Source organism: Penicillium canescens (genome assembly GCF_028828765.1).
Source record: "Penicillium canescens strain IBT 15451 chromosome Unknown utg000010l_segment0_segment0, whole genome shotgun sequence".
In the NCBI taxonomy this organism is placed as follows: Eukaryota; Fungi; Ascomycota; class Eurotiomycetes; order Eurotiales; family Aspergillaceae; genus Penicillium; species Penicillium canescens.
Genome location: NW_026703972.1, coordinates 3,869,235 through 4,011,965, shown reverse-complemented (window position 1 = coordinate 4,011,965; position 142,731 = coordinate 3,869,235). Strand labels below are relative to the sequence as shown.

Below are 142,731 nucleotides of genomic sequence, written 5' to 3'. Positions count from 1 at the left end.
TGGAATCATGGTGGACGAGAGTGTTATGTTGATGCTCTGGCCACAGAGCTTTGACTGTTCCCATTTCCAAACTAGCTCCTCGGTCTTCGAATATATAAAAGGGGCTTTGGTGACCGAGACTTTCGAGGAGAATCAGCATGAGGAATATGCTTCCTGCTTTGTTCAGCATGTTTACAAATGGCCGTTGGAAGTCAAAATACGTACCCGTTCGTACGCCCCCAATGCGACAGGAACGGACGTTCCAGTACTTGTAACATCAAGTGCAGTATCACACAGTTCTTCCCAGCAAGATCTTGTCGTAGTAATCCGCAGATACTGGTCTCTGTCGACGTAAATGTGCAGGATCAGGTATAAAGTTGGCCGTCTTTGGGATGAGATTAGTGTATAAGACTGTATGGGAGCGCCTTACAGTGAGTGATATTCTGACGGTCTAGGATAAAAAAAGCGCACTTCACGAAGGACCAAGCGAGTTTAAGTGTTTTCCTATCATAACTTGAATGTGGTCACACTGATCTGGGCTTCCATTGTGGAAAGGTATCCTGGTGTGAGTAGCAAGCCACGAATGTTGGCCAAACTGTTCTAGGTTACGTTGGCATCACGCCAGGCACTACTTATCGCTCAACGTTGGATACGAGCTGTTTAAATATGATTCTTTCCCACGGCGAGAGACAACACGGTCAAACCGGGCAGGGATGCAGCTGATGGATACAGTACACAGGAACTTTTTGATCTGTGAGTAGCGTATAAAAGAAGGAAGTATGCGATGAAAATGTTCGTAGAAATTCCAATCAACTTATCTGGATTTTTGTACTGGTCATCAAGCGCGTCAATCCATAACTGTAGCTGGAGCGTAAAGCCACAAAACTAGACTGCTTCAGTGAGATCCTTCCAGATCAACCTGAGTTGGCTTTGCTAGGATTTATCACTTTATTGCGGGTAGAAGTGTTGAGCGGACGGAAGGTGTAGATGTTGGGCGCTGCCATACTGTGGCGATATCAGACACGTGCAATGAAAAAGAAGACACTTGCTCAGATCGCACTATGGAGATATGATGCAGAAAGCCTACCAAGTGATGTACATATTCTCTCCAGCGTATGGAGACAGGGCCAAATATGGTTGGGAAGAATATTAACATAACGAGCCTCTCGGTGAAAAGCGATCACATCGCTTAGCACGCGTCAATACAAAGACAGCGTACTGACAAACTGGGATTATGCACAAGTCTCCTCAACAGCGCCACTTATATGTGGTTTTTCCTGCTCCCAGGACCGCCATATAACCAAATATTGTACAACCGAACTCTCATTCTGTTGGATAATGCGTTTGCTCAGTATGCTTATTGGTACTTTCTGGCCATTCTGGAGATGTCAGCCCATTATCTCGAAATATTCTCCTCGAGCGACTTACGAAAACAGAAGAGTCATTGCAATGCATGTGGCAATGCCGGCTGTACTAGGAAGACACAGAGGATCTGTTCGAGTAGGCGGATTGCCCTCCGTCGGATACCACAAATGCGCGGTCTTCACTTGTTTCCGAAATATCATCCTCGGAGTGCTCGGAGACTGACTCTGAAGCACAAGAGTCATTGAACTCACTGTGAGAGGACATGACTTCGACAAGTTCACTTTCTCCTTTCGTGGCCATATTGGGCAGGGACACTAGGTGTCAGAAGACTCAACAGAGTATGAACGAAATGATGTGTTTGACTTTTCCAGTCTGGTGCGCCGCCCGCTTATATAGCCAAAATGTCTATTTGATGACTCTATGGTCCTGACCATCTCTAGGCGGTGTCCCAACGGACGCAGTAATTCTTGGAGGGCGGATGGAAGCCTCAGAGACGTGTGGGAGTAATTCAGCCTAGCTTATGGTGCAAACCCAGTAGACAGTTGATTCACTAGATTCCTAGTGAGGAAGACCCGGTGAGAGGCAGACTTGTTGACCAGATTAGGCGTTTAGAATCGTTGATCGATTGACTTCCCTGCGTATCATGTATGCTTCGTTTATAGCCCTGGCCATGTCGATGCCAGTGAAACCATCAGCAATCCGATAAACCCATCATCAACAGGGTTGCAGTAAACATTTTGCAACGTGTACCGCGTTGACTCAACAACGGCGAAGCAGAGCCCGGAACACCACCGAGATTTTAATTTGCGGGCCGCCTAAATCGAGAATTTTGGATCAACATTGCTGTTTCAATGTGTCACGGAATTCAACTTCAACACCCAAGGCAAAAGAACGGACGGATTAGTCAGGAGAGCAAGATACATAATGTCTGACGCATTGACTGATTCCTGGGACCCAGCGGTCGCTCTACCATAAAACCCTACCATCCGTCTCGCTTGGTTTGCCTATGATCCTATTTATACCGACGGGTCTCCTCGCCAGTAAAACACCTCTTCAGCGCGATGTTTTCAATTGGGGCAGACTCAGACCCGTCATCTGTTCCAGTATCGCGGTCTTCGGTATGTCTTCCCCGGATGCAGTCAATTGATTCTCACCTAAGAAACGACTTACAGTCTTTCGCTGGCCACTCAAGGATCGTTGCTTTGGAAGCTCGACCGAGAAGTCCCTCGGCCAACCTCACGCGGTTTGCACCCGACCGCCGACATTGGGTGCTCTACGAGACCGCCCAGGAGCACGAATTCTTATCGTGGTGGCTGGAGACCGAATATGGACAACAACTGACCAAAAATGGACAATACAAATTCAGATGGTCGACTGAGTCGCGCTCCTCGGAGGTGTGGAGGCACTTTGACCAGGTGGCAGAGCTCAGGTCTGGTCGACCCAAGGTAGTGTGTCGGTCTTGCCTCACGCCGCTGAATCACCCACATCACCCACATCACAAATCTCATGGAACGAGCGCAATGGGTAAGCACCTGAAATCCAACTCTTGTCGGAGAAGCAAGCAGAAGGTGTCCGTTTCTGCTGTCACCCCAGGCGCAATCCAGGAGGCCCGTGCGGGCTTTCCGCCCGAGAGGAGCAGATTCACCAAGGCGCAGCTCAAAGAACAGCTTCTGCGGACAATTACATCCGCAAATCTTCCATTTGGGCTCACGGAAGAACCCACATTCAGGGAATTGTTGAACCTGGTCTATGCCGGACCTCAAGTTTTGGAGCTTCCCTCGTCAAAACAGCTCCGCCAGCATATGCACGATGTGGCAACTACCTACCAAGCGTCACAACTGCAGGATCTGCCCGGGGACTCCAAAGTTTCGATTGCCTTGTGCTGTTGGAAGAGTCCACTCGGATGGGACTTCATGGCTATTACTGCGTATTACTTTGATAAAGAGTGGAGCTACCGAGAGGTGCTGCTTGGATTCGAGCTACTTTGCAGGCCCGAGACAGGGACTGACCCGGGTGATCAATACTTGCACTGATCGGGAACAAAGGGCTGCTTGGTCGGATATTCAGCGTGACAATTGACTATAGGGTCGACGAGAATCTGGTGCTGTCATTACAAGAGAAGTTGATTTCCTCTGGTGGTATCAGCCGTCTGCAGTGCTTTGTTGGGCTTCCTGGCACAGTGCAGGCCATCCAGCTCTGTCTTCGGCGGTATATCGAAAACATCACAAGCTCCCCAGAAAGGGAAAGGGTTGAGAATGTGCGAGCAATATCACACGCCAATGGTTGGACTGAACCTTCAGATGGCGAAGAAATAATGTGTGTTTTGGAAAAGGTGAATGTCCTCCGTCCTCCTGACGAGAAACAGCTCTGACCCTTGTGTCTTGCAGATTCGATCGTTTGCAAAGTTTGTCAACGAGACCCCCGGGAAGCGCGATGAATTCTTGTGTCTTCAGCCCCCAGGGATTCGACTCTTGCCGTTGGACGATGCAAACGCCCGCTGGAATTCGGTGTTTTTGATGTTGAAGCGAGCCAGCAGATTGCGAAGATTTATCGACCAGTACTGCCAGGAAAGGGGGAATTTACGGTACAAATTGACGAATACGGACTGGCGCAAGGTTGACTACGTCCTGCAGCTGACAATGCCATTCATCCAGTTCACTACAGCCCTCCTGGCCTCGAAAGAGGCGACAGTCCACAAAGTCTGTTTCGTGTTCAAGATACTAGTGACGCATATCGACCAGTCAGCTGAAATATTGAGAAGAAAATCAGCTCCATGGAAGCGAACACTACTTGAGGCGTCGCTTGTCATGAAGATGGAACTTGGAGAAGTCTACGAAAAGACATTTCAAGACTTTGGGGTCATGTATGGCACTGGAACTTTTGTTGCGCCCCAATATAAAGTGTCCGCATTCGATAGCGCCTCGTCATGGCAAGGCTTGGGCCATTCCGAGCGCTACATTGAATATCTCAGGATCTTTCACCTACAGTATCGGCCGCAAATGCCCACGAGCTTGTCATGTGTGAATGGACTGTCTTGCTCTCCGCAGCTTCTGGGGCTCGACCGGCTTCTGCATCCACTAGCTGTTCTGGCTGGTAGTTCAAGGAGTGGGCAAGATGAAGTTGATCAATATCTCCGCGAAGGTCTGAACAACTACTCACTATGTTTTCTGTTGACTACTGACACACAACAGGAGTTGTCAATATCTCGCCATGCGCTTACTGGAAAGACCATCAACACAAATGGCCTGTTCTCACTCGACTGGCTCGAGATCTACTCTCAATTCCGGCTACAGGTGCTGGCACAGAGCGACTTTTCACAGTTGCACAAAAAATCTGCTATGCGCATGGGGAATATTTAGATGAGTCGGCCATGCAAGACCTAGTGATGTATGCGTACTCGGAGGAATCTGAAAGAGGGAAGCAATTGATCAGCCGGCTAGAACGTAACAAGGAAAGTAACGAAGAATGGGAGGAGTTCGAAACAGAGGCAGAAAGGCCTGAACCGATCAGCGAGGATGAGTGGAGCCCAGCTGAAGCGAGTATTGACGAGCGCCCAGAGGACGACGAAAACAGCGAGGCAGACACAGTGATTCTGGAAAGCGCACCTACGGATGACCTGGGCCAGGATATGGCGGATGAAGGCGATGAGGACTCATTCCTGCCCCCGCCTGTCACGCGGCTCATCAATAGCGTTCGAAGAAGATTCTCAGGCAGAATGACAGTGATCTAGCAGGGTGTCTCATCATTCTTCTCCGGTGTTTGTTTGTTGGAATTTACCCTGCCTATCCTGCAAGAATGATACTCGCATTACAAATTCATTGTCGCTGATTTATAATAAGCCGCGCCCATGGAAAGGGGAAAACGTCATATCAACAGATCCTGGAAAGCGCGTATGCAAGACAGTCAACGTTACAATTGTCACTTTTAGCACTGCAGTCTTGTTGCGTTTTCTGAGAGAGATGTGGTGGCGATTAGCTGACGCTTCTCTCCATCATGGGCTCATCAAAATACGTAGCAGTACCTTAATGCAAAAATGAGCAAGTGTTACAACTTTGAAAGCAGAATACATAATATCATGAGATCTCAATTACATCTTACTACTGACACGCGACAAAACGCGGCTATCTCAAACAGATCAGTGGACGCTTTATATTATATTGTCAGTGCTAAAATACAGTGAAAGTGACAAATCAGTTTAAGGATAATCAGCGTTCCTTATTAATCTCCAAATAAATGATATAAGTGCCATTATATGTCTTGCTGCTGCGGTGGAGTGTAGTCAGACTGTCGTCCGTTCAAAGTATGGAGCTTTTGGTCATCAAAATGATCGTTGGCTGGACGAATTCTGGCTATCCATTTCAGGCTTTAGCTGAGCATCCATATTAGTACAGTACAGATGGATTAAGAGAGCAAGATAACCTGTTGAGGCCGCCAACAATCAAGCTGATGGAACTACCGGTAAAACGTGTTGACCATTGCTTGTGCAAGTATAAAGACACTAGATGGGAAAATGGTAAGAGTTTCCAGAGTTGCCTAATCCATGTACGTCTCTGCCACTCCTACGTCATTCCTCCGTTTAATGGTGCGGCGGTTCTGTCAGCAGCAAGCCTCTTGCTTTAATATCCTGTTGTTATTACCTTTGCTGGCAAATTAGCATCGTGGTAAGATTTTACAGCAACCCAAGTATGGCATTACGAGATGAGGTTGTTAGCGTACGCGATCCTCTATCGTCTGCACTCGGGCAAGATTGGACAACAAACGAATAGTGCATTATTACCATCCCAACGTTCAAACAAGCTGGGATGAATCTTACTTTCTATTCCGATATTAACAGAGGTTTTGACTAGTACAGGAACATGGGTTATAGGTGGCTGCGCTGACAAACGTTTGTCTTGGGACGTAACTCTGTGTAAGAAAAAGGGATAAGAATGCATAGAATCCTTTAGTAACGAACAATCACAGCCTTCAGAAACACAACAGGCAAACTATGGACGAAACCTAAGTTGGGAAGGTGCTGGAAGATTCCCCCGTAGACACGACACTCAGAGAAGCCCAAGCTTTTGCAAAATCCAGGCCCGTTTGGCACCTTTCATGGTTGCCCCATTCTTTTTGAGATATGCTTTGGTAAATGGGAGGCCTTTGCAATCAGGAAGCCCGGCATGTTCCAGCCACGACAATGGTGTCCCGTACATATCGTCGAGAGCATTGACTTGGGCTCCATTTTCCACCAGAATTCTCGTTGCGTTGTAAGAGCCATACTCAGCAGCCCAGGAAAGAGGGGTACGTTTGTTTTGATCGCGATCGTCAATTGGCGCACCAATATCCAGATGTCGTAAAAGAAGCTCAGTACAGTCCCCCATAGCGGCGTAATGAATCAGAGACCTCTTGAAAGGGCCCCTTCGGTTGCATATGCCCCGGGATTGGACCGACTTCTGAGTTGCTTCCAGGAAAGCCATGATGTTCTCGTCCAGCGCATTCATCTGGATATTTTTGAGGCGCTTGAATTCACCATCCATGGTTGTGGTGGATTGAGAGGACATGGTCTTTAGACACTTCGAAAAAGCCAAAGGTCAGGGTCGCGAGAGCCCGTGACCAAGCTGGGGGATCATAGGCTATATAGTAATGGTGGGAGAGGATGTCCCATGTCTCCCAAAGTATAAAATATGAATATGCTTTCTGCTATCCATGTGCTTTTCGGCGGGTTCTATTTCATTTTAGTGATGCAGGATGCTACTTGGAAGCACAGGAGTAAAGTTCAAGGGCATTCTGTTGTATCAGTATGTGTTTCATGGCCTCGACAAAGTGCGGCTGCCGGCCGCAACATACAGTATGCAGCGGACTGTTGGGTTGAAGAGACGAAAAGGCTAACAAAAAGCCAGAGGCAACTCACCCGCACCGTGTTGTAGTGCCTCAGAAAAATGAATTGGATCGTTCAACACAGCGTGTTGTGGGGACCAAGGCTGGGCCTACTTCCGGAACAAGACCGCCCACCACACACGCGGCCTGATACGCCTCGTAATTGGATACATGGGTCCTCGGTTATGAATAGCATAGATCTATCAGAATGGACAAAGACCAAGGTCGGAATCTATGGTTGTGCATTTCGCACCCCACGTTATCCTAGACGCGGCACATCACTTCGAAAATGGCCTGCTACGCCACAAGTGTCCAAGTGCATATCCAGTCCTCACTTCTTCAGCCACGACGACACGCCATAAAGCTGTAACAAGCCATTTTCCTTCGGTCGGGTTGTGAGGTGTAATCTGGTGAGATGTTGAAAGGAAGTACCTCAGAACTCCGGAGCTCATCAGTTCTGAAAAGGTCGCCCGCATGTTCTAGCCCTAGATACGTCAAGGGTTATTGGGCAAGCATCAAGTTGTCTTAGCTGGCCTAAACTGATCTAACCGATTCCTGACCGCATAGTGAGCCTCAATAACCGACCATACTTGCCAAAGTGTTAATCTCCCATGCACCTCAACTTTGGTCAGCCGACTGACATTTTTAATTCAATATGTGCCCCCTACAGGCGATCTGAAGGCTCGCAGAAATCTCGGTAATTCTATAAAAGCCTCTGTCATCCTTCCTCGTTTTGCTTGACTACACACAACGCCAAATCAATCGGTTAAGAAATACAGGACACAAGACGCAACACACAATATTTTCGAATTTTAAGTTCCTGTAATTCGTCTAAGACAAGGAAAATGCGTTTCTCCATCGTTATGATTCTCGCCAGTGCCTATGCAAGCGGATCTCTCGGCGGCACCCTTGAGATCATTGATATTGATGGTCAATGCGCGATATGGTCCTATGACAACCATGGCTGCACGGGATCTTCAGCATTCTTTGGCAAACTTGAGGGAGAAAAATGCTCAAGTAAGTGGATTTCTGGCATGAGAGTCAGCAAAAAAGTACTAACAATCTCGCAGCGGTGAACGAAGTCGGAGACCGCACCCATCGCTACCCTGTGCACGGGGTGGAGGCTTGTGGCACGGAAGACAATTCGTCAGCTGCATGGATTCAGGTGAAGGATACGGGGGTGGTTACCTTCTCCAATCACCAGGGAGAAATGTCGTCATGTACATTAGACAACGGACTCAAGCATGGCAGCCGATGTATTGCTTCTGACTCGGGATTTTCCACCAAGGCGTCCTCCGCTTTGACGACACCGAGGTCTTCGTCATCAGTGTCGGAGTCATCCTTGACTACCTCCCAGACCGCACCTTCTTCTGATTGTTCCGCGGATTGAGGAAATATGAAGAACAAGTGCAACTCTCGGGATGTACCAAACATACCCTTCACTACTTTGCAGGTGCATGGAATTCTTGGCTTTCTATTATTTATGTTTTTCAATGTCTGGTTTCATTTCCTTTTTGAACATTATATGTATTGAGGGCAAATTAGACGGAGACGTGGACAGCAATGCATTGAGTTAGACCGGATGGGTGTTCTGATAGATTTATGCTGATTCATAGGTAGTGATTTGATTCTGCATTTTGTCCTTTAGGTTCAGTTGGGAGAGGGGTAATAGCTTGTGCTGTAGCTATGCTTTGCTTTCCAATTTGGGTGCTTCTCTTGAAGACTTCCATCGATATAATAGTATTCGAGACCTTGTCCCAATCCGACGAAAAGCAAATAAGGGACTTCCCATTTTCGGAAATTTGGGCCATGGTGATTGAATATGCCCTTTGATGTTGCAGGTTAGTTTGTGCGTTATATTGTCGTCCCAGGGATTGAACATACATATAATATGACGCTTCTTGAGTTTTCCGACGGTCTTCGAGCTCGACGACAAACAGCTCGCCAATCACGGGAGCACGGGTAATGCAAATACCAATGACAGGCTCAAGAGGTATCTTGTTACCTTGAGAATCTGCCAGAATCAGTTCCGAATTCGCATGGTTTGCTTGGAGCGACTGCCTGCTTGTCCTAGCGCATTGTTTAGTCTTACATTTTCCTTTCTTATCACTTGGACCGAGGAATCACATACAACAGATGGCCCTGTTGGGAGTAAGAAGCTATGTCGATGGAGCAACCGTGCTTGAGATTGCAAGTTGGGGTTTGGTTGTATGTAACTCCCTGCAGTGGTGTTCGACTTCTCACCCGCACGTAAAGTGGTGCTCAAACAGGCGTCGTCCCATTGGAGTTCTGCCTCCGGAATAAAGCGAAAAATTATTCTCTCTAGGGGTACTTTGGTCCGAAATCATTTTTATATGGCCTTCAACGCCGGAACTTAGATAAAACTTTCCATGTTTTATGCGCACTTTCTGTCTCTGTCCGCATAACCAGCAACTAGATATCCATAGCGGTATCCAGATACAAACATGCACATTTTCTTCATCACCATTAAGAAACAGGTCACGCCCCTGTAGATGGTTTCACTGGTGCTAGGAACTTGGGGGATCCAACGACGCAGAGTTGTGCGAAGGGTGGGTGAAGGTGTTTTGTGAGGGCTTTCGACGATCTCGGAAGGGGAAGCTATTGACTCTGGGACCATAAAGTAAGCTCCCAGGGGCTCCACAACTCCCGGATCTGGTCAATGTATTCCCAGAGCCAGTTCCGTATTCAGTCAGGAACGTAAGGCGAAGGTCCCAGGGGTAGATCTCGTTTTCCTAAGAATAGAAACAGCCCCAGGATCTCAAGAGTATTTCCTAGGGGATAAACAGCTCCTAGAAATGCTTTTGAGGTTCCCCGTTAGGAGGGTCTGTAATTTTTGTAAAAAATGTAAGGGCCGGTTAGTCATATGTTCTTACCCACTGCCCCACTACAATTTGACCCGGCAACCAACTCACCTTTTAATTTTTCTTCCTACACCTCCCCTATTGCTCCGATTGTAATGAAAATAGATGCAAAAAGTAGCAAAACGGCGCAGCTTACTGCTATACAAAGGTCAGCTATTTTATCTGGTCACAAAAATGGTATTTCGCAAGTGAAATTAGCTAATGATTTCGGCTGTTCTCGTAAGACAATCTACAATACGCTTAAGCGCTACTACGAAGAAGACACCCTCGAAAATCGTGAAAAAAGTGGCCGTCCCGTAATTATTAGTGAGCGCGCTTGCTCTCACCTCTATTTATAAGCACGTCGGCATCCGTTTTGGACATATAAATAGCTAAGTGCTACTATAGCTCAGCATCCGTCACCCTCCACTATACGTCGAATTTTAAAGCGATTCGGACTCGGAAAACGGCGATCGAAATAGAAAATACCAATTAAACCTCCTCTTGTAAGGAAAAGGCTAAAATTTGCGCGAAAATGGCGACGCGAAAGCTTCCAATCGTGGATCTTCTCGGACCAGTGTTCGGTGCAGCGAACCTCGAACTTTGGACCACAATGGTGCTTTCGTACGACTTCGGAGGGCCTTCGAAAAGATCTTGTGAATGCTAAGGCTCACGTAAAAGATAATTCACAAATGGTTTGGGCTAGAATTAGATAGACCTAATTATTATGGAAAGAGACGAAGACTCGCCTTCGGGGAGGGGTTATACTGCGAAGTCGTATATTTCGACGCTCGAAAAAGGTCTGATGCTAATCTACACCCCTAATTTAGTATTTCAGCAAGATAACGCGAGGATTTATCTAGCGAAGGACACGAAAGAGCGGTTTGAAACTCACGGAGTATACGTCGAGGATTGGCCCGCGCACTCACCCGATTTGAACCCAATTGAACCGGTATGGCGCTAGTTAAAAGTGAAGCTCTTTGCATTATTTCCGGAGCTTATTGGCATAGGGAAGGTCGGAGGTAGACTGGCTTTATTTTAAAAAATGCCTGGTGGAAGCTTGGAAGTGTTGAGATATTGGCTCAGCAAGCCTGAGGCATCAACATCTCTGAATTCATGTGCAACGACCATATAGGGCTTATTGGATGCTTTCTACCATGGAACTCTTGTAGCTCCATCGCACTCTCGCTTATTGTATTTTTACTACTACAAATAGCTGTAGAAGTACCTCTTCAGAGAGTCAGAATTAAAACACCTCGTTCAAGACGGTAGCCTCTTGCCAAGACACCACTGCCTAGTCATTACATTTCAACAGAATATATATCCCTTCATCACCAGAAGCCACCAATATGAGGCACGTTCACCAACCATCAACATCGCGAGATTAATCGTCAACACCACCATTGAACAGACTGCAAACAGAGTGCTGAGATTAAAAAGCTGACTACGCTGGTTAACTTCCCTGGTGAAAATGAGACTGAGTACCTAGCCACCGATGTCCTCTAGTCTATAAAAGCCTCCAAAAATTAGTGGACATGCTATTGCCCAGATACTCGTTCCCCTGAGATCAAGATGGATGCCCCTAACAGCACGCCAGACCAGGAAAAAGAAGGAGAACAACAGCCCAGTGCATTGCAAATCGTTTTTGAAAAAGAGAATTCGCAGGAGGCTTCTGATCATGTCCCTCCACTGGTAAGTATGGCGGCTCAGCTTCCAATGCTCTTGCTGACCGTCGCAGCTCTCTCCCTCGCAACGGGAAGCAGAAACAAGACATACCTTGGCGACCGAGCCCTTTCAGCCTATTCTGAAGGTGCTAGCAGACCTCGAACGCGACGATCCCAAGTCCTCCTTTCCCGCAGGTCGAATTGTCAGACTCTATCGACGCCTGTGGGAGTCGTGCGTGTCCAAACACATCGATGGTCAGAACCTAGAGCAGAGCAATCAGATCTTGAAGGAGGCTAGCAGACACCTGACTCAAGAAAGGGACGGACTTCAGCTGCGCCACGACAAGCAGCTGTCTCGGCTGCGCTTTTTCGAGCAGGCACTGGAATCATCTCGGGGTCGACTGACTCGCGTACTCGATGACTGGAACCACCCGTCCAGACTCAATCTACATGTACCAGGGTTCTTGGACAACGCAAGAGAAGGGTGAAGGGTTGCATATGTATTCATGATTGTCGTAGGTCTTACTTTTCCAAATTGGCAATAATATGACAACATTGTAATTGAGAGAGAATTACCGCATGGAAAGTAGCTTACATCTGGAATAGCATAGCCTTCGTGGAATGTTCTGCGAATAATCCCGCATGTTCTAGTATCGCTTTTATTACCCCAATATATTATAACAAAAAACTACGGATCCAGTGACAATGTGGGCAGTGTAGCTAGCGGAGAAAGTGTCGATTAACTCGGCCGTCCCGCATTGCATCACGACAGCTACCCGAAGTAGATGTCGCCAGCTCTTCCAGACCACCAAACCTTCTCCCCGGAGACCGCTTCAGCAATCTTTGCGGAGTGTTGGCATCTTCCATTCTGCTTCGAATGGCCCTCTGGATGCAATCGTTCCTTGTTAGATCCAGGGATTTTGTCAAACTGAGGTATATCAATCTGGGATTGACCACATGTGCATCAACAATCGAGGAATGCCCGCCTTTGACCGCCAACATCAATGGATCCTCAGAACATTGATTCCTGATGTTCACATCAGTCCGATCACGGCTTAGTAGTGCCTGGACCATCTCCAAGTCGCCACCACCGGCGGCAATACAGAGAGCAGTGTCGTGAGTTGCGATCGTGCTTTCATTGATGTTCAGATGTGCGTCTTGCTGCACTAAGAGTCTTACCACATTGAGATGGCCATGTGCAACCGCTCGACAAATGGGCGGGTCTATTACATCCCTTCCATTAATCTCCATGCCCTCCATACTCAGTAGACAATCAACCGTGTTCACGCGTCCGTGACATGCGGCAGGGAGATTGGAGAGTGACCTGCAACACAGATATTCGGATCGATCCCTGACACCGCAAGCAGCCGTCGTAGGAGCACGGCATGCAACCTGGTCACGGCGTGGTGGAGAGATGTAGACAGCGTCTCGAATCTCCCGCGGCCTCCAACAAAATTGAACGTTGATGTCTTTCTCGGCCAACAGCCTTTCGGTTATCTCGTCGCATGACGAGTAAAGAGACAGCCAAAGTGGCGTATTGCCATGTTTGTCTTTGCAGTTCACGTTGGCACGGGGGTGACTTAGGAGCAAATTGACCATTTCCAGGCGCTTGTTTCGAATCGCGAGATGGAGCGGCGTATAGCCAATGCGGTTCGCCATAGGCCCACGAGCAGAATGGCAAGATGGAACGGCTTCGTGTGTATTGTGGCAGAGCCCTTTTAGCTGATTCGAAGCTTCCTGCTTTCTTATGGGCTGAGATAATGAGTTCTGTCGTATATTTCAGAAACCGAACTGTCGATCACGGAAGAAAACTCGCTAATGCATCGCCAATTACTCCGTGCGAATTGAGATACGGCAGGAGGCCTGACCTCTCTCATCTCCGCATCATCGGCAGTCGAGTATTTCGAGTATTCAGCAAGGAGTAAATTGCTCAGGATCCGGCAGGCAAGCACCTTGCTCGCCGTATTGAGATCGGATATCTCACCGGTTATGCTGATGATACTGGTGCTATTTATAAGGTCTACCGACCTTACGGCAAGAAGCCTGACAGCACTCGAAACGCCGGTGGCACTATTCACTTCGTGAGAGACGCAATTATTGGAGAAGGGGATGACTCGACGTTACACAATGACCCAGACCTGCCAGTCCCTCAGGAAGCGCAGTCGAATCCTCAAATCGATGCAGCGGTCTCTGAAGAAGCAGACCACTTGCTTCCCAACCCTGATTCTGATTCGGGACGCTGAATCGGACGATTCTGACGCATCTTCCAACCGAGAAAAGAGTACCAAAAACACCGAACCTGAATCTGACATCCGAGGTTTCTCAATAGAGAACCAAGCTTCCTTCGATTCTTCTCCTCTCTTCCTAAATCTCGACCGCACAGATCCAACCCGACTAAGTGGTTCGAGGGCCCCGAGTCTGTCTACAATCTCACGAAGCGATCGAGAAGAGATACAGGCGTTGGAAGACACCACTAATCAAGGATATATCAACGATATGTTAGCTCTGCACAAATTTGGAGTGGCAAAGCATACGATGGTGACGTGCACGGTTTTGACCATTTTCTGTAGGCCAAAATCCCGGGCGCTGGAGCTTTGCACAACAGACCATCAACTGGTTCGCAAACGGGGTGCTTTTCGGTCATTGACCCCAGGAATCCGGTCTCTCGTAAGAGAACTGGTTGAAGTATGTGATAGTGCGCCAGCCTTGCATGGCTTGTTGCACGATGCGGGTTTCATTTCGCTGGGTTTGCTTCACCTCGCGTTGATGCTCTAGGTTCCAATTGGAAGTAAAAACTTCTGCCGAAACATAGGTGACAGAGGCAATCACCACCAAGAGAGAAGCGTAGATGTTGAATTTATGATAGAAAACAAAACATCCAATAAACAACTTGGCCACTACCGGGGCGATATTGAGAATAGCCATTTTTAGAATATTGTTCAACGCTCCGCCCTAATCGATCGACTTTACAAGCTCTGCTAAGTCATTCTCGATGTAGAAATTCATCGGTAGATTCATGATGACAGAAAGCCGTATGTGATTTACCGGTAGGAAAACCATCTGATCGAGATTGTCACGGGTGCTTCCATCAGCCCTAGTCCAGCTCCGCCACCAACAAGCTGCAACAAAGCACACTTTCCCAATGAGGCGTATAGCGTTTCGTTAGAAAAATACTATCGGCAAAGTCGGCTAACCGCTAGTGGATCAGAATATTCAGAACTCGTTGACACGCGACACAGACAACGCTAGTGGCAATATAGAGCGTTCTTTACGATTGTTCCTAGGGATCAAGTATATGAAAAATACTAAAGCCCTTCGAGTAATTCCACTAGTACCGAGCGAATGGAGTCGTTCTCTACGAAAACTTTTGATCCGAGCAGCACTTTTATTCTTTTTCTTATCTGAATCGGACTCGCTGTCAGACTGAGCACTGTTATCATCCGAATTCGGACTATTGACAGCGCCGTAGGCTGATTGATTTCCATGTAGAAAGGGGCGCCACTCGTCCGAGAACTTTTTCTTTCGCTGCCTAATTTCCAATAGGATGGTTATCATGAGATGAAAAGAGTGTTGATTCTGGTAAAGTATATACTGAGGTCGAGGGGGTCGAAATACCCTGGCTCATAGCCTTGACTCGGAGGTTACAAATCTGAGGTGGCAAAAGGTGGCAAAAGGACGGTAAACCAAAGAGGGGAAGTATTGCATGACGCTGAATCCTTGGTAACCCCAGAGGCGCCGTTTGAGTCAATACAATACTGATCCCCATATTCCTGGTAAGTCCCAACCTCCTGTAGACATGTCGCTTAGTGAGGCTTGGCAGTATGAGCCAGCCAGGGATAGTATGTGCACCTAGCAGAAGCCCTTGGTAGTCCCATACCTAGGAGCCTGAGTGTAGTCGATAGCACCGTCGTTGATTGGATACCAGCCATCCTTTCCTTGTTGCACACAATCGCCGTTCCACCTGTCTCCATCAAGACGCCTATGCTGAATGGCGACACACTAGTTATAACTTATTAGATAATTTTCAGACGGCAGTTATCAGAAGCATATTATACTTACTCTCTCAACGCCAAAATCATACTGACCCTAAAATACTATTAGCTGTGCAAACCTTACGGGCAATGGGTGAAAACACTGTACCTCTGTATCGGGAACATTCCTGTGGCAAGTATTAAAAGTAAGGGCCTCATCCGCTTGCCAGGTACTTCCAACCTTGTAAGCACACCAACACTGCGGGTGCTCATCAGCAAATACGCCCAGGAAGGGAAGTAAAGAAAGAGTAGCAAGAGTTGCGACGATCTGCATTTTGAAACTTGAAATGTTTTTGCAGGGCTTATGTTGTAAGTTTGAAGTAGTAAAAAGTTCTGCGTAGTAAAGGATAACCAGAAAGTAGTAACCAACAGTAGGTTTGGGAACCTGTCCCCTTTTATAATTTTGCTGGCTAGCTTTCTGAGGAGTATAAACACTTCCAAAGGTGCTAGTAGGCTATATTTACTTAGTGTGAGTTGTATATTTACCGTAAGCACATGTTTTCTAGTCTAGTTGGCGCCGGTAATCTAAATTATTTGCTCACGGTTCCTAAACTGTGAATGTGGGAAGACCCACTACTAACTTACTGGATTGTTCAGAATGTAAAAGAAAGATTAAATCTAGGCCTAAAAACGCACGGAAAATATCAATCCGGTTGGGCCTTATCAATTTTAGCATTATTTTGTGCAGACCTGGATAATCTATTTTCATGTGTCCCTTTTGTTATGCGGGGGGAGGAGGCGATTGTGCTGTTTGGGGCAGAGAAAGGACACGAAACTGACAAGCAAGTGCCAGCGAAGGGTATACTATACTGATACTAACAAGTATAGTATGGTATGCAGCACAAATACTAACTATTCCCTGGCTGATCGAAGTCGCCATCTTGAGGATTAGAGTAAAACCGGTAAGAATAAAAAGCACGCTATGGTTGTAGGCTAAATGCGCTAAAATCTTATTTTACCGCAAGTAACACCAGCCAATCTTAATTTCTGGTTAAAGTATGGAGTACCTTATTCTTCACTGCAATAATCCGAAATAAGGTATGGCAGCCCCCGATCTCAGAGCAGGGCAGACAGAGAAATCCACAGAAGCAGCCTAAAACAACCTATCGATGAAAGTACCTCGTACGTTTCTAAAGCAAATCTACGAACAATCCCCTGGGCAAGATAACGAACATCCTTGCTGTAAACCAACACTAGCCATGCCTGCAACATTGGCTTTAATCTGTTGCTTGTGCGGTACTTCGGCGCTATATCTTTGTTGTTCCCTGTCTCTATCATCCGTTTGCATTTTCCATGCGAACTTAGCCGATATGATTTGCATGGAGTGTGGTACTGCTTCCCAGCCTAGTGGTTAGCAAGGTGTCCCAGAAGCACAGTATAATCGCCCATAAGCCCGCCACCCCTCCTGCGTTGAGAATTCCTCGAGAAGCCTATTTGGTCTGCGAGTACCTGAATCCATGCGGGTAACTGTTAAGTTGAGTCTCGCTCCGTCAAGTGGAGGCTTTCTCGCCACTCTAAAGGTAGATTAATCACAGATAGCCCAGGCCAGACCAAGCTGTGCAAGGGCTCAAAGTTGCAATGAATTTTATCCATCGTAACCGAGGTAGACGTTTCGAAGCCCCAATCGGTATTCGGTTTGAACCTACTAAAACAAGTTAAGAAAGTTATACACTTGACACCAGGCTGGAGTAATAAGGAAAGGATAGGCACGGTAGGGATATAGTTACCAGATGGCAGTCAATACGTGTGTGCAGTAGTGGGTATTGGCTTACTCCTGCTGCACCGATTTGAAGGCACATTCTGCCCCCTAAACTGCTGCATCGGATTTAGCTAACTCAAAATCGACTTCACTTCTTGGCACATTTTCAGAACCGAAATAGTCGCATTTTTAATTCAAAGTTCCCTGATTTCAAGGGCTCGACTGTTTTTGATTAAGGCGTAATTTCTATGAGATAGGTAACTGAGAGACAATTAAAGAAGCTCTGTCGGCTTGATAACTATTAATAGGAACTATAATATAAAATACCTCATCAGAAAATCAGCTTAGTTTTGAATCTTGCTTTAGACTCCATGGTAGCACTTGCAGAGACAGAATTTATTACACATGCGCGAGGAAAACTTTAGTGCCCGAGAATTCGAGTAACCACACTTCCTTGCTGCCTGGCTCCATTCCAGAACAGGTACCTGTTGAACAAAATGGGGGCGCCCCGTACCATAGACACGGTCAAACAGCGGCATGAGGTGCAGGACTATTCAAGTGTTCCAACAGTGCAGAGGATTTCGAAAACAGTTCACCCCCCAGACACACACGCTTTCTTTCCCCGCGCCCCACTCAGAATGCGGTAATCTAAATTTGCCTAGCTCAGGTACAGTGGTGTAACAAAAGTATTTGACCTCCGGTACTTCGGGCTCCTGACCGCTAGGATAGACCGCCTACTATTTTAGACCATGAAATCTCACGATTTATCAACACGCTAGTATACGCGCTATATATCAACGCGTTTTAATAAAATTCTCGCAATTTTCTCACTTAATTATGCCTCCTATACGTGGGAAAAGGGGCCTAGAGCTCGACTGCCTTACGAGGGCTAAAATTTGTGAATTACATGCCACCAATAGCTAGGGTGCAACAACTATCAAAAAAATGCGATTTCCTGACATTCCACGCTCAACCATTCAATATACCCTTACCTAAGAGGCAAAACGCCAAAAACAGCAAAGCATTCCACGCTCAGGAACCCCGAGGAAGCTTACTAGAGAGGATAGTGACTATATCTACGATACTATACAAGAGAAGCCTTCTATATTGATCGAAGATCTACTTAGAGAGATCGATTTTAAGGTCTACCGCTAGTTAATTTAGCGCCTTACCCACGAAATAGGTCTTCGAAAATAGAGGAAAACATAGCGTCCGGCACTTACGCCTTTACACGCCGAGAAACGGCTATATTGGGCCCTACGATATCAGCATTTTATATCAACGGATTGGGCCCGCGTCTATTGGTCTAACGAATGTACGGTTAAACGTGGTATCGGACAGCGTTAAGAATAGACCTTTATACGTCCGAAAGAGCAGCTTTTTTAGCATCACGAAGAAGGACATTAAGTACAAATGGTTCCGACACGTGGGAAGCAAATTAAGCAGATGTTTTAGGCTGCTTTTAGTGGTCTACCGCATCGTTCTAGCCTAATTCCACTATTCGGAGATCCGCAGTCTCGTCGCGGAGGCGTGTCTTTACGTACAATTAAAGAGCTTTATCGGCGTATCCTACCTACGCTGCTTACTAGTATTGATTAAAATGATAGGTTCTATTTGGGACTGTTGCGTGAGAGCCCCCTTGCGTCGGGCCCACGATATCCGGTGCTGGACTTCGCACACAAATATCGCCTGGCCTTCCCCTCCCTCGAAAAGAACATCGCCGTTTCGAGGGAGAGCCGGGCTCTCTCCGCGACGGTTTCTTCCCGCCCACCGCGGAACCCCCTCATGTATATACAACGTATGCTCCCGCATAGCTATTTTTCCTCCTAGAATATACGGAGTGCCACGGGCCCGCCTGCAGCCCTCACGGCGCTGTAGCCCTCCGTCAACGAGGCCTACATCGCCAGTGTTCAGACCGCAGGTGCCCCGTGCGGGCCAAAAATATCTCATCCGTCTCCATTTGTGCCAGTGTAGCAATGGTTAGAATAGATGCTATTTTTTAGCAAGATAACGCGCCCGTTCACACTATATATATCGTATAAGACGCTCTTAATAATATTGAATGCGAAATTATGGAGTGACCGCCCTATTCACCTGATTTAAATCCTATTAAGAACCTATGGGCGCTGCTAAAAGCCGAAATATTGAAGCGTCATCCTGAGTTTATGCACCTACCAATAGGGCTCCGAAAGGAATATGATTATTTGTGAATAATCATGAATATTTGCGAATATGAATTAAATGAATTGAATAATATGAATATGAATAAGCCCTCTATTCATATTCACATTATTCATGAATAAATGAATAATTCATATTTATCCCAAATACACAGATCCCATACATTACCATTCATTTCATTACATCCCAATACATCAATAGGGTTCATCATTTTGTTCTTACGCAGCGTAATAATACGAGGCTTTGAAGTTTGAACCACCAGAAATTTATGCTTGATACCGTTCTCCCAGTAGCATCAACCATCGCATAGTCTCCGCGTTTAGGCAGTGTCTTCGGAGACCCAACATATCTCTGGCATTACTGAACTCACGTTCAATACCGACCTCTGCCGAGGGGATCGATAGGTAATCGCGAGCGGCTTTTGCCATTAGAGGGAAATTAAATTCGTTGGCCCTCCACCATTTCAGGACCCATTCTTCGTCGGCATCGCCGATCATATGGTGGGACCAGCTGACCGGTGGTGAGTCCAAATATTTATCGATATCAGATGAAAGTTTTCCTTGGGCAGGCTGAACTTTGCGCAGAGTTTTCCACATGGTTTCCGACATCCCCGGTGGATGTGAGTTCTCAGATTCATGCAAGGTAAAGGCCTCCGGAGGATATTCTTTCTTTAGGAACTCGCGCACTTGAGAAATGATGAGCCCTGCATCCTGGTCACTCATCTGCGATACAATCAAGGACGACTTGATACGTGGATCCAACACGGAAGCAACGTAGTAAAGAAGGTTGTCGTCCATTTTCCTGGCAAACTTGTTCATCTTCCGAATCCCTCTTTCCACTGCATTTCTAATTTCAGTGTTCACATCTTCAAAATCTCCCGCGGCATTCCGAACGTCGTTTAACAAGTCGTCCAAGCTCCAATAAATTGGTAGACTTTCCACAATTGTCGGGCGAGTCTTTGATACGGAGTTTGTGTGGTCCCAAGACGGCTTGAGAATCTTGGCTACTTGCTGAAGCGTCGACCATTCGTCATCGGTGAGCTGAAGGGCCTGGACTTCTGGATGTATCCGGACAAATTGCCCCAGCTCAGTCTGTAGCCGGAGGGCGTCTTGGATCATGACATATGTTGAGTTCCATCGGGTGTCAATATCATAGCTGACTTGCTTGCCTGGTGACACTTCTTTCCAATCTTGGCGGCGTTGTGGGCTGCGGGCGATCCATAGCGTCAAAAGCCGGATTTTCATGATTGCTCCTTTCGTGCTGTGAAGGGAGTTAAATGCTGAGCTAGTATTGACGGCCAAGTCATCCAGCATCGCCTTCGCCTCTCGTGCCGAGCCGGCCCTTAAAGAAGCTAACACGTCCTTGCAAATCAGATTGAGGACGTGGGCAAGGCAAGGGATATAGCTCTGTCGTCCACGGAACCGCATTAGCGGCCTAATGCGAAAGCGGTCATCATCGTTGTCGTACTTTTTGAGGAGCTCGTCATGCAGACTATCGCAGAGAGTCCCATTGTTGCCCGCATTGTCTCCTGTGATAGTCAGGAGTTTAGGCGCAATGTCCAGTTCCTCGAGCATCTTTAGCACAATCTCCGCTAGATTTTCTCCAGAATGTGGTCCATTGATATCCGTGAACTCGAGAAGCTCTTCTCGCTTTTCAAACTCGGGGGAGATCCAATGACCCATGATACCCATTATCGCGATCTGATTCTCCGAGGTCCAAACGTCAAGAGATAATGCGAGTGTTCGACTGCTTATAGCAAGCTTTTCTTTCACGCAAGCCCTATCTGAGTGGAATTCGTCCTTGATTCGATTGAAGAGAGTGTCAGGGGTCCTGATAGGCAACTTAACCCCCGTTGCTTCAATAAGTGCCCTGAACGCCGGATGCTCCACTACCGTGAAAGGCTGCCTTGTTTGAATAACCCATTGGACTAGCGTCTTTTCAACATCAGCCTTCTTCCCCGGCGACTCTAAGAATGGGTCGAGGTTCCCTTCGACCGTGGGCAACAATATGGGGTGGTTCCCGGATTTGACACGATGCTTAGTCTGGAGATGCACCAACAAATTCGAAGTGGAACCATAGCGCGCCGAATCCCTGGAGGACCAGCTACAATGCTTGCAAACCAGCAATCGGTCTTTCTTCAAGGGGCCGCCCTGTCGACACCAAGTGTTGTCCAGCTCTGTGGTCCAAAAGTGCTCAGTGGTCCAACTAGAATAGGACTTGGTTTTTCGTCTCTTATACGGATGCAAGCTACTCGTATTGCTCGTGCTCTCTGAAAACGCGGGATCAAGCGGGGAGGGGAAGAACTGCGCATACAGTAGGACCGCTTAGATTGGGGTGTTTGCTCAGGGCCCCTAGACGGAGAGGGTTCTGAAGAGTAGGGGCGTCCTATTTCACAAATGGATTCCTCGGATTGCTCAGAAGGTGATGAAACCAGGCCATTGTGTAGAGCATTATAGTCCCGGCGTGGAAGACCCCGCGTCCTCCGCACGAATGGAGCAGGTGTAGATGCCATGCTAGTGTTTTCTGGGATCAGTATATCAAAGTGGTCTTAACAATGATGCATAACATACCTTGAGCTACTTGAATAATCAGGCAGAGCTGAGAGGGGGACTGGAGGGTGGGATGATTGTTGGCAATCTCGGTCATGTTCGCGCTTTATATGCCCTTTCTGAAGTGGAAAATCGATAGGTCACTTCTCTATTTCTGCAGCGCGCTATTCATAACATTGAGCGTAAACAGAATGTAAACAAAATGCAGCCAGGGTTATTAGAGGCTCTAGATTGTGAGGCAAACGTGTTTCTACGTGTCATTCATCGTACATAGTGCATGGACGAAATTTGAAATGGATCACAATGAAACTACGGGAATTAGTGGGTATAATCAAATAGACCAAACAAGATGATACGAAGCTGGGTCATAGATATACAGTCAACTCTCGCTTATACCACAGCATACTATCCAAGCCAAATTACGTGGTATAATTGAGTTGTGTTTTGGTGAGAGGATGACATAATATTTGACAAGCTAACTCTAAGCCCTAATACCTATTTAGTCTTCCATCCCATCATCTGATCCAAAGTCACCTGACGTTTCTCATCAATCTGAATCCTGCCAAAGTCGCTGATTAAGCTCTCAATTTGTCTAATATGGTCCGAGGTACCCTTTTCTTTGCTACAAACCCATAGTAGGATATCCTGGAGGCTGTCCAATATAGCAGAATTAGACAGAAGCTCAGGTGGGGGCCCATCAATGTCAATATCCTGAATTTCTGAGGTTGTTGGGGCAATATATATATCTTGCTCATTGGTCTCATCTCGCCCTTCAGTCCCATCTTCTAACATGTCTTCGTCCGAAGGGTTCAAAAACTCGTCAAATGGCACAATATCTTTATCACCAAGCTTATCAATTGCTTGATTATATAGACTTTCAATCTCATCACTCAATCCGGGCTCGGAAAATAGTGCAGACTCAGGTGCGGACTCGGGCGCGGACTCAGGCATAGGTATAGACTTTGGACTAATCAAAGTACTTTGTTTAAAGCAATTGATAATCGTTTGGTCTGATACACTTGTTCTCCAAACTTGCGTTACCCAGGTAACAGTATAATAAATGCTCATTCTTTGTTTTGGGTCTATCCCACGATCAAGAAAAGCAATCATATAGCGCATCCATTTCTTCCGATAATGGTGCTTCAAGTTTTGGATAATACCTTGGTCCAAGGGTTGATAAATTGAAGTTGCGTTTGCTGGCAAAAAAACAACCGTAATCCGGGGTGGTGGTGGCGCTCGCTGGAGTCCAATAACATGTGGTGAAGCATTGTCTAAAAGGAGCAAAGCTTTCTTATCTAAGGGAATACGCCCATAGAAAGATCGCAACCAGTCCTCCATAATGTCATGACGCATCCATGCTGCCTTGTTGTGACGCCAAACACATCCCAGAGCTCGGAAATTAACCCCCCGGAGTGCGCGAGGGGTTTTTGCTGTGCCAATCAACCATAAAGGGACTCGATCGGAACCATCCGCATTTGATGCAACAACAATAGTGATTCGTGTTTTATCAAGCTTTTTGCCAGCAATTTTTCCCTTTGAAAGACCACCATTTGGCATACGTCGCCAAAATAGGCCAGTTTCATCCATATTGTAGATTTCGGACGGTTTGAATTGATTGCAAATCGATTTGGTGCTTTTGATCTGATCATGTACCGAGGATGGGACTGAGGCAGCTTCTCCGTGGAAAGTATGATATTGAAGAGAGTGGCGTTGTTTGAAGCGAGTTAACCAACCCTCAGAGAATTGAGGTTTGGTCCGATCTTTGTATTCCGGTATTTGTCTCCAAAGCTCAGCTGCTTTAGTTTGGATCAAAGGGCCATTTATTGGTATTCCATTGCCAATATGGTTATCTGCCCAGTCATATAGCTTTTGGTCCAATAATGGCCAATGAGAGGATGAAGATCGTTTGTTTGCCCCTGCAGGGCCCGTATCAAGATAATTGTATTTGGATGAAAGGATCCTTGATATGGTTGACCGGTCAATCACTTGTTTGAATTGGTCCTCAAACCACTTAGCACATGCAGTCTGCGTGGGCTTTGGGCTAGTATTAGACCAAAATGCCCGTAGTGCCTGTTTCTGCGCGTCTGATATACCCAATTTGGTACGCTTTGGTCCCATTCTGACGCGCTTGGGTGGGGTCGGGAGGGTAGGAGAGCTTGTAGATTGAGGCATTCTGATTGGTTGATTGCGCTGACTAAGCAGATTTGAGAGGAAGAAAGTGTGGTAAAACAAAATGTGTTATATTCTGTCAATTTATATGGAAAAAACTGGAATGAAGGGGCCATCCAAGCAAGGGATGTGTTATTATCAAGAATGTGCAATATCCCACCGTGGTATAAGCGAGAGTTGACTGTATATAATTTCAACCGCTCTTTTCTACTGGCCCTAAAGTCTCCATGATCAGACGCTTGTGGATGAGTATGGTACCTCAAAGCAATTCACTGCAGCTTGGTAGATAAGCGGATCTTGAATTCTAGCATATATTTGGAAATGAAATTCTACGGTTCAACGCCGCCGATGAAGTGATGGCATTTTGAAATTAACCCCTAACGTATTTCGGTAATACGAGAACCGTTGTACCGGACAAAGTATTAATGCGGATAAAATTCACAATATGAATAATATGAATGCGAATATGAATAATGCGTTTATTCGCGTGAATAAAAATTCATATATTCATATTCCTGCAGTGCGAATATGAATATGCTGTATATTCGCATTCATTTATTCCTTTCGGAGCCCTACCTACCAAATAACGGAGATACGCTAGAATCGCTCCTTAATGCTGCGCAAGAAGCATGGGAAACGCTAGATATTGAGGTCTTTAAGCATCTCTCCGAGACTATGCCACAGAGGGTGGCTGATGTTATTAAGTATGAGGGCTGGCATACTAGCTATTAAATTGAATTGAATTCCTGAGGTTTCTGCCAGGCAGTATGAAAAAGTGGGTCCAGGGGCGAAGTACCGGAGGTCAAATACTTTTGTTACACCACTGTAACTTCCTTGAGGCGTAACACCGTATTATTGTCTGCGGGGGGATTGTGAAACCCACCGATCCGGACTAGACGTCCTTGTGGGTCTCCGGGAAAAGAAAACGGGTGTGTCTGGGGGTAAACTGTTTTCGAAATCCTCTGTATCCCGTACAGGCTGGCGACGACTCTCACCTCCACGTGGTGCCGGCTGGGAACCTGTGAATGCCTTGCCTGGGATGTATTCGCAGAGCTAAGAAGAGTCACCACTGGCCAGCACTGTCCGCTGGCTAGGGCTACGGCGGGAGCGAGAGCTCAGGGGTCAGGGGCCCTGCCTGACCCCACGCACAGGCGACAAGGGAACACTTTGAAAACCACCCGACACACGACTGCGAAACCGATCCTACAATCAGTGGACACTAGGGTCGTGGGATAGGACACCCTTGGGGTGCTCTCGGGCTGCTCTGTTGAAAGGAGGATATCGCTGGGTCTGAGGATACACAAACGACAGAGTCAAAAGCAAAACCACGAACGACACGGCACGACCCAGCATGCTTGAATCCACACAGAGAACGACGAGGTACTTTGGTTAGTAGGAGGGACAACACTGTGTTGCTTGGCTGTTCTGGGTACAGAGAGGATACAACTGGGCAAACTCCTGCGAGACACGGTCGGCATTGTCAGAGAGATCTTACAAGGTAGCGCGAAATGGATTTGACAATCCGTGGGGCGCAGCATATAATGGAAGCGACGGAAGACTGGGTGGGCGGACTGCAGATACGACACTTTCTATATGGCTCGAGAGGACGGACGCGCGTGTCGGTCTACTGAGAGAATAGGATTTTGAAGATGGCTATCGAGGATGGAGTCTTCAAGGCCGCTATGGAAGTAGGCTTAAGGTGCAAACTGGTATTGACTGGCGGAACTGGCTGTGCCCCGTGAAGGATGCGGATGAGGATCGAAGGGGATGCAAGGTAGAGGGTCTATGTAGGTAGACATGCTGCCACCTCTACAATGTATTATCAAGCGTGCCCAACTTAGTAATACAAATCAATACTTGGTCTTGGAAAGCACCAGGTGAAGATGGCCTACCAGCGATAGTGTGGAAGATGACGTGGCCCGTGGTCAAACACGGGGTCCTGGAGCTGTTCCAAGCGTCGCTGGATGAAGGCACATTGCCCAAGCAGTGGAGACATGCGAAGATCATACCGCTCAAAAAACCGAACAAAGAGAACTATACGATTGCGAAGGCCTGGAGGCCGATTTCACTCCTCGCGACACTGGGCAAGGTGCTGGAATCAGTCATCGCAGAAAGAATCTCACACGCGGTGGAAACCTACGGCCTACTTCCGACTAGCCACTTTGGGGCTCGTAAGCAGCGGTCAGCGGAGCAAGCTCTCTTACTTTTGCAAGAGCAAATCTACGCGGCATGGCGTGGCCGACGGGTCTTGAGCCTGATCAGCTTCGATGTCAAAGGAGCCTACAATGGGGTCTGTAAGGAGCGATTGCTCCAGAGGATGAAAGCGCGAGGTATACCGGAGGTCCTGCTTCGGTGGGTCGAAGAGTTCTGCTCGGAGCGAACGGCGACCATCCATATCAATGGGCAAGCATCTGAGGCCCAAAGCCTCCCACAGGCTGGACTGCCTCAGGGTTCTCCCCTGTCCCCGATCCTGTTCCTCTTCTTCAACGCAGATCTCGTACAGCGACAGCTCGACGGCCAGGGAGGCGCGATTGCCTTCGTGGATGACTTTACCGCGTGGGTGACCGGACCGACTGCGCAGAGTAACCGGCACGGTATTGAAACAATCGTCAATGAAGCACTCGACTGGGAAAGAAGAAGTGGAGCGACTTTTGAAGCAGAGAAAACTGCCATCATACACTTCGCCCCTAAGGCGCACAAGTTGGACTCGGAGCCATTCACTATCAAGGGAGAGACCGTTGAACCAAGAGACCATGTCAAGGTTCTTGGCGTCATAATGGACACGAGACTCAAATACAGGGAACATATCGCGAGGGCAGCGTCCAAGGGACTCGAGGCGGCGATAGAGCTTCGGCGGCTTCGGGGTCTATCCCCCGCAACAGCGCGGCAGCTATTCACATCGACCGTGGCCCCGGTGGTGGACTATGCCTCCAATGTCTGGATGCACGCATGCAAGAATAAGAACATCGGGCCGATCAACAGAGTGCAAAGGGTAGGAGCGCAAGCGATTGTCGGGACATTCCTCACAGTTGCCACCAGCGTAGCGGAAGCCGAGGCTCACATCGCCACGGTGCAACACCGGCTCTGGAGACGAGCTGCGAAGATGTGGACCGATATGCACACCCTACCGGTAACTAATCCCCTCCGCAGGAGTACTGCTCAGATCAAGAAATTCAGAAGATACCACCGTTCGCCTTTGTATCAGGTCGCCGACGCGCTGAAGACCATTGAGATGGAAACCCTGGAAACCATCAATCCATTCACACTGGCACCGTGGGAAGAACGGGTGCAGAGCGATAGTTATGATGTACCGGAGACACAGACCGAAGCGGGCGGAGCCATGCGAATCGCGGTCAGCAGTTCGGCGCGGAATGAAATGGTAGGATTTGGCGTGGCGATTGAGAAGCAGCCACCTCGGTATCGAAAACCGAGGCTGAAAACTTTATCCGTCACGCTGGGCGCAAGGACCGAGCAGAACCCATACTCCGGCGAATTGGCAGCAATGGCATACGCACTGGGCACGCTACGGGGACTGAAACGGTGCAGGGTCACGCTGCTCACGAGCAACAAAGCCGCGGCTCTCACGCTGAAGAATCCTCGACAACAATCGGGCCAGGAACACATCTGCCAAACATACAAGCTGATCAAGAGACTACGGAAGCACGAGAACCGCATCAGCATCTGTTGGGTCCCGACCAGCGAAGGTAATCAACTGCTAGGCCTAGCGAAAGAGCAGGCTCGGGCCGCGACGCAAGAGGATGCTACCCCGCAAGCGCAGGTCCCACGGATGAAGTCGACAACACTGAACATCTCACGACCCCAAGCAGTCCCCAAAAAGTGCCTGCCAGAGAATGTAGGGAAACACTCCAAACGAGTGGATGCAGCACTCCCAGGAAAACATACCCGGCAGTTGTATGATCGATTATCGTGGAAAGAAGCGAGCGCGCTGGCCCAACTCCGGACTGGCATGGCTAGACTCAACGGATATCTCCATCGAATCAATGTCGCAGAGTCAGATCAATGCGCATGTGGACAAGCCAGAGAGACCGTGGAGCACTTCCTCTTTCGATGTCAGAGGTGGACCACACACCGGACGGAAATGCTGCAATGTACCCATACTCACCGAGGCAACATATCTTTTTTCCTAGGCGGAAAATCGCCTTTGGATGACCAGAACTGGAAGCCGAATTTGGAAGCAGTGCGAGCCACAATACGGTTTGCAATCGCCACGGGCCGACTCGACACCGCTTGACCGCGTCGACCAACACAGATTAACCCTACCCCGCCTCAACCCTAATCGAACCCCCACCAACTACCTTGTGCCAGAGACGGTAGACGCGCTTCAACTGCCGAGGATAGGATGTTGAACACTTGGAGAAGCGCCTTCAAGCAAGTCTACTAACAACACTAACCCACAAGGACCCGCTAAGATATTGACATCTGAGATGACATACACTGAAAGGAATTTTGTATGGGCTCCAAGGAGGCACAGCATTGGCTAAGGCATGTACATTTAGATCAGTGATAGTTGCCCTTTCGGCTCAGCCGCCGGGCGTTAATGAATTGTGTGTGTGTGTGTGTGTATCCCGTACAGGTGACGCCACGTTACTCAACGAGGTCAGCCCCATGAACTTCTTAAGTAGTAGTCCAAAAGGCATTATATAATGCTCGCCAGGTCTTTCGCAACGGCTGTCTTCCTCTGTGACCTATACTACATCAGTTTACTTTTAATTCATTTCAGTGGTCTTTCAAATACAGAAATGAGACCTATTTACTTCGTCCCTCTTGGCCTACTGGCTCTCCCAGGATGGTGCAGGCCAGTCTCCGATCTCCATTCTGGGACCGTTGATGTGGTTCCAATCCCTCCCAACTCCCTCGCCCCTAAGGGAGTCGTACCTGGATCATCTACTATGGTCCACCATCTTCCAGGGTATGAAGTATGTCCTGATATTATGAGAAAATATGGAGTGACTCTTATTAGGAGCTCGGATGCGAATAAGCATATTCTTTTACCTCGTGGCTCAAAGAAATTGATAATTCCAGGATCTGGAATCAAATCCTGGCCGATCGGTCCAATGATGATTCAAATTATTGTCTCGTCAGCAACCGACATAGCATTCAAATTTATCAATGGCGAGGACGACGAGTACCGTTTCACCGTGTTTGATGTTTTGGGGAACGCCATCAATGCTATTGATATTGACGGCGGCAGTTGGGGGAAAATTCCCAACACCCGGAAAATGTTTGAGGCAGGAAAGGAGTATACTGTGAGATGGTTCGAGGCTTAGGGTTTGAGACTAGTCTTTCGGTTTCATTCCCTCTAACTAGTGGTATACAGTACTGTACACTGGGTCAAAAAGCTCTCACTAAAATCAAGCAGCAAAGCGACTATTTTTTGAATTGAAATAACTCAACTGGAACGACTCCGTGTGCCCAGAAATAGAATATAAAGTAGTTTCAATTAATACTTAGTATACATGTTTCTTGCTTTTTAACACTTCAGTCCTGCGTGACAGTCTCCAGGGAAATAATATTCAACGAATCAATCGAGCAGGCCACGTGGGAGCCTGTCGGTATAGTGAAGCTGGAAGCGTGAAATGAACGGATAATCGGTACGCGGATAATGGGACAATTTGTGCATTTAAAATCTGTAAAATCCCAGGAAGTACTAGTCAAAGGACTAGTGGCCTCTTCAGTAAACTGGTGATACCCTTCTAGGCTGGAAGCCACCTATCACCAAGAAACATGAACAAACTCGTAACCTGTTTACTGGGCAATAAGGAAAAACAGTTTCTTTTACAGTATGCCACAGAAATTCCATAAGGAGATCCTCACGAAGAAATACGAGCTGATCCGTTAGGGCAGCAAGCTAGTCTTGGAATAATATTTGTATAATGCCGCATGGCTGAAACCCCCAAGATGATCGTTGAAGCTTAGAGCCCCTTTCGCTTAGATTTCAAGCAAACCTCACTCTTTTGGTGAACATTGAGAGCTGTCATACGAGTAAACGAGCTGCCACTGAAGTTGCATGATACTTTGTCGCTTCTGCTATGTCTTTCACGTTCGTGACGGAGAAGATTGCTGGAAGTTGAAAAGGATCGGCCCTTACTGTCACCCTCCCAGCATACATTGGCAGTCTGACATTTTCCCTTCGATTGCCGAATAAAAGAAATATCTTCAGAGGTCAGCTGGGAACTGATCTCGGTATTGAAACTGATGCTGCCATGACCTCGGGAATTTGAAGGCTGGTGCGAAAAATGGTGTTCAAAATCGTCTCTCTGGCTTTGACACACCATAGTACTGGTTTCTGGTGGGGCGGACATGGGGATATCTGAGGGCCAAGCGCTTGAGATTGGCTGGACGAGAAGGGTTTTATTCCGAAGCCTCACCGAACTTTGAGGCTCGTAGTCAAAAGTACACATCGGTTGCGAATAGTCTGCCGATCCTCCGGTTACCGCGAAGGGTTGATGGAAGTTCGTGGATGAATGACTCCTGTGATACTGTTAGATGGAAACTGTCGGGACATATACTCCAGTCAGAACAAACAAAGACAGGTTGTACGTAATCTTGGTAAGCAACGGCTCCCGCCGTATGGATTCAGGGGTATTGGGCCTTGACCTAGGATGAACATCTATCTACATGAATCAATCAACTTTCGCTTTAGGAGCATGAACACTGTTCATTTAACTGTGTACACGGTACCTAGCTGGTGATACCAACAGTCCTAGACCGTCAAGAATGCCACTCACAGTAAGGCGCTCCCATACAGTTTGATACCCTAATCTCATCCTAGAGATGGCCAACTTTGTACCTGATTCCGCACATTTACGTTGGCAGAGACCAGATCTGCGGATTGCTACCAGGAGATTTTCCCAGGAAGAACTTTTAGATACTGCACCTGATGTTACAAGTACTGGAAGAGCGGTTTCTGTCGCATTGGCGGCGTACGAATGAGTAAGTATTTTGACTTCCAATGGCCATTTGTAAACATGCTGAACAAAGCAGGAAGCATGTTCCTCATGCTGATCTCTCCTCGAAAGTTCCAGTCACCAAAGCCCCTTTTATATATTCTAAGACCGAGGAGCTTGTTTGGAAATGGGAACAGTCAAAGCTCTGCGGTCGGAGTAACAACATCACACTCTCTTCCACCATGATTCCACAAGGCCATCCACCAAACAAAGCTGATAGCCAAGGCAAATTCGTATCCATCGAGAATGGCGTCACCCATGTCTTCCCTCAAGCACAGCTCACGAATCTGGAGCCGCATGACTATCAGATCGGTATTCTGGAGATGGCGCATTCAGCAAACTTGAAGATTATCCTTCTCAGCGCGAAGGAAAAGAAGCAAACAAAACGTTTCAGCGGAAGCCTCTTTGGCCTCCAGCATTCCCTGTTGCAGAGAGGCTCTCTTTCTTCCAATCGCTGGTCAACTGAATTCTGGGTATCCGACTCGGTCGTTGTTGATTCAAGATCCATTGAAGAGGCTAAATCGGTACCCAAGGCTGTGCGTCCAGAGAGCCCTGATGAGGCAACGTATGTCTGTGTTGGCCTTCCAGTCACAGTCTTCGGGCCATTATTCAACACGCTGGTTTCGAAATGGAACGCGAGTGCGGCTTCCTTCGAGTACTCCAACGGATTCATCTGGATATATTCCACAGTGGACCCGACAAACTTTAAGATTGACGCGGGCGAATCTTCCAGTCCAGCCAAGCAATCAATTTCTTCTATGCTGAAGCAAATGAACGGTAAATCCTGGTTTGTTAGGGCAAAGCTCATGTTCAGACTCGAAAGGTCGAGCGGGGAGAAAGCGGGTATTCTTGCCGAGCTCCTAGAAGTGTCTCATATACATGTCACCTCTTCTCATAAGCCCATCACTCACTCTTAGGGCCGACATGGATGTTGCAAGGGGTTGGAGGTAGGCAAAACCGCTGCTGTCGTCTATCCTTTGTGTTTCTTTTGTTCCTTTCGAATCAAGTAGAAGTTGCCCAATAAGGAAGTAAAGGAGCTTTTCAAATCTTTTGACAAGAACTACATTTACTGATATCTGTTTGATCTAACAATCGCGTTCACCTTAGGGTCAGAGAATTGCTTGAAATGGTCTTCAGTCAAACATTGATCGCAACACTTCTGGGAACTTCCGGAACAGGCACCAAACGCCAAGATTTAGACTAAGCGAAAACATGTCTGATGTAACTGCAATACTGCATAGCTAGAAGGGGTTATATAAGACAAATTCTGCGGTGATCGGACCAGCCTCGTCATATCGGAACTAGATTAGAATCCTATTCGGAATACAGCTCGGAGGCATGTTTGCTACAACACGACCGCCTTCCGTAGAAACAACGCTCTTTGCGTCTTCGACGAGCTCGGGTATGATTGAATTGATAGCCTGAATGACCTGGTCCATTGAAAACTTATGGTGTGAAGACCCCACGGGCGGAGGGTCACAACAGTTTCCACGGTCGCCGTCGCTGGCCACGGCTGCCTCCCTGGTCCTCCTAACAATGACAGTCGCTGCCTAATAAAACAAGCGACCATGCGACATCTGAAAATGCATTCCAACACGTTGACTGGGTTCAACCGTTGAAAACATGGGACAATTTAAAACCGCATTATATTGCAGGCACACGATAAGCGCAGAATTGGGGTTCAACGTTGAACATAAACTTCACGAGACGCACCTTTTGCGATAGAGATATGGTTTCTTTTATGCTGCGGGTGATTTTTTCACTGGTCTCGATGATGATCATTTGCAATCATCAACCGGTCGTCTCAGCCCAAGGAGCCGTAAAAAAGGGCCTTCCCATCTTGCTCACCAGCAGTGATGACCAGCGAGCGCATCAACATCCCAAGCTGCTTTTGACCGCTCAAACAAAGCTCTGGTCAGCGTTGTTCAGACAACGTATGGAAAATACGATATAAACCTGCTGATGTCCAGTATCGTCTCGCCTAAAAGCATGTCCCGCCCTGTGTCAAAGTTTGCCGAATGGCTTGCCAGGGCTCCAGTCCAAGACAAGTTTGGTCTTTGTGGGCTCCTCGCTCTTGTATGCTGGATATCTTATAGCCGCGCACGCCGATTCAGCCATTTGCCTTTGAGGTTGCAACACGCAGTATCTTGGAGACGCTTCTTCCAGGCGCCAACGCCAGGCGTGCTCCAGTGGCTGGATATCGCATCATACTTGCAAGGGGGAGTACTTGCAGCCCTGGTGATTGCCAACATTATTGCAATCAGTCTTCATGCTCAGACCTGGGCAGATGTGCAAAAGCGAGCCGGATGCTTAGCGGTCACACACCTTGTTCCCCTCTGCTCCGGGTTTAGCTTCAGCCTTCCGGCCCACGTCTTCCGTATCGAACGGCGCACATTCCAGTGGGCCCATCGGTGGCTAGGCCGCATTTGCGTGCTGCATTGCCTTCTTCATGGATCCGTATTAGGCACAGTTGCTCGAAATACAAGCCTTGGAGCTTCCCTCGTCATCCCACTCCTGGTACGTGACGGCTAGAGAACGGCAGCGTTCCCATTTCCCCAAGGGATGTCTGACTAGAAGTGGCTAATATTGAACAGGCCGGATGCAGTTTCGTCTCGATCTTTCCTTGGACGCTCGCTGCGATTCTTCGGCGATGGCCGCAAGTCGGCCTCAAGGTCCACCATGTGCTTGCTTTGATCGCCACCGGTGCCCTTTTCTACCATTTGATCGACCGGGTATCGTCCTACCGCTGGGTTTTACTATGTGGTATTTGCGCCGGATTTGCCTGGAGTGCCGGGACATGTCTGCATACCATGTGGCTCCACAGATCGTGGCGCATCACCTCTCGACGGGCCCTCGCGTGGTCTTCCAACCGGCTCTTATGGTTTGATATTGCGATTCCGGTGGAATTGGTGGCTCAACCGGGGCAGTATGTACAGCTCTGGATGCCACGCCTTGGAGTAAGGTCCTGCTTGCAGCTTCCCGCATTCTACGTGGCTTCGGTAGGTACAGGGCAAAGCAACCCAAGAGCACCGACAACTCATGTGTTACGCATAGTGGCCCGGCCTGGACCGGGTGTGACCCGAAGGATCGCACAAGCTGCGGATCGTGCGCACTCGACGATTCATTTTCCTGTGTGCGTGCTGGGTCCCTACGGTCACCCACTTCACCTGGGCCAGTACGGGACCGTCGTCTTTGTACTTGAAGATATTGGAATCTTCCGCGCGTTGCCGTTCATACGACATCTCGTTCAAGAAAGCCGAAGCCGGAGGAACACGGTGCGACGGCTAGAGGTCCTGTGGCAAGTTAGGCTGAAAAATTTCAGTAGGTGTCCTTCCTCTTCTCAGATGCTTTGCGGTGTCATGCGCTTACCGAAACAGACCATCCCCACTGGGTGGGGGAGGAAATCTCGCAAATCCTTGAACTCGACCGTATGTTTGACCGAGATGATTGTCCTGAGCATAGACATAGAGATGACCGGGGATTTGATGTGAGTGAATTCTCCCCTCGCTATAAATTTTACAATAGGTCGGGCTTAACTCGGTGGCAGATATTGCAATTCACCACACATATCCTAGATACTCAGCCCGTGGACCAGATTCGTTACCGCAACCGTACGCGCTTGAAATATCATTTTCATGCCATCAATATGGCCAAGGAGCTGGCACGCCTTATGGATGGTACAAGCGGAACGACCGCGGTTTCGGGTATGAGCGCTCCGTCGGTTACCCCTTGGATTATGCCAACGCTAACTGGTCTTAGTATGCGCAAGCAACCCGTTACGCGCAGCAGTACGCCGTTTCGTTCATCCTAGAACGAGTGGCGATTTTCGATTGATTGACCTGGACCTTGAACCCTCTTGCACGTGGTCGACGGACGATGACCCTTTCTACCATGCAACATCCGAAACGATTACAGCCTCCGAGCGAGCAGAATCTTCCAACACTGGCACAGTATTGGAGCCCAGTTGGACGCCGGCCCCCTTGCCTGTTGCACATACTGTCCCTGAACAGGCCACTCGTCTCTCAGGAGAAACATTGGTCGATAATAGACGATCCTGGCAGGGCGATGTGTTGGCGATTGGGGCGCAGAGTGCCAATCACAAAAAGTGGGTTCGGCAGAAAATCATCGAAGGCGGCTTCTAGGTTAGCCAAACGTGTCAATGAGTTACCCGGCATAATCCATCCATTTGGACAAGTCGTAGGCCTACTGCGTTTATCTCTATGACCGCGCATGTATTTGTCCTGGATAATTCGTCACATCGCTCTGGCCTAGCACAGCGTGAAGCTAAAATTGACAACACGGGATGCGACCGGAGCTGCCTAGACTCTAAAGCTTCCAAAACAGGCTGGGGTTTAGTCTGAATCCTTTTCTGAATAATTACCTCCGATTAAGTGAGCAGATAACAGCAAGCAGGCATGAAAGTGAATAAATTCGCGTTGATACGGGGTGAAATGCTGCTGAAGTGAATGGCTCGGGCGGTGACGGGGAGGATGTTGCTGAGCCGTAGGTCCATCTGAACATGGATCGGGATCGTCGCGTGGACAACCATGAACCAACATTGGCCGTACCACATCTACTTTGAGGATTTTGAACTCATAACCACTATTATTAATTTGCTTTTCTCAGATATCGTTCATATATTGCGTATTTAGTCCCGGAGCCCTTGTCGCTTGTTCGTATATGAAATGTGAGGGGTTTATTCATTGGTTGGCCCTCGCAAAGATATATTGTGGGTAAGATATATCGAGAAATAACGCCGATTTCCATAACAGTATACCACTCTCGCTGTAGTTTTTGCCACTACTCACAGTTCGACGTGAATGACGACGAATCGAAGGGGAAAAAAATAAAAATAAAAATAAAAGCTTGATTGTTGGTTGGTGGTGAATGAGACAGCAACCAAACGTAGGGATGCACGCCGGCCAAGTCGCGCATTGACCCGACGCTCTGTCCCTAATCAACTCACATTCTACATGCCTCCTCATTCTGGACCATACCATATAACATGCCGATGCTGACCTTAAAACCGATCTGTGGGCTCCGTCCAGCCGGAAACACTTCCGGAGGCTCTGCTCTACTGTTACTATTCCTTTCGAGGCCCTCGGCTAGCGCCACGTGACACCCGCCATCGCGAACACGAAAGATTCACAGACCCTGTCGCGCCCAGCCTTGCCGAATTCGGAGACTTATCGATAAGCCACAATATCAGCAATAGGGGCCCTACGTCCCGGAACGGATAACGACTGAGCATGTCGCGTAGGAACGTTAACCTCCCCCGGTCGGTCATCGAAGAAACGTGTGAAGAACCATCTGAAGCAGCCCTTAATGCGCGAGCGCACCGAGTCTCATATCAAAACGCTCGAGCAGCACCGAGGCCTCGCGTCACAAAAGTCCGCGCACTACCACCAGGCTGTTCTCTGGCACAACGAGCAACTCCAGTCAGAGAATAGAGAGCTCCGCCAAGGGTGCGAATATCATACAACTTCCATTTCAGTAAGGACTTCTCGTATTGCGTTTTCTAATCTGAATGTTACACATATCGAATCGATTTCTAGAATAACCAATGAAAGGTAATAGGCCTGTGGTTGAGTGAAACATAGCTTCACAGCACAAAAGCGAGTAGGCCAAGAGGAAAGAGACAATATGCAACTGCAGTGAAGCCTATACCGTTGCTTCTCATCTTTGGTAACAGAAAGTGGAAGAACAGTGGAAATCTGGTGCCACTGTACATCTCAAGCACCAGATCAGTCATGGCGAGCATGGTCAAGTGGCCAGCCTTCAGGCGTTAGCTGCCCACAGAACTCAGGGTTATAGACGGTGCTTGTCTTGTCTAGGGTAGCCACATACCGATTGCGGCCCCCACGTTTGCCGTGTGTTTTATAGTGGTCATTGAGGTTGTCGCGCCGCGAGAAACTGCGTTGGCACCCAGGGACCCAGCAGACATGAGGTCTCGCTCCTGAATGGCTTGCCAGGTGGCGGTTCAAGGTCTTTTGACGTTTGAATTGGCGCTTGCATCCCGAAAGCCTGCAATTGAACTGTTGCCGTGGGGTGCTGGCTTGTGAATCTCCGACACCGAAATCGGAGGGATCTTGCGTACGGAGGGGATTGGGGGATTGTCGGAAGACTTGACAGGCCTCTGCAACCTGCGTGTCTTGTCCAATGTGCTGCCCTCGAAGCCGCTCTATCCACGGATCATCGGTATTCTGTGGGGCTGGGAAGGGGCAGGTTCCGAACAAATTAGGCACAAGGTCAAAATGGCCAGGGGAAGCCTCCAAGGGTGAGTTCGATGGCTCCCAGATAGGCTGGTATCGATACCAACAGACCACAGGGCGCCATCCGCAATGGCTGGAACCTGGAATTGAGCAACTCATTTGTTGACAAAGATGACCATGGTCTCTGGTTTGGCTGATGTGCAATGGGTGTGTCGAGCCACGAGAGGTAGAGTCGCACTTTTCATACTGGTGGAACTCCATGCCAGGCTGTTCGATGCGTATGAGATCGGTCAGGTCTTTTTGTTCGCTTCTGTCGCCGTAGAAAAGTAGTTTGTCGCTTGGGAATATCATATCCGTGTCACATGCTTCTGTTTGCGAGGATGTTGCCGTAGTTTGTTGTATCATCTGTGAACTGTCGCCCACACTAAGCATGAATCGAGATTTCTGTGCCGAAAATGAGGCGAAAGTAGGAGGCATTCACCCCACTGTCAAGAGCGATGTCTGCGTACGAAAATCGATCACTAGTAAGTGAGACCTAGTGTGTATAGAGGAAGGAGTGGCCCCTTGAAATAACACGGACGAAACAAAAGGTAGAAAAAGTCAGCAAAACTCGCACAGAAACCTAGAATACCTGAATCATCGCTGCTTGTTCACCCAAGTTGCTAGTTGACCCTCCCTTCAACAATCCTATCGAAAACGAAGTCTTGCCATTTGCTGTGCACGGTTTGACTTTAACGTGATCCTGGATTGTTGACGAAATACATGAACAGCATATAAAGATGCCTGTTTGTGAGGCGAGATGGTCGTTGATTCAACGTTGACCAGACACCACCAGTGAGGCTAGTTCAATCCGGGATTTTGCCGCCAAAACTAGGATCAAGCAGACACGAGTGCCCGGCTTGATACGGAATCCCCAGTCTTTCACCAGTCGCTGACATGGCTGTGTCAGTTGTTGCTCACCGGTCCTGGCCAGCCAAATGCTTTCAAATCAAGAAATATAGCGCTTGAATTTATGTAGCCGTTGAAGTTGCGAGAGATGATTCAACGCTGCTTGAATAACTTGTTTGGCTACTAACACATTCATCAGCATGGGAATAGGGGTGCTCAACGACCGTAAATACCAAATAGCCATCAAAATCAAATAAACGACTGCGTTGAGACCCATACCTCTGTCGTAACACTAACAAGGTGACTACGTGTCTCCAGGTGGACTATAAGAGAGGCTATCATCCTGTGCAGACTAATTTTTTTGAAATCATTTCTTTGCCTATCACGAAATGGATGCTCCAAGGAACGTACCGGACCAAAATAGTGAAGGAGAACATCGGCCGAGTGGACTGCCAATTCAGGTTGATAAAGGCCACCCAAAGGACGCTTCTGATCCCAAACCACGACAGGTAAGTTAGGTGCATCCCATACAGTATCAGATCTTTTGGCTGACTACTGGCATTCTCCCTCCCGTAGCTGGGAACCAACCAGAAAGAAACCCTGACGATCGAGCACTTTCAACCCATCTTGGCGACACTAGCAAATCTCGATCGCGACGATCCGAAACTAGCATTTCAAGCGGCTCGGTCCGTGGGGCTCTATCGACGTCTATGTGCATCATGTGTGCCTAGGCACCTCAGTGGCGAGGATGTCGACCAGAAGAGTCAATTCTCGAAGGAGGCTAGCAATAACCCGAGCAAAGAGAGGAACGGACCTCAGCTTCCTCATGATGAGCAGCGATTACGACTGCTTTCCTTTGAGCAGGCTTTGGAATCGTCTTGGGAACGAATGACTGTCGTGCTCAATGGCTGGAATCAATGCTCGAAAAGTTGTCTGGGCATGTTGGTGGATGCCAAAAGAACCGAGTGAGGTGTTGCCAGTGGGAAAGTGTGCCATGTATTTTTTTACTGCCATGTAATGAACCAAACAGAAAACAAGTGAAGCCCGTACTCAAACGTAGTGTCAATCCTTTGACGAGGCTTTGTTTTATTTAGAGAATGTCGTACAAAGCACATTGCCATTACGTGACTATTGACGATCTTGCGGACGTCGTTCAGAAAACAATGGAAACACAGGTACAGTCACATGAGTGCGTCACATTCATTTGTAGTTTTCCAGGAGACTATGTACAAAGAACGATGGATCCAGGGATGGCGTCGTGGGTAGTGTCGCTAGCGGGGACAGAGTAGAGTGACCGGAAAACGGTAGAGGTTCTGTGCGCGGCCACAAAGACAATCGGAAGGAAGGAGGTATCGCTCCTACAGTGACTAGTGATATGATGTCCAGGATCTGCCCACGCACCCGGCATAGATTCCCCATGGCTGTTTCAACACGGGGCAGGAAGAACAGATGCTCACCCACTGTCTCGCCGGTTAAGTGATCAAATCTTGCAAGCCTCAACTCCACCCAGTAGACCTCTTCAAAAGAAAGAAAGCTGACATGTAAAGGAAAAGGTCATCAGCTTGAGTGGCGAACGACAGAGGATCTGGACCCGTCCACTTGAAGCCCGACTGGTTATCGTTGTTGGGGTGGAAGAAGCATTCTGTCAGGAAAATGGTGATCAGCATCGTATTGACCCAAACGGTACCTCTGGGATTCTAGAGGATTCGATACCAGGTATTCTCGAGGGTATTTTAACCCCCTCGTTCCCAGTAGATAGGGGGAGGAGGAATCAACACTCTTTTGATCTCATCATTTTGGGTAGTTCCCCTTTTTGATTCCGTTGCGCCAATCGCCTAGTACATCCATTGTATTTCCCTAGCTATACAGGATATTCCTGTTACATTCCACCAAGGGGGATCCTTGTCCCTCGTGTGCTACAGACTTTAATCCATTCGGAAAGTCTAGCGCAATATCTTCGTGATCTGCGCAAAGACAAGGAGGCGGCGCCGGTATACAAGAGGATTCTCGCCATATTGCGTGAAGGTCGAGATCGAAGTCGATATCTAGTCTGTTGTGAGCACAGGCACGCGGTGGAATAAAGTTATGCGAATCACCTTGACCAGATTTGTCCATCTGCTTCGGAAGTTTCCCGGTATAGTAGTTGTGGGGGAAGTGGCAGCAGCGTTTGAACTGGCAGTGAAGGGTTGCTGGAGGTTTAGTATAATGGCGGAGGCCAATCATTCTTTTAATTGGCAGACAGAGGACCAATAAATCAAATGTCAACTTTTAAAGAAAATAGAAACGGCTAATTTACTAAGTCTTCGTGAAGCGTTGATCTTTCACCAGGATAAACGAAACGTCACCGTCGGCCGTATGGCCGCTTCACCGGGTATCCATAAACGCTGAGATATCCTCGGTGAGATATACCCGTCTACCATCCCACAACACCGGCACTTATATGCACTGCAGGGAGAGATCTCTTTCGTCTAACAGCCATCTCTTCACTCTTGAAGCTGTCGACACAGCGACGTGGTGTTGTACCGTAGAACTGGCCCTAGCTACATCAGAAGGAGACCAGCCGGGATGAAGGGGATCTACTCAGGCTACTTAGTTCGTTCGTTTGTTATCTGAAAGAATCAGGCATTGATTTTCAATCTTGCGCAAAGTTATGGTTGCTGAGGCTTAGCTTCAGATAGGGGGCAAGTAGGTGCTGGAAATCCGAGTGGGCGCCCGTCAAACGACAGCTGGCCACGGAAATCTGGATCGTAGTCGGGGCTCGTCTCGTCGAGGGTGGCAACATAACGGTTGCGACCACCCGGTCTCGCATGTGTCTTCGTACAATGGACTTTGAGGTTGTCGCGGCGTGAAAAGGCACGGTGGCATCCAGGCACCCAGCAGACATAGGGCTTTTCCTTCGAGTGACTCCTTGTATGGCGCTCGAGGTGGTCCTGACGCTTGAACCCCATTCTGCAGCCAATGATGTTGCACTTGAATTTTCGCTTGTGCATATCAAATTCCTGGTCCTTAACATCCGGCTTATGATCAGGCTGCTTGTCATAAACATGACAGTCAGGCAGTGAAAGATCGTTTATGCACGCGCTCTTGTCATGGACTATCTGGGAATGCCCTGGTGGTTGATCAAGAAACCAAGGGGAGATACCGGTATCAGCGGGGATAGGACAGACTTCAGCAGCGGCGCCAGGATTTGCTGTAAATCTCAAGGGCTCAAGAGTAGTTGTCGAAGTGCTTGGAAAAACCAGCGCAGGGTCGATATTCTGCATTGTCGAGAAATCAGCCCCCGGCAGCCGGTCAGCTACATTGGACATTGGGATCGAGTCAATCCGTCGCATATGACAAAGCTTCAATGGCGGCGGGCAAAGTATGGAGGTCGGATCAAGGGAGTGGTCTGCTTCCTGAGGAAGATAGACGCTGGGAATGCCATGGTCCCTGAGCAAGATTGGCGTATGATGATGAGAACCCGGGGAACAGTAGTAGACCTGGATGACTCCATGCTCTGCCCAGTTGTCACATTGCAGCGAAGCAGCGTCAGTGCGGTTAGCCTTCCATATGCTGTCATCGAGGTTGGACCAGTTTGGCAGGACCAGTGAGTCCAGATAATAGAAAGGATCGGTCGCTACGGTCGACGGCTTGACGGTTGAGAATATTATATCATCATGCTGAACATGTAGCTCAGGAAAAGGCTGAGCTGGCAACAATGGGGGAAGAGGTTTTCTATGTTTCCGAGACATATTACCGGCTGAGATTGGTTATGGTCGATGTATTTTCAAGGAGCTTGTAGAGAGCCGGCGCTGCGTAGAAATTTATTGAGAACGACAGAATCTCCTAGGCTCAATTTGAACTGAAAGTAGACCATAATTAACCATGGACTACTAAATAAAGCCAATTGCGCATGTGTACTTTGGCATTGGCCATGATCTTGGCATGATCAAGATGCAAGTAAGTAAGACGCAGAAAGCTGCGTCAATACAGACTACCTTTATGATGCCTCTAACGCAAACGCTGTCAACAGCATCTCAGATATTCCTACAACAAGCGTTGGTTCCAAGATTTCTAGAGTCCCATACGTAGTAGATTCGAACTCTGTGATCATTTTACTAGTGTGTGGGCTGATTTCACGTTTCCCTCTAGCTTCGTTAACTCCGGTGAATTACAATTGAGCCCTCCAATATCGTTAATTGACTCACCAGTACACTGTCAGTCCACCTCATAGGAGCGAAAAGTGCCGGCGCCAAATTGGAATTTGCATTCCTAATGTGCTCATTTCATCATGCTGTGATATGTACCTGGAGCAGACTACGAACAAAGCCGCACCATCAGGTTAACACACCCACTTGCCAATATTGACTAAAGCGTCAGATATGTGGTGAGTTTTCGCTTTCAACCCACTCGTCTGTCCTACTCATGAGCTTCGAATAAGCCCTTATATGTGGCATCACTATTCTGAGCAAACCTTTAATTGGCTCACATCAGCTTTCTTTTCATATTGATTTCAATGAATTAACAGTGTTGGTGTTGTGTTTTGCTCTATATCTTTTATAAATCAATTGTCTCCCCGGCATCCAAATTCTTAGACCTCTACGAGGGATTCAATTCGTCAAGTGGTGCTCCAATATAGCGAAGATCAACCGAGCCTTCCACCACTATGATGCTCATTAGATATATTCTACTGTTGGAGGCGATCGTCTTACGGGCGGTCAGTGGACATCTGATCATGATGTCCCCTGAGCCCTACAGCAAGGAAACCCTCAACAACTCTCCTCTCGCTGAACATGGTAGCGATTTTCCCTGTAAACTACGCACAGATGCATTCTTGGCTCCTTCAACAGAGACTGTCTACCAGATCGGCATTGAAAACATAATCAAGTTCAAAGGAAGCGCGACACACGGTGGCGGCTCATGCCAACTGAGCCTGACCGAAGACCGTGAGCCAACCAAAAAGTCTGAATGGAAGGTCATCAAGTCCTACGAAGGAGGCTGCCCCACAAAGGCAGAGAAACTCGCCGGAGGCGCGACTGCCGACAATGCCCTTCACCTCGATTTCGCAGTCCCCGAGGGCATTAACCCCGGAAAATATACGTTGGCCTGGACGTGGTTCAATCGTATTGGGAATCGTGAGATGTATATGAACTGTGCCCCAGTCACCGTGTCTGGTGCCTCGTCGCAACAATGCCACAAGAGCATACAAAAGCAAACGCCTAATTTTCCACCCATGTTCATCGCCAACATAAATGGCTGCGTCACCAAAGAGAACGTGGACATTCGGTTTCCTCAGCCAGGAAGCATTGTGGAGCACAATGGCCAAATGGATCATCTTCTTCGCGAAGGTGAGCCACCATGCACCGGAACACCTACATTCAGTGCCTTGGCAGCCATCAAGTCAACTATTCCTGATCTTACCAAGGGTGTGCCTGGAAAGGCTGTTTCATCTACCACGTCTACCGCTCTTGCCCGCATTCCAACTTCGGTTTCCTCTTGTCGTGCTCCTCGCCGTAATTAGGACTAGATGATACGTATCGAGCGCTCAGGGCGCATATGTATAGGCTGACGTAAAATCAAAGGAGGAAGACCATGGCAAGATGCCTAATCAAATTCAGTGAGAACTTCAGTGTCGTCGTTCTCTTATTCTAATTTGAAAGAATTCAGTCCGAGGTTGAAGATTTGTGATTCGCTCTATTATACAGTACTTAGAATGACTGGATGAGATTGAAAATCTGGGTATCATATATAAGATCGCTAATTCAACAGATCAAAAGAAAATCCCGTTGTCAAGAGATACGAAAACGTTTTGCGTCTCCTGCCTCTGTTTGACATAGTCGTCGTCGTTTGGCTGCCCCCGACCGTTGTAAAGCCGGTCGACATTTCAAAGTAGAGCGATGGAAGTCAATGATCAAAGCACGGCCAAGCTCTTCACTCCAAAGGACATTGTCTCGCCGCAGGTCGTCGTGTGTTATACCAAGGGCTCTAATTTCCTTGTTCGATTTGTGTATCTCGCGGCGAAGCCACTGCGTCAGCTCCATCGTCGCTGTGCATTCGCCTCCCCAGCCCATTATGAGCATGTGGCAGATTTCTCCAGCGCCATGAAGAAAATAGATTTTTGCCAAGTCAATCGTACCCAAGAATACAGGTACAGCGGATCCTTGGGCCTTGCGCAGCACTCGATAAACCTGCGCTTCGCGGGAAACTTCTTCCCATAATCCTGACGTGGTGCCTTTACCGAGGACCGTGTAACCATATTCCATGCAGGTAAGTTTGAATGGGGCACCGTATGAGCCGCAACCCCCAGGGGGATGCAACGATCTATATTCTCGTCCAACTCATTCTTCAGTAAAAGTATCATGTCCGTGGCCGAGATTAAATGCTGAGCCGCGAGGTTCTTGCCCCGGCGGTGATGGCCTACATTGGGACACGACTCATCAAGAACATCCCCGTTCTGCAAACCGAGCAGGCATCGTTGCGTGCAGAATTGCGCGGCACGGCGTCGATGATGGTCGTCTTGGTTAGGCCCAGTCGTTTGCTGGCGATTTGATCGTCGAGCGGACGGTGAAGGCGTGACTTGGCTGATCCTCCGCTTATGGCCAGCTGCTTGATCGGCGTCAGAGCCGGACGAGTCCGGTGATTGCGGGCGCGGTCGAATCTCTGAGGGTGCACAAGTGGTTTGAGATCGTGTATGCACTCGACGGCCCTCCGAGGGAGACGGCAGCGGAGACGACGATGGTAGTCCATAGGATGTACCAGACTCCGGACTTGGAAAATCAGGGTTCGTGCTATCGGAGTGGGAGATTTGCTGTAGCTCGCTTCTCGGAATCTGCGAACGCGTGTGATCGAAGTTTGTCTTCCATTTGTGAAGATTTGGGCGCACTCGATTTCTCCATTCTTGCTCACGGATGGGTGAGCGAAATGCCATCAAACAAAGACACAACACCCTCGCAACAGAGGACTTCCATAGCTGGACAACCGTATCGCTTTCCGGGTTTACTTCGCTGTGAGGATCACAGAAAAAGTAATAGACCGTGCTAGGCTGGTCACGCGGAATACGGAGGAGAACACGGGTAAGCCCATTTGTCACATATGAATATTCGAGTCCTTCCTGAATCATCACATGGTATTCTTGCACAATGGCGGAGCAGACGAGCCGCTCTGCACTGTGCTTCAACTTTGCTTCCTGGTCGGTAGGTATTTTATTGGATCTGACCATATCATTCCATAGGTCCATTGGTCGTAGTCCCATGTGAAAGGTTGCAACAGACAACTTGTGAGGTGGCTTGTACTCGACCGTCGTCAGGACGGTGGTGGAGTTACCGTCGACACGATTTATGCAAAACTGGTCAGGTCGTGGGTGACTTGTGCTCGGAAGTTGGCTTGCGTCAGCTTCAACGGGGTCGTTCTCGTTCAAGGAATTCGTATGATTGCTGAACTGGATTCCATCACCGAGCCCGAATTCCTCACGAGCAGCTGGCAGTTTGCACAGCTCGATGATTATATCATGGACATGTTCCTCCACGCCAAACCGCTCGTAGGCCTCAAGTTCTTGCTCGCTACTAAGTGGTTTGCGAGCAAATCGACGACCGAGCCCTTCTATTTCAGCCACAGACGAAAATAGACGTGGTGCCTCTCCCGGCTCGGGCTGAAGATATTGACAGACGGACCTGTAGACCTCTGAGAGCTGTTCTGGGCAGTCGGTCCAATGTTCCAATCGAGTCGGGCAGTGTTTTCCGGTGGGAAGAGGTATTTTCCCAGTTGTTGAGCGGGATGGTGAATCGATTCTCAGCGATCGGGAGAGAAGGACATGGCAGTGCTGAATGAGCTCCGTGAAAGTGGTCGGTCGATTGTGTTCTTCTGCCTGCCGCCTCCCTTCTGCTTCTCGCTTCTCGCGCTCTTCTGCCTGCCGTCTCCCTTCTGCTTCTCGCTTCTCGCGCTCTTCCGCCTGCCGCCTTCTTTCTGCTTCCTGCCGCCTCCCTTCTGCTTCCTGCCGCCTCCCTTCTGCTTCCTGCCGCCTCCCTTCTGCTTCCTGACACCGTCTCTCTTCCGCCTGCAGATAAAGAGTTCTGTAATCTGGGAAGCTGGGGTCAGCCATTGATGTGTAGTAAAGAAGAGAGTGATATCCTGCGACAGGCGTGGATGGGCTGTCTCCACTTCGCTGATGTCAGCTGATCCCGCCCCGGCAAAACTATTACCCGGAATCAAACACGACTTGCCGATTTTCGGGGAACGAGACGCGGCCCCGGTAACGCTTCCTGTAGCCCACAAATGCTGTATTGATTCACTATTATGCTGACATGAATTAGTAGGAGATACCATTTCTTCCATTAAAAAAGCATTCCGTGTCAAGACTTTTTTGCTTTCACGTGCTCGGTCGTTCGCTATGGATAGGACCAGCAAGTGCTTTTTATCTCGGTCGCTCGCCTCCAATTCGTGCCCAGACAGAGGCAGTCCCATTACTGCCTCCAGAAGTAAGTGGGAAACCATACTTATTAGGCCTGATTAATGATACCAGTTTTATTCGCGTAGTTTCTGTCGCTGTCCGTATGAATAGCAAAGAGGTACTCATCGCAGTATCCAGATACAAAGATGCACATCTTCATCATCACTATTAAGGAACTGTTCACGCTCTGCAGACGGTTCCATCCGTACTAGGAACTAATCTCTGGGCCCTGGGAGTTCTCTTGCTCCTGGGAGCCTCTGAAACGTTTGTGGGAGCCAAGAAGCAGCTCTCAAGGATCCCCTAGCCCTACGAAGCATACGGAGATGCGGTCTGCGCGGGACCCACATGGGTGCATACGATGTTGGTGGGACACCTGAATAGTCCTGCACCCCATATCGCTGTTAACCGTGTCTATGACTCGGTGCGCCCCCAGTTCTGTTCCACATATGTGTCTCCCTAAACGCGAGGAAGCTTCTCCCTATTGCTTCCTTCAGCCGCGACTTGTCTAGCGTCAGATATAGTTGTCCTTGATGTTGATTGCTGATCCGCGACCCTATCAACCTCTGTATCCGTGAGACCATCACATACAAGACCATTCCTCCTGGGAGCCCGATCGGCTGCTCCAGGAGGTAGCAACTCCTCGCATTAATGACCAGGCCGTACGCCGGGAAGTCTAGAGCATTGCCATCTATTGACGACTAAGAATCTTTCTTTCCACCCGAGATCCACCACATTTGATTGTGAGAAGAATACTTATATGGTAGATCCTGCCTCCCGGGAGCTTAAATCGTTCCTGATTCTGACCTATCAATTTCCTACCGTAAAAGCGTACATCAAGTCATCCTGCATTCCGAGCTTAGACAGATTGCCACAAGATATATCTTCTGATACCTATAAGACAGTTGAGCGTTCTCTTCCATCTCTCAGCTTTCTATCCAAGTCACCCACCAGGCTAATTCCACACGAACCAAGCCGTAATAAGCTCCTCTCAACCCAACATTTCAATGTGAGTATGCCCGCCTCCACTATTTACTACACGACTTGGTGTATGAGTTAACACTAACGTAACGGATAGATGTTTCTCCTCGATCTTCCCGTTGAAATGCTTCTTTGCATAGCGGAGAGCCTGGATCAAGCCAGAGATTTGTTTGCGCTGGCTTGTCTCAATCATGCAGCGAATGACCTTTTCCTCAACTATCTGTACACGTTCAACGTCCGACACCAACGCAGCTCTGCCTTATTTTGGGGAGTTCGCCGAGGCAAATCGAAATTTGTAAAAATGATGTTGGACGACTACGGAGCGGACGCCAACACTACGGACGATAAATCTCGCACACCAATTTTTCATGCAATGCGCACTAAGAACGAGACAATTATTCGCACGCTTCTTGTCGACAAGAGAGCGGATATCAATTGGCAAGATCAGCGCAGGCAGAGCCCACTGGTATATGCCATTGAAAGGAATCTTCTGTCTACTGCATCACTTTTACTGGATTTTAATCCATGTCTGAATATAACGGACGTCAAGAACCGGTCTGCTATTTGGTACGCTGTCGCGTCCTGCGATGAGAATCTGGTGCAAGTCCTTCTGGAACGGGGCAGCGATATACGAACGCCAGATTACAAACAATTTTTCACCATTCAGCATTGCCATTGCCCGGAAGAACCCGAGAATTGCCCGGCTGTTACTCCTTCATTCAGATTCCAATTCAAGAAAGACCCTACTGGAGGATGTCACTATCAGAAACCGTCTGCTCCGTCAGGCTGTACAGGCAAGCCTTCATGATGTCATCGCCCTACTCCTTGCCCATGGCGCAGATCCCAATTCTAGAAATAGAGATGGTCAGAGATTGTTGCATCAAGCAACGAAAAAAGGCGACAGGGAGGTAGTCCAACAATTGCTCGCCTATGAAGAGGTTTCCATCAATGCAACGGACAGACAGTCCTGCACTGCTCTCCACATCGCAGCAGAGTATGGATGCACGTCGGTAGCCAAGTGTCTGCTAGCCAAATGCGGTATAGATTCCAACGCAAGAGACAGTTACGGTCGCACCGCATTCCACATCGCAGCAGAGTATGGCAATAAGTCGATCACAGGGCTTCTTTTAGCCTATGGTGCTGTGGATATCAACGCCCGAGATGTTAATGGGGCAACAGCACTCTGCTTAGCTGCAGATGCAAAACACACAGCTATAGCCCTACAGATCCTCGCAGAAGACCATGTAGACGTCAACGTGGCCGGTAAAACTGGCAGGACAGCTCTTCACCATGCGGCGAGCACAGGAAACATACCGATCGCATGTGTCCTTCTCGCCAAGGAGGATCTAGAACCCAACGTTCGCGACGACCAGGGATGGCCCCCCTGACCTACGCTGCTTTTAATGGTAATTTACGCATGGTGGAACTCTTCCTCGCAAGGGGAGACATACAAGTGAACGTGCAACAGGCCCCTCCACTGTTCCATGCCGCCAAAAAGGGTCATGTGGAAGTTGTACGCCGATTACTTCAATTTGATACAATCGACGTCAATCAGCAATTTTGGAACAGCACACCTCTCTGTGTTGCCTCCGAGATGGGCCACCCGGAAGTTATAAGGTTACTCCTTGAACACACAACACCGCCCGACATCAATCTCAAAACTTATATGGGAGACACTGCACTTTCCTTGGCCGCTTACGATGGTAATTTGGCTATTATAAATCTTTTGCTGGAGGAAAATGGGCTGGATGTTACCGCTACTGACAAATTCGGGGACACGGCGTTATGCAAAGCAGCTCGGAATGGACACGAACAGGTTGTCAAGCGTCTCTACAGGGACACTCGTGCAAAATGCGCTAGTGATGTGAAAAGGGCCATTGAAGCAGCTTCCAACTGTAGAATTGCGCTCTACCTTGAAGGTCATTTGGATGAGGAGGGCAACTTTCGCACCTGGCCTTGAACTAAAGGTAGGCTGTGATTACTTTATTGGATTCATCTTTCAGCATCTGGGCTCCAACAAATCATGTAATTCCCGAGCATGTGCGGTCCCCGAAAATTTATTTTTCAGGCAACAAGCGCATCTTTGCCATGACTAGCGATAGCGTATTTCTATTACAGTTTTAATTTTTTAAGTATTCTCAATTTCAACAGCCCTCCTCCAAGGGGTACATGAATAGTACTTAAGAATTATATCGGAGGTGACTGAGCGCGGTGACGCCAGTCACGACATGTAAAAACGAATCAAAGAACGTTTCGTTTCTGCCCAGGGGCCATCAGGAACCATGTCATGAGGAAACTTTCCATCATCAGCTATGGCGTATCGATCAGCCCCGGCCTTCAACAACTCCCCCGCTGCTTCCCACGTCTCTTCTTTGGCGACAATTCGATGCAATGGCGTGAATCCAAGCATATCCCGAGAGTTCACATGAGCCCCGTATTGAATGAGAAGTTTGACAATCTTGTGAACATTCCGTGCTTCGGCAGCATAATGCAGAGGGGATTTGCCATATTTGTCTCTCGAATTAGCACAGCTTCCATGTTCGAGCAGAATCTTTGTTGACTCAATAGATCCCATGCGCACAGCAAGGGAAAGAGGCGTCAGCCCATTGTTGTTTTGAAATTGAACATCAGCTCCAAGCAACAGAAGCGTCCGAACACATTCCATGCCTTGTCGGTTAAAAGCGTTCCGGATAGCGTAGAAAATTGGGGTTTCACTATGTGTACCCCCGACCCAATTTACATCAGCGCCGTTTTCAACCAGCCAGCCCACCATACTGGGACACCAGCTCGATGAGGAAGCAGCCACATGGAGGACCGTTTCTCCATTGGCGTCTGTAGCCATAATACTGGCACCACATTCGACAAGAGCTTGCGCCTGTTTTATGGCGCTCTTAGAGATTGCATGGAGTAGAGGCGTCTTCTGAGCGTGATTTCTAGCATCGAGCTCAGCCCCATGCAGAAATAACGCTCGAATGATGCTTTTTCTGCCATTCCCTGGAATGCTTGGATTTCTTGCAGCGTAGAAAAGTGCGCTCCACCCTTTCCAGTACTGATTATTGTTTTTGAAGTTTGGATTGGCGCCAAGCTTTAATAGCAGGCGTACAGCGCGGGTGCATGAATGGTCAACTGCTACTTGAAGTGGCGTTCTGCCCATGTTGTCTTGAGACTCCAATTGAACACCGGAGCCGATGAGGATGTTGATAATTCCGGGGGTAGCGTTCTTGGAAGCCGCGAGGTGCACGAGGCTCATCCCAGTTCGGCGGTCCAAGATATGTGTATCAGCCTCATGCTTCAAAAGCAATGCCACTTTGGACTCCTGGTTTGAACGGACAGCCTCCCTTAATGGAGCATGTTTGTCAAACGCAACGGAATTGGCTATGGCGCCGTGATCTAGGAGCAACTTGGTGATCGCCACGTCGCTACGACCATTTGTCGCCAAAACCAAGGGTCGTCTAGATCGGGCATCGGCCACATCTGGCAAAGCCCCATTCTCTAGAAGGGCTTGTACAACATTGGTATGCTTGGTAGAAACCGCTTCCAGAAGAGCTGTCGACTGTGCGCGAGTTGGTGATCGGATGTTAACATCCGCACCCGCACGAAGCATATTCCGGACTCCAAATTCGTCCCCACGACTTGCGTACCATAAAAGGGCCGATCCACCGTCCAAGCGTATATTATGTTGGTAGAGCTCATTGATCAAGAGATGGTAGAGCTTTTGACTCGTTCGGAGGAAGCCGAGAAGGTCTTTTGGCGAATCCAAATTGCTTGAAATGAGCAAAATAATTTCCGGTGGGAGAGAGAGAAGAGACATCGCGAGATGCTTGGATAGATGGCTGACCTGTCACTCAATAGAATGAATGAAGGGATTTCTCCAATTTGCTTGGGCTAAACGGACCAAAAGCTGTTGGTCGTTATGTATCAGGCGATAGACAACCTGAAGCAGAATAAAAGGCACTTGAGAATTTAGTCGACCATGTTATATATGTAATAAGGGTCGCAGCATCTGGTTCAGCTAGGTGGTGTTGAGCTGTTGAGGTGTTGAAAAGGTGGCCGTAATAATCATTATCCAAATTGAACGCTTCTAATAACCCTTTCCATGAAAGTCAAGATTCGATGTTCTATGAGACCTTAGTGTTATGAAGCCTGGTTAGCATTTTGCTTTCTTATACAATACCGAAGTACAATCAAATTTTTCTGGATGTCTTTGAGTATTTGCAGGCAAAGTGATAGCGAAACTACCCGAAGACAAAGAATAACGATTTTTTAAACCGATATGATGACCTTTGATGTGAGTAACTGCTGGGCTTCTTAGGTGACGGCGTTGGACTGTTAACAAGGTCAACGTTGATCAGAGGCAGATTTGGGCTTGTGTTCAAACTTCTGACATATAGACAGCGAGTGAAGAAGTCAAGAACTGCTTTGGCTGCTTTAGATTCAGGCTTTTTCGTTCTGTTGGGCTGGTCAGAGACTGTATTTAATTGCGGCCACAGAGAGTCCCACCTTCTCGTTAATGAAGGTTGCAGTGCTTCAACGAAAGCTCAAGTACAGTTTGGGAGATTTCGAGGCCGACAGTCACTCTCAATTGCACCCGTGATTGGCTTCCTTTTCAGAGCACCACTTGAATCAGCTATTTCCATGCTATAGCACCGCACTTTATGAATGAAATTTCTTTCCTATGCTTGCTTGCAGCCAACTCATGTTGCCATCAACGGGATTTATGTTACCTGGCGGCACAGATACGATGAAGATAACCCAAAATCCCAGATTATGATTGTCTTTCTTAGGCAGAAAGTAGATTGAAGTTTGCACCTTGCTGTAAAGCCAACGATAGGAACCCGAGCGCAGTTCTCAGGACAACCATGTGAACCAGTTAAGCTACCAAGAGCTAGGATCTGGTTCCTCGTGGATCGCCACCCACCTCGCGAAACTGCAACGCTACTACCACATTGTGCTGGTACCCTGGTCGAACGCAGACAATGATTCCGTGGATCCCGTAATTAATAACCCTTAAATTCACTCAGGCACAGGGCAATTTGTTTGTAAATCTCAGTCCGATTAATATTCCAGTTGCTCTCCCACCAAGAAGACCAATCGTCTTCTCAATTTTTCCAGGATGGCACGCCCAAGGCGTCAAAGTCGGCACCAGCTACCAGGAACGTTCCATGTACAGGTGCCAAAACTGCCGGAAGACCAAGCTTTGACAGCCAAGGATGTTCCGCGCCGCGGCCAATCGTGTGAAGTGCGATCCCATCCAAGTGCCTCTATGCAGTGGAATCAGAATGATACAGCGACCAACAAACAAGGCCAGTCTGACACTAGCACTGTTTCTTTCCAGTAAGTCGGTATGTGGCCGGAGGCACTTCGACCAGATCTTCTTGGCTATCTCATCCTATGAGTAAGCGGTAAGAACTCACGACAAGTCTTCCCAATTTGGAAGTTGTTACTAACGCACTGCTCTCAGATTGGTAAAACAATTGATTGAATGTTGCCGAGGGAAGATCGATACAATCTTCAGTAAGTTCAAGTTACAAATTTAGGAGCGCGCCAACTAATCTATGGGCTCGAACAGCAGTCCTACAAGGTCTATACTCACTTCTTGGAGTTCCAATAACAAGCATCCCTTTCCGTGCACAAAATCTTATTCTCCAAGCCATACAGCGACATCTTGAATTCGATGCATTTCAATTCGTTCACAAATGGCTTTTAGAGGAGTCTCTCATGGTTGGGTGGACATGCCCAGAGGAACTGGAGCTACACGGTCTTTTCAAATTCTTGGTCAAACATCGGGACAAGATACAGTGTAGCTCTTGCCGTCAAGCCGCTAACACCATACAAAAATGGCAAAAATTGGTTTCTGGCATCCGCCACGCTGCTGTCCACCGTCTTTCACAGGATCGCGAATCTCTCCTCCAAATGAACCGCGTCGCCATTGAATTCTCTCTCTGTATCGGCGGACTTCCAAGTGCGGAGAAGCTTCGCCGTCTCTTGAAGTTCCTTGAAGATAGACTCCCAAAGTCAGAGCGCCGTCGAGCGCAGCCAAGACGAAATTTCAAAAACCAAGCTTCTTCGTCAAGAATGCGCCTCGAAGGTCTCAAAGACCGATTCCTGTCGCTGCCGAAACACACACAGAGAGTTCTTCACCGGATTGAGGCTATGTACAATTTGGAAGTGGAACGGTTCCTGCAAGCTGAATTCGGGTGACACATCTACTCACTAGTTTTAATCTCTTGACTTCGAAATTCACGACGTTTTGTTGACGTGTATCTGGCAATAAACAGATGTGACATGATTCGATAAGTGGTCGAAAATACTGCACTTGAATGTGGTCCGACGATTTGAATCTTAGCGTCGGCCCAAGGCGCAGTGGATCAAGGAGGTTGGATTTGTGGCTCGGAGAAGAAGTTCCAAGGACCTGCAAAGGTCCAGACACGAGCTACAACACCAGACTTGATGGCAGACAGCTTGGAGACTGAACGGGTCTATCTTGCTTAGGAGGTGCTGTTGGGGTAGATCAGCTATTTAGAATATCCCGCAAGCTCCGGCGACAGAACGGCAGGCTAAAACCCCATCTTTGGTTGTGATTTCCTAATCGCTCACACGAGACTCGTTGGTTCTCTAACGAGTGGCAAGCCGCTGCTTCATCTATTGAGTCTATAGCGGGCCTCAGTAAGATACTATGTCACCAAGGATGCTCAGAATTCCAGTTTCCCACATTTTCGCAATGTGATCTATTCATAGTTGACTCAACAACGGCACTTTCAAAATCCGAGACACCGCAGCATGGTTACCGATACGCCGTTAAATGCCATCACCATCAATTCACTGTCAGCACAGATTGTAGATTTGGAGGCTCAAGCTAACTAGTTTGTTTTGTGTTGTGGACTAGGGTCTGGGTCCATGAGCCTTCCCTTGCGCAAGTGACGGTCGCACCGTATACGCAGCTGATATTCTACCACAATATTTAGAGTATCGAAGGAGAAAATGTGCTCTATAACAATAGTACGTGCTGCTTTCCTCAGAAGCGACAGGATGACGTGGTCCTGATGAACGACTGACCGTGTGTGGTACCTTCCCTCTTCTCCCTGGAACGATCCCAACAGGTTGATAAATTGCTTGTAGCGGTAATAGATATTCTCAGAAAAAAAAAGGGAAAAAATTGCGCATATAGGCTGATACAGTATAAAAGTTGATGCCTTTTGTGAATCAGCGGGTGGAAGTTCAATATTGACAAGCAGCTGACTGCTGACCGCTCACGTGCACGACCAGCTCACGGCTGACGGATTTTCGGGGGGCTCGGACCCAACAACCATGCCGGAGCTAGCACAGAGTCCAGTCTATGAGGCTGAAATGGGAAATATTGAAGCCCAAATTCGCGAACCTCTCTCTCGAGCCAAGATCTTTGACATGGCTTGTAAATTTGGTATAGAGAATCTCTCGACTTCGCTGAATAGATCTCACGCTCTCGAATAGCCCTCACAAGTCTCACGATTACGCAAGTATTGAAAGCCACAGTTTGGTAATATGCACTGGAAGAGAGGTCCTGGCGGTCAATGACCTAAAATAAAAGTGCAAACACCGTCGAACAACGCAATGAGAAAATTGACTCTTTATTATGCGTTGATTAGTGCTTTTTCAGCCACTGGTACACCCGGTCTGCGATCTCAAGGTTGTTCTTCTCCATGAAGAACATGTGTCCGTTTCCATGGATACCCTCGTTGCCTAGATCCACGTACTCAACGTCTACGCCAGCTTGTTCCAGATACTTGACTGTGCAGTAATCGTATGGCGCATGGAACGATGCTTCGCCTGTAACAACAAGTTCTGGGATTTTGCCCAGGTTCTTCAACTGCTTCGCTGGGGACTTCTGCATGATGCACTCGTCATGATCAGCGTCGATTGCTGGCTCGATAGTTGTCTCAATATTTTCGGCATTCTTGCCTGCAGAAGGTTCGTATCCGATTGGGAAGTCGGTGAGACCGAAAGCGAAGGCTGCGTCATTTCCAAACGGCGGGCGGAGCGTGAACGGTGGACCAGACGGCTCGAGCTGGACAATACCCTTGACTAGGTCTGGGCGCATGTCTCCGACCCTCCAGCCTACTCAATCGTTAATCACTTCAGCAAGTCATAATGTTTGGCTGAGACTACCGTATGCACCCGCCTGTGAGTGACTAATGATATAACAGTCTCCTACGAGGTCGACTAGGGCTGAATATGCCTGCGCATTTTGTTCTTCGTTTATGAAGCGGTCGGTCTGGAACTGCATCTGACTCCTGTAGAAAGCGTCAAAAGTTGAGTCGCCAATGCGACCGGTGCCAGGCCATTGCGTGTGAAGCTTCGCCTGTGGCCATTGGTTGTCGTTGTTTGCTACGTCGGTGAAAATATCAGAGACAGAATCGGGGGAGCCAATGTACCCAATACTTCCCTGTCCGGGAAACCAGAAGGAGCGGCCGCGTGCAGGCTGGTCTGAGAGGTAGACTGTGTGACCTTTAGAGATAAAATAGGATGCCCATCCTGGCCGTCCGTCTGGAGTATCAAGGAAATTGGTGCCGGTCTGAGCCGCACCTGCAATGAAGATAATGGGAAGTGGTGGGTTCGCCAGGGTTGGCTTAGGGGAAAGCTTCTCGACGTAAATTTGCCCTATCATAGCCATTGATGTAGAATTGACGGAATTGTCCTGTTTGGCAATCTTAGATACGCATAGAATTGGTGGGAATCAAAACTTGCTGTGATTTTCGTGTATCGTCCGCCAACGTAGAGAACCTCGCGCTTAGGAACAACGTCCCTAAGCTGGGAACCATGAGTTTGCACATTGCTTCCTAGAAAAGCGACATGCGTCAAATATGCGAGAGTAATCAAGGTACGAAAGCTGAACATATTGACCCAATTCTGCGAGAAGTGCAAAGACCCTGAGAAGGAGACGTTTAGAGGGAGAGAAACGAGCTCCAGCTCGAAAAGAGGATCCGTGCCCTTCTGGCCTACCTTCGACCCACCCACACCGCTTCTCGTTGTTGGTACGCCCTGGCGAGTTTGTACACCCATCTAACCGTTTTTGGTAAAGGGTAGTATCTGTAATACTAGAGATGAATACCAACTACACTACCTCGATTTTTGGTTAATCTACCAATACAATTTCAAATATCTCTAAATCCTACCACTTTCTGCCAAGGATTTCTTACCGTACACTCCCAATATCCATTTGGATATAGCGTGTAATATGACTAGGATCAATACCGACAAACTCACCAGAATTTGATCAATTTTCGTATCTGTCGGATCAGAGGGTTAAAGCACGCACTAGTATCCGAATGGGCCGTTAGGGTAATTCAGACTGGCATCAAGATGTGTTCAAATGGTGACGCGCGCTGTCGCACGCTGTGGCCCTGAAACGAAAGGTAACGAAAAGCGAAACAGACTTGAATGATAAAAAGGTTATAAGCTTTGTTGCGGTAGATCGCGGGACAGTCACAGGGACATTCACTAAGGATAACCCAATTATTGCATACGAAGTCGCGCAGCTTAGACGGTGTAAGGACTGATTGGATGAGCATAGATAGAGAAAAACACGCGTAAAGCCAAGCCAAACCCAAAGACAATTGAGCGTATGGGTCCTCTCGATAAAGTGTTACGAGTACTTGTCCGGAGAGTACCCGAACGTCCGCGGCATGAGACAGACTACGTTGTTGTTTTTGCGGTCCTGGATGCGGGGTACGTGACACAAATGGATCGAATAACAATGGAATAATATCAGAGAACGGAACATTAGAAGCCCCCAACTGTAAGATACCAGGATCCGCTGGCATCGAGGGTGACAAAATACAAAAGCTAAGTACGATCTTATTGATGACGTGGCGGCTTGAACGGGGTGTCTGTAGATGGCTTGTAGGTGGCTTGTAGGGATGGGACTGCTGCTCTGTAGTGGAGATGGCGTATTGACGATTTGAATGACTTCTTCATCGCTGCTTAGATTTGAATTGATCTTATTAAGGATCTCAGCTGGATTGGATGCGAAGATCCCTGTATCACGGAGGGCATGCTGAATAGTTCGAGGTTGTAAACTATTAGCTTGGACAGCCGGTACGCGTGTGAGGAAGGCGGCTTTATCTGTACTATCGCTATAGCGATCCCACTGCTGGAGCTTGGCATTTTCCCTCTTGATAGACCTCGAAAGGATCCGTTCTGATCTGTATCCGGATCCGCCCCGATCCGCCTTTGGGGCGGATCCGGATCTAGTTCTTCGATCCGCGGGGCGGTTCTATAAATCTTTGATCCGCCCTGTACGGGGCGGATTGATCCGCCGGATTAACAAAAAGGACAAACATAAGAAACCCTGTGATATGCATATTTTATGTAGATTTGGGCTGTATTTTTAAGTATTTGGCTTACAGATTAATCAAAAAAGTATACTAATGAAATAGAAATTGATTTGGAACTCTCTAATTCTATTAAATCTAGGGCTTTAAGTACTCCCATTCACCATCATCCCGCTTTGAACGCTTTGGAACCCGCCCTGATGTACGCCTCTGAGTACCACTTGCATCCTGCAGATTTGAATTATCAGGTAGCGGGATCTCATCCTCTTGGACTTCTTCATCCTCGTCTCCGAGTTCAATCAGAGGTGTATCTCTGATATCTCTAAGAGGTCTTTTACCAAGCGCAACCCTGCTCGGGCCCTGCGATGGTTGAGCCTTAGCTGAGAAATCTTCTTCAGTATCACTGATTAGATCAAACATATCATCATCTAGCCTTTCGCTCTTCCTTTTCTCCTTCACTGCTTGTATCTCCTGTGCTGTAAGATACTCCTCTATCAAAGTATGCTGATCACTTTCAATGTCAAACCTCGATGTACATAAATACATCATAAGATCCTGGATAGTTGTCGGTTTAAGAGACCCTCGGCGGTAATGACAGATATCACGAGCAGTATTGAAGAGTCGTTCAACACCAGAACCAGTCGCAGGAATAGAAAGAACATCGCGTGCAAGGCTCGCAAGAACTGGGAACTCATACTGATTACACTTCCAAAAGACACATGGATTAATCTTGCGAGTACCTAGTAAAGGATTAGTAAGAGATAATAAAAGGTATTTAGTAATGATTCACTTACTACTTCCAAGATATTGTGTAAGCTCATCGTCTTGGTTGATCTCACACCCCTGGGCTTTCTGCCTGTCACCTATCTGATCAACTATAGAGAACTGCTCTATAGAAGAAACTCCATGCAACGCTGGCCGAGTTTCAAAGTAACGCTTCTTGTATGGCTCAAGGTATTTTTCAAGACTCTCGCGGTATTGTTTGCGATAAGGCCCATTCCAGTCCTTCCCAGAGAAGTATTCAAGCTTGTTCTGGGGTGCCATGATAGTCGCAATCGCATAGAGATCACCATAGGCCTTGTCGGTCTCGGCATAATAGTCTCTTAGCTTCTGTGTTGCATATTCGAGAGCGGTTCGCATTATTATCTGCCATCTTGCTTTCTTTCGTCTAAGCTGGTCCCTAGACCTCTCGAGATGATCGAATAGCTGATTGTAGATACTAAAGACTATATGGATAGTGACATCCTTAGTCTTTGAGAGAACACTTGTGAAGTTGAAGAAGGGTTGTGTGATAGAAAGAAGATAGTCAATCTGCTTCCATTCGTCCTTAGTGAGCACAAGGTCAGAGAGGCCACACTCAGAGCAATACTTGTCGCAGATAGTCTGTAGTCTTTTGGCACGCTGGAGCATCAGAAATGTAGAATTCCACCGGGTTTTAACGTCCTGCATCAGAACAAGCTTTGGTTCTTTGGACTGGAGCTCGAGGAATTGCTCTCTACGCTGAGGGCTTCTATTAACCCAGACTGCTAGTCGCCGAACCTAGGTTGATATTAGTATAATATTAGCTAAGAAAGAAGGAGGGGGGGGGGGATTTCTTACCTTATTAAGGGTAAGCACGATATCTTTCTTCTCTCCATGAGCTTTACCCCGGGACTCAGAATCTGTCCATTCCATTTCTTCTCGGTCATTCTTTGGGGCTGCTTCCATCCTGCCGAGAAGCTCGTTTAAACTGAGTTGAATAACATGTGCCATACACGGGATTCGAACAATAGGGGTACCATCTGGTAACACGAGTGAATCAAGAGCTTTCATGATACTATCATGGAGCGTCGTGTTATTTGATGCATTGTCAGTGGTCATTGTTAAAACCCGATCTTCGATGTGATGTTTTTTTAAAAGATCCAAGAGGACAACACTAAGGTCGGCCCCTTTATGGCTTCCATGAAGTGGCTCAAATCCAAGCAAGATCTCACGGTAATGCCAGTCTATATCGATAAAATATCCGGTAATGGCCATAAAGGCTTGGCGGAAGGGCGAGGTCCAGCAGTCTAATGCAATAGAAAGCTTCGCACCTGACGGAAGCATCTGTAGAAGGCCTTTTTGGCGTTCTATCACTTTCGCCTGGATCTTCTGTCGTACTAGATATGCAGACAAAACCCGAGGCGGAGATGAGGCGAGACTAGCCAGTTTGACTAGTTTATGAAACCGAGGATGTTCAACAAACTGAAATGGTAGTCGTAACTCAGTAATTAGAGATATCACACACTCATCAAACTCCTCGAGGGTAAATTTCTCTGGCTGAGGGCCATTAAGTACCTAAGATAAACAAGTTAATTGTAGGTTCAAGGAGGAGTAGGCATAATAAAAATAAGTTCTAACATACCCCTGATTGAAGAAGCTTTCGAATATCCTGTGAGGGTTTCGATCTCCGGCAATTAACACCCTCCCGGACATGCTTATTTAGGGAGGATGTCCCACGATTTCCGACCGCGGGGTGGATGATAACCTGGCTGCATACTTTGCACATGACCTTAGGTGACCCATTTTGAATCATAGCAACCTGATAGAAGTGTTTCCAACAGTCCGCTTGGCGTCGTTTCTCGAAGATATTCCTTTTCATCTGACTTCCATACTCTGTCATCAACCACCACCCACAGAATTCATCATTCATCTCCTCAGTCCAGAGTATAAAGTGCTTCTGGTTTGTCGTAGGCCCAACACGTTCTAGAGTCGGTGGAACAGGAGGTACTATTAATGGTCGAGCGGAATCGCCGTCAGGTGTAAGGGTGGATGTCTGCTGAGATAGAGCACTAGGGGTAAAATATATTGCTCCGTCAGAAGGAATATCTGAAAGGTTATCTAGAGGATTATCCTCAAAGATAGAGGAAGGGTAGGTATCCGAGAACTGAGAGGCTTGACTTTGTGACATAGTGAATAAGTATCACTACTAACTTTAGTAAAGAGAAAGAAGGAGACTTACAGGGAGGAAAGAAGCGAGAAAGAAGGGAAATTAAAAGACGCGACCAGGAGCGCGAGCTGAACGACATTGTAGATATATCAATTCTAATATGGGCTAGGCGACCTACAGCCCTACTATATGATTGGCTTTAAGAGCAAAACGAGCCCACAATAGAACGGATCTTAACGGATTGATCCTGATCCGCCCTGGGAAAATCCTGACTGATCCGCCCCGCCCCGCCCTCCTAAAACCTTTTAGTATGTTTGAATTTGCCTGACTCTTTAATCCAAAGTATGCTATGTAGGCTACAGAGATAGGTATTTCGGTAGGAATCACTTATTAAAAACAAAGGAAGAAATGAAGTACCTTAGTTTATCAGCTAACTAATCATAAGGATATAATGATTTTAGAAGGCTTTGCTTTAAAATAGTTCAAGAAAGTTCCGAAAAAGTGTGACATGATACTTGGGTGAGAATATATATTTCCCATGTCATTACAACACCTCAACTTTACTTTAATAATTGGCTAACAACCAAGGTCGGAAATGATGTTACGACTTCTATTATTCAAATTCCATAGGTAAAATGATTTACATACGGTTTCAAAACATGAAATTTCAACCAAAAAATCACTAAATCTTAGGAGTTATGAATGCATTGACCAGAACAAGTGTATATTACAGTATTTTATTTAGATAAGTCATCATTTATATCCGCCAAAACAGGAAAGTCTTGGCGAGTTTATGCAAATCAGGATCGAAACGGATTGATCCTAATCCGCCTTGCGTAGAACCGCGGTGCGGATCCGGATCAAAGAATTCGATCCGGAAATCCGGCGGATCAGGATCAGGATTCAAAAGTTGGATCCGGATCCGCCCCATTTCGAGGTCTACACGCACGGAGGAAGCGCCCACCCCGAGGCATTTATACACTCAATTGTAGTCACCTACGCGCGATTTCTAGGCTATAAAAGCGATCGCCGACCGTAGTATTCCCTCCTCGTAATAACCTTCGCGGTCGCAATTAAGCCTATTGCAAAACTAGTCTCGTCGAAGTTATAGATATCGTCGGGATCGATACCGTACGAAAGGATCGTTTTTTGGACAAGAGAAAACCATTTAGAAATGATTTTAGGGTCTTCGTATTTAGCACGCGTGTAATTATAGCGCCTCGAAAACCTACTCGAGAGGTCGGAATGCCTTTTCACGAATTCTGTAACCCAATTCTTGCCGACTAAAAGAGGAGGGGTAGATCCACGCGCCGCGAGTAGTAAGTCTGCTATTTCTCGTACAGAAGAAGGCCGAGGGGCTGCTCCGCGAGAATCTATTGAGAGTATCCATTTTCGAAGCGAGTCCTCTTCAATTTTTGTCAATTTATGGCCATTCGCGCGAGTTTCGACGCGGTTTGTAGTACCAGCGAGGCGGCGGCGGAGCGTCGTACGGGGTATATTAAAAAGACGCGCTGCTTCTTGAACTGTAGAGATTTCTTTCTTTTGAATAGCCTGAATAGCTAATAAGACCCTGCCTTCTTGCTCAATTAAATTTCGAGATGATTGAGTACGAATTGGTGGCATAGTGGGTGTTTGAAGAAGGAAGGTCTAATTAATTGACGCGTTTTACGTGAGGGTGGCCGCTCGGCCGGGGTGGCCGCTCGACCGGGAATTACGTTACGGAAAGAGGCTCCCAAATAACAGATGGGAGTTACAAATTCGATGTCCCACTCACAACCATGAGGCTGACGATCTTATGGGTCATCCACAAGCCCGCCAGCTTACAAGTGACCAATTACAAGACCTCAGCCAAATGGTGGAGATCGGAACACAACCGAGAGACATTTTGACTCTTCTTCGTGAGAAAGAACCTTCAATTCCATTGATATCTCGCGACATCTACAACAAGCGGCAGACGATCCGCCGGGAAAAGCTAGGCGGGAAATCACCTCTTGAATATCTTCATGACCTGTTGGTTCAAGAGGAATGGAGATTCGGGTTCAAGCAAGACTCTGAAGGCCATGCAATGTTTCTAATATTTGCGCATAGAGAGTCGATTGAGTTCGCCAACAGATACAACAGGGTCTTCGTCTTAGATTGTACGTATAAGACAAATCGATATCAAATGCCTCTTCTTCACATTGTTGGAGTATCACCATCGAATGCTACCTTTAGCGTTGCATTGTGCTTTATGCACAACGAGACCACTGAGAGCTATGTGTGGGCTTTACAAACTTTCTTCTCGTTTCTCCAGCGCTCTGAATATCTTCCAGTTCTTTGTACTGATCGAGATCTCGCGTTACTAAATGCTATCAAGAAAGTCTGCCCTTTGAATTCGCACCTACTTTGCATTTGGCATATCAATAAGAACGTGACTGCAAAAGCTAAAGGTCAATTTGCCACTTCGGAAGAGTTTGATGAATTCTACGGTCTTTGGGTGAAGCTTGTCCACTCCCCGACGGAAGATGAATATAATAAACGACTTGCTGACCTTGAGTCTAAGTGCGCGAAAAATCAGTCTGTTATTCACTACGTGAAGGGGGAGTGGCTTATTCATAAACAGAAATTTGTCGTCGCCTGGACTAGGCAACATCTGCATCTTGGAAACGCTGCAACTTCACGTGTTGAAGGCTCACATGCCTTCATCAAAAAGCATATCGGATCCTCATCTGGCAGCATGCTGATTGTCTTTGAACAAGTGAAGCGAGCCATCCAAACTCAAATTGACATTCTCAAGTTGGACGTTGCGCGTGACCGTTTAGAGAACCCTCTTGTCACGTCACGCCCGATTTATTCAAAGGTCACCACACAAATTACTCGACATGCTATTAAACTTATTGAGCAACAGTTCCAGAAAGCTAGGTACGCCACAGAGCGTTCACCTCTACCAGCATGCACCAATGTCTAGACTATCACAATGGGCTTGCCTTGTGCTCATCGATTGACCGTTCTTCTTCAATGCAGTATTCCGATTGAACTTCAGGAGGTCCATTCATTCTGGTATACGAATGCTAGGCATGGCTCTACATGTCTACCCCTTTTGGAACCTCGACTGCCAAATCCACTATTCAAGTCTCAGAAAAGACAATCTCCATTCGCGGATCCAGGGAGGATAGAGAAGCGTGATCGATGCTCGTTTGAGGTGGGTGTGGATGAGACAAGTGATAAGAAAGACAATGGGGAGAAGAATCAGAAGAGGGCAGTAAAATGCTCTAACTGTGGGAAAATTGGTCATACTTTGCGAACATGTACTGTAGCAAGGAACGCTTGATTTTATACATAGTCAACCTTGAGGCTGTGGCCGTGGAATGTGTGGCATTTGCACGAGACAACGATTATATAAGCAGATGAGGTGTCCGCAGTAAAAGTTGAGGTGTCCCTATCAGTTCCCGCTTTACATCTCTAGATTTTACGTAATGGGAGTGAAATTTGTAACGTGTTTGCCAAGCGAGCCGCCACCCCAAGCGAGCCGCCACCCCACCGCTATCTAATTATTTTAAATGCATTTATCTTAACCAAAACGCCATTAAATTCGATAAGCTAAACTCGAGGTCTATTAGGACATGTAGTCATTCTATGACCCTGAATTCCACATACACTACACTTCGGTTTTGCCCTCGTACGCGGCTGAGAAGGTGCCGGAGCTGGCCCTGCCTTATAGGATCCTTGTGCTAAAACTGCTTGCTCTGGCTGCGCCATTAAGGTAGAGGCCTCTAAAACTGAGAGACCTTCTTCGGAAGCCATTTGCCTTTTAGACCGAGTCTTTTTTCGCTTCTTCTTCTCGTTTTTAGCGCGTAAATCGCTTACTTCTTTCTCGAGAATAGCTACCGATTGCATAGTAATTTAACACGCCTTTAAAACCTAGTTGATTGCGGAATTAAGCGGGCTTAGTGGGCTTTTTGAGCGCTATTTTAGCAAAGCTTTAATTGAGGAAGCTTGCTTTTGTAATTAGACGTAATTCGAAGGCGTTTTTAGCTCCCACTCGCTTCCTCGGCTCGAGGGGGGTGTCGGGGTTCGAAGGCAAATATCGAGCTTTGAGATCACTCGATCGGGGTTATAAGGCATTAAACCGGCGGCGGCGAAGCTATTCTTAATAGTCTCCGATTTAAATGCCTCGATTCGTGCGGACGGGTAGGCTTCGAGGAAGTCTAGCTTATCAATATGGTTGATTCTAGCACGCATTTTTGACTCGATAAGCCGACTATACGCGCGCTTTAACGCCGCAAAATAGCCGATATCGAGAGGCTGTAAAAGGTGAGACGAGTGCGGAGGCATATAAATTGCGATAATATCGTTTTTTTCGCAAATTTCGTCAAATTTCGGAGTTAAATGACTTCCGTGGCCGTCGAGGATCAAAAGTCTATACTTCCCCTTCGTACGCGAAGAAGTAGACGGAATAAAGAGCTTTTCGAGCCACCGAACGCTAATTTCATCGGACGTCCACCCGTTCGGACTAACCTCGAATCTCTAATTATTCGGAAGGCCGTCAAACTAAGATTCAATAAAGACTTTGCCCTTAAAAATCACGCACGGAGGAAGCGCCTACCCCGAAGCATTTATACACTCAATTGTAGTCACCTACGCGCGATTTCCGGGCTGTAAAAGCGATCGCCGACCATAGTATTCCCTCCTCGTAATAACCTTCGCGGTTGCGATCAAGCCTATTGCGAATCCGGTCTCGTCAAAGTTATAGATATCGTCGGGATCGATCCCGTACGAAATAATCGTTTTTTGAACGAGAGAAAACCATTCGGAAATAATTTAAGGATCTTCGCACTTTGCGCGCGCGTAATTATAGCCTTTCGAGAATCGGGAGGAGAGGATTGGATGCCTTTTCACGAAGTTTGTAACCTAATGATTGCCGACCGAAGGAGGAGGGGTAGATCCACGCGCCGCGAGTAGTAAATCCGCTATTTCTCGTACGGTAGAAGGCCGAGGGGCTGCTCCGCGAGAGTCTATAGAGAGAATCCATTTTTGAAGAGATTCCTCTTCAATTTCGGTCAATTTATGTGAATTTGCGCGTATAGTACTACGTTCAGCATGACCGGAGAGGCGGTCGCGTAAAGTAGAACGTGGTACTTCGAAAGTGCGTGCTGCGAGAGAAATAGAGCTTATTTCTTGCTTCTTAATAGCCTGGATAGCTAATAAGATCCTACCCTCTTGCTCCGTACGATTTCGAGAAGATTGAGTACGTATTGGTGGCATGGTAGGTGGTTAAAGAAGGAAGGTCTAATTAATTGACGCGTTTTTGGATGGGGTGGCGGCTCGCTTGGGGTGGCGGCTCGCTTGGCAAACACGTTATTTTACAAGACTGAAAGTACGTCTTCAACCTAATTGCCAAGCTAATGTCATTTCGAAGACGATTACTGTGCGGTATTACCTTAATTTTTGAGACCTCCATAGTCTTGGTTCGTGTGTCTCTAACACCCTGACCTTAGACCCGATTAGCGAAAGGGGAAACAAACCTCCTTTAGATCGGCGCTACAGTTTTGTGGAAGTCTGTCTACGACGATGGATCCCAAAGTCGCACCCACTTGGACCGTGCCTCAATTTGAAATATGGTCCGTGCATATGTCAGCGCCCCACAGGTCAGTTCCTCAAGATGACAAGCAGTGGAGACAGCTGCACAACCCGGCGCATGACGCCAAGCCTTCATAGGCCACGCCCCTGTAGCATGTGACGGAGATACACTAGCGCTTCTATCTTGGACCATCACAGACCATCACAACGCCACCGACATTGTGATCTGGAACGAAAACTTGGCCAGCTGCCCCCTATTTATCAAGCTCATCTCCTCACCAACTTGCGCCTAAGTTATACTAGCGATATATGAAAGATCAAAAAACATCAGGCCTTACAATTCAACGATTATTCTAAGGTACATTTCTCTGTTAGATGAAGCCAAACAACCGCGGCCTGTTTTACTGATCAAAAGCAGAATCTCAGACCTTCCAAGTTCCAAAAACAGAACAGTAAGAACAATACAGCAAAAGACATAGGGCAATGCTAAACTTATTAGATGTGTGATAATATACGAGGAATCTTTGGATTGTGTGGCCATGAGGCAACAGTTTATATCGCAAGATGTCGGCCCGCCATTCAGAACCAAGTGACCTGTCCTCCTCATCAGCGTGAAGACGTCTACGACTGGCAAGAGGATAAAGACAACGAAGACTGCCCTGCATGCAAGGGTGTAACGCCACCAGAAACCCCCTAAAGATGACGAGTGTGGTGCCAGGCATTTTTACATATATTTATTCCTTGTCATTATTGACCTTCTCCTTCCGTATACTGTCAACAATCCTTTGCTCCTCTTTACCTCCCCAAGTGTATGAAACAGCTCTGTCCTTTGCTTTTTCGGCCCATCGATTGCGTAGAATGAAAGCTCTGTTTAATTAGACTGTGTTCCCAATACCAAAAAGAAAAATAAGTTGGGCGCCTCACAATTTGCCATTCTGTTTACTTGCAAGATATACCTGATGGGGAAGTTGCAGCACATCTTCCTGGTCGAGTGGTTGAACCACATCCAAATCAACAATAAACCATCGTTTAAGAGGCTTCTGTGAGTCGAAATCAGCGGGAATATGGACGTGGTCGTAGCCCGCTGGGTGAAGAGTAGGATTGAATGCACGATTTAACATAGATGCACAGAAATCTTCCCCAATTTTGACATGGCGCCTTTGAGGGTAACCATCTATATCGGTTACGCACGCATAGATAATGATTCTGGTAGGATGAGGGTCCATATTGGCAAAGAATAATGACAACACGAGTAATCTGATTGCGTGTTGTGAAGTGACGGTTGTGCACTCTTTAAATGATTTGGCCAGGAAGTTAAGCGGTCAAGAATCTCGGCGACGGATTAATGAAAGGCCGAGTCTTCCGACTGTACAACCTCAAATACCGACAAGGGATATGGCTTCCTGCGTACATGGGTTCCATCAGCTTCCACTTATCTTTTATGGGTAATCTAGGTCGTTGTGGATGCATGTAGCTTTTATCATATAGATGCTTTGATTTTCAGCATTGGTGGCTGATCACATTGATGGTAGTGCTTCATCCTTATTGGACCCAACGAACAACAAAATCCGCCTGAGTATAGCAAGGAAACGAAGGATATTACAATATAGAAGGCGCTGGACCGTATTGGTTCCTAATCAGAGGTCGGTTTACCAACTGTTGAAATGTTGAAATTGCGTCTAGGCTTGCGATAGAAATGTCATCAGCAACTCGTCATAGAGAGCTCGGCATAATCTCGAGCTCAGCACAATCTCGACCCTAGTACTTGTCGTATTACCAACATTATCCCAAGAAGGAAAAAAGGCCGAGACTCACGAGATGCATCTATGTTTCTTAGTCGCTTTAGCGCCAAACTGGCCGTCTTGTCATTTGATATTTCTAAACTTGCCACCAGACGAAAGAATATTTAGCTAGAATCCGCCAGTCAACCTCATTTTCGATGTTTTTCAAACTTCTGTAAGCATAACACTAAGCTGGTTCTACGAATTGGGAAGCGTTTCAATGTTGCGTTGGATGTTCTGGCTGAAGCGGACCGACCATAGTTCAAACGGACGGCATAAATCACTGCAGTCACGATGTCCGAAAGAAGCAGGAGATTCCGGGTCGCTCCGGATGACCTCCGCTGCGCATAGAAATGAAGCAATCACATTATTAGTCTGGCAACTGTGGCTTTTGATACAATGAGATCCAATCAGCTCACCCTTGGCGTATATATGACCCCCTATCTTGTTGACGATCAACCCCCCGTCCATTTCTAACCTCGTCGTCGAAATGGTGTACTTGACCGAACCCTTAGCGGGGGGAAGCGTGTGAGAGGACGAGAGGTGGCTTAGTTGCCGGTCCTGATATCTTAGCATTGTTCCAGGCCTCAGAAGCGGTGTCTCCTCTGCCAAAGGGTCTTTTCCCACGGTTTCCTTCAAGATTTAATTCAGTGAATTATGCTGTATTGAAAGGTTTGTAATTAAAGGGCCTGATATAAGACTCCGGGGAACCGCATTACGAAGCCCTACTCGGCATGGTTAGTCGAATAAATCAAAGCATGGAGCCCCACACAACTAGGTTTGCAGCAATGTGATCGTTCTAGCGCTGTGTGTTTCTTATGATCTAAACCTATGACTACTGGCGCTATTGCAGATCTGACAGGGGCGTCTGGTCTTCTCATAGGTCATTTTGGACTCTCCAATTTGACCACAAGATCGGGTTCCACCGAGTTGGTATCAAGCCGTAAGTATAAGCCCTTAGATAGTCAAACTTTCAGAAGATATACAAATAGCACAGAAAGGCTCATACATCTTTCCTCAGTCATCACGTAAGGACTAATGCGATTTGATGGTGGGCTAGGCGAATTTATCAACCCTCAATCTAATTGGGCGTTTGCTATGGGCTTGGATATGGTTGGGGCCAGATATTGATTCCTAGGAACACAGCCCGGCCATAGTGGAAATTGGACCCAACTACCTGGCTTGTGACGCAAAAGGTTGAGTGCACAAGCATGCCTCGCGCGGTGGGTTTGACCGCTGCCTAGGCGCGGTCTTATCACCCGGGTGAAGTAGTGGCGTGTCCCCAAGGGTTATTTACCTGCAGCACCGGTATATAACCTGCTTCCATTCTCAGTAACTTCCAATTTCTCTACACAGATCTTCGCTGAATCAAACCCTCACCACCCCCCAAGTTCCACCGAATGTCGACCAATTTGGAGCATGATGATCTCGAATCATGCCACAGCCAAAAAACATGTTCCACTGCTACCAGTCCCTTGGGGCCACTACAAACGTCCTACCTGACATTTCCATCTCAAAGCTATCCCTCTCCACCCTCCAGAACCGTTTTGAAAGGCTACAAATTCTACAAAGCAGATCCTAGCCTAGATGAAGCGGCAACCTGGGCATGCGCAGAGCGAACCGAACTACGCATGAAACAAGAACAGCTCTACGAGATGATCCATGAGCGGGCAGAAGATTATTCTGCTAGACAGCAGTACAAAAACCTGAGCCGCGACCAGCGCGCTCAGGTCACCCAGCTGGCCGAAGACCAACGAGTGGATTATCCACGGATGGAATGGAGCTGTGTCTATGCCAAAGAAAGCTATTATGCGAACAAGGCTCGCAACCCCAATCGACATGATTTCGAGACAGTCTCCATGACTATCATTATGACGGGGAGACCCATGGAACCGACAAAATACCCCAGAACGCCTATGGGAGAGTACGTGGATCTTAGGAAGCATTGTCAGCCTCACGAGGGTGACATGAACCATTCCAGGTCATCCGTTGCAAAAATAGGCCCGTCTGGGTATTACAGAGTCCAAGCACAGCATTCTGCCCCAAAGCCAGTGAGACGGTACCTGAACCAGGGATCGGATTCAAGACGGGTGGTGCCCCCATCAGTGCTCTCGACTCAACTCGGCTCATGTCAGCTCCCGGTATATGACAAGTAAGCGGTTTCTTATCCCCTCTTCTTTCAATTGCTATGTCTTCTCTCCAGGTTTGGGTGGAAGTTGACTGCCCTCAACTAGCTCTGTTCCAAATGCTAATTTTGCGGGTCCCTTCAGTGGACATGATAGCGTCAACGGGTTATTCTCATCTGACAGCCACCACGATCAACGGTTTACTAAGCCTGGTGAAGCATTATCTGCCAGTGGCAGTTATCAAATGCTGTCACAGCTTCCTGGTCAACACCCGCAGTCGTCCACCGGCCAGAACTCTCGCCACTCAAACGGTTCCCCACACTATCTTCCCAATTCGAATGTACCAAGCCAGAAGACAACGATAGCCAGAAATCCTGAGTTTGTGTTTTCTTCTACGACGTGCAAGAGAGGTGGGGACTTTGAAGCACAAATTCCAAAGAGAACCTGCCGGCCTTATGGGATCCAGCAAGTTTATGACGTTCAAAGCCAGGGTGTTGAAGATTGTACTCCCTGATCTGAACCTTCCTAGATGCGGTCCAAGCATCTACCACGTGACGGCCGTGGTTCTCTGTAAATTCAAGTCGACTTGAGCTACACAGTCGTACTTGAATGAGCGAAATTGTTTCCTGTCTTTTGTCCGTGGAATGCTTACCTGGCTCTCTGGGGAGAGGAAGAACGCTCGTCAATTGATAGAGCATCTATTTCTCAATCTCAATAAATGATCCTGTGATGTCCTCTGCGAATACCTGGAGCGCTGTGAGGGTCTCACGTATACATAGAGGTGGATAGTGTTTCAAGATGAACAATCGATATTAAGAACAACTATAGTTGACTCTAGATACAAGACGTAGCGCGAGGAAGCAAAAGAAAGGTAACTTCCTCGCGTTCAGGGGAACCCATGTACACCATGTGGGTCCCGCACAGATCATGTCTCCATCCGTTCCGTATGCTTCATGTATATCCTTGACAAGCGCTCGTCTGGATCCTAGGATTACGTGGCGTATAGTTCGGTCTAAGTGGTAGCACAATAGGCCGCTACTGCGCTGAGTAATAGGGAAGGTAGCTATTTTGACTACACGTAGAGTAACTTAATATTTGAAATAAGTTTTACTTCTACACTCTCTTAGATTCATTCCCTAACATAAAGTTAGAACAATCCAATTTAATTTCGGTCTGTCTAGTTAGGAGAGCCACTAGAGTTTGTCCTATAGAAGAGGAAAATGAGTGACCGAGACGATGTACAAATATTTATTTGAGATCAAGGATCAAGCGGACGATTAATGCGCAGACTGCGTTAGATAATGCACAGTTATGTATTTACATAGGGAGATTGTCATGAGGCCAGATAGGAATAGATGTGCGATATGCGGTTACATGACCTCGTCGTCGAAATAATGTACTTGACCGAACCCTTAGCGGGGGAAGCGTGTGAGAGGATAAGAGATGGCTTAGTGGCGGGCCCTCTTATTTTGGCAGTGTTCCAGGCCTCAGAAGCGGTGTCTCCTCTGCCAAAGGGTCTTTTCCCACGATTTCCTTCAAGATTTAATTCAGTGAAATATGCTGTATTGAAAGTTTTGTAATTACAGGGCCTGATATAAGACTCCGGGGAACCGCATTACGAAGCCCTGCTCCGCATAATTAGTCGGATATACGAAAAGCTATCGAGTAGCTTACGGCCGACCTGCCTTTTCATCCTACCATACCGCGCAATTAGGCTTAAGGTTAGGTGTGCGGCAAGATATCGAGCCGTACGGTTTTTGGGTAGAGCACGAATCTGTTACGATAGTTTATTAGATCAAGAAATGGTCCAAACCGAGTGATTCATGCATTTGGAAAGCTTGAACACCGCCACCACCACAGTGGATGATTTATCTGCGCAGCTTTTGAGGATGAGAGGCCTGAAGAGCGGTGAGAACATGAAGGATCCTTAAGCTCCGAATTTGGGGTCAAGATTCCAAAGGATTCGACCTGGGCTCAGTGCTGCAGCACTCTTACGTACCGCCAGATCGACTTGGATCTGTGGCGGCTCTGTGGGGCTTTCGCACTCACCAGGAGTGGAGGAACGCTGGCAAAAGATTGGAGCCTAAAACAGACATGGCCGTTAAGATCGGTGAAGATCAGGAGGATTCGTCTCCTTTTTACCAGCTTACCTCCAAGTCTCCTCCCAACAGTTGTCTTCTCTTGTCTTCGTAGCGTCAGAAGGCAAAGTGCTACGCACATGACGAACAATTTACAGGCAACTTGCCTACCCTGCAGCCATTCCTGACGCCTTTCCCTACTAGGAAGACTTACGAAACTTCCTGGGATATGTGGCTGTCGATCACAGAAGCTCCGCACCCCGAGAATTCTGGTACACGGCCTACGCGTCCGGGCGTTGGCTCCACAAATGCAGGCCTGGAAATGGAACAGAGGTCTGGAGGCGCCGTGCATACTCTAGTGCTGTATGGCGGATACTCGCTCTCAGCCTCCAGGTAATAGACGTATTCCAACCCCCCATGGAGAAATAGTAACAACAGGACGAATTAGCCCAGGCTAAATATATAACTTGCGCCTCCATACTTCGATGTTCATCCAAAACGCTTATATTTGATATTTCCCTCCATCGTATACGGAGACAATATTGCAACAGGTATTATCTTTCATATCTATCGTCACCTTTTGCTAGGACATATCAAAATCACTACTTGGCTAACCATTCAGTCCAATCTAAAATAGTCCCTTTGTTGCCCGCTACTAAGCCCATCTTCAACGTTGCTTATCCGAATATCCGCCACAAATGACCCAAGACAATCGCCGGAGATCTCCTTATTCTCATGTTCTTGAACGAACTGCTATTATGAATCCTCAAACGCTGCAAGAATATCTCCTTACATGCTACCCAATCTTGCTCATGCTGCTGTTCGTCGTGGTCTGTGTGACCAGGATGGTCGCCAAGAGCAAGACCGAGCAAAAAGTGTCACAGAACAAAGATGGCCAGCTTCCCAGGCGGACCCGGAACCCGATGGCTTCCGGTCAGACTAAGCCTTTCTCTGGCACCGTCAAACACTACTTCATCTGGCTTTCTGCTGGTGTGCTTGTGACGTTCCTTGTTGATGCCACGGTCCATATCACCCATGTGTTAATGGCCCGTTCCGTGCATCGGTGGCGCGGACAGTCAGTAGTGGTACGTCTCTATATTCTTTGAACCTTGCTATGATATAGTATATCTAATACCCGCAGATTTATATCGTCGGCTCTATTTTTGCCTACGCAGTTATTCTTGTCAGCATAGTCGATACCACACCTTCCCCGACGGCCACTCAGCTCACATGTTGGTCCTTCGCCATTCTCGCCGAGCTCATCATTTTTACCACGACCCTCTCGCTTTACACCTCCGTCTATCGTGAGCCAGTAGTCGGTAACCGCAGCGGAGGCCCGATATGCCAAGGGATCACCTTTTGGGAGTGCATGGAATTGGTCCCCAACGGTGTCCGTATCTTGATTCTGATCACTCTCGTTCTACTCTACTACACCAAGTCCGGTGCTCCTATAGATCATGATGAAAACTTAGAGGAGGAGCCAGATCATGCTACTGAGGCAACTGGATTGCTGAAGTCTCCGCGCACAAAGGGCTGTGGTGGTAAAGGTCACGCCTACGGTTCAACAGGCGGAGCTGCGAGACCCGCAGAGCCCAAACCACCAAGATCCTGGGTCCGACCAGAAGAGTTGCCATCCATGAGCTTCTTCGATTATTTAGGTGGTTTCTCACGGTTCTTCCGTACATGTGGCCATCCAAGTCCCCACGCTTGCAGGTTGTAGCTGTGACTTGCTTCGTTCTTGTCATACTTCAGTGAATTGTCAATGTGATGACACCCGTTCAGGTTGGGGCGATAACTACGGTTCTGGCGGACCAGCAAGCCGGAAACACATTCTACACCCCATGGTTCGAGATATGCATGTATGTTTTCTGCCTGTGGCTACAGGAAGTTCTGGGCTCTCTACGCACTGGCCTTTGGATACCGATGGGCCAGTATTCCTACCTGGAGCTTTCTGCTGCCGTTTTCGAACATGTTCACAGCCTCAGTTTGGACTTTCACCTAGAAAAACAGACGGGTGAACTCCTATCAGCTCTGAACAAAGGCAAATCGGTCAATTCATTCCTAGAACAAGTCACCTTTCAGTTCCTTCCTACGTTAGCTGACCTGCTCATCCCAATTGGGTACTTTCTGGTTGCATTTGATGTCTACTATGCTCTTGTGGTTGGGATCTCGGCATTTGTTTATCTTTATGTCACCATTCGCATGGTCCAGTGGAGTGCGAAGACCAGGAGACAGATGGTCAATGCTTCGAGACATGAAGATGCGGTGAAGTAAGTTTAGAAAGTTATCTGCAATATGAATTACAACAATGCTCACATGCACACACAGAAACGATTCAATGATGTCATATGAAACGGTGAAATATTTCAATGCGGAGCAACACGAGTTTGACCGCTACCGCCGTGCTGTGTGCGATTTCCAAACTGCTGAGTACTACTCATTCCTCTGCGGAGCCATGATGAGCACCAGTCAAAAAACTGTGTTGACGACCTCTTTATTGTTCACATGCTTCATCGCTGTATACCAGGTCTCAACCCTCCAGCAGCCTGTGGGTCAATTTGTGACATTGTTGATGTACATGGCCCAGCTCCAAGGCTCATTGAGCTACTTCGGTGCATTCTATGTTTCTATACAATCTTCTTTGATCAATGCCGAACGCATGTTGGAACTTTTCAGAGAGCAGCCGACAGTCACTGAAAGCCCTTGTGCTACCCCAATGGCCACTTGTCAAGGAATGATCGAGTTTCAGGAAGTTGGCTTCTCATATGATGCACGGAAGCCTGTATTGAATAGTCTTTCGTTTAGCTGTCAACCTGGGTCCACTACGGCCCTAGTTGGAGAATCTGGTGGGGGCAAATCTACGGTTCTCCGTCTCCTCTTCCGATACTACAACTCTACGAATGGCAAAATTTTCGTCGACGGACATGACGTGAAGAATATTACTATTGATTCTCTTCGAAGAAATATCGGTGTCGTGCCGCAGGATACGATGCTTTTCAACGAAACCTTGATGTACAACCTCAAGTACGCGAAACCCGATGCCTGTGATGAAGACGTCCACCGGGCCTGTCGCATGGCCGATATTCATACCAAGATCAAGAGCTTCCCAGATGGCTACAATACTAGGGTTGGAGAGCGCGGACTACGACTGAGCGGTGGCGAGAAACAGCGTGTGGCAATCGCTCGTACCATTCTCAAGAATCCTCAAATCATACTGCTGGATGAAGCTACTTCCGCGCTCGACACTCAAACGGAAGAGCATGTCCAGAAATCCCTAGCAGCTCTCTCCAATGGCCGAACTACGCTCGTAATTGCCCATCGACTGAGCACCATCATGATGATGATGATGATGATGATATTTCTTATACCTAATGGAGCCTGCCTAAGCGTGCGGTAAGCTATGTAGGTCGGTGCACCCGGACTGGCACCACAAGAAACCTTCTTTTAACGCCGAATTCCCAATAGAAATGACCGGACGGTCTGTCCTAGTGCTTTAAAGCGACCGAGTGACCAATTGTTCAGTATGTTGTATTTTGTTCAATGCAATCCAGGGCGCCCCCGGAACTCAGATCGTACTTTGTTGAGCTTTGCAGAACTGTTACACCTTTTCTCAATCTAGCTACCACAGAGGGGACATCCTTCTTTCCTAGCGGCCCGAGTTAAACGGCTAGTACTTCGGAAGGTAAGCTGAAAGGCTAGACCGGTGACAGTTTTCCCCACCCGCCTTTTATTGCGTACCGCAGTAGCTACCCCTACCCCGGGTCTACCATCCAGGTCCTAGCCAAGTCAACCAAGGCGTAGGCTTTCTTCGGTAGGTGCCTCTAGGGTAAAAGTTGTGAAAGTGACAGGATTCGAACCCGCAGTCCCTACGTTCCGTGCTAGGACCCCAGCTAGCATTTTCGCGTAAGACCTAACCAGTGACGCACTACTGTTTACGCCACACACCCCCTGAGCACCATCATGTCAGCAGACCGCATTCTGTTTTTAGAAAACGGCCAGGTAGCTGAGAGTGGCACCCATGGGGAACTGGTGAATATGAACGGCCGTTATGCTGGCATGTGGCGAATGCAAAATGGTGAGGAGAAACCTCAAGCCCAAGACAGTGTGGACTGCATCCAAACGGATCAGCTGTAGGGAAATCCAAGTCATAATTGTCGTTCTAGCCACTGAAACAGCATCAAAATGAGAGGTATTCAGTTCTTGATATGTTTGCCAAGATTCGAGGACCGTGATCCATGGCTTTGACCACCATAGATTTGTGAGGAGTTGTCGTTTAGTGATGGCCAATAGCACTGTACAACTGTACCCCTTAGACAATGATCCTCATTTCTATACATTAGCTTAAGCGTCATTACAGGTCAATCTCAAAAATACAAGTAAGTTCGGGGAAATAGGCTTTACAACTGGCATCTCTTTCACGTCAGATTGTGCATCCTGCTTATTGAGTAACCTTTTTTGCCTGATGGCTCTTTTTTTATTCTGGCTTCACTTATTACATATATTCTGAGTGCTTTCAAGTAATTGGATCTGACTACCAGTTCGATTGCTATTACTGCCAATTTCCTATTGGAACTGTATCTGGGATACTGCCAGATTTTAATTTAGTGACAATCCAAGCTTGAGGAAAATGACGATGTACCCACACAGGAAAAAGTGACGACCTGGTGTTTAAAGATTGAGAGTCTAGGTTTTCTTTTGGGCTATCCACTTGCCTGAGTCCCAGGAGCCTATCGGCAAATTATTATGCTGGGGTCTGTCGTGCTTCCGCTTGGGAACGGTCTCACGAATACAGAGATGCATAATGTCTTGAGATGAATGATTAATGTTGAGAACTACAGTTGACTCTAGGTAGAAATTAGTGCGAGGAACCAAAATAAAGCGGCTTCCTCGCATTCAGGGGAACCAGATACACTATGTATGTCCCGCATGTCAACTCTCCTCCATTTCTCGTGTACTCCTCATGTATATCCTCGACAGAGCCAATCGTATCTCCTAGGAGCTTATATCTACTGAAGGCATCAACATTACAAGTTTGTGTGCGGCCGTCGATGTCAGCTTACTCATATTGCTGGATTCAAGTATATAAATATTGATATGAGCCCTGATATTTTTGTGTTCCCGACCAACGCATCGCCCGAAACTTCAGGTATGAGATTACCCTGCGAGAGAGGAATACAGCAGAGCCCATTTTCTCTAACCTTTTGACTAGCCAAATAATATTCTTCTCATACTATAACAGGACGAGCAACCATGGCCGATGCTAGGCCGTTGTGTGATGAATCCAAAGAAGGAAGCTCAATCGACAACCCTATTATTATCGACGACGACGAATGGTCTTCCCAGCAGTGCATATCAAAGCAAGATGATTCTGATGGGGACACTGAGCCATTGACTACGCGAGAATTCGAGGCGTATTTCGGTGACAGACGGTTCCACCTTCCACAGGGCAACTCTGAATGCCCAGTGACGGAATCGACTTCTGTGCTGGCTCCGAACAAACTTACACATGATCAAGGCTTTGATTTCCCTGAGTCTGACCTGACTACTTGCACTTATGTAAAAGAGGAAAGGCCTGAATCCGCTAAAACTGCCGCAGGTGATGAAAGTACGTTTGTTTGAAGCGATAAAAGAAACCCCCTGTAAATATGTTTCGCTAACGAGTTCTACCGCAGGAGCCTCACAAGGCAGAAATGGAAGCTGTTGTCGGACAGCAGAGGATCCGACATCTTGTAGTAAATTCTACTTTTTGAGATCCAAGACGGGTGATAAATTGGAAATATCTATCAAACCTCGCCAGCCCAACAATGACCATCCGCCCTGTCAACAAGGGCCCGGTAAACGGAAAAGAGGACACGAAGATCAGGACGATTCAGGATATCTGCGATCAAAGCGCCTGGTAAATAGGGAACAACCATGACTGGAGAAGCAGTGTACCCATCTTGTCGCGCTAGTCGTCCATATTCTCTCCTGTCCGTAAAACCAGGATGCCATGGAGGAATTCTTACATGCCTTGTGAAACCCCCAGGTCCTTTGGTTGCAATTGCAACTTTTGGTGGAAGCCGGTTATGTTAAGAGGCTAGCGCAGAATAGGAACAATGCTCCATCGTCGGAAAGCTCCCTACAATTGTATACGAAAAGCTGGAAATCAACTTGGACTCCATTTTGTATAGATTCTGCCTCCTGCTCAGCAAATTTCAATAATTCTATCAATTTTTGACATCTACCCTTATTCGGCTGCACACGTTGTCGTCACTTCTATCTCTTGTGCCGGAAGGTGACATGGTTTATCTGTGATGATGAGTATCCATTTGTAAGTGGTACATAAATTCTGTCTAGATATTTTCAACACTACAATGAGGTATACAAGTCACAGTATAGTCGCCTATACAGGCACTACCCAGGTGAGCTTGTGACCCGTTGTGTATAGTGAGCCTTTGCTAGATGTACTTTAACTACGTTGAGCGGATGTCGCGTGGGCGCACACTCAGATATTTTTAGAATATATTGGGGATTTCCATAAGGTGGCTTGGTGTCTGACAATTATTACTTCCTGAAACCTGTGGAAATCATTATGGTTCCTCCCGCGTTACTATAGGTTATGTTTTCCGATTTGTAGCCGCCTTTTACCGAGTGAGAATACTGAGATGAGAGACTTCGCATTCTTAAACTGCGGCATGCTATGGAAGATGAATTACAATCTTCATATTCTCCTGTTGTGGATTTTAAGCCCCTACACTCTCGATACGTGTCTCGTACAAGAACGGACTCTTCGGTGAAAGCATGAGTATGTCAACGAGAATGGGGACAATTGGATGTTTTCTGAGAGTTTCTGTTTGGCTCCTCCTCCAATCTCAATATTTAAGGTCTGTCTGATATAGCCTCATGTTTCCTTCTCAATGATAATCAATCTTCCTTTGAATTACACCAATACAGGATCTGGCACGTCATGCTGCGTGTGGTAAGTGTGGATGACCTTTCTACAACGATCAGGATACTGACGACTGTAGTCGAAACAACGGAGCCCTAGACACCTTGATTCGCCTTTTACCAATCCCCTCGTCGGACGCCGAAACACATTCCGTCCACACGGCAAGTGAACCGTCTCCCGCTAGTGGGCCCTGTCCCTGTATGTTCCAAGTGGTTTATATACGACATATACAGTGGCACCTCATAAGTTTTAGGAACCTATTCCGCCTGTCGTAGTCCCGTCAATCAAAGACTCCAAATCGAGAGTGGTAGCACCATTTACTGCGCAAAAACGCTGTGTAATATTATACAAAGGCGATAATCGATGAGGTGTCAAAATTTAAGAGTGTCACTGTATTCGTACTAGTGGAGAATATAACTACACTTCCATTCATGCATTACTCCAGTCCCTAATCTCCAATTCATCTAGATCATTTTGGTGGCGCGCTTTGGCTCGATAGGCGAGGACGCGGAACGGGTCGGAGAGGAGACTGGAAGCCAGTTCCCGACACATTATTTCCAAGCTGTGTCGCTGACAGGCAGTGACATACTTTGCGCCCTCTTCCTTTCTTCCGTACCCTCTTCTTTCCGATCAATCTTATCCGCACACCGTCTCCTTGCGTCCTTCGTCTTGGTCTACCATAAGTGACCCTCGTTATACAGCAAATAAACTTTGTGCTTTGCGGAAGACCACACTCAGTTCGCTGTCATGTCCCCTGGCAGTAAGCGTAATTTCACTTGCTCCTGGGAGCGCTGTGGCAAGGTCCGTTTTCACCCCTTTCTGCTGATGGATAACATTTGCTCCCTGCGGATTAACACGATCCCTTCGCCAGTCTTTCCATCGCAAGTCAGATCTCTGCCAGCATTATCGGATACACACCAATGAGCGGCCCTACCATTGCAAAGTGAAAGGTTGCAACAAAAGCTTTATTCAGCGCAGCGCTTTGACTGTACACTCCAGGATTCATACGGGCGAAAAACCATACGTCTGCGACCATGAGGGGTGCCAGAAAGCCTTCTCAGATGTGAGCCTCTCGCCCTGGATCTTGGATCCAGTAGATCCACTAACCACCACAGTCCTCTAGTCTAGCCCGCCATCGAAGAATCCACGCTGAGAAACGACTGTGCGTCTGCCAAGAAGAAACCTGCGGACTAAGGTAAAGCGATTCTGGAACCCTACCATCCAGCAATGTCAACCAACTCACATCGTGGCTTTTTTTTATTGTAGTTTCTCTCACAAAGCTGTCCTCACGAAACGCCAACGCGGCTTCCAGTCTCCAGGATGTTTCATTCAACCACCGTCAAAAGACTCGACGTTGGAACGTTACAATCAACACGAGACTTCTGCAGCCGTGTCAATTCGTAATACGCAAGACCAGAACTCCTTCGCACTGCAGCCCTTCTACCCACAATCAGCGTCGCCCAGCCACGAGCTCTGCTCCATACATGGCGTTTCGATGGGCTCAGTGCACGTGCATGAGGGTTCTCCTGCAAGTGTAGCACAGAGTGTGCCCTTATTTTCGGCGACGAACCTGCAGTATGTCTGGCAGCTTGTCCCTCCGCCACACCACGAGATGCCCGCAGCCATGTCAATCCCCAATGCGCAAGACCAAAACTCCATCGCACTGGAGGCCTTCTACCCACAATCGGCGTCGCCCAGCCACGAGCTCTGCTCCATACATGGCGTTTCGATGGGCTCAGTGCACGTGCACGAGGGTTCTCCTGCAAGCGTAGCACAGAGTGTGCCCTTATTTTCGGCGACGAACCTGCAGTATGTCTGGCAGCTTGTCCCTCCGCAACACTACGCCACTCAGCAGTACCATAACACCCACGATTTTTGCAGAAGAGTCTCCGAACTCGGACCGGAATGCTTATTGCTGTAAATATGGCGAGCTATGAGTCTGGTCTGGAGATCAATTGATAGTGCCATATTTCTCCTGCTCTAGAAAGGTGATATCACATGTGCTGCCTACTGCGGTGGCGGCGGGAAGAAAGCGTCAGGAACTGGGTCCGAGAAGTAGAGCATGATGTAGGAGGGTCGGCAAAGTGGGACAGTAACCATTAACCCGCTCTTTACCGGTAATTGTGCTGGGAGTTGAAGCTTGGTGGGCTTTTTAACATGCCCTTTGAGTTCCAATCAACCCTTCAATACATTTTGGTTCCCCTTGGTCAATCTAGCCTTATCAATGAATACTTGGCAGAATCCTGAAGATTGTGCATTTGCTGCAGGTAGCAGCCTCGCCCGTCTGGTGGATGCTGAGTCCACCATTGTAGTACACCTCAGCGTTAACAGAAACCACGCGTGTCCTGGACATAATCTATTGTATCTCATGACACCACGTTAGTTCCCTTCTCACAGCTTAGGAGCACCAATTATCTTGGAGGCGGTGACACGCTGCAAAATTCTGGAAAGATTTTGGCAGGACAGCCACTAATTTTGTAGGAGTCCAGAATTATCAGGGGTGTCACAGTCATCTCAGCCTAATTGGGGTTAAGAGGTGTGGGGGGGGGGGGTGCAGATGTTTCCGCCAATACCGAGGACTCCCTGGAAGTGACTACCAGCTCATACCACCCAGGACGAGCGAGGGGAACGAAGTCATGCAGCAAATCGTCAAGTTCCTGCGCGCAAGGCGGGGCCCTCCACGCATACTTTACTGTACGTGACCCACCAGCGAGCTGCACACTATCAAGCCGTTCAGCCCGGATAACGAAATTTAAACCCATAGTCGATTTACGTTACTGTAGCTTCCTGTCTTTTGAGCTTCTGACAAAACCTGATATTAGTCAACTGACCAGGTCTCGCCATCCTGTACTGTGGGCGAAGGCTTATCTGCGGCGAGCTGGGACCACCTTTGGGCCTCTGCCTCGTGGTACTTTGCAGCCAAGAGCGCTCGAGCAGCAAATTTCTCAGCGTGGGTCTTAACCAGACTCGGTGAGGACTCGTGGCAAATGAAAAAGGGACACGGGGAGATGGGAAAGCTAATATTAAGCCGCTGAAGCTTGTTGCGTCCCTTTTGGTTCTGGCCCTGACCTCGGAATTATATCAATCCTGTGGCATCCATCCCGTCTACGTGTTATTGGCTGTCAATGTTGTCTCCCCTTACCACCCCCATCATTCATTTCAACGAAAAAGTGGTCTCGGCCATGACAGTTCTGCAGCACACTCACTAGGCAAGGCGACTCGCTAATTCTTACTCTTCCCATAGCGACTTCCCGACACAAACCGACTAACATGCACGCCCGAGATCCTTCTTATTCGGGCAAGGATCGTTGTTAACGATCGAAGAGGCAGAAACTTTACCCTCTGGGGGAGCCTCGTCCAACCATATCTAGTAGGAGTTTGCCCAGACATTGGCGTGGTGGAGAAGGTTGCACTGGACTTTTTCCTATTCGGGTATCATCCAGAGATTCTATCCAGGTCAACCAATTCGAGTTTCAGTATATTTTAAACCTGGGATCGGCTCCGCGAACTAATCTCCAACAAAACATAGTTACTGGTTAATACCCCAACGTACATACGCAACCCGATGATCTACCAATCTCCCTCACTCTGGGTCGTATTTATTTAGATGCCCTCAGGCCTCGCCTGCCGTTGATTGATTCTGGAAGCTTTCCCCGTTTATGATTCTGGCGTAATGAGGGGAAGGTCAGTTCTATCAAATACTAAATTGATGCTTGGATCTTGCTAACGTCCTCTAGCCTCACGTGTCGTCTACGCCATCTGAAATGTATGTATTCGATATTCAAATATTCCGTCGGATCTCCATTCCTGACTCGAAAAGGTGATAAATCCGATTCGAAAAGTCTGCGCTGTCAACGATATAGTTGCGAATGTGTGCCGGCTCCTGGAAAGTCAGAAGAAGTGTCGTTTCGACATGGCCAAAATCCGTCGTTGCAAGGGAATGGACCCCCGAGATATGGCGAGAGTGATCTTGCCTTTCCGGACGATCAGGTCTGGGTTGAGACTTCTTCAGAGTGTATGGTATTCGTCTCTCCATCTCTTGTTCATACCTCGTGCTGACCGCACAGTCGACTTCAAGGATGAAACAGATCAGACCGCGGCTGAATACTATGTTGTATCTGTAGCAAGGCAACAATCAGCATCAAGATGGTCCTCTGAGGGTCGTTCGACACCTTCATCTGTGGTGGATTCATCTATGGCGATCCCAAACCTGGTCATCCCTTATTCGCAACTTGGCTCGCGGTCCAATTCAGCAACCTCGCATTCATCGACACCTACCCCTGACAATCAGCCAAAACTAACCAACATCAACGAGGCGTATCTACTGCGCCATTTTCAGAAGCGTCTTGCACCATGGGTGAGTCCCACTACGATCAATTCCCACATTATACTAAGATTGCAGCTCGACGCATGTAACCCTCGCCGACACTTCTCCACCGACGTAGTCAAACGCGCGACCACATCTTCTCTACTTTTATACGCATGTCTAGCAGTATCAGCCTGCCACCTATCCCGAACAACAGACACCATCCCAGCAGACCTCGGAGACATGTATCACGAACGCTGCCTCTCAATCATGCTCCCAGTCCTTGACAAATCGGACGAAATCGGCATCGACGTCCTTATCTCATCAACAGTAATGCTCCGCTTCTTCGAGCAGGTCTCCTGTATGTACCATCCCGTCCCCAATCCCCCGCCAACCGAACTAACGAAAGGACAGCATGCAACCCTTCGAAAGACAACCAATGCCACCTCCTAGCGGGCTCAGTCTACATAAGCTCTCATGTTGACTGCGTAATATCCGGCGGCTTAGCAACAGCCTCCTTCTGGCTCTTCGTCATCCAAGACATCCAGTTCGCACTTACGTACCAGAAATGCCTGCGGCTCACCTTCGCCCCGTTCGACGAGGTTCTCCGCCGGTGGTGGGTCGCCAAGCCCGTCCTGAGCGACGGACACTGGACTAATCGCGCCATTTGGCTGTTGGCTGAGACTGTTGGTTCCTGTTGGAATGTCTCGGGCCAAAATTACGGGGGCCGACTTGGCTCGGTTGGTGAGATGGCTCTGAGACAGAGGATCCTTGAGTGGGAGGTTGGGAGGCCGAATTCTTTTGCACCTTCGCATGTTTCGCCGCCGGATCGTGCTAGAGGGCAACCTTTTCCTGTTGCTTGGTTTACTAGTTCTTGGCATGGTATGCTTTTCATGTGGCGGGTTTACTTGTTTTGCGCTGATTTGGGTTTAGCTTCTGCTATACAGTATGTTTGCCTTGCCAAGGCATTGATGTCGATTCGCGAATTGGAGGGTTGGGCACCGAGCATGAGACATTTGGAGCAGCCTGTCAGGTTAAAGGTATGTTATCCTTTGGTGTGGGTGTGGCATGAACACTGCTGACGAGCATCAGAATGAAATCATCGAAAACCTCTATCTCATTTTCGGTATCGCCCTCTCAGCCGACAATGATCCCCCACTACGAATCACAGCTTCCCACGTCCTCCGTGCTTGTAAGTCTGATCCAAAATGTTATCCATTCACCAACTGACATCACCCAGGCGGCTCATGGATCGATGACCCTCTCGCCCAAAACCTGATCTTCGACCTTCTCCAACGCACTGAAAGGGAAAATGGCTGGCCATTAGCTCATGTACGAGAAAAGGTAGTCGGATTCTGGCGACGAATATAGTCTTAGTACACATATGGACACATCCATATGACTACATCAATGTATAAGTTACCCTTTACCCATATCCCTATCCCACATTTTCCTCTCACCGTGACAAGAGAGGATATCCATTGCATACATCTGTTGTAGTTCAAAGGAAGATTGAATTGTACTGAACTAGAGGGAATAACTGAGGCTATATATACACAAAGAGTAGATCAAGTTGATTGGAAATCAACTTGTTTCTTCGTATAGACACCTCGGGATTAATTCCGATGGTACGGCTTGGTTCCTGATCTGCACCAGCCTCATATCACAACAAGACTAAACCCCAGCCTGTTTTAGAAGCTTTAGAGTCTAGGCAGCTCCGGTCGCATCCCGTGTTGTCAATCCTAGCTTCACGCTGTGCTAGGCCAGAGCGATGTGACGAATTATCCAGGACAAATACATGCGCGGTCATAGAGATAAACGCAGTAGGCCTACGACTTGTCCAAATGGATGGATTGTGCCAGGAAACTTATTAACACGTTTGGCTAACCTAGAAGCCGCCTTCGATGATTTTCTGCCGAACCCACTTTTTGTGATTGGCACTCTCGGCCCCAATCGCCGACTCATCGCCCTGCCAGGATCGTCTATTATCGACCAATGTTTCTCCTGAGAGACGAGAGACCCGAACAAGTCCATGGATTGGGTCTCGGCTATTTCGAGGGATCTAGCGTTGACGCCACTCTTTCCAAACTTCCATTCCCATCGGAATTCTATTATTTATGTTTCTTTTAATTTCCTGGTAAAACAAAGCCACAATACCATGCAGGGTGTGTGTTTCTCGCTGTGTTTTTGGCAGCGTCAACCTCGGCGTTGCACAGCCGTGGGGTTGGTAAGCCCTTCCACTCCGTTCTTTCGTTTCAGGGCATTTGACACACACTCTCTCTCTCTGTGTATCTCACCGTCACATACTGTATTATCTTACTGATATTTTAAATCTTCGGACATTCTCTCGATTCAAGGGTCTGCCCGTTCACATAAAATTAAATCGTCAGGTCCACCAGTCTGGGGCGATGTTGTTTTACGCTATGCTGCATTTCGACATATTATACTATTCGGCCGGGGGCGCTTTTCGAAAGAGGGCTAATTAACCCTTAGGGGAACCTTAGCGGCACAGTTCCTACTAATATTTTTTTTTTTTTTTTGGAACGTACGCCATCAGTATCTTCCGAAATATTCTTACTCGCCCTGTTCGGTGATAATCAGTAGCGCATTGGTTGCTCGAAGAACAGACTTTCGGAACCATAGACGGTCGTAGCCACAGCAACGACTACCGTCTGTTGTTGGACGGACGAGAAAATGGAGGACCACTGCTCCTGGAGTTACAGGGTCTGCAGACAAGTTAAGAGAATCGAAGGAATCTTCACGAAATTTGGAAACGAAGGAATTTCTTCAGCTGGGAGAGGCCTTGCGTCGAGGATATAGGAAAGTTCGAAGTCATCTATATCGGCGCCAGTATTACATAGGCATATTTATTACAGTAAGACATGTCGATGCGTTGATCTGACAGTCGGGAAGATCTAGTCATTGTTGGAATAGAGGGAACCCTCTAACCCTCTGTCACCGGCACATGAAGAATTGTGGGTATATTAATAAGTTTCGAAATATCATGAGACCTATTACGGGTGGTGAACGTACCAAAGACGAGTACACTCATTGATATGGGCTTGGAGAAGGGAAATATGGCCAGCAGGATTCACTGGAGGCGGCACGGCAGCTCGACGATGCGATCGCACCAGCCAAGCGGCTAGTTGCCTTTGGCAAATGGGACCTGTCCATGCCCGAAGAGCAAGGTCGTCGCTTTCCGCATTGGCATGCGGACTCACCTTTTCAGGAATGCGAGGACTTCATTAGAGCGCTGGAGAAGGAGAGGAAGCGCGTTATGGGCGATGAGAAGCATTACTGTATGGATGATATATCTCACAATTAACATTGGAAAGGATTAGGGCTCCGAAAGGAATAAATGAATGCGAATATAGGGCATATTCATATTCGCACCCCGCGAATATGAATAAATGAATATCGTATTCGCGCGAATAAGCGCATTATTCATATTCGCATTCATATTATTCATATCATGCATTTTGCGCGCATTAATGGATCTTCCGTTTCCCCGGTTTTTGTATTACAGAAATACACGTTTCCACTAGCCAACTTGTATTTCAAGTGCGATCACAGCCTCGGTCAAGCATAAGTAGAAAATATTTCCCATGCAATCCATGTTCTGAAGTATATACCCTATATTGTAGGGCTCGGTAAGCTCTATGTATTCTGCGTCATTATTTTTCGTGATTTTTTATAGGTAAATGTCTAGTTTTGGTGACCAACGGTTGCTACAGAAAGTCGAGCGAAATTATATATATCTACAAGTCGTCTTTCCACATCTTTGCTGCTCTAGTTAAATCGACTACCATAACTTCTCTTGTTCCCACTCGATCTACTCCAAAGTTTAGATTTATTATAACCATGACTATTGGCACGTAAAAACGCGTTTATCATGCCACCTTAACTCACTTCTCATGCAGGTTACAGATTGTTTACCATGAGAGTCGCGAGCGAGAAACCGCCGCGTGTAAAGAAAAGACCTATCAACTTTCCACTTTACTGGGATTGCATCAGGCGAAAGCACAGCTAGTGTTTCCCCATCATTGTTTCATTCTCACCGTTCATTTCCGACCCGCCATGCTATCAAGTATTGTCGAGTGATACTAAAGGTGTGCCCCGCCTCGCTCCCAGGTACCACTTGGACTACTAACACTGGGCAAATACAGAATGGCATCCTCACCTAACCCATTTGTGCGAAAGACGCGTGGTCTTCCGCGTCGCGACTACAATGCTCTGAACAATGGCACACCCTCCCTACTCCCTGAGCCATGGGAAGGAAATATTCGTGAAATAGAGAGCCCCTGCTCGCCAGCACCATCCGAGTTTACAGGAGGCGAAGAGGCGTCCCCATCCGTGCGGTCCTTACCCATTCCCAGGTCTTCGCCCGCACCGCTAGATCCCACGCTATCAGGGTTGACTAGCAGTCAGAGTAGCCCACCGCCTTACAAGAGACGAAAAGCCAAGTCATATTCTAGCTGGACCCTCGAGCATTTCTGGATCACAGAGCTAGACAACACCTGGCGTCGAAAGGGTGGGCCACCAAAGAAGGATCGGCTCTTAGTCTGTAGGCAGTGCAGTTGGTCATCCAGGGATTCGGCACGCTATGGCTCCACTTCGAATTTGTTGGCCCATCTCCAGGCTAAGCACCGCATCAGTTCCGGATCAGACATCACGTCATCGTCAACTATCGGAACGACCCTGGACAGTTTTTTGACACCTGCAAAAGAAAGGGCGGGCCTTGAACAAATGCTGATACAATGGGTTGTCCAAACGAGACAGCCGTTTACGGTAGTGGAGCATCCGGCATTTAGGGCACTTTTTGAAGCGACAGGGGCTATATTACCCATCAAGACGGCCGACACTCTCTTCAACAGGATCAAGGAGGAATTTCGCAAAAACCGGACTTGCGTGAAAGAAGAATTAGCCAGTAGTAGTCGCACGCTTGCGCTGTCTCTTGATGTTTGGACATCGGAGAATCAGATAGCGATCATGGGCATCATTGGCCATTGGATCTCACCCGAGTTTGAGAAGCGGGAAGAGCTTCTGGAGTTTACTGACATATGTGGACCGCACTCTGGGGAGAACCTTGCGGAAATTGTGATTAGAATGCTTGAGGAACTAGACGTCGCGCCAAAGCTCCTCACAATTACGGGGGATAATGCTGCCAACAATGGAACTCTCTGCGACAGTCTTCACGCCGAGCTTCTCAAGAACTATGACGATAAAGACGACCAATTTCGCATCAGACCTCTTATGCGGTTTCGTGGACGGCAGAGCTTCATTCCTTGCCTTGCCCACGTCATAAATCTCATTTGCAGGGACGTACTCGCTTCCCTGAGGGCCGGCTCAGCTCGAGAGGCGAAGGTTATACTGGACGACATGGCCACACAAAGTAGCCCAACATTCACCTCTGCCCACAGCACGAAGGGAGCAATCATGAAGATCCGGCTGCTGACCCTATGGGTTGCCCGCAGTCCACAGCGCCGCCAAAATTGGAAAGATGTGTCACCAGCCAAGCAAGTGGGCTACGATGTTGACACTCGATGGAACTCAACCTATATCATGATAGCGGACGCCCTTCGGCTACAGAAGGAACTTGGACAATTTGTTCGGATGCATCCAGAAGTTCACGCCCTTCAACTAAACGAGAACGAATGGTCGATTCTTCAACAAGTAGCGAAGGTTCTTAAGCCATTCTGGGATCACACCAACTCCGTATCAAAATCTTGTCCCACGATTGTTGAGAGCTTGCCTATCTATTGGAGTCTAGACGACCTCCTTGACGAGGTTCAAAAAGCCGAAGGTGATTTTGAAGGTGTGGATACCGAGATCCGGGATGCGGTGGAAAGAGGAATCCAAAAGATGAACAAGTTTGCAAGGAAGATGGACACCAATCTTCTTTACTACGTGGCTTCCGTCCTAGACCCGCGTATTAAATCGTCTTTGATTGGATCGCAGATGAGCGAGCAAGATGCGGGACTGATCATCTCTCAAGTGCGGGAGTTCCTAAAGAGGGAGTATCCGCAGGAGTTGTCCATGTCGTGTGTAGTGGATCGCCCGCCGGGAATGTCCGAGACTATGTGGAGGACGCTGCGAAAAGTACAGCCATCACAGCGGACGCTTCTTTCAGACATTGATAGATATCTAGACGCGCCACCGGTGAGTTGGTCCCACCATATGATTGACGATGCAGACGAGGAATGGGTTCTCAAATGGTGGAAGGCGAATGTATTTAGCTTTCCACTCATGGCAAAGGCAGCCCGAGATTACCTGCCAATTCCATCAGCGGAGGTAGGGATTGAACGCGAGTTCAGCAATGCCAGGGATGTATTGGGGCTCAGGAGACACTGTCTAAATGCGGAGACTATGCGGTGGCTTATGCTACTGAAGGGACAGTATCAAAAATAGCGTTCCAAAAAAGTGATTGTGATAATATTAAGATTTATGGGAATGTAATATCTTAGAGATGGTGAACGCATTTGTTATAGAGTCTTAGGCACATGAAAATGGGTTCCTGTATTGAGACGTAACAACATGAACGGTAATGTATGCTCTCTCAGTATATGAATAAATATGATCATTCATGAATATTCATGAATAATGCAATATGAATAAGTCTCTTATTCATATTCATATTATGCAATTCATATTATTCATATTCGCAAATATTCATGAATATTCATGAATGATCATATTCCTTTCGGAGCCCTAGAAAGGATTGTTACTGACTTGGAAACAAAGACCTGGATACCCTCGCCAATCATCACGATTATCAACGGCGTGGGGCTGGCTCTATGCTTGTCAAATGGGGCTGCGATTTGGCTGATAAGGACGGCGTTGAAGCTTATGTGGATGCTAGCAAGGAAGGCGCACCGCTATACCAGAGACGCGGCTTTGTAGATTTCAGTCTTCCCGGCTCTGAAGTGGCCGCGATGGCTCGCGGCAAGAAAACTGCATAAGCGATACTCATTGCTTTTAATTCAGGGAAGGGCGGATCCAAGCGAATGTATTGACATGTATGGAAGTCCTTTCAAAAGCCCGGTGCTCAAAAACTTATCTCTATTCCTTGTAAGTGCTAATGAAAACATCCAAGCTGTCCAAACGGCAGGTTCCTTCTCGAAAAAAGCAGTGTATTCAGGTGAAGGCAGATGTTTGTTGTGGATACCCAGGAAGATAAACAGGGCGGCCACTTCATTGAGACGCTCATTATCAGCTTACCTGAAATTCCACTTTGACTGTATTGTGTAAACTTTCCGTAGGCGTGACCCACCTCCTTTCTTAGCAGCTTTGTCTCCTCCCAACTAGTCTCTTGGAAATCGCTTAGGTCCTGTGCTACCGAATAGCGAGGCGCCCGATTTGTGTATGGCTAGCGTATGGTTTCCATGGCCCGTCCCAGGATACGCGCAATCGGGAGTAGCAAACTTGCTTGTCTTAAGAGGGGAAAAATCGTGGCCCGTCCTACGATGAGTTCGATCGGGAGAAACGGCCTGACCTGCGATGGCTTGAAGAAAGGGGTAATCGTGGACTGTCCTGTGATGAGCTTGGCCCTACTGAAGAAGGGAACTCGTGGTCAGTCTCGGGATCGGGGGCACAGACAGAAAACTGTGGCCCGCCTCAGGATTTGCGCTCTTCGGAGTAACACAGCTGCGCGGAATGTCTTGGAAGGATGGAAAACTGTGGCTCATCTTAGGATGTACTGGATCCAGAGCAGTTTGTTCTAAACCTCAGTATATATTACCTTGTCAGTAAGACGCATCTGTTGCACTAAAGTTGAGCCTTGAACATGGATATCCGGGCCCTTACATCAACCCACTTCTCACGAGCCTTCCCGGCCCTAAGACTCGCTCTAGAGTGCTATTTCGGAATGGAGTTCATTGCTAAATCTCATTTGAAAGATGGCGAAGAATATCCTGTTTCTTTAAGTAGTGTTTTTGTGGCATGAAAAAGTAGCTTCGCCAGGTGGCTGTTCGAAATAGCTTTCTTCAAAGTCGCTGTTTTAAACCGCGAAATGGGCGCTCCATCGATGGACGCACAGTGTAAAGTCGGTAGAAATACTAGCTAGCCGGTTGCACCCTGTCGGTAGCTGATACCACGTGTACGTCCTTTTGGGTTAGACTCTAACCCAAAAGGAATATGGTTATTCATGAATATTCATGAATAATTGCGAATATGAATTATATGAATTGCATAATATGTGTTGAGATAGGTAGTTGTAGTGTTCTTGTTGAGGTTACTATCAAAAGTGGGAACCCCGTCTATTTAAATGTCCATCGCTAGTCCTGCCATAAGCTTTGACCACCGCGATACTCAACAACGAGATTCATTTATTCATATTCGCGGAGTGCGAATATGAATATGCCCTATATTCGCATTCATTTATTCCTTTCGGAGCCCTAGGTTAGAGTCCTACTTCACATACCTGTTCCTCACCTCTGGCCATTCGATACAGCTAATTGCAAAAAAACTAGAAACACTGCTTCCGTCCTTGGGGAAGTTATCGCACCTTCTCGGACGATGGAGACTCCTAGAAGGAGATCGTATGGTTTGGTACGAACTGGAATCGCGGCTCGGCAAGTTCTTGCGGAGTCGCGATTCTGAACCGCCAACAATGTGTCTGACCAATGGGCGCACAGTATCCAGCCAAAACTGCCAAATTTATTCGGTAGTTCTGGACCGTAATAAAGTACGGACGGAGTACCTTTCACGTATACTCCTCGAAGCTATTTACATTAGTTTCAACTCTATTCCTGGTGTTTCATCGAAACTTTTTTGTTATGCTTATCTGGCTAGGGTGGATGTGAGAATTAAAAGGCTTATTGGGCCTTGGCTACTGAGGGTAAAAGTTTATCATGGGATAATCAAGGTCCTCTAAGTCAACATGAAGTGTTGCCTGACGTTTCTTCTCTTTTTCTGCCAAATACATGTGGTAGTGCGCGAACGGGTCTTGGCATCAATCGCCACGATAGGACATCTGCAACAACATTTCTAGATGTAGGAATTTATTGTTTAAGCGGATAGCAACACGTGTAAGTCCGTTTCATTTGGGGTTTAGCCTGGTAGGAGCACGTCATAGCGTAGTCGAAGTAGTGGGTGGTTCTCACGGGCAGCCAAATAGGTGGAACTGGGCGACGCGCCACTGTAGACCTTCTCGTGCACGGGATTTAATATACTGGGTCCGGTTCCATGTTCACTCTCCACAGTATCATCATAGGAACACGGGTTGTTATCTCCAGGGCCAGGAACCGTGCCCCCAGATGCCATTTCTTTTATACAAGCGCGGGCCTTACTCCTCGCGACTTTTGCTTCCACAGGGACACGGCCCAGCTCCCTGGAATCTTGGTCATGGTAGTCCACGCTCTGCGTTCTTTATATGCCGCAGGGGTCGACTCGTCCCTCTCTCGTCGCTGGGAGTTTCGCAAAGAGTCCCCGCTCGAGGGTAGCGACCGCTCGCTTTTTATTGCCATGGGCGTGATAGCTCTCTTCTCTTTGGGGTCCACTCTTAGCCTCGTCTCATTCCTGACGTACCGATTCATCTACTGGCAGCGGTACTATAAGCACTCGCTTGCTCAGAACCAATACGTTGTGCTTATTTACAATCTCCTGCTGGTTGACTTGCAGCAAGCAATCGCCTTTCTAATCAGTTTGTACTGGGTGTCTCGTGGAGGCATCCGCTTTGGTGAGCCCGCCTGCTATTTGCAAGGATGGTGGATTCAGACAGGAGACCCGGGTAGTGGGTTGTTCGTCCTGTCAATTGCTCTTCATATGGTGGCCGTGGTGCTGCGTGGCCGACAATTGCCGTTCAATATCTTTGTATACTTGGTGATCGGGCTATGGATATTCATTCTCGTTTTGGGATTCATTCCGGTTGGTTTGTATGGCTCTGAGGCGTTTGTCATCTCAGAGGCCAATTGGGTATATACTCCTGCTTCCCTTGTGCCTGAAGACCAGTGAGCTGATTCGCTTGATTATACAGTGCTGGTTGAGTCCAGAGCACGAAAATGAACGACTTTGGGGTCACTATATCTGGATTTTCTTTTCCGAGTTCGGTACAATCGTCCTCTATGCGATAATGTTCTTCTACCTTCGACGTCGTATGACGCAAGCGAAGATGCTCCGCCGTGGCCAGCAAGAGAGCCTGCACCGTCTCAACCGAGTTGTTATTTACATGGTGATCTACCCATTCGTTTACCTGATTCTGTCGCTGCCACTTGCTGCGGGTCGTATGGCAACCGCTCGCGGTGACCCCCCAGTAAGACTTACTTCGGTATCGCTGGCTCCTTGATGGCTTTGTCTGGTGTCATGGATGTGATTGTCTATACCCTTACTCGTCGCCACCTGCTCATCGATACCGAGCACAGTACGACTGACGGCAACTATGATAACACAGACTCACAATGGCAGACCATCGTTACCGCAACCGCTGGTGGTGGAACTCGCTCTCGAAAGGGAGGGTCCCGCATGGGATCTCGACTGAGCTCGAAGTTCAGGCGGAGTATGCCCACTGTTGACAAGGAGACCCGACATCGTCCGCTCGAGGACTCAACCGAGGATATTGTTCCGAAGAACGACGTGGAAATGACCAACTTTGGTGGCGTGTACCAGGAAACCACCATTGAGATCTCTCACGAACCCGCAACCCCTGCTGGGTATATGGATAGGAGCGCACGCCGGAGCGGCTAGGAGCTTAATTATGCTGTATGATTCTTTGTCGCCCTCTGGGGCATTTGCTTATATACCACCTATTTAATATCTGTGTCTGCCACTTCCATAAATTTTTCCAATCTACGATCCCTCGTGTTTTGCATATGAATAATATTTGCCCTGTCTCCAGCGAGCACGCTGGATGAGAGCACCGCTCAAAATGGGCCACAGAGGTGGACGTGGACTCAAAGGACTCTAATGGCCGAACACCACGTACTCTGACGCTCGTTGCCAAGACTCTCCTTCACCCCTTTGCAAAGATCTTGCTTTCCTACCGAGCCGACGTAGATGCGATGGTCGATAATTTCTCTCCTCTCATGACAGCCGCAAAATACGGTTCAGACCTGGTCACCAATCTCTTGCTGCGTAAGAGAGAGCCGCGCTTGAATACAAGAAACGCGAACGGCCTGTATGCTCCGTGGTACGGCGTGGAGAAAGGGTCATTTGCGGTCGTGAACCGGCTCCTCCAACACCGTCGTGTTAAGATCGATCTTCCTAATTGTCAGGGCCAAACAGTGCTCGGCTTGCTGTCTACCGAGGCAACAGAGAACTGGCAAGCCTACTACTCTCAAGAGGCGCCAACCCCGATATCAAGGACGTCGATGGATTCTCGCCATGGATCGAGGCATGCATCAGCAATAAGAACTCCATTAAAGATCTGCTCCTAGATTTTATATTCGCTGAGTCCACCGAGAGGGCTTCAAAGGATAGCGTATTTGCTGGGAATGGAGGTGAGGGCAGCTGTCTTTATGGACAAGGCCAAGTTCAGCTACCAACAAAGCGGGTGAGATTTGCCCATGTCTGACAATGTTTTCCCACCAGAACAGCTCACTGGCTGTATTTTGTGTTATCATTTATTTTGGGAACGGGAAGTAATAACACAAGACATAAGACGATGCGCATATTGATTCGTAGATTAACTAATCATCACCCGTTGCCTTCACTCAATCGTGCAATCTCAATGAGCTGCTTACCTTCATACATGTGTATTTGAATTCAATCGAAGGGTACAGCGCACGTTGAGAGCAGGGCGAAGGCAGTGGTAGTGACAAATGTATTCAGGTTAAGAGGGGCTAGAAGTATATGGTGATATCTAGCGGTAACAGTAATCGTAGTGAGTATTTTGCTTGTTAGTGAAACATGGATGATGTTTGGCTGTACCAAGGAAGATACCGCGAGTGATCTCCTCAGATGGAGCTGCAAATTGCCCCCCAATTTCTGCACCATCTGCCGCAGAACGAAACATTCCCGATTGTATTATATCGCCAGCCAGCTGACAAGAGGAACTGATGTCCTCCGCAACAACGCATCACGACGTTCATATGCGCTTGAACGATTCTAGATTATGATAAGCAGTGTTGTTGGCCGCGTTCACCAGCATCTTCAATTCGCCATCATCCCCCGATTAACTAATTAGCCGTGTCACAGGACCGCCCCCACCCTCGCGGGTAGGGGGTCGTCCCGTGACACGGCTATAGCATTATAGACCATAGAATGGCGGTGCTTCATACAGTGTAAGTGATATATATTGTTGAAATTACACGATGAATTTACTGGGAAACATGTACGTCAAGGCCAACGAGGTTGTTTAGGTCTGATCTCTCTTCAATGTGAGAGAGATCCTATTTAATGGAGAGCATTTCTCCTGAACTATTCTCTATATAACAGGTTCAATGCTGATCAATAGATCCATGGTTGGCGAGCAGGCATTTCATGCCTGGAGAAGCCATGAATCTCAACATATATGTTCGCGAGATGCGAATTGTTAGTTGCATACACCCTTTGGCTATCAGGAGCACATTTGGATGCAACGATCATTATATCGAGCGCGTCAGTGCGTGGAGAAAACAAAAGGACTCGCGCTGTGCATGGATACCTGCTCGGGCGCTGGGTTCAGGTACTGTCAAAGATACGAGGCGCCAGCAAATGTCTATTCTAGAGAGCCCGAGAGCCCAAGACATGGATCCTCGGTCCTATCTCAAAGCACGAGCTAAGAATGCGCTGAAATGGTGGATGTCTGTCTATATGGGAGGATGGAAAAGGATTGGAGAGCAGGATATTCGCCTCAAAGTGACATTTCTACCTACAGCAACATATAGTTCAAGAATAAATACAAAATTAGCAAGACAGCGTGTTCACATGAACCCGTCAAGCTTATACAGGAAGTGGAAAGAAGTACACTTAGTGACATATAGAAGCCGAGTCCATAACCAAGGTTGAATCCTCACTCCATGAGTTAGTCCAGTGGTGTGCATTTAGAACCAACCGAAAGGGAAACCACCGGAAGAACCCTCACCCTTACCCTTACCACCAAAGTGGGAACCCTGAGGGGTCTCAGTAGGGAAAGTGGTAGGGAAGGCAATAGGGATGGAGGAAGGAGTAGGCTTAACGCCAACAGTCCTCCAGCTCCAAGTAAGCTTAGGACCGGCAGGCGAAGCACCAGGACCAGCAGAGGACAGCACAGGGGCAATCTGACCCCGGAACTGTCGTTTCGAGTTCGACGAGCTGAGCTTACCAACACCAGCATTGGACAGAACGGATGAGCGGACGCGGCTAGCAGCCAGGACGTTGACGCTGGATTCACCCTTGGGCATGACGCTCAGCACGGACTCATCGCTAGCGGAAAGGGTGCCAGATTGGACAAGGGAGTTTGGTGCGCAGTCGCGGCCGAGCTTGGATTTGCAGGTTGCTGCTGAGCTGGAGCTTACGGCGAAGGTTGCGCCTGGGGAGCTGTCCTTTAGCATGGGGATCTTGACTTGGTGGAAGACGTTGCCTTCAATTAGAGCGTTGGTGCTTTCACCGATGTCGAAGGCGTGGCCGGTGTTGTTGAACCAGTAGTTGTTGTAGGCATGCCAGAAGCTGTTGAATTCGAGCTTGGGGGAGCGGCCGGAAGTGTGGTGGATGTAGTTTCCAGTGAATGTTACTTGGTCGTCTTTGCCGTATCCGAGGCTGGGGTGGGTTAGTTTGTGTTGATGTTTGTTTGTGGATGTGATTGCTTACACTGTCCAGTAATGGTGGCCATCGCAGGAGGCGGACCAACTGGTCTGGCCGTCAAATTCAGAGTTGGAGATGGTGACCGCGCCGCCTGGGTTTTGGTAAGTATAGATCTATGGAGAGAGGATGAAGGAATACATACTAGCCTTATAACCAGAGACGAACATCTGACGACCAACGAGGTTGACCTTGACGTGATCAATCCAGATGTTGTTGGTACCATTGAGACTAATGGCATCACCACCCCAGATGAACTGAGGGTTCAACTCGGTGATGTGAATGTTCTGAATGATAACATTGCTAACACCGGTCAAGCGGAGACCCTTACCACGAATAACACCATTACTGCCAACACCGACAATAGACTTGTTCGATGCAACATTGATACCCTCAATGCCGGCCTTGTCATAAGTACAAGTGGTAGTCGGGTAGCTGCCACACCAGTCGGAGTTATCGATGGCATTCTGGCCAGCGCTGCCGCAGGTGTTGGATTCGGGGATACAGCACTTGCAGTCGGTGCACTTGCCCTCCGTGCCGAGGTAGTTGAACTCCTTTTCAATGAGGATGGTACGCGGGGTGCTGTCGGTCAACCACTTGGTCAATTCGGTGGTATCGCTAGGCGCAGCGGCGACGGCACTGCCACCGCCAGTTGTGCCTGATGCGAAGCCGATTGCGGTGCCTGACACACCAGCGGCCTGGGCGTGGGCGCCCAAGAGGGCGACCGCTGCCACGAGGGATTTGAGGAGGGACATTGTTTGCTGGAATTTGTCCAGAAGGGAATGGGAATGAAAAAGAAAAGAACGACTGGACCAGCAGTACGTTAAGGAATGGAATACGTTAAGGAATGGAATCAAAGGAATGAATGAACGAGGGGAGGAAGAGAAAAAATTGCCTTAATGAAGACATAATGAACATGCGAAAGCTGCTTTATATCTTAGAAGTGTACGCAGTAGGCTGCACTGTTGGAAGTGGACACGGAGCGGCCGCGTAGGTGGGCTTAGCCTGTTAGAACTTGAGTAGACTAGAGCCTTGATCATTGCCTTTAGAAGCAAGCCCCGATTTGCAAGTGTGAATTGTCCCCGACAGTCGCAATGATCGTCAGGTGGCCTTCCAGTTCCTGAAGACCCACGGTTGGTGTTTCAGACAACTCTAACCGGGGGTTTTCTCAATGGGCGACTGTACTTCACACAAGGGTCTCGTCAATCACAAAGGTTGTCCAAACTCGACTGTGTTGTGGTTTTTAATCGCCGCGAGAACAGCCAAAATGAAAGGCAGACGCACTTGCTCGACAAGATTAAGGTCATTTTTCTGGGTCGCTGAGAGCCCCAGCGGTTGGGCAGTGAGACGTAGATATTCCCTGAAAGGGTTATTACAGACTGACTGCTATTCCTTACTTCAGCAACTCCCCCGCAGACTTCGCAGTAAGGCCTTTACCACACGGCGATTTGTCAATAATGTGAAACCAGCAAACTTGATAATAGTTCTATGGATAATGTAAGCTTGTTGAAAGTTTTAGGAAATGCTAAAGATTGCTCGCACTCCATTCCTTCTCCCCGCCTGTTTTCTCAAGGCCCCACCGCGGTTTCACCTCATGTACCCTGCTACTCTTTCCATGTAATGCTCTCTCGTCCATAATTACAGGTTACTATACACGGATTTAGATTATCAAGCGAAGGTATAGAGGTATTAACTTACATAGCAGTAGCTGTTAGAGCTAGTAGTTTATATTAGCTTTGGCTAATAGCTTTAAAAAGGAAAAAGAACTTACGTTCCATAGATATCTGCAAAGCAGTGACTAGATATAGAAGTCAGCTTTTGTTAAGAATACGCTTATAGTAAAATAAGGATTATTTTAACGTAATTCACATGCGAGCCGCCACCACAAGCAAGCCGCCATCTCCAAAACACATAGTAAATGCGATAGGTTACAACTTGATATCTCAACAACAGTGGTCTATACTAAAAATTTTCTTTTTAATTCTATGGTTTTTATATGATATCCAGCTGCTTTGGGCAGTTTTAAGAAACTTAATGATTTATTGACTAACATATATATATTTGGAGCCAAGCGACGTAATTTTCAATACGACAATAAGGTAAACCTTCGACTTCGTTAAAATTGCTATATGTTACTAAAAATGCTTATCAATACCTATCTACTAATAGCGGAAACTAACTTAAGTTGTGGTGGTTGAAACATGAAGCTATAATTTGTCGCATTTACTACGTGTTTTGGAGATGGCGGCTCGCTTGTGGTGGCGGCTCGCATGTGAATTACGTTACCCATCCAAGCGTTGCTTATTACACTATATGAAATTAACCTTAGTATTATTTCTTATACTGTATAATAAACATCAAGCCTAGTGTCAAATCTTGTCCGAGCTTTTTTCCGGAGGTCCACTTCTTGGCTAGCATTTAAGAGGGCATTTTGCACCCTCAAATCCTTCCAAGCTGGCACTCCCGGCTCGCGACCCCTGTCCTGGGCAATACGCTACCGCATCCAGCTACTCGCGGGAATGCCTTATAGTAATGCGGTCTTACAAAGATGACTTGAGTGAAGACAACATACATTCTATCAGAACAAGCATCCCCGTACAACATCTCTGTTACTTTACACCTGAATGAAAGATGCCATTTTCCATTGCTGGCGCGAGAAAGGCAGAAAGAGTGAGAATACGGGTTGCTAACGACGGACGCCTAGTTTGAACCTTACAATTCGGTGTTTGAATTTGGGATGATCTACATTCATTTTATCTATTCAATGATGCTTCTTCGGAATACGAAGCGAACGATGAAGATAATGCACAGGCCTTTGCTTCATCGAATACTCTTGGAATACTCGAATACTGATCCCCAGCACCACGGAGAGGTGCCTGCACATTGCTGGGGAGCCATAACAAGTCCATGGCGAGCCAAGTCTTGCATGACCGAGTGCATTTTTACAATCACAGGGCTCATTGGTTGTGAGGGAGCACATTTTTACATACACAGGGCTCATTGGCTATGAGGGAGCGCAACTCTTACATCGCTGGGCTCGTGGCAGCGACAGCCGTGGTTACGGAACCTCTCAAGCCCGCAGGCAGATAGGGACACTTTGATGTGTCAAAGAGAGCCCTACCGTAGCGTAGTCCACCAAAAGTTCATGGTTGTTGCCGTTTTGTGAAGTCTTCGACACAAAACCACACCAATGATATTGCAGAGATTACTCATACTCGGGAAGCAGATTGATGATTTTGTACTCCGTAGTTCAGACCACTCATTTTCGAATGAGAGGATGGACGTATTTAATTATAGCGAATTATAGCGAGTAGCAGAATAATCAAGGCGGTAAACTATAGTCCAAGGTACCTTTGCGCGCATGGCGCCGGTGTGGAACATTTTAGGACTGATGACGTTTCGGCGCAGGCATTACTTGAGCTTGGTTATGGACGCGCACCCAGACAATGACTAACAATTATTTTCGTAGCAGAAACCACCACAACCAGACTGGCCATTGGGACAAGTACAGCAGATCCTGGGTAGGATTAACCCATTTCCGTCACGATTAGGTGCTGGACTAGCTGAGACAGCAGAAACCGAGAAAAGAATAACAGGGACAATCCTCATAATTTTCATGATTCTCAAACTAAATCTTGTCAGTTTAACAAGCACTATGTGATAGTAAGTAGAAATGGAAGACACCTTGAATAAAGCTTGTGTAGTGAATCAGATGACAATATAGTTCTAGGTCATCGTCAGAATATCATATCGCAAAGATAATACCAATTCGAAATACCTTACCTTTCCAAACTATCGTTGATACAGTAGGTTGAGGTAAATGGCAAGAAATCTCGGAGATGATGATAATGATGAAGCATTTAAGATGGAAATTCAAGTCTTTATGTACCCTGGCAGAATACGGCTACGAATGCTCTCAAGGTTAGAAGAGTCACGTAACTAAAGGCTAATAAAAAAAGTAGAGCTTTGCCGAGTGGCCTGGAAAACGGTATTTTGAAAATGGCTCAACCGTTTGAGAGCTGCCTGACCCTAGTTGTCGGTCGCCTAATTTTCGTGTCTGGAACCTAAGGCCTTTAGGGACGATTTTCTGTTGGATACTTCGGCGAGGACGAGATCGTGCGGGGTCAGCTCGTATTCTGCCGTTCGAAGGAAGCCAGTATAGAACCATGTGACTTTGAACGGGGCTTCAGGCTGGGCCGCCACTTAGTTGGAGGCTAAGCTCGGCGTATTCACCCAATGGCTGCGTGCTCCTATTCACAAGCTGTCATCAAGTGGGTCTGGTATGGGACCATCAAGCCAACCATTCGCCCCGGACCGATCCACAACCCCTCTTTCTCACCATCTTAAAAAGCTTGCAAAAGCTTAGCATCAGTTTATTCCAAAAGCGACCCCATGAAGATGCAAGTGCCATTTGGAAATACCCCAGAGGTAGCTCTCTTTCTCCTAAGAACATTTCATTCTTAGCTGCAAAACAGTGCCAAGGAATTGGTCTTAATTACCGCTGTGATGCAGTACCTCCCTGTGTCCCATTGTAGGATTATATCAAGCTGAGAAGTGATAATTTACCACTAAGGACTGGCTGGTTCAACGACTACCCACTCCTCTGTATGTTTTTGTATGGTAAACCGGATCATCTCAGAATACCCGCGTCGTAACACGCCATACTAGCCCCTGAGGCTATGAGACGCCTTCAACAGCCATCTCCTAGTTAGTTCTCAGTCAAACTCGTTCAATTTGGTTCCCTCAGTACTGGTATGTACGGAAATCCTGCGAACCGGCTAAAAGGAATCTTTATATTAAAATAATAATCAGATTTCAGTGTTATCATGCGTATTGAAATGTTTTTCGACATTACACCAGACCGCCCACGTCGCTTTTAGATGAAGGGATTTCCATATCCCCACGGCAACTCGAGATATCCCGTAGCGAGTCCGCTAACGTTAGTCAGAGTGAATCTCATATGCTTATATAATCAGGATAGAGCGATTTGAGTTTGGGGGTCGAAAGGCACAGAAAAGGCTTGTTCTCACCCTCTCCAGCCGACACTGACACGCACAATCTCCGACCAGTGAGAACAGGCAAGTAATACACGGCCTACCATGGATCGTTTCGTTGGTCGAACCTGGGCCTGAAGTGGAGTTCTGCTTCCCGCGAGTGCCTCCGATATATCAGCCTTCCGGGCTAGGGCTCCGAAAGGAAGGAAAGGGTACTCTGCGCCTCGGCCTGGTTCAAAGCAAAAATAGAGTCGCGATCACTCGATGCCAAGCCCTTTCCGAAACCACTCAAATCTTTCCCGAGCCAGGGGTTTGGTGAAACCATCAGCAATTTGTTCTGTGGTTGAGACATAATTGAGCTGTACTGATCCGCTGTCCTGGACCTCTCCCTCCCACTTGCGTTGGATTTCCATATGTTTTGTGCGGGAGTGGTATTGTGAGTTTGAGGAGAGAGCGATGGCACCTTGGTTATCACCGCAGATGATCGTGGCGGTTGTTCCTTGGTTCATATTCAATTCATTGAGAAGCCGTCTCAGCCAGACTGCTTCTTTGGTGGCTTGTGTCTGCCCTAGAAACTCGGCTTCACAGGTTGAGAGGGCAACGACGCCCTGGCGTTTCGATTGCCAACTGATTGCTCCACTTCCAATGTTGAAGAGATACCCAGCTGTTGATCGTCTCGTGTCACGACATCCTCCCCAATCTGCATCTGTGAAGCCTTTCAGTTTCTGAGGCTGACCCTTGTACGCGAGTCTGAGGCTCTTGGTTCCTTTGAGGTACCGCAGGATGCGTTGAGCGAGTTTTATGTGTTGGGGCCCAGGATTTGCCAGAGACCTACTCGCCACAGAGACTGCATACGCGATGTCCCCCCTGGTTCCAAGCATAATGTACATCAGAGATCCGACCATGCGTTGGTAAGAGGTCCTCTGATCTGGAGGGCACGTGTAGTCTGGACTGTTCTCTGGAAGCGGTGAGGTTTCTATCGGCGTGCCGATGGGAGCGCAGTTGCCAATCTCAAATTGATGAGCAACCTTGTCAATGTATGCTTCTTGACTGAGGGACAGTTTCCTGTTTTGGCGGTCTCGCTGGATGGATATCCCAAGGTAGTAGCTGCATGGGCCCAGATCTGTCATCTGAAAACGGTTCCTTAGGCTCCGCTTGATCTTCTTGATCTCTGCGATACTCGGACCCACGATCAGGAGATCATCAACATATACCGCGATGTACATATTGCTCCGAACGAAGATACCAAGATCGGCGGTGATTGGCTCGAAGCCAAGATTGCGCAGGAAGTTCGTGAGGGTCTGGTACCAGATGCGAGGAGCCTGCTTTAATCCATAGAGGGCTTTTCGAAGCTTGCAGACCCTTGGGGTGGCATCCGTCATGTGATGGGGCTGTTCGACGTAGATCTCGTGGTCTATATGTCCGTACAAGAATGCGGTTTTGACATCCATTTGCTCGATCTCGAAGTCCAGGGCCGCTCCGATTGCGAAGAGGGCTTTGTAGCTCATTGGCTTGACAACTGAGGCAAAGGTTTCATCATAGTCAATACCGTCTTCTCGTGTGAAGCCTCTCACCACCCATCTGCTCTTATGGCGGAGTACTTCGCCGTGAGGTCCTCGTTTGAGTTTGAAGACCCATTTTCCACTGAGAACTCGCCGGTCTTTGGGGGGATCAACAAGCTCCCACGTTTTGTTTTGCTTGAGTGAGTTCACTTCTTCAAGCATTGCCCTTTTCCATTCGAGCCAGCTTCTGTCGTTCTTCGCTTGATGCAGGTTCTTTGGCTCAAAGGGTTCTGTTTCCTCTGCAGCTACCGTTAAGAGTGTTGGGATGATGTAACAGAAATCAGTGACCAACATTGTATGGGTTTCCTAACGGTAATATTAAACTCTCTCTAACTAAAAACTATGAACTTGACAATTTTGTAGGATATGCTGACAAAGACTAATATGCACTTTTATGTGAGGTGTCAGATTTGATGTCGTAAGATATTCTGGGTAAATACCCAGAAATCCACACGCAGATCCACCATATTTCTGACACACCCCCCAGTTTTCGAGGCCCCTTTTCTAGGCCTGGGAAACTGCTCAATTCTTCAATTTATGCATGGTTTTCAAACCAGAATCTGTTTTGAAGGGTGAATCAGGTGATTCACGTCTCTCATTCCGATCAGATCTCGAAAGATCTGCTGCTTCTGTTTGGGTAAGGCCTTGGTGAGGCCATCGGCTGGCATCTCGGCGGTTGGAATCCATGCGACAAGAACTCGGCCTTCACTGACCTCTTGCTTCATCCAGCACCGATTGATATCAACATGACGAAGCTTCGTATGCATTGCGGCACCTTCCTTCGTCAATAGGTCAACAGTTTGTTGGTTGTCGCACAAGATAGTGAGAGGATGGGACGGTTCAAATCCTAATGCGCGGAGGACTCGACGCCACCATTGGACTGTTTTTCCGGCCTCAGCAAGTGCGAGTAGCTCTGCTTCGGTTGTCGATGTTGTAACGGTCTTCTGTTTCGATGCCTTCCAATCTATGGGCCCACCATATAACTTGCAGACATATCCTTCGGAGCTGCGCCGGTCGGGGTTATCGCCGAAAGAAGCATCGCTGGCAAATTCAACCGATTTTGCTGCTAATTCGATACCTGGTTCGAGGCCTCTCACTCCATATTCAATGGCCCAAAACCTGGTTTTGTATAGGTATTGGATGATCCGATCAATAGCGTCGATGTGCTTAGGACCTGGATTCATAAGAAATTCAGCGGCTTTGGCGGTGGCTTTGGCGGCGTCTGGGCGTGAGACGGTTGTAGCATACTGAGCAGATCCAACTTTGGCTTGGTACCCATGGATCTGACTCGGTGTTGCTACTCCATCATATGGGAGCAAAGGCTCAGTGCTCATAGGGGTTTCGACCCTACGGTTGGTTTTGAGGTTATACCGACTTGTCATGCTCTCAATATAGCTATCTTGGCATAGCCATAGCTTCTTCTGAGATCTGTCTCTCAATATGCGGATGTTTAGGAACCAACTGGCATCAAGTTCTCGCAATTCCCATTGCTTCTTCATTTCTTGGTCCAGGGTAGCTGCTTGCTTAGAATAGGAAGGATGATTGACCATGATAATGTCGTCAACATAGAAGAAAACGATTATTCCTTGGGTGGTGAAAATGCATGGATCCTCAGGCACGGGGGTCAGTCCCAATTTGACCAGCACTCTGGTTGCTTCCTGCTGCCACAAACGCGGTGACATACGTAAGCCATAAAGCGCTCGGAGTAACAGCCAGCAGTGGCCTGAGCGTTCGAAACCAGGCGGGCACTTGGTGTATACCTCACCTTGAATGGCTGAGTTGAGGAACGCTGTCACTACATCTCGTTGTATCATGTCGAGGTCAAATGCTGCGACCAGTGCAAATACAGCGCGGGCTGTTTTCACTGCGAGAGTTGCGGCTCTCTTTTCTTCAGTAGTGATCCACTGTAGATCTCCACGCACACAGATCCTCGCTTTGAACTTCTCCAGGACTCCGTCGGCATCATATTTATATGTGAACACCCACTTGAGTGGAAGGACCTGTGTCCCTTTGGTGTTCGGGTGCGACACCTCGCGGAATGTGCCTTTGTTTCGTAGAGTCTCGATCTCAAAGGCTGCGGCCTCGGTGAATTCTTTGGCAAATTTATGGTTCTTCATCTCAGCCCAGTTCTGGGGCTCTATTGGCATCTGATTTCGATGGTGTTTCTTGGTATGGGATGCTTGTTCATGCATACTGATGGTGAACGCATGAAGCAATTCAGGCGGGTTGTCGGCAGGATCTTCATCGTGAAGAGATAGGTATGCTGAGAAATCTCGGTTGGTTCTTGGCCTGCGAGATCTGCTGCCGCTGGTAATGATGTTGGATTGATCAATGTTTCTTGAGATGTCTCTAGGTGCACGGGCGGGTGCTATCTCATATCCTGGTCTAGGCGCAGTTTGTATGGCAGTTGGATGCGTAGGTTGCGGTGACTGTGCTAATTCTTGCTGAAGTTGCATCTCGCTTTCTGATACTGTCTCCTCCCCTTCAGTTTCGATCGATGGTATGACCGAGATCGGATCTGGTGACGATGACAGGGTATTCGGGAGTCGAGATCTCGATGGTGTTGATCTCTGGATTAATGGATCTTGCGATAGTGAGGTCATTGTTGATGAAGAGATCCTCGGAGGCCTTGGTTCGGTGGGAAAGCTTCCTGGTATGTTGGTATTCGACCATGAGATCTGGTTTGGTCTGATTGATTCAGGCGTCACGGGTAAAATAGAGGCTGTTTTGGGAGATAGTGGTAACGTGGGTTTTCCGGCTTCCTCTCCTTGTTTGGTATGCTCTGCTTCTTCTCCCGCCGAGTTCCTTGCTAATACCATTGGCATTCTTAGCTCTATACTGATCTCTGTTTCGGCTTCTTGCAATGTGAGCACCTCAGGCCAGTTATCGAGGCCATCTGTCAATGTGCTGACTGCTTCTTCATGCTCAGGTACCGGTGTACTCGGAGAGTATCGGCGGGTCTCATCAAAAATAGCATCTCTGACTATGTCAACCCGGCCTTTGCCAGCACGGCCTTTGTGCGGGAACCAGATCTTGTATAGGTTCTTAGAAACATATCCAACAAGAAATCCGATCTCTGCTCTCGGTGCCATCTTGTCAGATTGAACCCTTTTGATGATCCTAGAGTACGCTAAACAGCCATACAATCTCAGGTTTGACAGGTTGACGATCTGATCGCGCACGCCGTCGGGTGCGGTATGCCTCATGAGTTCTTTCCATGGTACAATCCACCGATTTTCGATCTTGGTGGGCACCCGATTCAGCATGTATGCTGCGGCATAGATCGCTTCTGGCCATAGGGTTCGGGGGAGATCTGTGTCGTTCATCAAGGCTCTGGCGGTTCTCACTATGACCCCCCAGATCTCTCCGCGGGACCATTCATCTCGGGTAGGCCAGGTGGTGCATGCTCAATTATACAACCTTCATTTTCGATCATCATCTCGACCTCATCTCCCGCACTTCGCTCATTATCATAGTGAAACACCTTGATATTGATGTTTAACCAATTCTTTGCGATGGCAATAAACTTCCTAACAGCCATCTGACATTCGTTCTTCTTGGTATGGGTGAACACGAAGTGGCATTTGATTCCATCCAGGTAAAAGTGGGTTAACCAGATATGACCATTGTGCGCAGGCTGATTTTGAACAAGGTCAAAGTGCACTCTGCCGAATACACCATATGCCTGACCGATCTTCCGCCGAGAGATCTGCTTCGTTGCGTCTGCTAACTGACAAGCTTCACATACCTGTTTGACAGGGTTGCTCTCAGTAATGGTGACTCCCTCGGTCATCTCCGACAGTTTGGTAATGCGGTCTGGTCCTATGTGACCTAGGCGCCGGTGCCAGGTCTCCATTGATGCAGCTGATTTAGGTTCTTGCGCCGATCGTTTAGTGGTAAAAACCATTTCTCCGGGCGGTGCTTGGGCCTCGATCAATGCCATGGTGGCGGCGTCGGGCTGCGTCAACCAAGAAAGCTTCTGTTCTTGGTATATCTTTAGCAGCGGCTTGCCATTATCAGTTTCAATCCAGTTGTTTCGGAAGCACATAAAGGCCCCCCTTTAATGATCAAGCCATGAGAGATCAGATTGGTATGGAAATTAGGTGAGTACCTGGTTTCATACAACTCTAGTCGTTTTGGTTGGCCAGTAGTTGGATTGATCCCATAGATAACGACGGTGCCAACACCATCGATTCTTGTGCGTGTATCGCCGACCTTGATGTTGCCATGACTTTCTCGGAAACTAACGAATTTGCTCCGATCGTTGCATACATGTGTATCCGCCCCAGTGTCAACAACCCATTGCTTCTCCATAGGTATGGTCGCTTGCTTGGTTTGGGTTGACATGGCGGCTTGCTCGGCTTTCTGTGCGACTTCTTGGGAAGGTACCTTTGAGAAGAAGCCACATGCTTGGTCGTCAATTATGGTAGAGTGCGCCTGTTTCTGCGTCATGCCCATTTCTGACCTTTTCTTCTCAATAAAGTCTTTCCATGTAGGATCAGCCTTCATAGCTCTATCCCACTTCTGTTTCTGGTCTGGGATGATCTTGTAACCCTCGGGTCTGCCTGATTCATAGGCAGCCCAGCATTTCCAGGCAGGGTGGCGGGCCTTCGATCCGCATGGGCATGGCCTTTGCCAAAATGGCTTTTCGGTGGCTGGTATAGCCGCCCCTTTCTTGATGTTTGGTGGTTGTGCTTCCTCATGGCCTTGCCAGGTCGAAAATACAGCTTTGGAGATACCTCTCTGGGTACTGGCTTTGCCGTGGCTGATTGCCCAATGGGCTTTGTACCTAGTGAGCAGCTCGGGGAAGACAACATTCTTGTCTTCCAATCTGAGCGTCCAGGTTTCATGAAAGCCAGGCGACATAGTTGAGATGGCATCTAGGAATTGCACGGTGGCGTCATTGGCTTCGCTCATGCCAGCCCTCGCGCACCGAACCTGGATCGTTTCCCAATTCAATAACCATTTCTCAATGTCGGTGTTCCTGTCTAGACCTCGGTCTAAATTTCTCCATTGCTGACGCAGTTTGGCTGCATAGGTAGGATCGCACTCAGGTGCAAATCTCTGTCGCAGGTTGCGAAGCAGTTTCCATGGGGTATCATGGGTGATAAAGGTCTGATAACTAGGGTGTAGGCTGTTTTTAATAACCGTTGCCACACAGTTGAGGCCTAGGATCCTTTTTCCATGCTTGCTAACTTGGGTTGACCATTCCACTTGTTGTAGTTTGACGATCTTGTACCAGTTGACCGGATCGTCGTTCTTAGCAGCCTCAATTGATGGAGGCTCTGGTTCATCTGGAACAACAGGTTGTTCTTTCTTGTCCGGGTCACACAGCTCCCACACGTTATATTGGTCGGCAATCCCTCTGATGGTGGACAGCCAGGCTTCCCAGTTTGTTGAGTCTCTCAGAATAACGCGAGAGGACGATATCGCGGAGAGAGTGGTGTCTCCCATATTGTGGTTGAACAGATTTCCGACTGATGATTTCAGGGGTTCAGGGGTTCGGCGGCAGGCAGGGATCACAAGGATCAATTGGCTTGCAACGTCGAAACAAAGGTTGGTTTTAACAAATGGGTTAAATTAGAAGCGATTCCGGGCTCATAACTAACAGAAATCAGTGACCAACATTGTATGGGTTTCCTCACGGTAATATTAAACTCTCTCTAACTAAAAACTATGAACTTGACAATTTTGTAGGATATGCTGACAAAGACTAATATGCACTTTTATGTGAGGTGTCTGATTTGATGTCGTAAGATATTCTGGGTAAATACCCAGAAATCCACACGCAGATCCACCATATTTCTGACAATCTATCCCGACAGAGTGTAAGGTCTCGATTACCATCTCGAAAGTGTTCTAAATAAGGCTGGAAATCAATGGCCAGGTTGTTGCAAACGAGTAGTAAAAGGAATGATATTGCGTCACATTGATAGGTGACTTCGAGCCCGGTAGCCCAAGTTCATAGCCAAAAGGAAAAAAAAAACCTAATGCGCACAATCACTCAAGTGGCTCGAAAGAGTTCCTAGACATCCGTTCCGAAACAGTATTTACCAGCCCCTGGGTCATGACAATGACAACCAACAACAGTCGAGACCCACAAATGGCGAAGCTGAGGATCAGGCGCCGGAAATACTTCCAATTTCCAATCAAAGCTGCTTTACAAATCTGGCGTAGTAATTGGACCTTGACTCGTAGCGTGTACTGGCTATCCGGATGCTCAGCCTGCCAAATCATTGTTCGACCAGGTGTCGTCATCTCCAGCACAGTGAATGGAACCAAAGCGGAAGTATTGCCATAGACGACAGGGCATATAGGCAGACGTCCTTTTTGAGTTTTGCTGCCAACTCGAAGGCCTTCGATTCCGGATAGTGGCTTCCACTCTGAATTCCTCCAATGCCGCAGTGTGTGATGAACCATGCACCAAAAATACCCTCCGTGGTCAAGAAGAAATGCGCACCCGAATATGGAGCTTTTCATCTCGTCCAGGAGGAGTTCCAGCTTCCACCCCGTTGCTCCTATTATCACGGCCTTTTCATCTTGCTCTCGGATGTGTAAATGATCCCAGGGCTGGTTAATTGGTTAGTAATTTTCCTCAACACGGAAAGCGAAGCTCACTTCTAATTTCAAGACCATCAGGTATGTAATTGCTGCAGAGAGGCATATCTCCATTTTGAGCGCAGAATAATTCAAGTCAGATGCCAATAAATATCCTCGCCTCTTGGAACGTAATCTTCCCCAGGGAATGGAAAGCATTTATATCCTTGCGCGTCATGGTACGGGATATAGAGACACAAATCAATTGACAGCCTTCTCCTTATGCGGCACCACGAGCCGTCAGACTCCCATTCGTCGATATCAGACAATATCAAATTGCCTATTTCCTCAAATGAAAGATCAGGGCCGGCATCACAAGGTATATGGTAAGGATTTTGCTGGTGCAGCATCGTCTAAACTTACGGCATATTTGCCGAGCTTACCTGCTTTTTCATTGTTTCCGGGTATTGCTACTTAGGGAGCGGAAATTAAAAAGTGCAGAGATAAAGCAATCGACGATGAAAATGCCTTTCTCGAAAAACCGAGTATAAGCCTAGAGGATCTTGATAACCAAAGCAGTATATCTTGGATATAATGCAGTCCATTTTTTCTAATACGATCAGTCTATTTCCGTCGACGTCAAAATTCTGAACTCTGGTTATGCGAAATAATTTTAACCCGGAACAAAAAGAAATGCTCCTCCTTAGATGATGAGTTGCGAGTAATGGACAGTGAATAGACTTTAAGGTTTGTTTCTAAGATTCGATCAAGAAATTCTAGATACAAATTGGTGAAAGAGTGTCCTCACATGTCTCTTCTAGCCATGCCAACGCCCACGACTTCAGATTACGCGCTGGGATGAATGCTCTGCCCTGAAGCATCCCGAGGTTTAGGTCAACCTTCTCGTATGATATTCCTGATATAGATTAGCAAGATCCAACCTCAGCACAAAAAAAAAAATACCTACACCCGAGGATTCATTCCACGTCGATGTTCAGGGCCCCAGATGATTGTAATCAAGCCTCTGATAAAAATACCACATCTGCGAGAATGACCTGCGGCGTGACCGTAACCCAGTCGTCGTAGTTTCCAACAATGCTTGAATAGAAGTCATCCCAATCAGACTGAGTGTTTCTATCTAGAGCTAGAAGCAGTGTTGATTTGAGCTCGGGCTTGGCCGCAATAATATGTTTCGCCAAAGACATGCAATCTTCGAGGTCTGTATCTTCAAAAGTCTTGGAGACCGATTCGACATCTTCGAACAGTGACTCCTTGACAAGTTTGAAAATATGCTTTGCCTTAGCTGATGGGTCATCGGGCAGCGTAGGTTCTTCATTTGTCTTGAGGTGATCCATCGTATAGTTCTTAACGTGAATCAAGGCAAGTCTGCCACGTGAAGTATGGTTAAGGATAGTTGAAAGAGAGAAAAAATGTTGCCTGGTAGGTTGGAAATATTGGTCCGGCCATGGTTTATATATTTTCTGGCTATGTCCCATTCATGCATCCAGACAGACAGATAACTATTAATGGCGGCAAACAGAAATGGCTAAAGAAATCTATGCAGAGTCTCTGTTACATGTTACGGTAATTGCACTATCCAGCGATAAGGGGCCTATCCGGTGATTTTCCATATTCGAGACCGGTTACTTGGAACCTTGCATTAGATCGCAGGGATTCCGTACATGTTCATACTAATTGAAGGACGGTGATTGAAAGATTAACTAGCAGATTGTATTGAAGGCGTCTCATACCCCAGGGGCTAGTATTAGCGTGTTGCAAGGCGGGTTTCCGAAACGACCAGATTTACCACACAAAAGAATACGGAGGAGCGGGTAGCCGTTGAATCGGTTGAACGAACTCTGATTTGTACTTGAGATATCTATGTGCAATTGGTTGGTTTCTCTGGGTCCTGCTGTTGAATGCTGCAGACCTCCGGACTTTTGCTTGTGTCACGACACTAGGACTGTACTTCAAGTTCTCAAATACAAAGATAAAAGAAAGTAATGTGTACCAGGATAATATTCCTACCATCAGAAGTAAACCAGCCTCAAGTTTAATCGCCGCGGGTAATTCTAAGGACCAGCCGGTTGTAGGTCGGTGGACTCTAGTTTCGCCACATTCTTGACTGCCATCACCGGGTCTTCATTGCACTGCAAGAAATACTCTTGCAGTGTAGCAGGTGACAAGGCCAAATGAGAGACGACATCGGAAAATTGACTGGCCAGCTGATCAAGCGTTGTATTCGGGGACTTTGCATCGGCATCATCATTACCAAAAAAGAAAGAGAAGTAGTCGTGTACGGTCGGTGCATCAGGGTTTCGGAACTCGAATTGCTTGTCTATCCGTCCAGGTCGAGTCAGAGCCGGATCAAGTGTTGGTTTAGCATTCGTGGTGGCAACGAGTATATGGCCGTTGTGCGCTCCGATGCCATCTAAAGCATTCAGAAAAGTTGCCAGCGTTATTCCTTTCTTACGAGATGCATCTTTTTCTTCGTTCACTGTATTTCCACGCTGATCAATCCCGGTGGTGTCTATATCTTCAAGTACCACCATACAGCGTGCAGGAGGGGCCGGTAGTGTGCGGAACAATTCTTGTAGGCCATAATCATCAACAGTGGCGAGGTTGAATATATATATCGGAAGCTCAAAGTGGGTGGCAATCACCTTGCAGCAGCAGCTCTTACCAGTCCCCGGTGGGCCATGGAAGAGATAGCCTCGTCGATGCGGGATGCCACGTTTCCGATAAAAATCGGTAACGGCTTTGCTGAGGAATTTTTCAATATCTTCGATCATTTCTCGCTTCATTTCTTTATCCTGTGCTAGGCTGTCCAGGCTCCGAGGAATCTCGTCGCACATGTTTTGCCAGCCCGCATCCCGCTTATCTTGGCGTGCACAGAACACGGCCAATTGTCCGCGGCGGCAGTCAACATTGAATTTTTGGATATCCACCAGAAGATTTTCAAAAACAGCCTTGTTCCAGGACATGTAATAAATAGTGATATTCTCGGCATTTCTCGAGAAGGGATCCAGAGCATTGCGGTGCGGGTCGCGGTAGAAGGCAAACCAACATTTCTGATACCGAAAGAAATGAAAACGCTCTTGTCCCGGAGTGATGCGAAGCTTCTCTATCTTTCCTCGATATGCTGGGATTTCTGTCTCCACATACTGAAGAGAGTCGTCGTTGGAATCCCAAAGAAATCCGAATGCCTCCGTAATTCCAACGATAACCGAGCTTGAGCTGCCGTGAAACCTGACACTAGATACCCATCTCATAACTTGAGGGTATAGATTATTCCGGTGTCTAATTTCTGCGGAGGCGACAAATAGTGAAATAATGGGTTCCAGAGCTCGCGAAAGTGACGGCAGTAAGAATGTCGAAATGATCGGAAGGGCAACCAACGGCAGAACAGAAGACAATATGTTAACGCCCAGTGCGGCCGAGATTAGCCGGATAAGCCATGAAAGCCCCGGGGCAAAGGAATCAAGGAGAGAATGAAGTGCCTCATCAGGTTGTTCGGACATTTTAGGTGGGAAAGCAAGAATCTCTGAGGGGTTTGGTATTTGGAGTGGAGATGAACACCGATAATCTGTTGATGATCTGTGATGTATTTCTTCGTTGTGTACAATGGCATAGGAACAGTATTTTGGGCAGCTAGTATTTATATTATATCCCGAATGGGGGCTGAAACTTCGTCTTTACTTTGGCGGTGGAGGTGGGACGCCTAGTTTCTTGACCCCCATTGTATCGTATGCACTGCTTCTGCAAAGCTTAGCCTGGTTTAAGATCACTAATCAATGAAATGAACATACCCTGTATTGAATTGATCGTTAGGGCGAATCATGGTTGGTATTTGCACTTCGACTAGCTCTCAATTGGAATAGAGCAGCATAGATTTGGATGTGCTCGAGGAAGACTTATATGATAATCAAGCCTCATTCTTTGGCTGTGGGGCCTTGCTTGCTGTGGCTTGCTGTGGGCTTGAGCTGTAAATTTAAATCCTTGCGACTAAGACAAATTACTAGCGATTCTGTATAGATTCACGGTGTATAAACTATCGTGGTCCAAAGTGGTTCTGAATCTGAGCATAATTGCCTTGTGCTAGTAGCTTTTCTCTTGTGTGCATGATTCTCGGTGAAGAAGTCTGCCAATGTACAAGTTGCGGGCCAAGACACAGCATAATTGAATTCTGATATTGAGAAAGTGCGGCGCATTGTACGATGAGTAGTATAGTTGAGGTAGAACAATCAATTTGAACGGAATCAATGCAGAAACGAAAAAGCCATGATAGATGTTCCAGTGTACCTATCCGAGATGCCGATTTGAAATCACTCTTGGAAAACTCGACTGGCCACTGCTCAATCGCGCCGTCGGCACTTCGGACAGGATAAAATCGTTCCAAAACCGCGTTTTTGGAAAGTCTGGACTGATACACCACATCATATCTATCATTGAAATCCTGCATATCATAAAACAGGTCGCACGGGATCCAGACCAATGAAATGTGAGTGAACCGACCCATATCACTGACCCTGAAGCTTTCGTTCTGAAGATGCTGACATAGAAGTGCTTGGAAGAGCTTTCCCAGGTTATCGTTGAGTGTGTAGTAGGTCGACTGCGTCATCAATGCCGTATAGAGGTGAGCAGTCGGAATCATTTCTGATTCGAGGAAGGGATATTTCTTCGTACACGCCGCCCTGAGTTCCGGGAAAGGCTTCGTGTAGTGGTCATTAGTGTCACACAAGGTAGCAACTAATGATTTTTTGCGTTGCTTTATTTGCATAGAAAACATCCTCACTATGTGAAAAGCCCTGAAGAATTGCTTGTAGATCCATTGTCACTCCGGAGAACATTGCTGGTGGCTCAGGGACCTCTTGGGTCTATATGTGGAGTCATGGATCCAGCTGAATAAACGGAGGCTCAGGAATCAGAGTGGCTTTGATGCTTGTATCAAGCCAGACGGGCACAAGTGTGAGGACATGATGAGAAATACGAAAGACTTCCAGTTTTCCATCACCAAAGCACCCTTGTCGGTTTATCAGCGGTCAGTCACTGCCAAGTCACATTGGAACACCAAAACGAGTACAAGCAGCACCCACTCAAAGCTTTCACCATTTCCAATATATACTGAATATAGCTTTGACAAATACACGGAATGGTAGGTATCTGCAATGGGTTCTTCTGTTTGAATGGACCTTATAACTTTTATTATTGGATCGATATATAAACCCAACGCAGCTGTAACGGAGGTGAACTGCCTGATCTGTACTTCGCGTACATTGATAAAGAGAATTACGGTCAGCTTTCCATTCGTCGCGAGAGGCATCCAGGTATCGGTTAAGCCGACTCCCTTGCATAGCACCTCTTACTCCGTATTCTCAATTTGAAAAATTGAAAATGAAACCACCTCGGGAAGCTGTTTTGCTACTTTCTGGGCCGGGCCAAGAAGTGTAGAGTTTGACCCTGAGGTTTGCCTGATAAGGAAATTGTCCCCAAATCCAAGCGGGTAATTAGAAATACCTTCCCAGTGCTTACGGAAGTCAAATTATGTCCAAGCTGGTGTCTGCAAATGCAACATAAATTAAGGTGTGATCTGAGTTTCGATTGCATCGCTGGCTGGCTTAGTGGGCGAAAAACCACGTAATCAAATAACTGTGAAGAGAAAACCTAAGACTTCCTAGCAACTGTGAAAATAGTAAGCAGTGGATTCTACAGCAAGGGATGCGCATTTGAAAGCTGACTGGGTTATCCCAAAAAAGGAAATCTCGTTGGCACCAAAGCGATTTGCCATTTGGGGTACTCAGAGCCGCGGTTAATCCACCAATGGTAGCGGACCGCTTATGCAGCAAAGTAGTCTAGACCTTTTCATGTCCATTTTCGACCTCTCGCCCTAAGTCGAGCCCCCACGTGATCGCTATTTCTGTAGTCAATTGATGGTTCGTCTTTGGCCTAGCGATGTACGAGTTTTAGCACAATGGGCTGCGTTCAGAGCTAGCTAATTCAAAAGGGAATATCTCAAAAGGTTGAATCCCTTTGGTACCAACGAAGTTTGCCATTTGGGGACAATCCTATGGGGCGGGATGTTGCAATCAATACCAGCAGAGATACATTGATCGCTCTTACCGCCCGAGCTTGGAATAATAGTCAGGGAGGCTCAGAGTTTGCGGGGTATTTCAAGGCGCCGCGGTCGGAAGTGCAAGCTCCAATTCGCCAGTGTCCGGTTATATCTGCTATACCGTAAGATCTAGATATCAAGTCAAGCCTGGTGCTGTTAAAAAATCCCACTCTACAGGGTAACGGCTATCCATTAAACAGCAAGATGTGCTGGAAGAGATTTAAGGCCCCCGACAGGCTTCGTGACTGCAAGGGTAAGTCCCAAGGAAACTGTATCGAATTTGATCCTACCGAAGGCCATGTTAAATAGTGTGTCGATGCTGACACTGTTGTGAACTTGTGATATGAGGCTGGTGCAGATCAGGAAGCATGCCGAACCATGGGAATTAATCCCGAAGTATGTATACGAAGAACCAAGTTGTTTTCCAATCATCTTGACCTTCTCATTGTATATATAGCCTCATGTTTCCCTCTGAATAAACAATCAATCTTCCTTTGAACTACAACAGACACAAGGCGCAGCATTTGCGACCCGGTTACTCCCACTTCATAAGCGCCCAAAAACTCATCGGCACATGCGGAATGAGCCGCATAGACTCTTGGATAGTCAGGGAAACAGTCTGAAGGACGATCGGTGCAGGGAAGCAATGAATCAATGATGGTCTGGACTTAGGAACGGTTGCAGTGGAGTAGTCACGTGATTGACATACTATATTTAAGAATCGGTCCTACGGAGTGCCAACCCCTTGAAGCATGGTCAACTCAATCCAACTGTCTTTCATTCTTTTACCATGTCTTCCCCGTTTCTCGATCTTCAGAGCAATCCTATTTCTAAGGAGAAGGTTCTCGGGAGTGGAAACTCGGCGTTAGTTGTGCTTCAAAATAGTGTGGCCGTGAAAATCCCTCTAAGATGCCTTTGGAGCTCAGACTCCGACATCGAAGGGAATATTCAAAGTCTTATACATGAAAAGACGTTTATTATCGCTTGCAGGGTCTTAAAGATAAACATTCTGTAGGCTTGTCCGTTGTATTGGGGTTTCCAGTGAAACCACGCAACTTGCCTACACGGCTAATGGCGATCTTCGAAATTGCTTTATCAAGTGCTGACCTTCCTACTAGCTTCAACTCACATGTTTCCATGACATGGCTCGCACGCTCGGCTATATCCATGACAGATGTGTACTTGTCGCGGACACCGTGAGTCGAAATTTTCTACTGAATCCCCATTTACTCCTCAGATTCTGCGATTTCTCGGCGGCATCACTCTTCCCATAGAGATTAAATATGGAGACTGTGGATGACAATGGGTTCACTACGCAAATCGACGTTGGCCTCCTTGGAGCAGTCGTGTATGAGGTTGTAACTGGCAACGGGTTTGAAATCGACCTCTTTAAAGATTACTCTCCCACTAACAGCCGAGCGCGTTGGCCAAAGAGAAACCTTTTACCAAGCGCATGCGATATCTCGCTTGTTTGCATTATTGAAGGTTGCTGGAACGGGAAATTTTCGAAGTGCCCGCTGTCTCCTGCAGGCATTGAACACCGTCGATGTACGCTTCTCTTCTTCCGCCGCCCGAACAAATGCCGCTCAATCCTTGCAATATATCAATAATTCTATGTGATGCCTGCCGATCGCGACTATCCTTGGTGCATTGGGCCTGACAATGTTCACTCTGGTGGTTGGAAGAAGGATATTTGTGATGTCACGGGGCTACACGCCAGTTTCTTTCCAAAATCTTTTTTAAAATTTTTATTTCTCCTTTCCCTTTTCAAATACCCTGGCCCTTTCCTATTTTTTTCATGAAGCCCCCGAGCTAGCACATCTGTTTAGTAATGGCTTGCTTGGTATATACTCACGTCAAAATGGCGATGATTCCCAAATTGATTTTGGGTCTACATAATCGCCTACGATCTAAACACTCGATCTCCTGCGAAACTATATACTCCTTGCCAAGATCTGAGTCTTAGGAACAAGTTACTGGTGGAAGTAAGTCCCTTGCCTTGCCCATTGGCCAGATACGCACCCAAAGGGTGGGTCAATCACGTGATAAGATACCCAATGGCGCCAGAACCTTTTACCATTTCTGCCCCTCCCCCTCGTCGCGTTATTATCGACGTCGTCAACGACATAGAAGGGACGCTGCTCCATAATTTGTATTTCCTATGCGTCAAAGGTGTGTGGATCTTCCTCCTACGGTAGGAAGCAATCTTTAGTTGTTAACTCATTAGGCACCCGCTGCCTCAGATCAGTGTCCCCGGATAATTATCAACTCTCGTCAAAATGAATCCGCAGGAACTATCACCCGCCGCCGAAATTATCCGCCTCAAAATAAAGTCAATGATTCCTGAACTGTCAGGTCAAACCGTTGAAAGCAATGCGGAGATTCTCAAAACGGAGGGGAACGGGAACAAAACTTATGGAGGAGACTTACTTGCGGAACAAATTTCGCTTCTTTCGGGACAATTGCCCATACCAGATCCACCAGTATGTGTTCAGATCGTCTTTCACTGAATATGGGATTGATGTTTAGTAGAACTGGGGTTGGCGTTTGCTATACTTCGCAGTCCCCACAACGGTAGGGAATAAACGAAAGAGAGGAATTTTTGTTCCACTTTCTGAGAAGACACTACGTGAAATAACGCCGCAAGAAGGGAAACCACAAGACGGAACACTGCAGGAAGGGTTTTATGTTGAAACTACGACTGACCCAGAGGTGAATTCGCAAACGGCAGCTATATTTTTTGTACCTAGGTGATATCATATCAACTCTTCCCGTTCTCCCACCCCTCCGCCCCCATAGCAAAAGAACAGCACAGCTATAGAGGAAACGGGATGGTTTTATATTGAGAATAAGTGCGCGATGGTTTCTGAATGTGCTATATCGTACAGCATTAAGAAATGTGCGGATTCATGAGAGGGGCGATCTTGGACGGTGGATACTGCTAAGTGTTCACATATTCAATTTCTAGATAACTACTCGGCCTTCTTCCCGCCCGAGACTGGGCGCAATGGGTATTGACTATCTATGAGCTTGCGGGCGCTCCGGATCGGTCGCTCTGCGATCAGCCAGGCTCTGCTGCTTGACAGCGGTCTTGTTTTCTGGCGGTTTGTCAGGGTTGACAGTAAGTTCAGCGCATGTGTCTCAGTCTCACCACGTGGCCGAATATGTGCCGCGTGAACAGGTTCGGTGAGTTTCCCGTGAGAATGTGCCGGTTAGCAAGCACCAGCACTTTCCTGACTCGGAGACTTAAAACTTCCCTTCCCCATCAAAATTGTTGGCTGTAAGAGATTTGAAAGCCGCGGCAACAAAGCGCTTGAGAGACGCAAAGTCGACGACGCTCAGGAGAGGGGAAGTCAATCCTCTATAAGCGTCGACGGCGATGATATCCCGTACGAAAATAACCAAAACGTTTCTTGGGCTTCAAGGGGTGTAACTGAATTACGTGTCCGGTTTGTTCGGCGGGAACGATGCACAAGAAATACATTCAAAGTAAATGAACAGCAACAGTGAGCAGAAGCTCGTAACATTTGGGAAGAGAAAAAGCGAAAGGACCAAATAAATCAGTAGAACTCGTGATAAATAAGTAATATAAGTACGAAGAACCCTGGTACAGAGCAGAGAAGGGGCACGGCCAAGAGATGCCGTAGAAGCCTGACAGGTCATGCCATCCATCAGGCTAATAACAACAACAACAACAACAACAAAGGTGCTTAGACCTCACATCGCAAAGACAGGTGTAAAAGGGCTATGAGGATGATCTTGGACATACATGTTCTCGGTCTCCGTTATCATTGGCGCTATAAAGCGATTCCGTTTCGACGTCTGGCTCTCCACTGGATCTGAAGCTTGAACACGTAGAGTTGATGGAAACATATGGTGCAAATTGTCCATTTCCAAGTCATTCCTTTGAGGTTGTTGGCTATTTGACGAGATAAAGACTTGTGGCGAGTGAGTTGGCCGGACCATGTCGTGGGCATCGGTACTAGCCATATCGATCGAAACTTGTCCGTGAATTGGACCATAGCCTTGCACGGGTTGTGGTGGCTGGAACCCATGGTTCATTCCATTGGCCGATGCAAAAGCTTGCGGTGGCAGTATTGGCTGGATCATGTCGTGGACATCGGTACTAGCCATATCGATCGAAGCTTGTCCGTGAATTGGACCATAGCCTTGCACGGTTGTGGTGGCTGAAACCTATGGTTCAGCCTATTTGACGATGCAGAATCTTGCGGCGGTATCAATGGCTGGATCATGTCATGGACATCGCTACTAGCCATATTAATCGAGGCTTGTTCATGAAGAGATGATTCGAGGTCCTGCACCGGCAGAACAGGTTCGAGCGTATCGTGCACATCAACGGTCTCCCCCACGTCAGATGAAATTTCTCCATTGTGCGAGCCAGTACCGCTCATAGGGATTCTGGCATTATCAAATGAACGGATTGTTGGCTCCCGTAGCCTGCTCTGGGCAACGGTCGATGAGGTCGCGGCTGAACCATGGATTGTGTGGAGAAGAGATCGAGGGTCAGGAGAGATATCCTCAATTGTGCCGAAAATCTGCGATGGCTCGCCATTTGCTGAACCCGTTGGCAAGACTCTCCCAGGGGGTTGCCGTTCTATTTGAAAAAATCGCGTATTTTGCAGAGTTCTCCCTCGATATCTTCCTTGTCCTTTGAAGAATCTTATTAGCTAAGAACTCGGCAGCGCTTTTGTAATTTTCTCTCACTTGAAAATGGTTCCAGCGATTGTTGTCCTTCAAGCCATGCCGTAAGCTTTCTCCAAAGAACATCAAAAACATCGGCCGCAAGTTTATCCAAACTTGCCCTGCCCTGCACATCCAATATACCTCTCTTCTTGATTCTTTCGACGTCCTGATCCCCAAACAGTCTTATGCTTTGCAATGGTCAGTGCTTGTCCGGGGTTGGGAAAGTTTGAACCAGATAACGAACAACTCATCATGACAGTCTATTGGTAAGCAGAAGAGATTGCCGAAGTGTGCGTTGTCGTTTTTTGAAGAGCCTCCAATACTTCGACAGAAGGCATCAATCTTTGCACCTTGATCTGCCCACCGAACAAAGTTAGATTTGACGCTAAATGAGTCACTTGAAACCAGCTCAGCGTTCAGTATTATCCTCGTCACTTCGTCAACATCGTCTGAGCGCAAATAAGGTAGGCATAACTCCCCCTTCAGCCGGTGGAATACAACTTTCAAAAAGCGGGCACGAATAAGATCAATACCTTCTCGACGTTCCAATTTCTCAAGACATAGATAGGCTCCAGCGATGGGTGAGTCCTCCAGGTCTAGATTGATCTTTTCATCTAGAAAGAACGAAGATGCCTTTTCAAGCCATTTCGGTACATTGGCCATCAAAGTCTCTGAAACTGCTATCTTTTGTGCGCTCAATTTCCCATGCGACTGTTTTCGGCCCTCTGTCTGCCGCCGTCTGCCGATGCTTCTTCTGGTACTATCTGGGATATGTGCCCAAACCTCCCGAAGGGATTTCATGAACTGTTACTTTTTAGCTTGTCCGGGACACCCGCACGAGATGCGTACCTTTTTGTCAGAAAGGAGGTTAGCGATATTAATCCTCCCAGAATTTTCAGCATTGAGGCAGGCTCTAGAAAAGGTGTCCGCTACCACTTTACTCTCGGATAGGCCCATGTTGGGCAAAATACAAATCGAGGATGAGGCTTTTCATGTTACGGAGGAACCGCAGAATAGGGGGAGGAGCAGTCACGGGATTGATCACATGTATAGGATTTCTGAGTACTAATATCTATCGGGCAATGATTCGCGGCGCCTATTGGTGTATTAGGATTCGTGCTGTTCAGCACAAGCCGCTACGGACAAGCATGGGCGTGACGCAAACCCTTGGCACACGTCCCAGTCAGGGCTGGAAGGAAGTTGCTGATCGCATTGCTGGGACCGGTGTGTTGCCAAGACGGTGGTGGAGCTAAACAAAACAAAGCGGAGATTGAGCCTTGATGATTGGGTGTCGGATCGCACGCAGGATCTCCGTACGCGCTAGTACTGAGGGATTGGCGCCTAGCACTTTTAGACTAAAGTTATCACTGTCCAGCTACACGCCACCCGCGCATTCTAGCTGTGCTCAAGTCAACACCATTTCGTAAGCCCATATTACTGCGAGCCGTGTAATACTGAATCTGCCTTGAGGTTTGAGACGCTCCTATGCGCGAGTGAAAACACAGTCGGGTCATGGGGTACCTAGCCTTGGCCCACTTTATTTGCACCGAATCGGTGCATAGCTTGTGGGAACTTGCTTAGCACCTTTGCATCGGTCATTTCGTTGGGTATGGCTTCATTACGGGGTTCGATGCTCTTCTTTCGGTAAGATTAGTTCCTTTGAGTTAGAGCATCGCTACCAGCGTACCTCAGACACTGCGCACCAAGTGAGATTCTTTATTACATGTCAAAACTGAATTGGTGTCAAATTAACTATGGGAAATACTATTTTAACTAATACCCGAGGTCACTATGAGTGAAGTAGCCGCTGATTGATTTTCGGATTTTTTAATGTATGAGTTCTCATTGTCAGTCGATTATCCAGCAAGCACCGGTCGCACCGGATTGGGAATCCTTCAACTTCCTTCCGACATGGCGATGGTAATTATTGGGCATTGATTATTGCTTTGATGAACCGTCGTTCTCGGCGTATCGCTTGATTATGTTCTGAAATTGCTGTCTGTGCTGAGACTAAACTACTAAATGAATCAGTAAGCGCGCTCTTAGACACGGGAGGGATGATAGGCTAGGAGCTGTGCTTGAGTTCGGGTGCCTGTCCTAATTGAGGCCTGTTGAGGCCATGCGTTCGTTGAACTACCGTTGTTTGTCCTTGGTTGATGGCACCTAGGACCGGTGAAGTTTTAAAAGCTGGTCAAGATACAGGGCAAAGAATACCTCACAATTCGAATGAAATGCGCCTCAAAGTGGGAGCCGTATTTGTTGTTCTGTAAATTATCATTTCCTGAATTTGCCACTCGACTAAGCCATGTACATAATCCATCTCAGACTTAAAAGTGAAAAAGTGGCGTTGAAGCAACCAGTCTACGCTATAGTACATAAATACTGTAGGGAGTTTTAGGACGGCGTGATTGCGTCTTGCCCAGCTGAGCCTGCGAGGCCCTCCATGGCCTGCTGAGTGGGCCCCGGGGCCAGGGGCCCTTTGAAGCTCCCAAGGTCGCAGATACTGTGGTGACTCGCTATTGTACTGATATGAACTAATAGTAGCATAGTTCTCTTTTATCTTGAACGTAACTAGAGTCAGTATTTTTGTTTCGCCTTGCGCGGTAATTCTCTACAGATAGCAGGGGCTTTATCTCAGTGGTCCAGCGTTTGCCCTCCAATTGGTGCCCAGAAAGACGCCGTCCCATTACTGCCTCCAGAAATCAGAGGGAAACTAAATCCACTAGGCCTGATAGGTCTGATATCAATTTCCTTGGGATTGATGTCTTTCATTGCTGAAGGCTAGGAAAAGTGAGCTTTCCCTTGTTATGCGCACTCTCTGTCTCTGTCCGTATAAACAGCGAATAGATAGATATTCATAGCCCTATCTAGATACAAACATGCACATCTTCATCATCATTATCAAGAATCGGTCATGTTCCTGTTGACGGTTGCATCGGTGCTAGGAACTCATCTCTTGACCCTGGGAGTTCTCTTGCTCCCAGGGGGCCCTGAATCGTTTCTGGGAGCAAAGAAACTGCTTCTAGAAGTGTCAGGGATATACATGGAGATGATCTGCGCGGGACCCACATGGTGTATATGAGTTTCCCCTGAACGCGAGGAAGCTACCTTTCTTTTGCTTCCTCGCGCTACGTCTTGTATCTAGAGTCGACTATAGTTAGCTTTTTTTAATATTGATTACTCATCTGGAAGACTGTCCTCATCTACGGATACGTGAGACCTTCACACTCCTAGAAATGCTTTGAGGATCCTAGAGTCAAGTTAAGAAGCACAAGAGTTTGTCAGTCTCTCGCCAGTCCCCGAGTTGTGTTTTTTCTGCCAACAATCCCGTCTTCATGCGACACGGCCCCACTGAGATGAATCCATATCTGTATTTCTTTGGCCACCGCGGTTAGGTATGACGAGAAAAAAAAAATTATTATCTACCGGCACTATTTCGAGCTAAGGCAATTTTGAAATAGGTGAGGCAGTCAATAGCTGGCCTTCATATCAGGTTATGTGACCTCATTTCCTTGAAATCCTTCTCATACATTGCTCCTGTCACGTGATTACACGGAACGGAACTAGACCTCGCCAAACGCGGGTTTGGGGCGGGTTGTCGCTTTCTCCTACCCGCCCACGGGTAACCCGCGCGGGTTTTGGCCTTCATGAACCCGCCCGTGGGTTCTTGGCGGGTACCCGTGGGTTACCCATATAACCCACCAAAATGCATAATAAGTGAACAAAAGTGTATTAGTCAGTAGTGGTAATATTGGTAATTTAATTTTGTCACAACTTTATATGGGAGATACCGTCTCATGAAATGCCTCACCACCTCAATAATATATAATATATATATGTACAGGCAATTGTCCAGCCAGAGCGCGCTCTCCGAACACTCTTGCATCCCAGCGTTGGCACTAAGAACATCCATCGACCCTTATTGATATCAAGCCTCTCGAGGACACTTTTAAACTATAATATCCAGAAAAATGATTGACCAGCCAGTGAAGAAGCATCCTCGCCATCGTTTTACTGTCGCACGGGTTTTGGGTACCCGTGGGTTTAGGGTACCCGCGGGTTGACGCGACCCACTATCTCATACGAAAAACCACCGCGACGCGTTGGAAAAAAAAATCACTCTGATCCCACGAAAATTCCAATTCTTGGAACTCCAACGAGGTTGAGCTGTGAACATCGAATCTCCAAAAGCCATGTCCTCGCGGTCAATTCATCGGTCTTTGAGCCCCTTGCTCTCCATTGAGCCATCATCGGATGTTTCCATGGACTCGGACTTCCAGTCCTCGGTACGATACTCTCAAAATCGCAGATTAATTCAACAACTCAGAGACGCAAGCACATACTAACCAGTTAGCCTTTCACTGGCTCCCGACGTAGCGTCGATACTCCCGCTCAACAACCTCCAACGATACTTCGACGCGTCGGACCGGACCGCAGAAAGAACTGGATATTGTACGAGCCTGAACATTCCAGCAGTTTTTTGACTTGGTGGCAAAAAACAGAATATGGTCAAGTGCTGAATGGCGACGGACGGTCTAAAATAAAGTGGTCGATGGAGTCACATTACGCTGAAGTTTGGAAGCATTTCGACCAAGTTGCGGGCATTGAAACTGGCATTCCCAAAGTGATCTGTAGGGCTTGCTTGACCCTACTTGATCATCCACAGCACAAAAAGCACGGCACAAGCGCAATGGGAAAGCACCAGAGATCCAAGTCCTGTCGAAAGGGCCAGAAAAGAACATGCCATCAAGCTCTCGTGTCAAACTCAATCCAGAAAGCCTTCTTGGGAGTACCATCCGGTCCGAACAAGTTCACCACATCGCAGTTCGAGGAGCGGCTGCTGAGGACCATTGCTTGTCTTCGTCTGCCCTTCCAGACCGTTGAAAACCCTGAATTTCAAGCACTCCTCAAGTTCACCCACCTCGGACCGGGAGAGCTGGAAATGCCTTCAGCAAAAACCTTGCGGCGACGCCTGCGTGACGCTGTAAGAGGACAACAGGAATCACAGTTGCGAGATCTACCCGAAGACGCCAAAGTTTCACTTGCATTAGATTGTTGGACTAGTCCCTTCCAGCAAGCATTCATGGCAATTACAGTCTACTTCATCGATAGAGATTGGAACTACCGCGAGCTGCTTCTTGGGTTTGAGCCTTTGCATGGACCTCACACGGGAGTCAATTTGAGCGACGTGCTCCTCCAGCTGCTCAGAGAAAGACAGCTATTGGATCGTATCTTCAGCGTTACCACGGATAATGCAACAAATAATGAAACCCTCATCCGAGCGCTGCAAGAATCACTCATTTCTAGTGGCGCCATCGGCTCGAGAGAATCCATTGTCCGTGTTCCATGCATGGCCCATGTGATTCAGCTTTGCCTCAAGCAGCTGTTGGGGCATATCAGAGCTGCTCCCAAGAATAAAGAAGTGAGAAGTTTTTGGTCCGATTCACAAGCTCTTTGTCTCAGGGACTCAGTGGACCATGGCGAGGTGGCGCATACTCTAGCAAAGGCGAGTCCGTTGATTTCGGACCAGTCATATTTGGACATTGCTGACGGTGTCTCTTCCACAGATTCGGTCCCTTGCAGTTTTTGTCAACGCCAGCCCCCAGCGGCGAGATGCATTCCTGTGCCTCCAATCTGGTGGAATGCGACTTTTCCCGTTGCATGATGTTCAGACCCGCTGGAATTCCACCTTCTTGATGCTTCGACGAGCGCGCCGACTAAGGAATACCATCGACAAATACTGCCGAGACCATGACTATTCACAATTTAAAATCACTGACATTGAATGGCGGCAAATTGACTATCTTGTTCACTTGACGAAGCCGTTCTTTCAGTTCACCATGGCCCTGATGAAGACAAAAGACGTGACAATTCACAGCGTCTTCCTCGTGTACAGGAAGCTACTGGAACACATTGAACGCTCAAATCGAAAATTGAGAAAAAAGACGACCCCCTGGAAGAAGGACATGTATGGAGCGCTGCTTGTCGCGAAGCAGAAGCTGAGAGAATACTACGAAAAGACGTATCGTGATCACGGCTTCCTCTATGGCACGGGGACCCTACTTGCTCCCCAATACAAGCTTTGCGCTTTTGACGACGCAGAGTACTCGCAGTGCCACAGTGAAACTTCCAAAAATACTGTGAATACCTCAGGACATGTTTCTCGCAATATCAGCAACGGAATCCTGAGATGCTCTTCCGTACCGTGCATCGCCCTTCCTTGCAAGCCTCGGAGTTAGATCGGCTTCTTGGGCCGTCACAAGACGCACAAGTCAACGAAGGGTTCGAGCATGACGAGGTCGATCGATATCTTCGCGAGGGTAAGTATTATCGGGCCGCTGAAGCTTGATGACAGACTAATTCCTCGTAGCAACTGTCTCAATTCCGCCCCGCGCATATTGGAAGGAGAACGAGCGTAAATTTCCAGTCCTGTCGCGACTGGCTCGCGATTTGCTCTCGGTCCCTGCTACGGGCGCAGGAGTGGAAAGGCTATTCAACAGCGCACGGGATATCTGCCATTACCGCCGCGGATCCCTCAACGAGGCAACCATTCAAGACTTGATGATGTATATGTGCTCGGAAAGATTCACTTTGGAGAGCCGGCAATTGAGTCTTCTGGAAAGTCCAGCAGTTGAGAGGGAGGGCCAGGAAGCCCTCGAAGAAGATGAGGCGTTAAAGGAGACTGAAGACGATATTGCTCCTATCAGCGATGTCGAGGAGAACGATCCAATTGAGGATTCCGAAACAGGTCTCGCCGTCGAAGGGGTAAGTGGAGTAGAAAGCACAGCCTCAGAAGAACCTCCAGCCCATGATCAAGTGCAAGATGCGGCGATGGCTGAAGTGGCCGAAGATGAGGACGACGATGGAGATTTGCTCCCACCTCCAGTCACACGCCTCGGCGGTAGGTCCCACAAGAGATCATCCGGTAGGGTAACAGTACCTTCAAGCCGGCTGCAGGGTTACGAGCTGTATTAGTCTATGAATTAAGCTTAATCTGTTTTATTCCTCAAATTTATGTACTCCAAGAGTTTAGACCATACTTATACCAGAGCCATACCTTAGTATAAATCAAAGATACGGCATTATTTTATGCTAGCTGACAAATCACTCTTTTTTGGCTATCGCGGGTTATATGGGTACCCATTTGGGTCGCGGGTCGGGTTCTCAAAATGAAGACCCGCCCACGGGTCTGCTGACTAAGACCCGACCCGTCCCGTGGGGCGGGTTTTCGTGGGCGGGTTTGGGTTGTGGGCGGGTTTTGGCGAGGTCTAAACGGAACACATCCGGCGTTCACGCCCCCTTCCCAGGGCGTTTCCTTGTCAATTTCTCCGAACAATCACGATAACCTACTATGACACGCTGCTTCAAAAAGGTTGCCAGCCTAGACTACCTTCCAATACTACTAGTCTCATCTCGTCCTTCACTTCCAGTTTACCAATCCCTTTTCCGTCCTCGAAAGCTCGACTCAGGACCTTTCACCCGGTTGGGCACCACAATGGCCGAGAACTATCGCATCGAGTACAACTGGATCAAGGGTGTGGAGACACTCGAAGGTTACCAGCCTGGGGTACCATCCCATCATGATTGGTGACGTGCTACATGACCGTTATCATATTGTAGACAAACTTGGTTTTGGGAGCTATTCGACTGTTTGGCTTGCCCGAGATACTCATCTGAGCCGATATGTTGCTGTCAAGGTCAACATAGCCGACTCGAATCCGCGCGAGATGATGTCCATTCAAGAGTAAGAAAAAGAGAGAAGAAGCATGGTGTCTAGATACATGCACGCGATGATCCAGCCGTCAAACCCCTCCAACCTCTCGTTCCCAATGTTTACTGCTCAATCGCGTGAAGATAGATGGCAACTTCCCGGCTGAAAATATGATCCTTGAGGAGTTGGTCGGCAGATTCAACAATCCATGTCTGACAGTTCTTCTGGGTGATTTTCCTGCTGGGTGTGGCCTGAAATTGTTAGTCATCATATAAGACAGATTTCTCGCAATTTATAGAACTCACCGCGCTACTGGTTGTATTCAGAGACTTCCCCGGAACTTTCACTTTATAAGCACTGGTCTCGAAGGGACAGACAGGCACATTTTCGATTTTTCGTTCGCCGTTGTTGAGCATAGCCTTCTCATCAAAGTACTTCCCATCGACCCATTGCAGCGGGACTCTCATGGTTGGACGATTGGGGGTTTTTTGCAAGTCATGGCTGCGCTTGATTTCGAATACAAACCCATTCCTCACATCACCGGTCGCGTGTATCATAACGCCAATGTCCGGACTGGTGTGTGAGCGTACCCAGTACCCCCAGTGATCTTTGAAGGGCGAGCCGTTATAGATCAACAGCTCGACCATAAAGGCACCGATGGGTCCTGTCGGGGCCACCAGCGGCGGCTTAGAGGCCAGAGAAGTGGGGGCCATGACGGCCGGCGGAGGTGGAGGAGGTGGTGGGGCGACAATAGTTATAGGTGGGGAAGGCATGGTGATAAGGCAGCTCTTTCGATAGATGTTATGGTACAAGAATGTTCCTCAATTCTGTGTGCGGATTGACGAGAAATTTAGAATGCAGAGTTTATAGCCTCTCGATCCGATGGAAAGGGCCGTTTAAGTATTATTACTTACGTGTCTGTAAGTTACTTGCTAAGGATAGATGTGGTGCATACTTAATCCCACGTTTCATCTCTTCATTCCTCCATTTGGCGGTCGCAGACGCGCGCGACGAAATGAATATCCTATTGATTGGATGGCGATGAAAGCAATTTCCGATTACAATGCCAGGGGTCATAGTGTAGTACTACGTTGTGACTTGCTGTAGCGCCGCCCAGGAACTGCCCTCGATTTTCATTGGTACTCAGGCTCTATACTGTACTAGTCCCAGGAGCTGGCGCTCACTGAAACTGATGAATAAAGGAAAAGGGAAAAAAGAATGTTTCGCACCATTTTAGATGACGAGCTATTTTTGGAAATCACTCCTGCATTTGATGAACCAAATCTAATTCTGGCTCCGTCAAATAGTTTTCCTTCCTAGCGTTACAAGCAGCGGTTCGTTTATGTTAATCGCCGTACCTCTGGTTCGTGGTCACTTGACTTCATTAGTCATCGAGCGATCCCATTCCTCGAATCGCTGCCCGTCACGACTATTCTTTTCCCAGCCTGACTGTCACGTTCCTCAATATCTCATCTCGACCCCTGATACTTCGAAATCAAGCAATGGGTTAGAACCCCATTCACCCGTCGTAACATGAATATCTTTCCCGAGTCTAGCTTTTTCAAAGAGAGACGAGCCTCTGCACTCCCTGCGCCAGTTGAAATAAGAGCCATCAACAAAAATTCTGGCAATCTTTACGGCACAAATTTCAACCGTCCCCCTCCTGTCAAGATACCGTCTCTTGGACTGGTGGTTAAGTACGGAGCCGACGTGACCGTGATTGAGGCTCAAACTCAAATGAGAATACGCGAGCAACTACAAGGACAGGTACCTACTCCTGAGATTTTTGGATGGACCGAAGATGAAGGACAGGTCTTTATCTACATGTCCTTGATTGAGGGTGAAACTTTGCAAGAGAGATGGAGAGGCATGGATGAAGCTGAGAGACGGGCCGTCTGCGAACAACTTCAATATATTGTGAAAACATGGAGGGCCTTAACGCAGGACAAGCAGGACTGTTATATCGGTACGTGCATTCCCTCGGATTTAATACATAAACAACCTTAATCTGAAATATACTCTACAGGCAGTTTCGGTAAGCAACCACTGAGTGAGGCATTCCTCGATGCCCACCCAGAACTTGCAGGTCCATTTCAAGGTGTGAACGCCATCCAACTGTTTCAAGATGCTTGTGGGATTGAGATCGACAGCAAAGTGCCTATCGTCTTCACTCACAGCGATTTTGCCCCTCCCAACATCCTTCTATCGCCTGGGTCGAATCCACAAGTAGCAGCGATCATTGACTGGGGTCAGGCTGGGTGGTATCCTGCGTACTGGGAATATTGTAAAGCACGACGAGTGAGAGTGGATCCAGAGTACTTTGATGATGCTCTTCAAGAAGAATGGCACATGAAATATCTGCCGATGATCCTGGATCCTATGGATGATGAGAAATACTACCACCCTTGGCTTTGGTTTGTGTTATCTAAGGGCATCTAAATAGAAGTGGGCTTTGTGAGTCAAAGCGACCGTGATTGCTGCTCTTAAATCATGTGCGTCAAGCGTTTTCAATGGGTTCTCCGGGTTTGCACCGAACCTGCCAGCTGCCCAAGCGCGCAGCCCCCACCCTTCCCTTCTCCAGCTTCGCAATAACTCACCAGCGTTATAATAGATAATTTTCTATGCCAACCTTTGGAAGTATGCAAGTTGCTTATGAAATATTAGACAGTCAATTTTACTGCGTGTGCAGTGTTTATTATCCTATGAGAGATCATTCTTTAAAAATCTCAGGATAGACATTTTTTGGCAGAGCGCCAGAGGCACCGTGCACGTCCAATTCGCTACTGGTTGACCAAACATTGTGCCTTCTTGACTTGTTACAATGTAGCCTAGTGGTCAATCCCAAGCAACCGCGATCCTTGGCAGTGATAAGATCCAGATGTGGCTGTCCATGGTGACTATTCATGCGCGTGTCACTGCAGCTTTTGGTCGCTCGATATTCTATAAGCTCTTTCTCACATCGTAGAAATATTGGTATCTCTGACGACGAATCTCAACTGTAGTCCCCTGTTCTGCATACCGCATGCTGCGCCCGCAGATCTCTATTCCTTTGATTCTTGGGCGATTTCATCGATAGTCAAATTGGGTTGAGGGCCATTGGCAGTATCGGTGCAAAGATGAAGCTTCGCAAAGCCTGGTGGATGGTTACGGCGTGTATTATTGAATGGAAAAGGGTACGTAGTGCCTGTAGGAATGCTCTCCAGATAAACATATAAATGACGGATACTGCCGGAATGGGTCTTCCATTTTCCGAGAATATTTCAAGATCGACTGTCCACTCTGACAATCTAGTCATAGATGCTTTGCTGCGTTGTTGTCAATCCTACAACTCGGAAAGGTTATACTAGCGTGAGTAAGCTATGAAAATTCTCATCGTGAGGCAAAGATCAAATAAATCCCTAGCTTGCCATCAAATACATCCAACTCGCTATGGGCTGGATTAGGATTATCGGGACCCAGAAAATTCGAAATCCTACCCACCATTGGCGAAAGCATCAATAGCTTCCTGAGTGCATTCGTGGCAGCGGCGAAATAATCGCGCGACGTCCAATCTATCATTTGGCCAAGAGCAGTGAACTTCCTTCCTCTTTCGTTTTTCCATCTGCGCAACTCATTTCTCTTGCTGGACCCGTGACAGGAAATTGATAATCTTCACAAAGTCAGTAACTTAGATAGTTTCATCCAAGGCTATCTTAGATCCCTCACCTGCCAATGCTCAACGTAGTTCATTAACTCAGCGTAGCGACCATACAGTATACAATCTTGCGTCTTGTACTGTGCTCTTCGGTGCTTAACGTTCCATTTTTATGAATCAAGACGGAAGGTTTTCACCGCCGCTCTAACCCCATCGATATTTTTTGGGCGCTGGGATTACCGCGGGTGAAAGCAGAAATTTGCGTGTCAATTTGATTAGTCGATACGCGTCCCTCAACTTGGCGAAGAAAGACCAGTAGTCCTTTAGATACCAAAGCAACTCTGCGCTTCTCCCGTCTTCTCAATTTCAGGCTAGGATGGAACGTTATAACTCTCTAGGGTATGCATACCATGTCTTGCCCCGGGTTCCGACTCTCCCAAACTTCCTGAGGTCATGTTTCTTGCTATAATTAGTGCCTCCGAAGACATGAGGAAGGTTGAAAGCCTCTGATACTATATAATCAAAGGGATGGGAAATGTGAGGATATGTATGTAATGAGGAATATCCTTCTCATTCTCCGTGAAGTCTCCCTGGGAGTTAGTAGTGCGAGTTCTGGGGGCTAAATCAACGCGTTGAATCGTATTATTAACGAGCGTCATCCAGATAAGCCTGTACAATCAGTATATAGCTTCTATCTGATGACCCTGCAGAGTCGAACTTAGCCGATATCCAAATTCACAGAACTATGAGGCATTGAGTCCTCTCATCAATTCTTTGCTGTCACAACCATCACAGCGCAATCCGCTCTGACTCACTTTTACTTTTTTTAACCCCTCGGCTTTCACTTCGAAGGACGTATAGTGGCAAATGGTGCTACGAAAGGGTGAAATCCAGTGTTGTTGAAGCTAGAGGTGTAACACAAATTGCTTTGGGGTTTCTCTTTACAGCTGCAGCTGAGCTGCAGAATTTCGATTGCGAAGCGAGGATATCTAGACCGGCCGCACGTGGCCACCATGAGACTTTCGAACTCTCAATGTAACAAGGCGCTCGTCTTAATATCCGATCATCACTACTACGAAACCGGGTACATTCATGGTGACGGCTCTATTAGAGCTAGGAGCACACGCCTTGACCCTGGGGGTTCTCTTGCTCCCGGAAGCCTCTGAAACGTTTTTGGGAGCAAAGAAGCAGCTTCTAGGAGCCACCTACCCCCAGGAAACTCGATGTAGCATCTGAGGTCTAGTATCTCGACCCCAAGGAATCAAAGCCGCGTTCCTGTTGACGACTTGTTGATTCCTGGGGCGATGATTTGGCCTCTTGGGGGATCCAACGACGCAGAGTTGTGCGAAGGATTGGTGAAGGTGTTTTGTGAGGGCTTTCGACGATCTCGGAAGGGAAGCTATTGACTCTAGGACCATAAAGTAAGCTCCCAGGGGCTCCACAACTCCCAGGTCAAGCCAATGTATTCCCAGAGCCAGTTCCGTATTCAGTCAAGAACGTAAGGCGAAGATCCCAGGGGTAGATCTCGTTTTCCTAGAATTAGAAACAGCCCCAGGATCTCAAGAGTATTTCCTAGGGGATAAACAGCTCCTAGAAATGCTTTTGAGGTTCCCAGGGCCAACATATTGGTTCCCAGAGTAACTTAACAAGCACGAGAGTTTGTCAGTCTCTTGCCTTTGGCTTTTCTGCCAACAATCCCCGCCTTCACGCGACACGGCTCCACTGAGATGAATCCTCTGTTTCTTTGGTCATCGCCGTTAGGTATCATGAAAACAGAACTTTTATCTACCACTATAGTTTCGAGCTCAGACATTTTTGGAATCACCGAAGCAGTCAATAGCTACTGGCTATGGTGTATTGGTGTCCAGCACTTACGAGATGAAACGGTCGCGTTGTACTTCGGAGTTTAACCATCGGTATTTCATTTCTTGCTAATTTGCTTCAAAATTGTATATCACGGCTATAACGGCTGTAACCTGTGATCACCTACGCTGAGTGGAATTCAGTCGTGCCGACCGGCGAAGCGGTGCAGAAGTAGAAGGTTCTCGCGGTAGATGAGTTCCTGCTAGTCTGGCTGAGCGACGGGGCCCACCAGTGGGAGATGGATCGCTTGCCGTGTGGACGGAATGTGTCTCGGCATCCGACGGAGGGATTCGGAAGGGGCGAATGATGGCATCTAGGGCTCCTTCGTTTCGGCTGCGGTCATCAGTATCTTGGTCGTCTCAGAAATAAGGTCATCCACACTTACCACACACAGCATGACGTGCCAAACCCTGTATCTCGCTTTTCCAACCATTCTTCGGCGCATGACAGATGACAGAGCGATGTGCACTGACCGCAGTGCAAGATCACGCTCTCGTCCGCATGGTCTTCATCCTCGGTCTGGCAGAACACACAGTAGATGCTGTCGACGTGGATGCTGTCGACCTCTTCACTCGAGGTGAGACTCTGGAGCGTCAAGTCTTGGACGCCCGCCCGGATATTAGTTGCCGATGAGAGGATGGCTGGTCGGGTCGGCGAAACGCGCCATGGAACATTGTTCGTCCGCAGCGTTGCAGAAGTCACAAATGGATTGAATGGCTGCACTGGCTCGGGGTTGGTTGACAGGGGCACCGGTGGTGGTGATGACCGGGTGTTGTCTGATGCAGGGCGTCGCCTGGAGGCTGACGATGTCTGACGCTGGCCCCGATGTACAATGACTGACGGAGAAGCCATTCTGGAGCCATGTGGTACTCGCGCCTGGTTGCGGACGGCGGCTTCATACCACTGCTGGCCAACTTGGTCGGCCTGCCGTTGTCGGTGCCATCTCGCGCAGAGGAAGTCTCTGGCGACATCACAGAGCTTCGACTGCAACGATGACAGGTCAAATGGCTCTCTGGCGAGAGAGGTCAACTTTTGATGGCCGATCTTGGTGTCTTCAACTTTGATCGAGTTTTTGCACGGCTCGCCTTTTTTCGTCGTCCCGCAACAAGAGCCAGGACCGCCATTGGGGCTGACCTCTATCTCACAAACAAGAAACGGATTCCAAGGCAGCATGGTAGTTATTGAGGTGGTCGTCAAAGGCAGAAAATGCTTCGGATTGTGGTGGTGTTGGGCAATCACTGCAGTGTTCTCTCGCCAGCTTTATATGCCATCGCCGTGGGCTCCTTACCTACATGGCTGCGTGGCTGGCATGGAACACTTCCTTGAAACAGTCGGTACGTGGAAGAATGCATTCACACGCAGTATGCGCCGTATACAGCCGGTCAGTGGCCTGCATGAAGGGATATCATTCCTGACCACTGCTGCAATCAGCTGCACTTTTGACTATCCATCGCGGTGACCACGCATTAGCGAACAGACTGACTACTGCGGTGAGCAGCAAAGTCGACAAATGCTACGTTAGGTTCTGGGTTGCTTATGAATTTCGAAGTGCGTGATAGGTTGTGATTTGTTCTTATGGCGCTAGATGCAAGATGCGGGTACGTAGAGATAGATTCAGTTCTCATGCCATCGACACACTACCAGGAATAGTTTTGGCGTTCCCAGGAGCTAGACCCCACAGATTCTCCAACTACGCGCCTGAACATTGTTGTCAAGGCTTTGATGCTGCCGTGTGATTGCTACGCACCTCTCAGCGGAGTGACAGACTACACTCCTAGCTGACCACGGAATTTAGCTGAGGTGAGTATATAAAGGCCTCCCATATCCTACTTTCACATCTCTCACCTCACCCCTATCTACATTTCGTTTGCTCCATCCGCTGTCCAATCATGGTCCGTTCAATTCGTTCTTACGGGGTTTACCGATGAGCTAATACGTTACAGCCAAACATCAGAGACCTGCCCAACGAGCTTTTGCTGTGGATTGTGTCGTATTTGGACGGTAGTGCATTATTTGCCCTCGCAAAATCATGCAAAGACCTCGATTTTAGACTGCAGCCCAGCATCTGGAAATACAATATCAAATTTCAGAACAGCAATCTGTTGCACCTGGCCGTCAAATACGACAACGTTGGTCTTGCGGAGGTTTTGCTCCGGCACAACGCCAACATCAATGCATTTTACCGAGGCAAAACTCCTTTAATGAGGGCGCTGAAATTCTCTTCCGCTGCTGTGCGTGACCTCTTGCTCAATCGTCGAGATCTAGACATCAACATTCAAAATCAAGCGCGGGAGAGCGCCCTGTGGTATGCCATCCACTACGGAACTTTTTCCACCGTCAAGCGCGTTCTAGAACAACCCAACGTCCAGGTGGACATCAAGCACAAACACGGCCGAACGGCGCTCCACCTAGCAGTCTTCGCAGGCCGAATAGGGCTCGTGCATCTGCTACTTTCTAGAGGCAGCGACCCCGATCTACAGGATGATTCGGGCCACTCGCCATGGGACTGGGCATGTCGCTTCAATAGACCCGTGATGGAAATGATTTTTTCAAACGATCCGATGGCCGAGGTGTTTCTTGGTACCCAATCATCACAGGAGGCTGAGCTACCTCTTCACCATGCAGTATCCTATGGGTCGGTAGATGTTGTCAAACGGCTTCTCGGACAAAAGGGCCTGAATTTGGACATCCAGAACCGGAATGGCTATACGCCGCTCCATCTCGCCATTCAAAGCGATCGCCTAGAAATGGTCAATTTGCTCCTAAGTCACCCCCGTGCCAACGTGAACTGCAAAGACAAAAATGGCAATACGCCACTTTGGCTGTCGACTTACTCGTCATGCGACGAGATAACCGAAAGGCTGTTGGCTGAGAAAGACATCAACGTCAATTTTGTTGGAGGCCGCGGGAGTTTCGAGACGCTGTCTACATCTCTCCACCACGCCGCGGCCAGGTTGGATACCGTGCTCCTACGACGGCTGCTTGCGGTGCCAGGGATCAGTCTGAATCTCTGTGTTGGAGGCCACTCTCCATTCTCCGTGGCCGCATATCACGGACGCATGAACACGGTTGCTTGTCTGTTAAGTGTGCAGGGCGTGGAGATCAATGGAATGGATGTAATAGATCCGCCCATTTGTCTAGCGGTTGCACATGGCCATCTCGATGTGGTAAGACTCTTGGTGCAGCAAGACGCACGTCTTAACATCAATGAAAGCACGATCGCAACTCACGACACTGCTCTCTGCATTGCCGCCGCTTGTGGTGAATTGGAGATGGTTCAGGCACTACTAAGCCATAATCGGATTGATGTGAACCTCAGGAATCAATGTTCTGAGGATCCATTGATGTTGGCGGTCAAAGGCGGGCATTCCTCGATTGTTGATGCACTTGTGGTCAATCCCAGACTGAACTACTTCAGTTTGACAAAGTCTCTGGATCTAACCAGGAATGATTACATTCAGAGGGCCATTCGAAGCAGAATGGAAGACGCCAACACTCCACAAAGATTGTTGAAGAGGTCTCCGGGGAGAAGGTTTGGTGGTCTGTACGAGCTGGCGACATCTACTTCCGGTAGCTGTCGTGATGATTTGCGGGACGGCCGAGTTAATCGACACTTTCTCCGCTAGCTACACTGGCCACATTGTCACTGGATCCGTAGTTTTTCGTTTATAATATATTAGGGTAATAAAAGCGACACCAGAACATGCGAGATTATTCGCAGACACATTCCACAAAAGCTGTAATATGAGTTCTCGAAAAGATATAAGCTTCTTTTCCTGCGGTAACTCTTCATTGCAACATCGTTGGATACTGTACATCATTGGATACTCTCCACATGGTAAAAGACTTAGGACAATCAAGAATATAGAACCCTTCAACCTTCTCTTCCTATGCCTGGCAGCCCTGCCAGGTTGAGTCTGCAAGGGTGATCCCAGTCATCGAGGATCCTAGTCAATCGACCCCGAGATGATTCCAGTGCCTGGTCAAAAAAGCGCAGCCGAGACAGCTGCTTGTCGTGGCGAAGCTGAAGTCCGTCCCTCTCTTTAGTCAGGTGACTGCTAGCCTCCTTCAAGATCCGATTGCTCTGCTCTAGGTTCTGGCCATCGATGTGTTTGGACACGCACGACTCCCATAGGCGTCGATACAGCCCGACAAGTCGAGCCGCGGGAAAGGCGGACTTGGGATCGTTGCGTTCGAGGTCTGCTAGTACCTTCAGAATAGGTTGGAATGGCTCGGTCGCCAAGGTATGTCTTGTTTCTGCTTCCTGTGGCGAAAGAGAGAGCTGCGATGGTCAGCAAGAGCATTGGAAGCTGAGCCGCTTTACTTACCAGTGGAGGGACATGATCAGAAGCCTCCTGCGAATTCTCTTTTTCAAAAACGATTTGCAATGCACTGGGCTGTTGTCCTCCTTCTTTTTCCTGGTCTGGCGTGCTGTTAGGGGCATCCATCTTGATCTCAGGGGAACGAGTATCTGGGCAATAGCATGTCCACTAATTCTTGGAGGCTTTTATAGACTAGAGGACATCGGTGGCCAGGTACTCAGTCTCATTTTTTTCACCAGGAAAGTTAACCAGCGTAGTCAGCTTTTTAATCTCAGCACTCTGTTTGCAGTCTGTTCAATGATGGTGCTGGTGATCAGTCTCGTGGTGTTGATGGTTGGTGAATGTGCCTCATATTAGTGGCTTACTGGTGATGAACGGTCCAGGAGATATATATTCAATCACAACGCATTTTCCACATTCGTTTGAGAGCTCAGAAATTCCAAAAGTAAATAGAGTAAAACTTAGAGGATTGAAAAAGAAAATCGAAAAAACAAGGTATCCATCTCAACCATGATCACAAGTTCAAAAGTTGACTCTCGTCAACAAGGACGGCCAAGCTTCAACGGGTTGACGGGTCGAGTACGTACCCGCGCCCGCGCACGACCGTGGTCTGACGCGGGTTCCAGCTGAGCGGGACCAGCTAAAAGTTGACCAGGACCAGCTAAAATGATGACTAATACCGGGTCCCGATCAGCTCTGGCACCTGATCGGGACCTGGCTTTTTGCAGGTCCCGGTCAGCTTTTATGCCTAAGTTTAATGTATTTAGGTTGACTTTTATTCTAACCATTGCTACACTGGCACAAATGGAGACGGATGAGATATCTTGGCTCGCACGGGGCACCTGCGGTCTGAACACTGGCGATGTAGGCCTCGTTGACGGAGGGCTACAGCGCCGTGAGGGCTGCAGGCGGGCCCGTGGCACTCCGTATATTCTAGGAGGAAAAATAGCTATGCGAGAGCATACGTGGTATATACATGAGGGGGTTCCGCGGTGGGCGGGAAGAAACCGTCGCGGAGAGAGCCCGGCTCTCCCTCGAAACGGCGATGTTCTTTTCGAGGGAGGGGAAGGCCAGGCGATATTTGTGTGCGATGTCCAGCACGGGATATCGTGGGCCCGACGCAAGGGGCTCTCACGCAACAGTCCCGAATAGAACCTATCATCTATTCTAACCATTGCTACACTGGCACAAATGGAGACGGATGAGATATTTTGGCTCGCACGGGGCACCTGCGGTCTGAACACTGGCGATGTAGGCCTCGTTGACGGAGGGCTACAGCGCCGTGAGGGCTGCAGGCGGGCCCAAATGACCCGGTGGGCCAAAAGAGGATGGTGGAGGGGCTGGTGGTATGGAAGATGAGACCGGAGTTGGATAACCGGTCTGGAATTGACGGTTCCAGGCGTACAGTGTTGTCGTAGGTGTTGTGAAGTAAAGGCGGAAGGCTTCGGATGACCATCTCCCGAGGGCTTGGATGTGGTCATTTCTTAAGCCTGCGTTGTGGGCGTGTTGTGCTGCCCCCTTTCTGAAACTGTGACCCTTAAGTCCCGTGGTATCTTCCCCGGCGCGGTTGAGCTTAGAGATAACCGCACGTTGGAAGGCGGATGAGGTGAAGGGGCCAGAGGAGAGCGTAAACAAGGGGGCAGACATAGGCTGTGAGTCGTGGAGGAATAGCTTAGAAAGGCCTTCGACGGGGCAGGCTGCGTCGTTTGTTGCTGCAAGGACAACATTGACACCTTCGTGGTTTCGGTCGGTCTTGCTTCTCTTCAAGGTAAGGAGGACGTGGTCCATGGTGGGGGAGAACCTGATATCCGCCCGGGTTAACTTAGTAGCAGCGAAGACTTGAGTGTTTCTAAGGTCGGCAGCTGAGTATGTAAATTCCCCGACCCGAAGGAATCCAGCGAAGGCAACGCGGGCGGCCACGGCAAGATTAAGGTCATTTTTCTGGGCCGCTGAGAGCCCCAGCGGTTGGGCAGGGATATGTGAGATATTCCCTGAAAGGGTTATGACTGAGGCGCGTGAGATTGGGTTGCGAATCCGCTTTTGGCGGGGCGGTTGCAGCCGACGAGCGCCATCGATCATGCGACGAAAATGCTTTGCGTGGAGGTCAAAAATTGTGTCAGGTAGACCGTTATCGATGTGATACGCGCGGAGAGCCGAGAGCTCAGACATAGCTGAATCGGGCTTCACAGGTGGGGAACTACCCGCGCCCAGCAGGCGTTCCGTAAGCCAAGTGCAGATCGACGGGGCAGTGGCTGGCCAGGGCTGCACTCCGATAATAGCGCAGCTACGGGTGTACGAGCGCTGCGCAGAGCGATAGCCTCTTCTGGTTCCCTCGGCAAGGCCATTCCAGACCAACTTTGCATGGCCAGCATTCACGAAAATAGGCTGTCGAGAGAACCAGGCTGGCGGAGCAAGGGAAAGGAGCTCGTCCACTGTGGGCAAATATCAGCGATGATCCTATAATCGGAACGGGACAGTGCATCAGCTAGTAGGTTCTCCGATGAAGGAAGCCAGTGTGGCTGGACTTCGATGTCAAGGGCGGCTGCTATGCTGAAAAGCATGAGCAGAGAGCGATGAGCCGGCCCACGGAGTGCCTGCTTAGACAGGCCATGAAACGCGACGGCGCTGTCCGTGAAAGCGAGGACACGATGATGAGCCCAATGGGGGCTGTGTATGAGGAAGGCCTGCAGGATCGCAGAGACCTCCTTAATGTTAATGTGGGCCACGTCGCCGCAGGCGGAGGAGGCGTCCACAATAGCCGCATGGGTGGAAGGCAGGTGAGGCGCTGCAGACATCCAGTCCCTGGCGGAGTCCCATGAGGGCGCATAGAAGAAGAAGAGGCCCAGACCTGAGTCGCACGCGTCTGTGTAGAGGGCAACTAGGGGGCGGCTCTTCTCGAAGAAATGGATGCCGTTAAATAACGGGAGAGTGTCCCTCCACCACGCGAGATCCCCGCGGCTATCATGGGATAGGCGGCGGACGGAGCGCTGGTGAGGCGGGAAGGATGCGAGATCGCTGTAGAGCGACTGAAGGCGGGCTCTGCCGAGACGGATAACTATTGAGCAGTGTTGGAGGAAACCGACTACACGTTGCAAAGCTTTATGCGAGACACGATCTAGCTGTAGTAGCGACGCGGCTTCGGAAGATGCGCGTGCTAGCTTATCGCGAGGCATACGGGCCTGCAGAAGTGTCGTGTCGATTTTGACCCCAAGGACACTGACCACGGTACCCGCGGCGTCTTTCGAGTCATTCCATGGGATGCCTAACGCATCCGTGAGAGGAATATATGCGCTATTGAAAGCGGTAAGGGCTTTAGAGAGACCTCCCACGGAGGAAGGAAAAATAACGATGAAATCGTCAAGGTAATGAGCGATAGAGGCCAACGGCAAGTAAGCGGTTAGGAGCCAGTTAAGGCCCTCAGCAAAAAGGTTAAAGATGAAGGGTGCCGTTGAAAGGCCGAATGGGAGGCAGCACTCCATGTATGTCTTGCTATCCCATGAGAAGGCTAGGAGGGGCTGGTCAGCGGGGGCGACTGGGATATTACGGAAGGCATCCTTGATGTCGCGTTTGATGATATAGCATCCTCGTCCAGACGTGCGTATGAGATCGAAGATGTTATCCATAGATATGTATTGTATAGTAGAAGCAGCGTCGGGGATGGACTCGTTGACACTGCGACCCGGCGGGTAGGAAAGATCATGGATACGGCGCCAGCTCCCGTCGTGTTTAGGCACCAGCCCTAGTGGGGAAACAACGACGGGGCCAGTAGATGGTTGCAC

The 142,731-nt window shown here is 47.9% G+C and overlaps 19 protein-coding genes across 19 annotated transcripts; 13 read left to right on the top strand and 6 right to left on the bottom strand.

The window, feature by feature from the left end:
• Positions 1-8,045: 8,045 nt before the first annotated feature.
• On the top strand, positions 8,046-8,590 carry N7446_012635 (uncharacterized protein; the record flags this gene model as incomplete). The annotated part of the gene is made up of 2 exons (XM_058521377.1): positions 8,046-8,217; positions 8,271-8,590. 2 exons carry the CDS (start codon positions 8,046-8,048, stop codon positions 8,588-8,590), a joined length of 492 nt encoding a protein of 163 aa, XP_058366743.1.
• Positions 8,591-14,365: 5,775 nt separating this feature from the next.
• Positions 14,366-14,650, bottom strand: N7446_012634 (uncharacterized protein; the record flags this gene model as incomplete). Its single annotated transcript, XM_058521376.1, has 1 exon — positions 14,366-14,650. One exon carries the CDS (start codon positions 14,648-14,650, stop codon positions 14,366-14,368), a length of 285 nt encoding a protein of 94 aa, XP_058366742.1.
• A 924-nt stretch (positions 14,651-15,574) lies between these two features.
• On the bottom strand, positions 15,575-16,030 carry N7446_012633 (uncharacterized protein; the record flags this gene model as incomplete). The annotated part of the gene is made up of 3 exons (XM_058521375.1): positions 15,575-15,724; positions 15,785-15,811; positions 15,866-16,030. 3 exons carry the CDS (start codon positions 16,028-16,030, stop codon positions 15,575-15,577), a joined length of 342 nt encoding a protein of 113 aa, XP_058366741.1.
• A 10,233-nt stretch (positions 16,031-26,263) lies between these two features.
• N7446_012632 (uncharacterized protein) lies at positions 26,264-28,606 on the top strand (the record flags this gene model as incomplete). The annotated part of the gene is made up of 1 exon (XM_058521374.1): positions 26,264-28,606. The coding sequence occupies one exon, from the start codon at positions 26,264-26,266 to the stop codon at positions 28,604-28,606; it is 2,343 nt and encodes a 780-aa protein (XP_058366740.1).
• A 508-nt stretch (positions 28,607-29,114) lies between these two features.
• Positions 29,115-29,642, top strand: N7446_012631 (uncharacterized protein; the record flags this gene model as incomplete). Its single annotated transcript, XM_058521373.1, has 2 exons — positions 29,115-29,284; positions 29,336-29,642. The coding sequence occupies 2 exons, from the start codon at positions 29,115-29,117 to the stop codon at positions 29,640-29,642; spliced, it is 477 nt and encodes a 158-aa protein (XP_058366739.1).
• A 25,804-nt stretch (positions 29,643-55,446) lies between these two features.
• On the bottom strand, positions 55,447-56,475 carry N7446_012630 (alpha/beta hydrolase; the record flags this gene model as incomplete). Its single annotated transcript, XM_058521372.1, has 2 exons — positions 55,447-55,919; positions 55,971-56,475. 2 exons carry the CDS (start codon positions 56,473-56,475, stop codon positions 55,447-55,449), a joined length of 978 nt encoding a protein of 325 aa, XP_058366738.1.
• Positions 56,476-69,783: 13,308 nt separating this feature from the next.
• Positions 69,784-70,539, top strand: N7446_012629 (uncharacterized protein; the record flags this gene model as incomplete). The annotated part of the gene is made up of 1 exon (XM_058521371.1): positions 69,784-70,539. The coding sequence occupies one exon, from the start codon at positions 69,784-69,786 to the stop codon at positions 70,537-70,539; it is 756 nt and encodes a 251-aa protein (XP_058366737.1).
• A 2,746-nt stretch (positions 70,540-73,285) lies between these two features.
• N7446_012628 (uncharacterized protein) lies at positions 73,286-75,849 on the top strand (the record flags this gene model as incomplete). Its single annotated transcript, XM_058521370.1, has 4 exons — positions 73,286-73,672; positions 73,729-74,199; positions 74,370-74,857; positions 74,916-75,849. Coding segments are annotated over 4 exons (2,280 nt in total), but the record flags the coding sequence as incomplete, so codon positions are not given.
• A 1,988-nt stretch (positions 75,850-77,837) lies between these two features.
• On the top strand, positions 77,838-78,504 carry N7446_012627 (uncharacterized protein; the record flags this gene model as incomplete). The annotated part of the gene is made up of 2 exons (XM_058521369.1): positions 77,838-78,192; positions 78,260-78,504. The coding sequence occupies 2 exons, from the start codon at positions 77,838-77,840 to the stop codon at positions 78,502-78,504; spliced, it is 600 nt and encodes a 199-aa protein (XP_058366735.1).
• Positions 78,505-80,262: 1,758 nt separating this feature from the next.
• On the top strand, positions 80,263-81,436 carry N7446_012626 (C2H2-type zinc finger protein; the record flags this gene model as incomplete). The annotated part of the gene is made up of 4 exons (XM_058521368.1): positions 80,263-80,316; positions 80,387-80,578; positions 80,631-80,710; positions 80,782-81,436. The coding sequence occupies 4 exons, from the start codon at positions 80,263-80,265 to the stop codon at positions 81,434-81,436; spliced, it is 981 nt and encodes a 326-aa protein (XP_058366734.1).
• Positions 81,437-83,188: 1,752 nt separating this feature from the next.
• On the top strand, positions 83,189-85,192 carry N7446_012625 (Zn(II)2Cys6 transcription factor domain-containing protein; the record flags this gene model as incomplete). Its single annotated transcript, XM_058521367.1, has 9 exons — positions 83,189-83,199; positions 83,253-83,281; positions 83,336-83,530; positions 83,583-83,872; positions 83,918-84,182; positions 84,236-84,703; positions 84,755-84,861; positions 84,914-85,013; positions 85,062-85,192. The coding sequence occupies 9 exons, from the start codon at positions 83,189-83,191 to the stop codon at positions 85,190-85,192; spliced, it is 1,596 nt and encodes a 531-aa protein (XP_058366733.1).
• A 1,702-nt stretch (positions 85,193-86,894) lies between these two features.
• N7446_012624 (uncharacterized protein) lies at positions 86,895-90,780 on the top strand (the record flags this gene model as incomplete). The annotated part of the gene is made up of 2 exons (XM_058521366.1): positions 86,895-87,095; positions 90,652-90,780. Coding segments are annotated over 2 exons (330 nt in total), but the record flags the coding sequence as incomplete, so codon positions are not given.
• A 2,383-nt stretch (positions 90,781-93,163) lies between these two features.
• Positions 93,164-94,501, top strand: N7446_012623 (uncharacterized protein; the record flags this gene model as incomplete). The annotated part of the gene is made up of 3 exons (XM_058521365.1): positions 93,164-93,733; positions 93,795-94,018; positions 94,072-94,501. The coding sequence occupies 3 exons, from the start codon at positions 93,164-93,166 to the stop codon at positions 94,499-94,501; spliced, it is 1,224 nt and encodes a 407-aa protein (XP_058366731.1).
• A 2,276-nt stretch (positions 94,502-96,777) lies between these two features.
• Positions 96,778-98,268, bottom strand: N7446_012622 (uncharacterized protein; the record flags this gene model as incomplete). Its single annotated transcript, XM_058521364.1, has 3 exons — positions 96,778-97,471; positions 97,523-97,607; positions 97,659-98,268. 3 exons carry the CDS (start codon positions 98,266-98,268, stop codon positions 96,778-96,780), a joined length of 1,389 nt encoding a protein of 462 aa, XP_058366730.1.
• A 6,349-nt stretch (positions 98,269-104,617) lies between these two features.
• Positions 104,618-109,523, bottom strand: N7446_012621 (uncharacterized protein; the record flags this gene model as incomplete). The annotated part of the gene is made up of 3 exons (XM_058521363.1): positions 104,618-107,382; positions 107,445-108,127; positions 108,193-109,523. The coding sequence occupies 3 exons, from the start codon at positions 109,521-109,523 to the stop codon at positions 104,618-104,620; spliced, it is 4,779 nt and encodes a 1,592-aa protein (XP_058366729.1).
• Positions 109,524-117,508: 7,985 nt separating this feature from the next.
• N7446_012620 (uncharacterized protein) lies at positions 117,509-117,992 on the top strand (the record flags this gene model as incomplete). The annotated part of the gene is given in 3 exon segments (XM_058521362.1): positions 117,509-117,671; positions 117,689-117,914; positions 117,956-117,992. 3 exon segments carry the CDS (start codon positions 117,509-117,511, stop codon positions 117,990-117,992), a joined length of 426 nt encoding a protein of 141 aa, XP_058366728.1.
• Positions 117,993-128,773: 10,781 nt separating this feature from the next.
• On the top strand, positions 128,774-129,013 carry N7446_012619 (kinase-like domain-containing protein; the record flags this gene model as incomplete). Its single annotated transcript, XM_058521361.1, has 1 exon — positions 128,774-129,013. The coding sequence occupies one exon, from the start codon at positions 128,774-128,776 to the stop codon at positions 129,011-129,013; it is 240 nt and encodes a 79-aa protein (XP_058366727.1).
• Positions 129,014-129,255: 242 nt separating this feature from the next.
• Positions 129,256-129,906, bottom strand: N7446_012618 (uncharacterized protein; the record flags this gene model as incomplete). Its single annotated transcript, XM_058521360.1, has 2 exons — positions 129,256-129,384; positions 129,439-129,906. 2 exons carry the CDS (start codon positions 129,904-129,906, stop codon positions 129,256-129,258), a joined length of 597 nt encoding a protein of 198 aa, XP_058366726.1.
• A 760-nt stretch (positions 129,907-130,666) lies between these two features.
• Positions 130,667-131,572, top strand: N7446_012617 (uncharacterized protein; the record flags this gene model as incomplete). The annotated part of the gene is made up of 2 exons (XM_058521359.1): positions 130,667-131,099; positions 131,160-131,572. 2 exons carry the CDS (start codon positions 130,667-130,669, stop codon positions 131,570-131,572), a joined length of 846 nt encoding a protein of 281 aa, XP_058366725.1.
• Between the last annotated feature and the right edge of the window lie 11,159 nt (positions 131,573-142,731).